Genomic DNA, 116633 nt, shown 5'->3' on the forward strand with positions numbered 1-116633 from the left:
CTGCTGGGGGGCTCCTAGCCTGTTGGTCCCCAAATTATCACATCACAAATTCTCAACTGTAAAAATCAAAGAATGAGAAACCAGCACTTTCTGGGGAAGCTGGAAGGAGCTTCTCGAAGGTGACATATGAGCAAGACATTGAAGGATGAGTGAGATTTGGGGCAGGTAGAGAATAGCAGGGAGATCCCCCCAGGCAGGCCCAGCCTGGGCACAAGCGGCGGGGGTGGGATGCGGAGGGGAGGGGAGCTGAAGGAGCAGGGCACACACCAGGACTGGTAACCAGTGGGTACCAGTGCAGAGCTTAGGCGTTCCAGCTCCAAGGTCAGACTGAGTGGTTTTGAGTCCTAACCCTGTCATCTGCTAGTTGGGTGACCTTGGGGTAAGCCCCGAAATGTCTCTGGATCTTGGTTTCCTCATCTATAAAATGAGGTAATATTAGCATCACCCTCATGGGTCTCAGAGATTGTGGTGAGGCTTAAACAAGATAATCCACATGAAAGGGCATCTAGTAAGTGCTCAGTAAATGCGACCATTATTGTTGCTGGAGGAGCACAAGGTGTGTGAGGTGAGGGTCAGGACTTGTAGGAGAGGAAACCAGAGAAATGGTCAGACTGAGAAGGCCCTGCAATGGCAGGCTAGGAAGTACAGACAGAAAGGAACAAACTAATGGGCCTGCATTTTTTTTAAATGAATCTAGCTACTTGCATTTGTAACATTTTCAGCTGCTAAATTTGGGGGTAATTTGTTACACAGCAATATATAACTAATACAGTCAATAAGTCTTTATTAAGCATTTACTGCATATCAATTCCGTGGGGAATGCGAGAGAAAAAGACACGGTCCTGCCCTCAGGGAAGCAGACCATGTGCACATTCAACCATTCAACCAATATTTATTGAGCACTTACTACATACTCAGCCCTGTGTTGAATGCCAACTCGCAGAATGTTGGCAATTAAAATATCCTTCAGGACAAAGGGGCAATTTCAGGATTGATGGTAATGTCTATTTTAATGGTGTTGAAGTTACACAGATGTATATGCATTTGTAAAAATTCAGCAAAGGAACACTTAATCTTAAGCACTTTGTTGTACACAAATTTTACATTAAAAATACCATAAGCAAACACTGAACTCTAGGTAATATTATGTGTGCCAAAACTAGTTACTCTGAAACACATCTTAAAGATGAACTGATGGAGGGCTAGATGGATGGACATGTGATAAAACAGGTAGAATGTACGTGGTGAGTCTAGGGGTTTTGTTGTAAAAGTCTTCCAATTTTGTTGTACGTTTGAGAATTTTCATAATAAAATATTTGGGAAAAAGGACTCTCGATAACCATGTATACCAATCCTCTCATTTATTATTATTATTTTAACTACACAAATAAAAACAAATACAGTCTAGTTTAAAAAAAGATAAAAGGTCACCATCTCTTTCTCCCTGACCCCAATGTTCCTCTCTTCTTCAGTGACAATCTCTGTTCTTGTCTACTCTGTAGTTTCCAGGCCCTTCTCTACACCTTTACACACATATATAGGTAAGTACAAAAAACATGGGGGGTTGTGTGTTTTTTAATGAATGTACTCTCCATACTATTCTGCAAGCATGTCTTGGAGGTTCTCTCCATGTTAATTCATCTGCACCGTCTGTTTTAAACTGCTGGGTAGTTTGTACCCGCTCATTCAAGATGTGAGGCTCAGAGAGGAGGTCTTGCTCAGGAACAAACAGTACGTTAAAAGAGCTGAGATACCAACAGGTTCTCCTAGCTTCAAGCTCGGGAGCACCCTGCAGGAGCTCTGCCATCTTAGAATGGGACGGGGCGGGGCCAGGCCCTTTTATCTGGCTGAGCGCTGGCGGGCGGGCAAGTCCCGCTCTGCCCCGCCCCTTCCGGGCCCCGCCCCCTCCCTTTCCCCCGCCCTTCCAAAGGACAGGCCTGGACTCGAGCGCACCCGGACCCAGGAGGAAGTCAGCGTAGCGCTTCCTCTTTTCTTGGCCTCCGGAGACACTGGGGGAAGGGAGGGGGGTTGTGAAACCGAACGGTCTCCCAACCCCTCCCCCCCGGGGAGACCCATCAGCTGGAGGTGGCCACGCAGCTGGGGCAGAAAAACAACTTCATGGACACCCCCGTAACATCCCCATCCCCGCCACACCCCTGAATAGGAGGTCAGCTGTTTCAAGGATGGTACCTGGGGTAGGTAAGCTTCCGAGACGCCTACAAGCCAGCCTCCCTTGGTCACCCACATGAGAAAGCCCCAGCTCCTTATCCGCTGCCGCTTCTGCTGCTGCTACGGTCCCCAGCCTCATGGCCTGTCTGTTCTTGCCTAGGGCTTCAGGCATCAACCACACAGAAGTTTTGTGGTTCCTCAGACAGGCCAGGCTCTTCCTCCCTCAAGTCGTTGTCAGGCTGGCCCTTCTGTTGGAATACCCTTTGCCATGACATTCCACTAGCATCATTTAAGCCTCAACTGATCACCTTCAAGAAGTCCTACTGATGTACACCAGGCTGGACCAGTGTCCCTCCTATTTGGTTCTACAATGTCATGAGCCTCTCTCTCTACCCCAGAATTTTCCACTTCTCTAAGTTATCGGTCTAGTTTTTGTCTCCCTATTTGGATTGGACGTTGCTTGAGGGCCCAGACTACCTTGTCCAGTTTTGTCCTCCTAGCTCCTGGCGGCATTTGGAGAGATAAAAGGGCCTAGGCCCCAGCCATGCCCCCATTCCTGCAGGGTGTGCCCAGACCTGAGAGCTAGGACAACGCGTTCCCATCCCAGCTATTCTAACTTGCTTTCTGTTCCTGAGCAAGACCTCCTCTCTGAGCCTCCAACCTTGGATAAGAGGGCACATCCTACTCAGCAATTTAAAACTGAGAAGATATGTATGAATCAACATGGAGAGAGCCCTAAGACATGCTTACAGAATAGTATAGCAAGTATGTTCATTTTTTTAAAAAATAACATGGTTTTGTGTTTACCTATGTATGTGTGTAAATGTGTAGAGAAAAGTCTAGAAACCACCCAGTAGGCCCTTAATACATATTAATAGAATTAATCAAAAAATGAAGGGTTTGGATCCCAGCAGTGTCATTCAGTAAACGCACATTCATTTAGTTTCTTTCATTCATTCAATTTTCTTCATTCATTCAGTTTCTACATCTGTAAAACGTGCACATGATCAGTACCTGCATGGAACTTGCACAAAAAAAAAAAAAGTAGAAGAGACAGACAATAAACAAGTTAACATATAAATATGTATTAGAGTACCTGAGGGTGACACGTTCTCTGGAGAAAAATAAGCCAGGGCAGGATGGGGTGGAGTGAAAAGATGGGGGATGAAGGAGTTTTTTTAAGAAGAGTGGTCAAGGACCTGCTGAGGGCTGTCTTCTCAGATTTTCATTCGCCTCTTGGAAAATGGGGTCGGCAGTGACCTCCTCCCTGAGAGGGTGTAGCGGTGAAGTGAACACTGGCTACTTTGCAAATAAAAGGGGAAATATCTGAGCCCTGAAATAATCATTGTGGCTCTCTTCCCCATCTGCTATCCTGTTTTGAATATAGAACAATCAGCAGTTCCCAAAGAACTTGAAATAAATAAAATGCAAATGTTCCTAGAAATAGGAAAATATATTTTTGAAAGAGCCAGCTTCTGACTCCCTGTAAAGTGAACCTACTTTGTTCCCTAGCTCCTGCCCTCCCTCCAGGACTGAGCCCTGTGTCTGTCCTCTAGTCAGTATCTCTCTCCCTACTCCTCAATCTCCAGAGCACACTTCCTAAGTTTGTGTAGCTGTTACAATCACGGCCTTTGGGGACACACTGGAGGCTCACAGACCTGGCTTGGAATTTGTTTTTGACTGTATGACCTTGGGCTAGTGTCTTTACCTCTCTTAGCCATCCACTTATAATCATCTCCATCTCAAAGAGATTAAATGAGATGGTGTAAGTGAGGGCATAATAATGAGTTTGCAATGCAATGATTCAATGATCCAATGATCTGGTGAAGTAAAAACTCTTACCATTCCATTTCACAGAATAGGAAGCGGGGGCAGGAGCAGTTGAGTAACTTACCCAAAGTGAGAGGCTGTCAGTCCATTCTTGATGCCTTTGCTTTCATTATTCCAACACCCCTGGCCACAGTGTCAGGTGCATATCCAGAAACTTTCTTGACTCTTCATCCTCTAAAAATCCTACCCAGCCTCAATTCAATCTTGTCCATGAAGTCTCTGAGTTTTTAAAAAATGACTTAATTTTTGAATAGTTAATATATTCAGGTGGTTCAAAATTCCAGAGGACAAAGGGTATATTGGGACCAATAAGTCTCCCTCCCTCCTCTGTCCCCCAGCCACACAGTTCCATTCCCTGGAAGAAACCTCTGGGACTGTTTCATTTGTGTGCCCTTCCTGATGCAGTCTAGGCATATGCTGGTAAATTCCCACACACTTGTTCTTTTGGTTGACACAAATGGTAAAATACAATAGAAGCTTTTGTGCACCTTGCTTTCCCCCCTTACTCACTTGTTCCATATTAGTACATAAAGATTTTCTTCATTCTTTTAAAAAAATTTTTAAATTGAATTATAACTAACATATTCATTAATTTAAATATAAAATCCAGTAATTTTTAGTATATTCCCAGATTTGTGCAGCCATTACTACAATAAATTTTAAGATATTTTTATTACCCCCCCCAAAATACCAACCATTCCTTATTTCTCCCCAACCCCAACCCTGGACAACCACTAATCTACTTTCTGTTTCTGTAGATTTGCCTATTCTGGACATATCATATTAATGGGATTATACAATATGTGATCTTTTGTGACTGGATTCTTTCACTTAACACATTTTCATCCATGTTTTAGCATGTATCAGAACTTCATACCCTTTTATTGCCAAGTAATATTCCATTGAATGGATATAGCACATTTTATTTATCGATTGCTGGACATCAGAGTTGTTTCCGGTTTTGGGCTATTATGAATAATACTGCTATAAAAATTTCATGTGTAAATTTTTATGTAGACATATATTTTCAATTTTCTTGGGTAGATACCTAGGAGAGGGTTTGCTGGGTCACATGGTAACTCTATGTTTAACCTTCAGAGGAACTGCCACACTGTTTTCCAAAGAGCCTGCACCATTTTACATTCTCACCACAGTATACAAAGGTTCTAAATTTTTCATATTCTCATCAACAGTTGCTATTATCTGTCTTTTTTATTATTAGCCATTCTAATGGATGTGAAATAGCATCTCATTGTGGCTTTAATTTGTATTTTCCTAATGACTAGTGATATTAAGCATCTTTTAACGTGCTTATTAGCTATTTGTATAGCGTCTTTGGAGAAATATCTGTTCAAATCTTTTGCCCACTTTTCAATTATGTTATATTTTTATTATTGAGTTGTACGTGTTACTTATATATTCAGGATACCAGTACCTTATCAGGTCTATGATTTGCAAACATTTTCTTCCATTCCATGGGTTGTCTTCTCATTTTCTTGACTGTATCATTTGCAGCACAAGTTTTTCATTTTTATGAAGTCCAATTCATCTGTTTTTCTTTTGTCAATTACGTCACACCTGAGAAGGCTTTGCCTAACCCAAGGTCACGAAGGTTTATTTCTTTTTGTAAAAATTATTTTATTTATTTTGGGAGGGAGGTAATTAGGTTCATTTATTTATTAATTTTTAGAGGAGATACTGGGGATTGAACCCAGAACCTTGTGCATGCTAGGCATGCACTCTACCACTTGAGTTAATTCCTCCCTCCTCGCAAAGATTTATTTCTAAGAGTTTTATACTTTTAACTCATACATTTAGGTCTATGATCCATTTTAAGCTAATTTTTGTGGATGATGTGAGGTAGGGGTTCAATTTTATTATTTTGCATGGGGATATCCTGTTGTTTCAGCATCATTTGTTGAAAAGACTTTTCTTTCCTCTCATTGAATTGTCTTGACCACCTTATTGAAAATCAATTGGCTGTGAATGTGAGGGTTTACTCTGGACTCTCAATTCTGTTCCATTGATCTTTATTTCTACCTTTACCACAGTGTTTGATTACTGTAGCTTTGTAGTAAGTTTTCAAATTGGGAAGTGTGAGTTCTCCAATTTTGTGTTATTTTTTCAAGATTGTTTTGGCTGTTCTTGGTTCCTTGTGTATTTCCATGAGAATTTTAGGATGAGCTTGTCTATTAAAAAAAAGACATCTGGGGTTTGACAGGGATTAGGGTGATCACTCTGGGGCATACCAATGCTAAGTTTTCCAGTCCACTAAGGGATGTCTTTTTCCATGAGATATTTTGTCCATCCTGTAAGATGACTTTATTTAGTTCTTCTTAAGCATCTTTCAAGAAAGTTTCTTAATTTTCAGGGAATCTTGCACTTGTTTTGTTAAATTTATTCCCAAGTACTTTATTCTTTTTGGTGATATTGTAAGTGAAATTGTTTCCTTAACTTTATTTTCAGATTATTCATTGTTCCTGTATAGAAATATAACGCGTTTTCACAATCCTTATCCTTTCTGACAACTGCTTGGTACTCCATTATTGTGTTATCATTTATTTTCCCAGTCCCCAAATGATGAACATTTAGATTATTTCCAGTCCTATCCTAGTAAAAGTGGTGCTGTAGTGACTCTCCTTGTACATACCCATGAAGTCTCAGGCATTCCAATCTTTTTTCTCTCTGAGCTCCTACAACTGCCAGTTGCCACCACCTTGGACCATGCTGCCCTCATCTTGCCCTTGGATGACTGCCTCAGCCTGCTCACTGGGTTCCCTGCTTCCCCCTGGGCCCTTCAATCCATTCTCCCCCCAGCAGCCAGAGACATCCCATTAAAACACAAGCCAGTGTGGCTTACTCCTCTGCTCAGAACCCTCCAGTGGCTCCCATCTGGTGTCAAAGTTTAACATCAATACTAAGATGTTCATGACCTCACAGTCTATCCCCACAACTCCTCCAGCATCATTTCAATTCCCCTCCGTGCCCGCTTTGTTCCATCTACACTGGCCTCCCTGTGTTCTTTAAACATATCAAGTGCAGTCGCACCTCAGGACCTTAGCTATTACTCTTCCTTCTACTTGGAACACACTTCCTTTAGACTATCCCATGACTCACTTCTCCCATTCAGCAGGTCTCTGCTGACATGCGCCCTCTTCAGAGAGGCCATCCCTGACCACTCTGTCTCCAGCCACATCATCACTCCCCCCCAACCCCTGCCACCTCTCCCCTTGCTTTGCTTTATTTTTCTTAATAATCCTTATCATTCTCAGGCATAAGATGTTAGTTGATTCTCACAATGACTCACTGAGGTAAACACTATTATTATTCCCACTTGACAGATTAGGAAACTGAGGCTCAGAGAGGTGACTTGACATGTGCAAGATCACTTAGTTGATAAATGGCAGTGCCAGGGTTTGAACTCTGGTTTGACTCCAAAGGTGCAATGTTTAGTGCCACTACTTATGGTCAGCTATGTTCCCCATGACAATGAATGAATGAATGCATGAATAGACAAAATGTTTTCCATCCCAAACCATGGTAAGGCAGTGTTTTAGGATAAAATCTGTAATTGTATCAGTGTTCTTTAATGTTAATATTAGTTAGGTGGGAATTTTTTTTTTATTAAAATGACTGAATTGGCTAGGATGGGGAGAAACTGGAAACCATACATCACTGATGGAAATGTATAATAGTATAATTACTTTGAAAACCAATTTAGCAGTGTATTATAATGTTAAACATATACTTACTATATGACCCAGCAATTCCAGTCCTAAGTATTTACCCAAGAGAAATGAAAACATGTTCACACAAAGACTTGTACATGAATATTCATAGCAGCTTTATTCTTGTAACAGAAACAATCCAAATATCCATCAACAAGTAAATGGATAACTAAATAATGATATATCTATACTATGGAATACTACTCAGCAGTAAAAAGGAACAAAATACTAGAACATGAAACAACATGGACTCTCAAAAGCAATGTATGAGAAAAAAAGAAGACAAAAAAAAAAACCGTACTGTATGACTGCATTTATGTGAAATTCTAGAAAAGACAAAGCTAATCTATAATGATAAAAAGCCAATCAGTTGTTACCTAAGGAAATGGGTGGGAGAAATTGACTGCGACAGGGTGTAAGGAAACTTTTCGGAGTGATGGAAATGTTCTATGTCTTGATTAGGGTAGTGGTTACAGAGATGTATACAATTGCCAAAATTCATCAAGCTGAATATTTATAATGGTGCATTTTATTTATAAAATTATGTCTTAATAAAATTGATAGGGGCTTTAGGAACACATACACAGATTTTATTGCAGCATTACTTTAATAGCAAAAAAAAAAAAACTGGGGAAACTGGCTGTTGACAGGAGAATGTTCTGGCTGTCAGTGGTCCTTTGCCATCAGAATGGCAAACTTCTGGAATAAGATGTAGCCAAAGCTGACAATGACATTCTCATATCCCTAACATCTGCATCTCTCTTCCTAGGGGCTCTCTCTGGTGGCTGAACCGTGCATGGGGCAGGCCAGAAATCCTGGAGTATTAAAACCTACCCCACCCTGGGAGCAGCCCTCATCCAATGTCTGACAGGAGTTGGTGTATAAATGCCCCAGCTCACTCATGTCTTACATGGGATAGCTCTGAGGTGGGAACAGCACACTGTCCAGAGTTCCTTCCCCACTGGAACTGAGTCCAGAAGCCCATAACTGGGGCTTGTTTGATAATGTTGTCTTAATTGGCTTCCTTCCCTTCCCTGTCTCAGTCATCCACTCCCCTACCAGTGTTTTCTGCATCTTCCAAATAACCATCTTTCACTTGAATCCATGTCTAGAGTTTGCTTCTGGGGAATTCAAATTAAGACCAGCAGATGATACCAAGGGTCAGTCAAGGTATGGGGAAATGGTGGGAGAAGAATCCCAGCAGCCGCCATCCCACAAGCATCTGTCATTCTCAGCAAAGCAAGTCTTTATAAAATCCTCACATGGGTTCACAAGGGGACATGTATGAGGATGTCCCCTTATGGCATTGTTTATGGTAGTGTGAAGTTGTGTGCAGTCTGGGTATCCATGACTAGGGGAATGGACCAGTAGACTATGGAGGATGTAGAAAATGACCTTCAGCAACATGGCTAGGTATTAATAGTATCTAGTGATGGACTGGAAAAAAAGTACAAAATTGAATAAGTACCACCCAAGTAAATTAAACACATAATTAAAATGTTACCTATTTTTTAAAGTGCATGAATGTATTTAAATACATAAATCAGACACATAAGAGCAAGGTCATTATCTTTCTTATTCAGGATTCTGTCCTCCTTCCCCACTGACTCCCAGAAGACGTTTGGTCATATCTGGAGACATGTTTGGCTGTCACAGTTGGGGAAGTGGGTTTCTACTGGCATCTACCGGATGAAATCCAGGAATGCTGTTCAGCATCCGACTATGCATGGGACAGCACCCCCCACAACAAAGAGTTCCAGGACCTAAATGGCAATAATGCTGAGGCTGAGGAGCCCTGTGTAGCCCAGTGCCGGGATAGTATTGCTGAATGAATGAGAGATGATGGTGACCTGAACTGACTGGTAACACTTGGACTAGAGGCTCAGTAGGATTCCTGTACATTGTGGAGGTGTGTTCAGCAGAATTTAGGGTGACAGCCCCTCTCTTTCCAGGAGCAGGTGTGCTTTGCCCTTGTCTGGTCCAAGCACATCTCATTCATCTGCAGCCTCCAGCTATGCCCTCCAGCCCCACCTTCTGCCCCCTCGATTTTCAAAGTCCTCTGAGCTGCCTGGAAGCAGGCAAGGGGTGAGCCAGGCTGGTTCCTGCAGGCGAGGAACTTTGCCTGGCGTTTGAATAGCGAGGGGCCTGCAGAGCAGAAACTGTAGACCACAGAAGGGCAGGAAAGGCTTGGGACGCAGCTTTGGGGAAGGGCCTGGGGCTAGAAGAAGGGGGTTGGAATGGCAGGGAAAACGAATTGGAATGCTTGGGGAAGGGGGGTGGATTTAGAATCCTGTGAGGGTGACGAGAGTGTGATTAGGATCCTCCGGAGCCAGTTTAGAATCTTTTGATAGGTGGCATCAGAAACCCTGGAATCTTTGTATGGGCCAGATTAGAATCCTGGGGAGTGGAATAAAATCTTACAGAAACAGGCTGGGATCACCTAGGAGCAAGATTAGAATTCCTAGGATTAGGGTCATAACTCTTGAGGGCTGGGTTAGAATCTTTTGAAGAAAAGTGTTATGATCCTTTGGTTGGGTGGGTTAAAATCCTTGGGGGCAGAATTAGAAATCTCAGGTAGGCGAGGTTAAAATTCCTTCAGATATGAGATTCAAAATCCTTTGGGGCAGAATTAAAATCTCGGGAGGAGGAGATGAGGTGTTGGGGTTCCCCGGAAGGGAAGGGTTTAGAATCTTTTGGAACCAGTTTGAGGCTTTGGGAGGCGGAATTAGAACGCATTAGAGAAGGAGATTTGGACCTTTGAGGGACCGGCTAAAATTCTTGGGAGCGGAGTTATTATCCTTCAGGGACGAGATTAGGATTCTTGGGGGCAGGATAGAAGCCTTAGATAGGTGTTTTTAAAAAATCCTTAGACGACTTGATTAGGATCCTGGGAGATGGAGTCGGAGATTACAGTCCCTGGGGTGGGGTTAGAATCTTGGGGGCAGGGTTAGGATACTTGGGGGCGGAGTTAGCGTCGCCCCGGGCGCGGCTAAGGCACCCAGATGGCCTGTGGGCGCCACCGCGTCCCTGATTCCAGCTCGAGCGCACCGTCGAGCCTAGAGGCGAGTGGGAGGGGACGCCGACAGTCCAGCGCGAGACGGGCCCCAAAAGACGCACGGAACCGAAGCCCCTCGGAAAGCAGCCCCATTCTCTTCTCGAAAAGTCAGTCCATCTTCACTTGGGCACGGACTCCCCGGGATCCCGGGGCCTGCCAACCTGGGGGGGCGTTCGAGCTGCGAGGATCCGGGCTGCCCGCGGGACGAGGAGCGGGCGCCCAGGTGAGTGCCATGGACCCGGGATGGGGGACACCGACCTGTGAGCTCAATCTGAGAGTCTGAGCTGCGGAAGGAGCCAGGGGCGGTGGGTCGGACAGGCTAGGATGCAACGGGAAGGGACTGTCGAGGGAGTTCGGACAGGCCGTGGGATGTGGGGCTGAGCTGCAGGGGAGGGTGCCCAGATGAACAGGGGAACTGCCCAGCTGTGAACTTGGGAAAGCTTTAGCGTGACTGTATGCCTCAGCTGCCACTTCTCTAGGCTGTCCAGGTTCCCCTTCTGCGAGGGAAAAAAAAAAAACAAAAAACAAGAAGGGCTTCACGGAGCTCGGGAGGGGAAGGCCCTTATGGTTCCTGGTGGGGGTGGGTGATGGTCACGGTCACGGCGGATTGGCAGCCATAGTGAGGAAGGGGACAGCTGGCCATAGGCGTGACGTGTGAGCCACACCCAGGCAGGGCTGCAGCTGGGTCTGCTGGCTGAGCTACCTCCTCCCACGCTGGGGCCTGATCCCCAGCTGGTCTAAGTCAAACCCCAAGCCTCCTGGACAGACCACAGGACACCTGGCCCCTCACTTTTCCTCCTTGTGAGAACTTGGACAAGTCACTCTCCCTCTCTAAAATCCAATTCCCTCATCTGTCAAAGGGGGTGATTCAGTCTTTCCTCCAAGGCTGCAGTGAGCTAGAGTATGTTAGAGGTTTTGTATGTCAGATTTTACTGTAGTGGTTAAGGAAGGGGTTTCTGGAAGCAATCAGCCTGTTGCACTTTGGGCAAGGAATTTGGCCTTTCTATACCTCCTTTTCCACAAATGTAGGATGGGGATATTAAAATAATAGCTCCCTCATAGAGTTGTTTTGAAGATTAGATTGAGATACTGAAGGAAAGCTCTTAGAGCACTGCTAACTATTGTCTGGGCACCCGGTGATTCTCAAACTTCAGCGGCACATCAGAATCACAGATTTCTAAACCTTGACCCCAGAGTTTGTGATTCAGTAGGTCTGGCGCAGGACCCCAAGAATTTGCATTCCCAAATGATGGTCATTGCTGCTGGTTCAGAGGTCACACTTGAGAACCACTTTGGCCTGCACAGAGAAAGGCCTCAATAGATACCAGTTCTCTTCACTGCTTTATATCCCTTTTTGGGAGGAGGCAGAGGGGGTTAAAATACAGAAAAGTAAAAAGACTAGCATGCTAAAAATCCCAGGAACCCACTACTCAGAATTAACAAATGTTCGCATTTTGCCCTGTTTGCTTCAGATTTTTGAAAAATACTATCACTAAAAGTAACAGATAAAATTGAAGCCTCCCCACCTGGTATTCCTCTCAGTCCTGTTTTTCTCCTTCCCCAGAGGCACCCGCTGTCATGAATTATAGCCCTTCCAGTCCATGCCCTTAAAAAATTAATACATATATGTGAGTGCATAAAGAATACATAGAATTGTTTTCCATGTTTTAATGGAAATGCTATCTAACTGTGAGATTCTTAACAAAATTTCATTTTCCCCTGCCTTCTTGTCATAAGCTGTCACAGTCTAGCCAGGATGAGAAACAGAGATCTAGTTTATAACTTCTAAGTGGAGGACCCCAGCAGGGGAACACCCTACCTTATTTCTCATTCCCCTGGTGATGAACATTCAGATTGTTCCAGCTGTTCACGACAACCAACAGCACTGCTGGGACCAGCCCGGATGTGTGGTCTTGGGCACATGTTACAGGTGTTTCTAGGGGAAAGCACCAAGAGGCTGGATGGCTCTCCAGAGGGGCAGCTGTTGCCCGCTCCTTTTGTGTATGAGGAGGACTGAGGCTTGGAAAGGTGACCCAGAGAGTCTGAGGCAAAAAGGGAAGAAAGAATCTGGCTCTGCTGACCTCCCAGCTCTCTCTAGACCCAGGGCCACTGTCACCTGCTCTCTGCTGCAGGAGAGCAAAGATTTTCATCCACCTCGTTCACTGTGCCTGACACTTAGTAGATACTGAAACAGTGGAAACATAAATCTTTTAAAAAATTTTTGAATAACGAGCATTTCTGTTTATATTTAATGGTCTTTTCTGAGCATGTTTTATTTAATGTAATTAGTAAAATGCTGCATGTACAATTTTTATCCCACTTACGTACCTAGTATCACATTGTAAGCATTTTTCTACATCATTAAAATGTCCTTGAATTTTTTTGGGGGGGGGAAGTAATCGAGTTTACCTGTTTATTTTAATGGAGGTACTGGGGATTGAATTCAGGACCTCACGCATTCTAGGCATGTGCTCTACCACTGAGCTATACCCTCCACACCCAAAACGTCCTTGTATTTTTAATGGGCACATAATATTCCACTGTTTGGATGTGCCATAATTTGTTTAGCCATCATAGCAAGGCACTTTCATGTAGTCTGCAATTTTGAAAAATATTTTAGGGAAGGAAAGTATAGCTCAGTGGTAGAGTACATGCTTAGTATGTACGAGGCACTGCATTCAATACCCAGGACTGCCATTAAAAATAAATAAAAATATAAATTAAAAAAATCTAATTACCCCCCCTAATTTTTAAAAATATTTTTAGGTGAAATCCACACAACATTACAAAATTAACCATTTTAAAGTGAACAGTTCAGTGGCATTTAGTACATTCACAACCTCTGTGTAATTCCAAAACACTTCCAACTTCTTGAAAGCAAACACTGTACTCATTAAGCAATTCCTCCTGTCCTCCCTCTCCCCAGCCCTTGGCAACCACCAACCTGCTTTTGGTGTCTATGGACTCATTTATTCTGGATATTTCATATAATGGAATCACACACTGTGTGACCTTTTGTGACTGGTTTCTTTCACTTAATGCAAGATTTTCAAGGTTCATCCATGTTGTAGCCTATGTCAGTATTTAATTCCTTTTATGGCTGAATAATGTTTCATTGTATGTGTACACCACAATTTGCCTATCCGTTCATCTGTAGAAATTCGAATTGTTTCCACCTTTTGACTATTGTGACTAGTGTGCTGTGAACAGGCATGCACATATATTTGAGCACCTGTTTTCAATTCCCTTGGGTATCTACCTAGGAGTAGAATTTCTGGGTCACATAGTGACTCCATGTTTAATGCTTGAGGAATTACCAAATTGCGTTCCACTATTTTACATTCCCATTGGCAATGTACAAGGGTTCCAATTTCTCCCTGTCATGGCCAACGCTTGCTCTTTTCATTTAAAAAAATTATTATTATAGCCATTCTAGTGAGTGTGGGAAGCATGAATCTTAATCTCACCCCAGCCAGGCTGCTCTCTGGGGGCCCTTTCCCCAGAGGGTGAGGGGAATGTTGTCTGTGTTCAGAGAACCAGCCAGGATTTGGACTTTAAATTCTTTTATAAAGTAAGTCCCACAAGGGCACAGACATGCCTATCTCCTAAACTACTGTATCTCTAACATGTGGGACCTGGCACATAGTAGGGCCTCAAAAATACTGAATTTAGGACTGTTGAACAACTCCTCCCCTCCCTTGCCTGAGATATTTCAGCGCGTAGGTGTCTTTCAGTTGGCCCTACCTAGTTACTCTTTTAAAATTAGTTGCCAACATGTAAAGTCAAGAGACCGCACATAAATCTGGATTTCTGTCTTCTCTTGAAGAACTGGAAGTGTTGGCAGCCCTGGGACAAGAACCTTGGTATCCTGTGCTCCTCTGCTATTCACTCATGGCGGCATCAGGGATGCTGAATGGGGGCTACCCCATAGACGGCACCTGAGCGGTCCAGTTTGCAGCCCCCTTGCCTGGACCACCTTCCTCCTGTAGGTGGCCCTATGGGCCCCTGCAGCCATTTCACAGCCCTCCAACTGTGATAAGGCCTCCTTTTTTTTTGTTTAATCGATAATAATAAATCTGGATTTCTCTGTGGAGTGTGGCTGAAGACCTCCCTTTTTATAGAAAAGGGATGTCTAGCCCAAAGAGGGTAAGTAACTTTCCCAAAATTACACAGAAAGTCCACAGCACAATCACTCTTAGCCTTCGACTTTCTAAACAAACCTCCAAAGCACTTTGATCCCCACCCCTTTTCTCCAGTTTCCTCTACCCCAGGACTGGGAGATTCAGGGTACTTTCAGAGGCGTGGGTAATGATACAGAAAAAATCCTTGCTTGAATATAAAACATGCCCTATTCTTGGCCAGTGTCTGTGGCCACACATGCTCACCCTTTGCTGTTACTGCACCTTCTGGATGGCACCGCACTGACGTTTGCCTTTCTAATCCTGCCTGTAACACCTGCCCAAGCTCCCACCATCACCATGAAATCCTTTGGTCCAGGAGACCTAGATGCAGCCAAGAGAATAGGAGCACCTCCCTCAACTCTGCCAGAGAAATGAAGAGCAGGAGACAGAGCCCAGGACACCTGAGTTTGGGTGCTGATGCTGCCTTATACAAGTTGTGATGCATTGGGCAAATTCCTTCACTCTCTGAGTCTCAATTTCCCCATCTGAAAAATGGGAATAAGAAGAATACTGCCCCCCAATTCATACAGTACAGTATTTCTTTGATGTTAACACACAGAAATGACATTCCACATTTTCTATGAGTTTATATTTCTCAGCTTGAGTTTCTCCAGAAGCAGACCCTAGAAAAGATTTCAAATGCATTTACTACTTAGTTTATTTGGGAGTGGATCCAAGAAAACCCTGGTACGAAAGTGGGGAAGCAAGACAGATAAGAGAAGACAGCCAATAAAGGTGTGTTATGTTATCAAGCCAGATCCACTGTGGTCACCTGGAGCTCAGAGGCACTGGGAGCTCCAGGCTCCAGTGAACCCACTCAAGAGATGAAGGAACCAGGATATTTATCCACCTGCTCCTGTATATCACTGGTTGAGGGCGGCTCCTGGGGGATGATAATTCTCTAGCACTTCCACTCGCCAAGCTCATGTGCAGAGCAGGCACCAATGGCCATGGAGAAATCTCTCAGGCAAGGAGATGGCAGGTGCTGGCAGTTGGAAGTGCTGCAGAAGTGTTCCGAAATGGTGAAGAAAGGGGGAGTGAGGGGGCAGGGCACGGCAGTAGTGCGTGTCTGCAAGCGCACGTGCAGCGACTACCTGGAGGTGGGGGCGTGGCCGTGGAGGACCTGTAAAGGGAGTAATCCAGGGGTGCCTTAGATTTATCTGTATTGTTTTCATTTTTAACAAGGACGTCATACTCTTTTACTGGGTGATGAAAGGCAATTTAAAAAATTTTTAGAATATTTTATTTTTTTATTTTTATCTTTTAAAATTGAAATAGAGTCAGTTTACAATGTTCCATCAATTTCTGGTGTACAGCATAATGTTTCAGTCATCCATATACATACATATATTCCTTTTCATATTCTTTTCCATTATAGATACTATAAGATATTGAATATAGTTTCCTGTACAGTAGAAACTTGCTGTTGACCTATTTTATGTATAGTAGTTAGTATCTGCACAGATGAAAGGCAATTTTTAAAACAAAAATGCACACCCTCCAAAACAGAAAAGAACAGGCCCTGTCAGCTACAGAAAAATAAGTGTAAAAGGGTTGGAGCACGTGATCTTGAGGCTTTGAGGCTTCCATTTGTGGGGGACAGGTTTGGAGGCAGCTGACCTTGGAGCATCATGGGAAGTCGACATGAAAAGTTGTCCCTGGGGCAAACTGGCCACCATGTCCTTTCTGAAAGGGGGCCATCTCCACTCAGCTCCAACCAAGGAAAGACTTTGTTCCCCTCCAAGCAGAGGTGAACAAACATGGACAGCCCTTCTCAGTTGAAACACACATTTGTAACTATTGTTTAAATGCGGAAAACTAGGTCACCCGGGCAGCTAAAGGAGACTTCATTCAATTAGTCAAGAATTTATTGAGCACCTCTAAATTGTGAATTATGAAATGAATCATAAATATTTCACTTAAATTATAAAGGAAATCACCAGAAGGCATAAAAAACAAAGAGCAGTTGGAAGTACTACTAGTGCTCCCTTTGAGAAACAGAATCTGGGGTAGAAAGAGATAAGAACTGCTAGTTTTTATTTTATATATTTTTTCCTTATGGTTTGAATATTTTTACTCTGCTGCTATAATCTAAATGTTTGTGTCCCCCCTAAATTCATTCATCCTATCTCCTCTCGCCTCTTGCTACTCCTCAATGCACCTACCATGTTGTGGGACAAGTAGTTGGAACGCACGTATCTCTGAGCCACCCCTCTGGCTGAGTCAGGCAAATGATCCAAGGCCCGAGCTCCTCTTCAGTGTGTTGCTCTGTCACTTGCTGTTGCGTAAACCAGGGCATGACACTCGCCCTCTCTGGGGTCGCTGGTCCCACCTGTATAACAAAGGTCTCTCCAATCCTTTCCTGTTTGCAAAGTCAAAGTTTTGGGCTTTTGTTCAGAAAGAAGGGAAGAGATGGGGAGTTAGGGGTGACTCCCAAATGTCCATTAGGGATAACAGTCTCTTGGCAATTTGGGTGGTTCATTCAGAAGACAGTCAGGGACCCAAGGGGAGGGAGGTGTAGGACTCCACACTCCAGAAAACTCTTCAGGGCACTGGTCCCTGATAAGGGAAAACTTTCTCCCCTACCCCCACGGCTGAGCTGTTCCGAGAAGGGAAAGTTCCTCTAACTGGACAGTCGCAAGCCCTGGGCCCCTGGCGGTCTGCCTTCCTAAGCTTCCTGTTTTGGTTACTCACGTCCCACCTCCCCCTTTCCCTGCTGCACCAGCTGACCCGGTGGAGGATGAGAGGCAGGAGAGCTGGGTTCTTGTTCTACCTGCCACTGACCACGTGAGGATCCTCTCTGCTGTGGGCCTTCATTTCCCCATCTGACAAATGGGTTCATAATTCTGGTCCTGCTGACTTCAGCCAAGTATGGTCAGGCCTATAGAGAGTTGAATCCAATATATTCACTCCACAAATGTATATGGGGGGCCTAATATACACCAGGCACATTCTAGGCATGGCTTCAGTGCTGTCAGCTTCATGGGGTCCATACTATACACACCCTCACCTACTCTAATGGGTCTAGTACCCTCTTTACTTTCTTCTATCAAAACCTCCCAGCAAGGAAGTCTTTGCCATAAGCCATTTACACTTGAGTCTGAATTGCAAACCCTTGTAAAAATTTCCTTTGCACTGGGCAGGACTCTTTGAAGATTAAGGAGGCAGAAATCCTACTCAGACTGGCTCATTCAGAAGAAAGAGGTTATACTGGAAAGTCCATGAGCACATCAGCTTCAGGCGAGGCTGGATCCAAGGACTTGAGAATCTGTATTTCTTCATTTCTTGGCTCTGCTTTGCAACTGCAAGCCTCTTTTCCAGCCAAATGGATGGTTTTCGTTGGCCAAGACTGAGTCACACACCCACCTCTGCTTCTATTACTGCAACTCTGATTGGTCAGACTTGGTCACAGACCCACCCCTACAGCCAGGGGCTGAAGTCAGCTCTACTATAATCCATGAATTGAGAATGAGGGAGAGGTTACCACCAAAGGAAAGGAAAATTGGGGAGCTGTCAGAAGAACGGGGAGCAGTTGCTACTCAGGAAAGAACTATAGCTGTGCCCTTCACAGAACTTATCACCCAATGTGTCTCTTCATATTTGGGGAAACTGAGGCCCAGAGAGAGGTTGGGACTTGTCTGAGATCACAGAGTGAGCTTGGGGCAGAGGTGGGAACAAAAATCCAGGGTTTCTCCCCCAGTCCTCACAGGCCTCTGCTTGAGCCTAAAGCTCCTGGAAAACCACCTCCCGCCCACTCTTTGGGTTGTGCTGGCAGGGCCCTGGCCTCTCCTCCGTGGGCTTGACTCTGAGGGTTCAGGAGGAGTCTCTGAAGTCTCCACGGCCAGCATGGAGACCGTGGGAAGCAGCCAGGCCAAGCAAGCTGATCTTTCTCATTTCCCTCCCACGCAGGGCCTGCAGAAGCTAAGGGACCAGAAGCCGGTTTCAGGTCTCAGGAGTTCAGCAGGGACCTGAGGAAGTGCCTTTGCCTGGAATCAGCAGTTCTAAGCTAGTTTGAGGCGAGGCAGGCCACTTCTGCTCTCAGAGCCTGGTTTTCAATCACATTAGACAAGAGATGTGTTTTCAGAAGTTTCAAAAAGCCTTTCATATCCCTGTCCCTTCAAGACCTCAGGCCAAGCCTGAAAAGCAAGGGCCTCCTATTTTACAGGAAAGAAAATGCATCTCAGAGAGTGGAAGTGACTTACTCGAGGTCACACAGCCATTCAGTGGCAGACCTGGGATCCAAACCCACATATTCAGGCCCCGCGATTGGTCTTCATTCTCTTACATTGGTCAATCTCAAATTTTAGTGTGATAAGAATCTCCCAAAGCATTATTAGAAATGCAGATTCCAGGCCTTCATCCCCAGAGACTCCAGTTCATTCGATCCAGATTGTGGCCCAGGAAGAGTCCAGTGAAGACTCTTTCAGCATAGGTGGCAGAAATTCAACTCAGACTGGCTTAGGCAAAGTTGAGAATTTATTTTCTCATGAATTAGAAATTTTCTGAGGTCTAAAAGTTTCAGGCATGGCTGGATCCGGGTGTTCAAACATGTTTTCAGGAATCACATTGTCTCCATTGCTCAGCTCTGCTGTCCTCTGTGGTGGCTGCACTTTAAGGCAGCCCCTCCCTTCATGATGTCAGGATGGCGCCCAAGAAATCCAGGGTTCACATCTACATCCCCACCTATACCTACATCCATATCCACATCTGCAACAACAATTATAGAGAATTGCTTTTTCTTAGTTTTTCCAGCAAAACCCCAGGGCAGACTCTGCCTCAGCTAGGATCACATGTATACCTATAACTGAACCAGCCACTGTTGGTTGCCAGGTGGACATGGAATTCTCTAATAGAGTCTGAATCGAGTTGTCAGTCCCCGAAGGCAAGGGTGAAGTTAGCCCCCTGCCCTCCCACGCAGTGAGTGGAAGAAGGCTGGTTTCTCAAGGAAAATCCAGGTGCTGTTAGCAGAAGAGGAATGTATGCCGAGGAAGCAAGAGCAGATAAATGTTCACTCTGCCTGGGTCCCAACTAGGATGATCACACGAATGACCTGGGCCTTGTTAAAATGCACATTCCAATTTGGGAGGTGGGGCCTGAGAGTCTGCATTTCTAACAGCTCCCTATGGTGATGTTTTCCTCATGCCGGCCAAACTCTGAGCAGCCAGGCACTCTGTTACTTTTCTAAACTCACTTCAAGCCACTCTCTCACAGGGCCTCTGTAGTCCTCACCCTGCAGAGAGGCCCTAGTATGTAAAAACCTCTTTCCTTTTCCTCTCCCCACCCTACTCCCCACCATCCCATGGTTCCCAAACCCACCCAAAGATTAGCGCCATCTATTTGGAAACCTCTCATCAACATATTGCAGACTCCGCTGCCAAATCACAGTGGGAGAAACTGTCCATTGTCTTCTTCAGTGACCTTTACATGAGGATCCACATAATAAATTTTCTTCTGAATTTAGTGCTCAAAGAATAGTTGTTTCTGTCAATAAATCGCCATGCTTCCTGGGATTTTATGGTGACAGTATACATGTTCTCATTTTTATCTTGACTACTAGGAAGCTTAGAGATAAATCTAGTACCCAATGGCAGTAACTTCGCACCCTCGGATTCTGGTTCAATAATCCGTCCCTTCTAAATGGTGTAGCATAATCCTTTTGGAGTCTTGAAGTGCTCTGTATATCGTTTAGTATTATATAAGCTCCCTCAAATCCTTTTTGAAAGTCAGTGCACCCTTGGAACCTTCTTGAGTTTCCTCAAATTTTTATTGAAAACGTTTCCATTCTTCAAAATCCAACACATTATTCTACTGCTCAATTGTTATAAACAGGTAGTTCTTCCTACGAACAAACTAACATAGACACATTAGTGGCAGAACCGAGATATATATTCATTTTACAAAATGGCTTGATTTCATATACGTTTTGCAGTTTACTTTTTTTTTCATTCTATAAGTATTTTAGCAGTCTTTGCACAGCAATAGACAGTCTTTGCCCAGCACTAGACAGTCTTTGCCAATCCCTAACAGCATTTCTGTATGTCCAGTCTTCCCATCCTAACTGGAGCAAGAACTAAGTCCCGATGCTGGTACATTGGGCTGACTACATAGAGCACAGGATGTGGGCATGCCTTTACTCCCAAACTGTGCATTATGCTCCTACTGTATGCCAGGGAGGCACTAAGCTAAGCGCTAAGGGACACAGACATGAGCAAGACCAGCCTTTGCTGTGAGGCAGCAATGGAAACGTTCTGGATCTGCACTGCTGAGTACAGTAGCCTGAGCCACAGATAGCTACTGAGCCCCTGAAATATGACAAGTCCTAGCTGAGATGTGCTGTACATGTGAAATGCACACTAGGATTTGAGGACTTAGCATGAAAAAAAAAGAACGTAAAGTGTCTCATTGATAATTTTATATTGATAACATGCTAATAATAACTTGGACATCCTGGGAAAAATAAATACATCCTTAAGTTAATTCACTTGTTTCTTTTTACCTTGAAAAAATATGGCTGTAGAAAATTTTAAATTATATACGTGGCTCACATTACTTTTCTGGGTCTAGTGGTCATGAAAATGAGCATTTCTGAGACCACTCCAGACCAGGCAGCAGAATGGTTTTCTTGGTTTAGGGGGAAATCACATTTCATGCAAATCTGATTCCTGTCAGTATATCACTTAAAAAAACACACACACACACTTTATTGTGCAAAAATTGAACTAATGGGAATTCCCTATTTTAAAAAGTTAACTTCTCAAGTACTGTGGTATCTCTAAACTTGTGGACCAAAGGACTTACAAACAGTACTTAATATATGCTCCAGGGCACCGCCACAATTGCTAGTGCACAGAAATGGTTATGGTTAACAATTCTGTAGTGCTTACTGTGTGGCAGACAGCTTTACACTTATCAACTCACTCTGTGTTCACCCCAACCCTGCGAGGTGGAACCCCACCATCCATGGATCATGCCTAAACACAAGGTCTTCGGAGACCCATCCTTGGGACCCTGTGGCCACCCTGAATATGTAAATTGATGATGTCAGGGATACCAAATAGGTACTCAGAGAGGTGAAGCGAGCTGCCCTACATCACACAGCCATCCTCTTCCCAGAACACGCTTAAGTGAATCAAAATATATGAAATGTAGTATTTTATGCCATACAAAACCACACAATATGCTCCTTTATTTCCCACAATAGTAATAGCTATTTATCACAAATCAGAGGGGTGTTGGGTTTTGTTTTAAGTGCATACAAGTACATTTTAAAGCAGTGATTAATTGCAATAATTTTTCAGCATAATGATCCAACCCTCCAGGAATCTGAATCTGTTCCTTAGTTTATTCGCAAAAGGCAAATGAAGTGGAAACCGCTTAAGTCTTGAGGTGGTAAATTGTTCCCAGTTCCCACTAGGACAGACAAAAACATCCTTGTGAGAAAAAAAAAAGGAACTGTCAGCCTACAAATCTGGGTTTTTTTCTTAAACCACAAGCCTACGAATTTGGGTTTTCTTGTTTATTTTAACAAGATAAGTATAACTGAGTTCTAACTGCTTTAGAAGAAAATTACATTTGTGTGGAGATGAGGAAAACAATTACTTCCTCATGTGGCTGCTCACAGCCTGTCTTCTCAGCAAATACATGTGTGCACTTTGAGAAAAGAAATGAAACATTTCTACCACTTTAACAATTAAGTTTTGACTCTGATCAGGTAAACGTGTTTTCTTTAAGTGTCTTTAAATTTGGTTAACCCATCAGCAAAGATGATGGGTTACCTCCAAAATGTCTGCCTCTAAAATGTCCCCCGAATATGTCTGCTTCTTACTTCATCAAAAGCCACCACCCTGGGTCAGGCCACCATCATCTCATGCCTGGACTCCTGCCATGGACAGAGCTCCCTGCCCAGCTCACTAAGGTCCATAATCTACCCAGCATCCAGGGGATTATTTAAAGTGCAAATATATAAAAAAAAGAAAGAAAGAAAGAAAGAAACACAAATAAATTTAAAAGATAATAATGAAGTGCAAATGTAATCCTGTCATCCTTCTGCTTGAAACTTCTATAGTTTCCCATCATCCTTAGAATCAAATCCAAATTCTTCACTGGCTGTACGAAATGGGGCAGCCTCGTCACATACTATCCTCTCCCCTGCCTGTGATTTTCAGCTACCCTGGCCTCCTTTCAGACCCTCGTTCTCTTCAAGCACATTCCAGCCTCAACCTTTGCACTTGCTGTTCCCTCTGCCTGGAACACTGTTCCCTCAGAGTGTTTCATGACTGGTTCTTTTGTGTCAGTAGGGCCCCAGGTCCAACATCACCTCCTGAGAGAGGCCTTCCCCATCCCCCTTGTCTAAAAGGGCCCCGCCCAGTTGTTCCCTATCACATCCTCTTTCATTGTCTTCACTTTTCACTAATTCAGTTTATCTTATTTATTTTTTTATCTATTTATTGTCTGTGTCTCCCATCCATCTCCAGTGTGAACTCCAGAAGAGCATGAACTTGCTTGTCTTTTGGTTTAGAAAAGTACTCAATAAATGTTTGCTGAGTAAATGAGTGGATGGATGACCAAATAAATCCATGAGAGGAAGAAGGGAAGAAAGAAAAAAAGGAAAGAGAGGGAGGGAGGGAGAAAGCTGTTAGACGGCAATTATAAAATGAGAGGAAGAGTATGCTGCCTTGACTATTATTTAGCTAGACTGAGCCGCGTTATGTGACCTCATCTTTGTCATTTAATATAAACTGTTAACTTATTATATAAAAAGCATAGTTATGCTTTACTGTTTGCTCTCTGACCCCAGAGCTGGCAGCTCCCACCCCCTACTCTGCTCTGAGGCTCTACCTGTTGAATTTCAATGATCCACATGATTTATTTACGAAATAAACTCCCCATCACAGTCCTTGGGAGCATGACCATGACAACTTGTCAACTCTGTGTGGGTTCTTGATGAACATGGACGTGGGGAGGTCCACAGGTGATAAGAACAGTGTGAGCTCCATGTGTTGAGGGTGAGGTGAAGGGAGTTGACAGTGGGAGGGGAGACTGGGAAGTTGAAGGGGAGCCAGCCTGGGAGTAGAGGGTCTGGGACCCAGCATCAAAGGCTCCCCCCAAGTACCTCAGAGTAAAACAGGCTCATCTCCTTTCTCTTTGCTGCAGGATGGGCTGCGTGAAGTCCAAGTTTCTCCGGGAAGGAGGCAAGGTCTCAAAAACCGAGTCCAGCTCCAGCCCACACGGCCGTGTGTATGTGCCAGATCCTACATCCTCAGGCAAGCAGGTGAGTGGGGGAAGAAAGGGGAGACCAGTGGCAGCCCCGGGGACAGCCCCTGATTGCCCTCACAGCTTCATGTTTTCCCAAGGGCGAGCAGGGTGTGTCTGGGGTGAAACTGAGCTGACCAGTCACCAGCAGCACCCAAACTCTTCAGGATACACCTGCACTGAGCACCCGGGGCAAGGACATCACTTCTCCTTGTCCTGCTGCCCATCGGCCTGGGCTTTGGTGACCAGGTCCCTGTGGGCACTGCAGGCCTCACACATGGGCAGTAGCATAAGCAGTGCTGAGAGCAACGAATGACCAGATTAGTGACAACAGCAGTTCAAGTAATTATGACACTATCTGCATCATGGCAATAACTATAATAACAATTGTATGATGATAGGGACAATGCTAATGGGGACATAACAGCAACCGCAGCAGGACTGTGGCAGAAATAGTAAACGAGAGAAGCGGTCATACGAGCAGAGGTATTTTCTTACTTAAATTACACTTACACAGAGCTTTCAATGAACCAAGCACTATCCTAAGTGCTTTCCGGTTATTAACACCTTTAATCCTCACAATGATGCTCTTGTAGGTCACGATTTGTGTTATACCCATTTCACAGATGAGACACAGAGAGATATTCAATAACTTGCTGAAGGCTACATGGTTAATGAGGATTCAAACTCAGGCAGTGCAGTTTCCAATGTCCCAGTGGTAGAAGCAAGAATGGCCGAGGCAGAGGCCAGTGCTGCTGGTAGGAACAGTGGTCACAGCGGCAATAGTGGTGGTCAAGGTAGCAGCAGTTGCCCCGGAAGTAGCCCCACTAGTAATGGCAGTGGTGATAGTGATCATTGGAAGAGCAGTAACAATAATGATAGTGATGGTAACAATAATAGTACTAGTAACAGGAATGCCAGTACTAAGAGCAGCAGTAACAGTTAATAATCATTACCATTCTTTGAAAACCTACTGTGTTCCGGGCTGGAACACTGGAATGAGGTGTTTCTACATCATTAATCCTTACCAGAAGCTGTGAGGCAGGAGTTACACTGCTTTATAGCCAGGGTGACTGAGGATCAAAGAGGTTAAACCAGGAAGAGCTGGCTCATACCACTGGGATGGGGCAGAGCCGGCTCTTCCTAAACCCAAGGCTAGGGTTCTCTCCCACCAGGGTTTGGTTGTCCTCTCTGAGCATCAGATTTAAGGGATGCTATTAGCAGCCATTCACTGTTCCCCTCCTGCAGGGCATTAGTTCGGGGGTAAGTTAGTAAGTAAGAAAGGGTTCCCAGGTCAAATCAGTTTGTGAAACACTGGGCAATACGCTCCTTCCCTGTAGGACTTCTTAGAGCCTTTATGAATCTTTGTAATGGACTTTGTGAATCTCCCAAAAATGGATGCGCTTCTCAGTGTTTCCCAAACCTGTTTCTTTAGATTAATGTTTACTTATGTGTGTGACACACAAATTCTTTCTCCTTGAAAATAAAAATCACAAGTTACACTTAAAGCTACAGTGTCTGCTGACCATTGTCCCCCTTCCTAGAAATACTCCACCCCTCTCCAGAGGTATCAGCTGTTGTCAGTTTGGTGTGGACCCTTGCAAACTTTTTCCATGAATTTCACTCATATAGTATGTTTCCACAGAAAGTGTTTAGGATGTGTGAATACACGTTTTATATGAATGTGTCATATTTACCATTCTGAAGAACTAGCTTTGTTCACTCAACAATGAATTTTTGAGGTCTAGTTGTGTCAGGAATGAAGCTTGGCCTCCCTCTTATAGGGGCTCCTTAGAGCATCACAGCATAAGCACCAGTTCCCCTTTGGCTGGACACATAGGTTGTTTCACATATACAGCAGAGCCTTTATTCATGGGCCATGTTGGTGGGCCTAGGGTTTCTTCAAACATAGCTCAGAAAACACTGATCTGGACCAACCTCCTCACTGTATGTCAAGGAGAAAGGACAACCCAGTGTCGTCCAGGATGCCCAAGGCTGAGGGCAGAGCCCACAACCCAAGAGACCTGGAAACTTGTGCTGGTGATGTCCTGAATGCGCTGTGTGAAATTGGGCATGTCTCCATCCCTCTCTGGGCCACTTCCCATGACACACAGGCCTGGGAGGAGTTGCTTTGGATATCATTTTTGACACAGACCTTCCATGACTCCACACACACTATTCGATTCACCCCCTTCTCCTGTTTCTTCCCCACAGTGGCATGACAGCAGCAATGGCAACCCACCAGGGCCCATGGGGGGTAAGTATCTGGCAAGCAGGTGCAGTGGGGTCTTGTGTGATCTAGAGGATGGGGTGAGGAACTCAGTCAGAGCTGGAGGCAAAAATCCCAAACTGTCAAAACCACCCTTGAAAATCCCCTAAATTGCCCCACAGTACTTTGTACCAGCTCTTGTGTTTCCAGAACACTGTTTCATAACATGAACACAACTCTGTTAGCTTTAAACTCAAGAATCACACCCTGCATGGCAAATGAGACAGACACATCAAGGGGTCCAGGACTGGGTGCCAGGGATTGGGGTGGGAAACACCCAGGGCCGTGGGTGTGCTCAGATAAAGCCTCACCAGCCCATGTGTCTCTCTTCCCAGCAGGTTCTGAGGACATCATTGTGGTTGCACTATATGACTATGAGGCCATTCACCATGAAGACCTCAGTTTCCAGAAGGGGGACCAGATGATGATCTTGGAGGAGTGAGTCCCCAGCCCACTCCCCCTAAGATGTACCTATCTCCAATACTCAATTATACTCTCTTTAGTTCTTGAATAAAGAACCTGATAGACTATCTTATACTAGAGTAAATGACTGATGCGGACCCGTCATAATAAAGGAAGAAGGGTTTGCTACTAACCTGGGTTAAAGTCACAATAAAGGGGCTGTGTACTTGCTCCGGGTGCACATCCAGGCAAGGAGGGACCGCTGAAAGTGCTTTCTCAGGGAAGCCTTCTTTGGACTCCTGTGATTAGGCTGCAGGCTTACCTAGGGACCAGACCCTGTTGAGGTGACTTTGCATTCAGAAGTCCTTGGATCTCTGAGTTAGCTACCTCCAGTCTCCTACAATCTTCATCATCAATGGGTGTAGTGGCCAGTATGTGCTGGGGCCCAAGGATGGGAGCAGTTATGTTTGGTAAGACTCCTGAGCCCAGTAGCTCTGGTTCTTGGCCCAGGCTGAACCACTGTGAGTCTGCCATAGGCACAGGGCCCCACCTTAAGTATGGCTAGTAAGGCCAAGGCCACAAGCCCAGGGAAAAAGATTGACCCAAAGACTAGGGCTGTAAGCTGTGAAGGCAGGGATAGGGCTCGATTCCAGGCCTGGATGGACCCTTAGATGCATGGTGGGGACTATTGTAAAGACACTTACCTTAATCAGGGGTGCAGACTAGGGGCTGGGACAGTGGTGGCCCTCCCTTCACCCTACCAGCTACCTGGGGTTGGGAATATTCTAGGCCAAGGCTGGGCAGCCCAAGAGGACTGGGGTGGTCCTCCTGGCCCCTGATCCCTTTGCTGTCTCCTGTCCCTCAGGTCTGGGGAGTGGTGGAGAGCTCGATCCCTGGCCACCAGGAAAGAGGGCTACATTCCAAGCAACTATGTTGCCCGCGTCAACTCGCTGGAGACAGAGGAGTAAGTATTCTATTTCCCTGCCCTCCAGAGGAAGCATGAGCAGAGCCAGCCTTGTTCCTGCCCCAGGGCCTTTACACTCACTGTCTCCCCTGCCAGGCATACCCTTCCAAGGGTTCTTTGCCTGGCTGGCTTCTTTTCATCCTTCGGGTCTCAGTGAGGCCTTCCCTGGCCACCCTGTCTGAAACACTTCCCCTCTGTGACTCTCTCTCGCTTTCTCATGGAAACCTGTTCTACTCCTTTCTGAATCCTCCTCATTGGCAACAATGATCTTGTTTCTTTGGTTGTTCACAGATTCACTGTCTGCCTCCCCTGTTAGAATGGAAGAGCATGAGGTCAGGGACTTTGTCTGTCCACTGCTGCATTCTCAGCACAGGCTGGCCTGCAGTACGTGCTCTATGAATATTTGTTGGATGAAGTATACGGTTGTGCCAAGTCTATGGTTGCCTTTCAGGGTCCTCTGAGAGGCAAGCCAGCCCACACCTGGCCAGTCATCCCTCATGTGACTCATTCAGCAAACGTGCCTGTGCCTTACCAGGCTTTGTGCCAGGCAGCGGCTGCAGAACCAATGAGACACTCCTCACCCTCAAGGAGATCTCCGTCACCCGCTGTTCTTGGCTGCAGGTTCTTTGTGTCTAACTTGACTCTGAAAACATAGTTATATTTCATTCATTCATCCCTCCACCCAGTCATCCCACAGACACTGGAGCACCTACTATACCCCTAGTCCTATTCCAGGGATACTAGATGACTCAGGCAGAGTTCCTCCCTGGAGATGTTCACAGTGTGGGGGGTGAGATTGACAAGTAAAAAGATGGCCACACCCGCAATAGATCCAGTAAATACAGCAACAGATCCAATTTAGAATCATCCAGTCAAATAGTTGAAAACTGACAATCCCCATGATTTTATCTCCTCTGCCTCCTCCCTCTGGCTAGATGGTATTAAGAGTTTGGGATGCTTGCCTGTTAAAAATTAAAATGTTTGGGCTTTTTGCATCTTAAAGTCACCCTCTTCTTGGTGCACATGAAACCACTTTGCCCTTGGAAACCTCCCCTCTGTGGTCTGTGGTCCCCGCTCCCACCACTGACCATTCTGTCCTGGATCTCCCCCAGCAGGCCCCCTACATGCTGCAGGGGGTGTTGGCTGCTTCTCTCTCCCTCCAGGTTTTCTCCTGGGGCATCCATGCTCTGCTCCCCGACTCAGGGCTGTGACCATTTACAGAATCCCTTCACCACACCTCACAGCAGCCTTGGAAGAGGCATGGCTGGTATTACTCCTTAAATGCAGCATAACTGCTAGGTGGAAAAGGCAAGGTGCAGATAACATGTGTGGTGGGTTATCATTTAGGTGATAACTTAAATGGCTGATTCTCAAACTTGAGTGATCACCATCACCTAGAGGGCAGTTAAAATGCTGGTTTCTGGGCCCTACTCCCCAATTGCCTGGCTCCTAATTTGCATCGCTAACAAGGTCTCAGGTGAGGCTAATGCAGCTGGTCCAGGGACCCACCTTGAGAACCACAGATCTAAATACTCATATCAGTCTTGCACTCCAAGCTTCTCTTGTCTGCATCAAGAAACCATTAACAGTGGCTGTCTCTGGGGAGGGCAGCTGGGGCCCAGGGAATCAGAGTGGGATGGAATCTTCCTTCCTCCTCTGCCTTGAAATAGGCAATATTTTCAAATGTTTCAAAATGTAAATGGTGTGGAAGGATGGACATAGAATAAAGAGTGAAAAGTCTTTCTCCTACCCTGTCCCTAGCCAGCTACTTCCTCTCCCCAGGCACAACTAGTCTCTCATAAGTCCTCTCACATGCTTTGTACTGATTAAGAAAAAATGTGTATCTCCCTTTATTTTACACAAGTGGTGGGTACGACATACACTGTTCTGCATCTTTTGTTCAGATCTTCCATGCAGCACCTACAGTGACCTCTTTTCTTTTCCCAGCTGCAGTGTCTGTCCCAGAGATGCCCCACCATATCTGTCAGTAGTCACTTAAGTTTCTTCCAGTCTCACGCTGAAATAAATCTCCTTGTATGTATGTCATTTCTTCCTGTGCCAGATTGGTGGGATAATTTCCGAGGGGTAGAATTGCCAGGGAGACAGCTCTTACAGTGTACTTTTAAGATTGCTTGAATATTTTACCAGGGCATGAATCACTTTACAAAATGAAAGCAAAGAAGGCAAGTGGCCAGTGTAGTGTGGTGATTGAGATCTTGGGCTCTAGAGTTAGACTTGAGTATCCTGCATCCATCACTTCCCAGTTGTATGATGCCAGGCAAGTTACTTGCTCTCTCTGTTCCTCAGTTTCCTCATCTATAAAATAGGGCTAATAAAGCCACCAATTCCATGGGGTTGTTGGGTGGATAAGAAGAACTTGATAAATACTAGTTGTCTTTTTTCCCAGTTGATAGCAGAGGAAACAGAAGTCCAGAGAGAGAAAGCAACGTGCTCAGAGTCGCACAGCAGGTTCACAGCAGGGCCAACGCCAGCTGACCTCTGATTTGGGTTTTTTTTCGATCACAGCATGTGAACCACTCCTCAGGGAAGGAACTTGGTTGCTGCTGCTTGAACTTTTCCACCTAAGATCCCAAATATTCAGGGAGGATGAACAAAAGGTCCAAGGATATGGTCCCAAGTATAAAATGATTTGTAATCTCACAATTTAGCTTAGAAATTCATGCCAACTTTATATTCTACTCTGTATCCACAGAGAAGGATTATCTGTGAAGGTAATGAAGCTTTGGCCTTGCTCATATGGGCCTCAGAGACCCTGAGAGGATGGTCATATGATCTTGAGAAATTTGCAAAAGTAAGACTTTTGACCACAGTTGGTCACAACTGCTGTATCTTTCCACCCGGTCTTTCGGTCTTTCGGTCATCACCTTATCCTTCGCGTTAGGTAGTGCTGGAGTGACCTGTGAGCATTTTGTATTTGTTATTATTTCCTTCAAGAAAGCCCTCCAAGTTGCATAAGTTTCAGCCTCAGAAAATTGTATTCACCTGTGGTAAAATGCCTGTTTTAGTGTCAAAAGAATGGTGTTTTCCCCAAAAGACTCTGAGTAAAATCGATGCCGCAGGAAGCCGGGCCCTCGCGATGCCAGGCGAGAGCAGCGAGAGCAGGACCGGACTGGCCCGTGGTTCACACGCTGCCCCGCTCCTTCCCTCCAGGTGGTTCTTCAAGGGCATCGGCCGGAAGGATGCCGAGCGCCAGCTCCTGGCCCCCGGCAACGTGCTGGGCTCCTTCATGATCCGGGACAGCGAGACCACCAAAGGTGACGCCAGCCCTCCGCGCCCTGTCCCCCCGAAGGGGTGCCCCAGGCACGACTGGCCACCACCCCTCCCTTGGGGAATCCCCTGGGGGATGGAGGGGCTGGACGATCCTCAAACACATCTGGCTGCCAGGCTTCCTCCTGCCCTTTGCGCAAGTCTGTTTTGGACCTTCTCAGTCCCCAGTAGCTCCTGGCTTAGGTTTATGTGGAAGGAGGAGGCAGTGGTTACTGCCCCGAAAAACAACATCCTGCTGAACTTGATTTTCACTATCTTGTATTCCTTTAAATGCACATCAAAATATATCTTGTCCACAAGCCTGAGTCCTCCCTCCCTCCGTAAGGAAATGAGGTGAGCTCAGGCCGCAGGAGGAGCCCCAAGCCAGCCTCCTCTGGCACCCTGCTTAAAATGGCTCCTTCGAGGTATTTGGAAGTTTTGATGTTGGTGACCTGCTTCCCAAAATTCCTATGCTGTGAGGGTAGCTTTGTGCCCGGTCACCACCCCACGGAGTCAAAAGAAGTGCCCGAAAACATCACCTAACTCAAACTCCAGTTTTCCCAAGGAATGAATGTAGGTAGTGATTTCAGATTTCACACACGGAGTGCACCTTCACTACTGTGTTGAGACTCAAGACTGTTTGGTTGAAATAAATCAGGGAATTGTATAAAGTGTGACCTCACAGTACCCTGGGCAAACAGCTGGGGGACATCGATTGAAGGCACCTGTGTGGCCTTCTACTTGCCCCCTCAGTGTCTGAATTGGGGAAGCCTGGATGTGGCTGGAGGATGGCACTCCCGGTCAGTGTTTCTGGTCAGTGAATGTTTAGGCTTTATTTCTTCCCCGCCAGCAAGCCCCCTTCCAGTCCCCAGCAGGAAAGAAACAGGACAAAAAGGTAAAGCCAGAGGCAGCCCTTGGTTTCTCTTCTCCCGCTGGGCCATCCTGCACACAGGGGCAGAGAAACCAAAGAAACAGTGGCAGACCTGGGGGGCAGGAAGGTGAACCTGGGCCAGTTTCACAGGCCTCAGAGGTTGGGGAATAGGTCCTCAACAACCCCCCAGAGGGGTTCACTGATTTAATAAAACTTGCAGCAGGAGTGCCCTGAATCCGGCTGCTTCTTGGATTCTGCCCCACCCCACTCAGCATCAGCCTAAGCCAGCCTCACCTTGACTGAGCAGGGTGGTTCAGTGGGATCCCAGAGCCAGCTGCTGGGTTTGAATCCCGGCTCTGCTAATTACAAGCTATGTGACTGGGGGTGAGTTACTTCACCTCCCTGGACCTCAGTCTCCTCGTCTATAAGATCATGATGATATAAAACTTCTACCTTGTGGGGTTATTCATTCATTATAATGAATAATATAATTTATTATAATGTGTATAACTACAATTCATTATAATATATGTTATATCTATTCATTCATTGTTTATTCCAACAAGGTTCTTAGACAGTGGATAGCATGTATGGTCAATTGTTACTGTTGCAACAATTTAAGTCTCTCCCAAATCCTATGACGTAGTGCTGTTGTGGTAGAGAAAACTGAGACACAGAGAGACTAATAACTTGCCCAGGGACATACAACCCACAAATGGCAGAACCATGGCTATGGACTGGAAGACGTGTGTGTTTCTGGTCTATGTGATGCCACGTGTACTAGGTTCCTATTGCTGTTGTAAAAAAAAAAAATCACCACAAGCTCAATGGCTTAAAATCAGATAAATGTATTATTTTACAGTTCTGAGGGTCAAAAGTCTAAATCAGTCTGAAGTGAAGGTGTCAGCAGGGCTGGTTCCTTCAGGAGGCTTCAGAAAAGAATCTGTTTCTTTGCCTTTTTCAACCTTTCAAGGCCACCAGCATTCCTTGGCTCCTGGCCCCTTTCTCACATCTCTTTAACATCGACTCTCCATCTTCATACATCCTACTTTGACCTTCTTCCTTCCTTTTATAAGGATACTTGTGATTACGTTGGGCCTACCTGGACAATCCAGCATAATCTCCCCGTCTCCAGATCCTTAACTGAATCACGCCTGCAAAATCCCTTTCATAGAAGGCAATACATGCATAGGTTTCAAGAATTAGGACCCGGACATCCTGGGGGCTTTCAGCAGACCACAGCACTTTTTTTAATAAGTCTCTTTCTACCTATTGATCTATCAATGGATAGATAAATATTTTTCTTTTTAAAAATTTTTTTGCAGGGGGAAAGGTAATTAAGTCTATTTACTTATTTATTTTTTAGGGGGCAGTACTAGGGATTGATCCCAGGACCTCATGCATGCTAACTAAGCATGTGCTCTACCGCTAAGCTATACCCTCCCTGCCAGCCAACCACAACATTTAATGTTTACATTTACATTTAAGTGTTTGTATTTTAATAATTGAACTGGATTTTTGTTTGTTTGTTTGTTTGATCTTTTTGCTTATTTGTTTCAGAATAGCATAACTTTTTAGCAAACTGATATGGTATCTTGGATTCTGAGATAGATAGATAGATAGATAGATAGATAGATAGATAGATAGATAGATAGAAAGAAAGAAAGGAAGGAAGAAAGAAAAGAAAGAAAGGAAAGAAAGGAAGGAAGGAAGGAAAAAAGAAAGAGAAAGAGAGAAAGAGAGAGAGAGGGAGAGAAAGAGAGAAAGAGAGAAAGAGAGAAAGAAAGAAAGAAAGAAAGAAAGAAAGAAAGAAAGAAAGAAAGAAAGGGAAAGAAAGAAATATTAAGGAAGATGATGACAGCCTACATTTACTGAGTGTTTCCATCCCAAGTACTTTACAAGCATTACTTCTTTTAACCATCAGACCATGTGATGAGGTGATGAAGTATGGTGACCAATCCCATTTACAGATGAGGACACTGAGGCACAGAGAGGGTCTCACAGCTGGGCATGGAGGAGCCTGACGAGAACCCAGGCAGCCTGACTCCACAGCCCACTCCTACCCTATACTCCACTGCGCAGGTGCCAGGATGATGCCAGCAGTGGCTTTACCGGGTGTCAGGGTGCTGATACGAGGTGGCAAGCCTCTGAGATGCAACTCCTGAGGGGTTTCTTTCGGACTAATGCAGGGAGCTACTCTTTGTCTGTGCGAGACTATGACCCCCAGCACGGGGACACAGTGAAACATTACAAGATCCGGACCCTGGACAGCGAGGGCTTCTACATCTCCCCACGGAGCACCTTCAGCAATCTGCATGAGCTGGTGGCCCACTACAAGAGTGAGTCCTGCCTGGGGCTGCATCCCAGCTGGGTGGGCCTGCCTCCCATGAATCCTAGTCAACGGGGGTACTGCCACTTCCAAGGCCTGCTGAGATTTTCCTGACCCTCCTTGGACAAATACTTGCTTTGGATTCTCCTGAAGTCTTAGGCCTGTTGAGTAGGAGGGCAGAGAGGGCATCTCACGTGCTCTGCTTTCTTGGGAATGTCCTTGGTGGTGGCAACTCTGGAACACTGGCCAGATGCAGTGGGCCAGGAAGGGAGGCCTCCAAGGGGGAGCCTATGGCTGACTTGGAGCTGGTGGCCCTCGACTGATCAGGGGCTCTGTTCCAGAGGGGAGTGACGGACTCTGCCAGAAGCTGACCATGCCCTGCGTGTCCTCCAAACCCCAGAAGCCTTGGGAGAAAGATGCCTGGGAGATTCCCCGGGAATCCCTTAAGTTGGAAAAGAAACTTGGAGCTGGACAGTTTGGGGAAGTCTGGCTGGGTAAGGACCCGGGGCCAGAGAGGGGAGGGGCGAGAGGGGAGAGGGAGGTCCTTGCTTCCAGGAATAGACCGAGGCAGAGTGAGAATACCCCCCCACCCAGGGCAGAGGGGAGATTTGAATAATAACCATAAAGGGGCAATTCTTCTGATAGCAAACCAAATTGTCCTGCCATGCAAACCCTAATTTGCCTTTGAGGCCAGGCCTGTTGGGATTGGAAACTTTCTCTTGGGAAGCAGAGTCCTAGATGAGGAATGGCACTGGGACAGTCTACCAGCATGGGATTAAGGTAACTAGAGGCCTCTTAGGATGGTGAAATTAAGTATGGGGAAGGACAGCTTGCAGATTTCCAGGTGAGTTCAGCATTGGCAGCTGATGAACAAGCTGTTCTGAGCACTTGCCGTATGCCCAGCACCATGCTAGGACATTGGGAGTCACCAAACAGGCCTATTCCACCCATACTGTCTGGCCTCTAATAACCTGAGAACAGAAATGCCTGCTTTGCAGAATTGTGGGGTAGACACAATGCCTGGCACAGTGCCTGGTGCTCCCCATTGTGTCTCTACTCCACCACGTTCCAAATGAGAGTGAAGACAACTTTCAGAGATACAAATAATTCGGCTGTAAAAAAAAAAAAAAGTTTAAAACCACGTATTTCCACTACGTTTATTGAGAGCCGGCTACATGCCAGGCACTGTATAAGAGAATGTGGCAGAGAAAGTCTGGAGAGGAAGGTAAGACAGAGCTGACTGATGAGGTTGGAAAACTAAAAAATAGTATATAAGGCCTTAGATTCTTACTACAGGAAGGCCTCAAATCTGGATTAGAGCTTCCTGGCAGCCAAAGCAAAAATGGAAACACAAGCAACAGAGAGACTGACAAGATCAACAAGATGAAGCAGGGGAGGGGTGGGGTGAGGTGAAGGAGCAACATGTACAAAGTCCCTGTGGGGGGAGGGTGGGTTGTGTGCTTGAGGGACTGAATGATATGCAGGCTGATTGGTGCACAACAGGCAGGGGGTAGTTTGGTGGATGATAAGGCTGGCAATGTGGGCAGGGCCAGATCATGCAGGGCCTTGTGAACCATGATGAGACTGGTATTTATTTTGAAAGTAGTGTTAAGATGAAAGCATTTTAAGCAAAGACAGTGTGTATGTATGAGTGTATGACAAAACAAAGGTAGGTGTGTGTGAGTGATGTAATCTGAGTGATGCCTTAAGGTTATTTTTTAATCCTTGTAAGAGCCCTTTAAAGGCAATGCTGATTATTTCCCACTTTGCAGATTAGGCAACCGCAGCTCAGAGAAGTTAAGTGACTTACCCAAGAGCTAGGAAGCCTTCAACCCCATTTCTGTCTCAGGACAAGACTCGTGTCTCCCCTTCCCCCTCTAAAGGCTGAGATGGGCAGGAAAGGCTTCCTGAAGGAGGCAGGTCTGCAGCTAGAGCTTCTGGGACTGCAGGGAAATAGCAGTGTGTCTTGATCCCCTTTCCTGCTTCCTGTCCCACTCCAGCCACCTACAACAAGCACACCAAGGTGGCTGTGAAGACGATGAAGCCGGGGAGCACGTCCGTGGAGGCCTTCCTGGCAGAAGCCAACCTGATGAAAACTCTGCAACATGACAAGCTGGTGAAGCTGCACGCAGTGGTCACGGAGGAGCCCATCTACATCATCACCGAGTTCATGGCCAAAGGTGCCGCGTGCTGGGAGCTGGGGATGCAGGCTGTGGCTCATACTGGTCAATTGCAAACCCAAAGGTGGCTCTGACAGGGTTCTTGTCCTCAAGATGCCCACAGTCGGGCTGGGAGCTCTTCTGACACTTCTGAAGTGTTCATTGAGCATCTACATATCCAGCCCCCCAGCCCTCCCCCTGAAGGGAGTGAAACCATGTGAGAGGAAGGGGACACATAGGCTCCAGGAGAGAGGGTGGGGCCAGAATCCTTCTGGATGATAGAAGAGGTTCCTGTGAGTTCACTGTGACCTCTGGGGACTCAGGGCGACTCCTTCAAGCATCACCTTTGGCCACCTTCCCTTGGTGGACCAATGTTCCAGAAAAGAGAGTCTGCAAATCATCGCTTAGGAGCTGGCAATGCATCCATTCCAGGCTGCCCCCACACCGTGCCTGCAGACGATCCAGGATTTCTCAGGAATATTTTTTAGGCCACCATTTCTCAATCACTTTCAATGCCTGCCCATTTTTCAAAATACAGAAACATCTCACATGACCTCCATTTAGAGTGATTTGAAATCTCAAAGCTTTTTATCATTTTCCAAACACACAATTATGCCAGCTTTATAAAAACCACAGCTCCAGTCATCCCGGCTCAGAAAGCTGTCTCAGTCAGAGAACCAGTTAAGCAATCACAAAGTCATTTTCAAAACCCTCAAATTCTGTTTCTCAGACACTCAGAGCAGTAACTAAAGATTTCTGTTTAACTCCATTACTCTGAATGATTTTACCCACACCCTAAAGTCAAAAGAGTAGTAAATGTTGCTTGTCCCCTCCCCCCACCACAGGCAGCCTGCTGGACTTCCTGAAAAGTGAAGAAGGCAGCAAGCTGCCACTACCAAAACTCATTGACTTCTCAGCCCAGGTAAGAGTCTAGCGGAGGAGTCGGGAGAGGGAGCAGGAATTCAATTATTTATTCAACAAAAGTTTATTAATCACATACTATAATAATAATAACAGTAACTGCTAACTTGGGTGCTCAGGATCAAAGTGTCCTTTTTATATGTGCCTTATATGTACAAACTCATGCAGTCCTCCCTTCAGCCTTCTATGGTGAGATTTTTCTGATCCATTCCTTTGTAACCAACCACTCCAAAGCTCAGTAGCTTGGAACAACAGTTTGTTATTTCTCATGATTCTGTGGGTTGACTGCAGTTGCCTGGTTTTTCTGCTCCACGTGGTAAAACTGAGGTCAGTTTTGTGGATGCATTCTTTAGAGACTTGCCTGGAGCTAGAATGTCCAAGATGGTGGCTCATCTTCCGAGTCTCTCTCCAACAGTCCTACATCACTCAATAGTCCAACCAGAGCTCCTTTACATCATGGCAACGAGGGCTTCTTCCAAGGCCGTATGAGCAAGTGCCTGTGAAGCCTCTGCTTTCATCACTCTTGCTAATGTCCCCTTGGCCAAAGCAAGTCACATGGCCCAGCCCAGAATCAGTGTGGGAAGGACTGCACAAAGGTATGAGTCCCCAGGAGGCATGGTTCACTGGGAACCACTGATGACAGTCCAGCCATAGGTAGGTAACTGTCATTCCATATTACAGAACAGGAAATTGAGGCATAGAGAGGAAGTGAAATAGAGATGACAAAACTGAGGCCCAGGGAGGTGAAGGAGCTTGCCTAAATTACCGTGTTCTTTCTTGGGAATACAGCAGTGAACAAAGGGTTCACTGGAAAGTATTGCTGTCCCCAGCAGGGTTTACAGTTATCTGACAATTGAATCTCTTAGGGAGCCGCGATCCAAGTGGTCTTGGCTCAGTGTCCGAAGAATGCAGTACCCAACAAAATTAGTAATGTCCACAAATCACAGAAACACTTCTTAAAACCCCATTTTCTTTCTCACCTTACCTTTACTCTCTGCAGCTCTTCTTATCCCCGGCCTGAGTGCTTTTTACTTCTATTCTCTCTCATTCTCTCCTAACTGTGGGAAAACGGGAAGAAATGGGTGCTATGGGAGTACCCAGCTGGAGCACTGAAGCCCAGTACAGGAGCAATCTGGGAAGCCTTCCCAGAGGAAGCAGTCTCTAGGCTGAGTAGAAGTTAGGCAGGACAGGGAAGGTTATTCTACAGAAGGAACAGCCTGTGCCAAAGCCCAAAGGGAAAAACTAGAGCTCGGCCTGGGCCTTTGGAGCCTGGGCCGTTGGAGCCTGCGCCTGACAAAAATGAAGAGGGTGTGAAAAAAAGAATGAAGGGAGTATGACTTGCAGCCTAGAAGGTGTTGAGAGAGATGGGCACCTGGGCCTAAGGTTGGGCCTTCTGGAGATGACCAAGGCAGAGCTCATTTGAGTATGCAAATCCTGGGGGGCGGGGTATCATAAATGGCTTTATCTTTCAGAGCCCTGGGATGCCAGAAGCATATGGAAATCAAGGCCTGGCATTTTCCCTTCAATGGGCCCTGCCCCCAGGGGGTCAGGGTGAGGAGGTGGGGAACAACAGTCTAGCCTGTTGCTAAATGATAACCATCAAACTGGCAGAAACTGTGCCAGGTGGAGAGTCACAGCCTGGCGTAAGGGCCAGTCTCCCAGTTGCACAAATAGGAAATCAGAAACCACCTGAGGGAAAGAGGTTCCTGGCCCTTGTGCATCCAGGAGCCGAGGTAGGCTCAGTGCCCAGAGGCGGGAAGGAGCCAACCTGGGGACCTGGCCTTTGCCTCCAGTCCTAGAGAGATGGGTGGGTGCGGGTGGGACGCTGCGCAGCCCCACCACCAGCTGGCAGGATGGCCTCAGATCCACTCCGCTCCACTCAGATCCACTCAGGGTCCCAGTCTCTCCATTTGCCAAATGAGGAAATTGGACCACCTCTGTGGTTTTCAAGTTCGAAAGCATTTTTTCTTTCGTTCTAGCCGTAACTCTTTTAGTCAAATGAATCTTGTACAGCAGCTGAATACTTTAAAATAAGTCAAAAGGAGCTGCTCTGATTGGAGGGGGTGGCCTTTCTTTTGTCCCTCCACCCCCAAGATGACCTTTAGCTTTCAGTTGGATACAGTCTGAAGAGCCCTGAGCTGGAATAGCCCTATAGGTCCTTCCAGCTGATTCTGCGAGTCCGCCATACTCTCAGAAGCAAACCCAAGTTCCAATGCCTGACATCATGGCAGCCCACTTGGTGGTCATGAAATCTCACTACTTCATCAACCCCCAATTCTTAAACCAACTCTGAGCTCAGTAAACCTATCCATTGTTCATTCAGTTGACAAACTCTTGAGAAGCAGCGCTAGATGTACATGAGCTTAGGAATCACATAAAAATTTTGCTGTTGACCCCAGCTCTGCCTGTGTGGCTTTGAGCAAATTGCTTAACCTCTCTGAGTGTCACTTTCCTCAACAGGAAATGTTAATAGCCACTGTTGATGGCTGTTGGATATCCGGTCCTCCCTCCACTTGGGTCAGTTATTTCTCTGGGATTCAGTTTTCTCACCTGTGAAATAGTGCTGATCGTACTTGTACCTCCCCCAAGGCAGAGAGCAAATGCTATTTAAGTTTATTAAGTACATCTTATAATTAATGTATAAGCTACGACGTCTGACATTAAAGTAATATCTGATGTCAACTGTTCGTCTAAGGACTCCTTATAAATTTTCCACACCCCCTAAGCCAAGACTCTGTCTCACTCACCCATAGTGGGCTACCTCAAACAAAATCAGGAAGCCTCACATTTTTGTTGGAAAGGCTGGAGCCTCAGACCTCAGTTCCCATGGCCACGGGTGCTCCCTGCTGGCCACTTTCCACAAGTGCACCATCCGCTTGCTTCAGACTTTGAATTGGCTGGTGCCTTGTTTGGTCTGGCCAGATGCCCCTTCTCCCCAAATAATCTCACCAGATTGCACCTAGATGCATTTCTCCAGAGCGCTGGCATTCTAGGTAATTAGAGGCAGCCTGGGGAACTGGGACTGGAAATCTGCAGGCTGGTTTGAGCCAGAATTTCCCAAGTGGTGTGATCTGGAAAAGGTGTCCCTCCTCTGTACAACAGAAATAGTGATAATGCTTGGCTCAAGGACATCAAAGGCCAGTTTATGAACTGTAAATGCTATTTTCTGACTTTCTGAGGGTTAATCATAAACCTCTTTATGAGGGTTAATGCACAAACCCTTGTAAGTGAAAAACATCTCTAAGGAAGAATCCCGTATCTTTCCGTCAGGCTTCTGGGGGCCCCACTGTGAATAAGAATCCTGCGCACAGTCTAATATTCACTCAGCAGCCATGATGACATTAAAAATATACTTCAGACCATGTCAGTCTCCTGCTCTCAGACTTTTATCTTCCCTATGTGCCCAGAATACAGTCCCATGTCCTCTTAACTCTCAACAACTTCTACTCAGCCACCTGTTCTACAAATACTCAAGTTCATTCCTACCTCCAGGCCCTTATATATGATATTCTGTCTGCCAAGGATACTCTTATTTGACACATTTATTATCATCACTCAGATCTTTGCTAAAATTTCACCTACTCAGAGCAGCCTTCCCTGACCATCCAATACAAAACAGCTGTCTACACTTCGTGTCCTGCTACCTGCTTTATGCTTTCTTTATGCTACTTATTAACACCTGCAGGGACTTTGGTTGGCTCCCCACCTGTTCAAGTAACATGTCTGGCACTGACAAGATACTCAGTAGTTAATTGTTAAATGAATAAATGAATTTTCCCTACCCAGACTTGGGGATAAAAAGACGTAAGAGATAGAGCAGAATATGACGTGAGCCTAGGTTGTCCCCAGAAAGGGGACTGGGGATAAAAGCCCTTCATAGTATCCTGGTGTGTGTGTGTGTAGGTCCTGGAGAAATCATGCTTTTCCTCAAAGTGTTCTCTGGAAGTCTTGGAACTTGAGAGAAGCCCCACACTGACCCAAGGCCTTGAGGATCCACACAACCTGGCTGGGTAGACAGAGAAATGCCAGTCTGAACCTGGGACCCTCCCACAAAAAAGGAGGAGCTAGTATACATATTTTTCAGCTTTCTCACACTTGGACACCCCTCCTCTATTTTGGGGTGGGACCCGCCGTGGGCTGGGCCAGATCTGAGGGTTTCTCTGTTCTGGGTGGAGATTGCAGAAGGCATGGCCTTCATCGAGCGGAGGAACTACATTCACCGAGACCTCCGAGCCGCCAACATCTTGGTCTCAGCGGCCCTGGTGTGCAAGATCGCCGACTTTGGCCTGGCGCGAGTCATTGAGGACGAGTACCTAGCTCGGGAAGGTAGGGGTGCTGCCACTTGGGTGGGTTGTGAGTGTTGAGAGTTAAGGTCTGTGAAAGTGATGGGTAAAATGCAAAGATCTGTCCCTGTATCAGCTGTATTTTATGAAGCTTGACGACTCCTTCTAGCCTTAGGGTCTTGGCCTGCAGAATCTCACCCAGTGACTCTGATCAACTTTAGATTGAGTTAGTCAAGTCACATTGAAGTTAAGGGTAAGAAAAACTTTGTGTGTAATAGGCAAAAACTGAGGAGCATCTGTATGTCCATAAGTAGTAGAATGGATGTTTAAACTGTGGTATATTCACACAATATAACATTATGCAGCAAGAGGAAGTTACAAACTACTGCCACGTGCAAAACATGGATGACTCTCACAGGCATGACATAGAAATAAGTCAGACAAAAAAATAGTGCTGGGTAGTTCCATTTATGTAAAATTCAGAAAGAGGCAAACTTGTACGTGAGCATTCCCAGCAGCATTATTCTTAACAGCCCCAAAGTGGAAGCAATCCAAATATCCACCAACTGATTAAACAGATACACAAAAATGTGATATATATATAGGTATGTGTATATAAAATGAAATATTATTTGACCATAAACAGGAAGGAAGTACTAATACCCTAAACATGGATAAACTTCAGAAACGTCATGTTAAGTGAGAGAAGCCAGATACAAAGACTACATATGTTGTGGTTCCATTTATATGAAACGCTCAGAACAGGCAAATTTGTAGAGACAAAAAGTAGATTAACCCCAGCCTAGGGCTGGAGTGGGGAGTTGGAAAGAAGTGGGTAGTGACTGCTATGGTTTTGGAGAGATATGCTGAAAATATTTTAAAATCCACAACTTTGTGAATATACCAGAAAACACTGAATTGCATTGAATTGTACTTTAAGTGGGTGAATTGTGTGGTCTGTGAGTGTATCTCAATAAAACTATGAAAGGATAAAACAAAACATTTATGGTGCTATTCTGACCAGAATAATGGTTACCTGGAATTAGGGGTGGGGTTGGAGGGGTATTGATTGACTGGGAGGGGGCAGGAGAGAGCCTTCTGAGATGCTGAAAATGTTCTATATCTTTGTTTGTTTTGTTTTTTGCAGGGGGAGGTAGTTAGGTTTATTTATTTACTTTTTAGAGGAGGTACTGAGGGTTGAACCAGGACCTTGTGTATGCTAAGCATGCACTCTACCACTTGAGCTATACCCTCCTCCCAAAAATGTTCTATATCTTGATCTGAGTGGTGATTACAAGGAGATATACATATATAAAATGCAGCAAGGTGTCTATGGAAGACATACACTTTATTTCATGTTTGTTATGACACAAAAAATATAAACTAAGGGCAACCACTGAAAGAATAACAGAATGTGTAATTTCTAAACCAGGAGAGGATAAGCAGGAATAAAGAAAACTAACTCAGTCCCAAGGAAAGAAGACATGAGGGAAACCCACACAGACATTTTTAAAACTTGACTGTGCACTCAGTCATAAAGCAGATCTCAACAAACTCCAAAGAACATGTATCCTATACACCACATTCACCACCTGCAATAGAATTTTGATAGAAATCACTCACCGAAGGTTAACTAAACCTAACTCAGACCAGATGGAAGGAGGCAAGGACTAGAGAGGTGACACCCAGTCACTGGGTGAAATCTCAGAGGCCAAGAGCCAAAATCTTCCCTTCCCCCATTCCCAGTGGTTAGGGGTTTGAGGCATCAGCTGTGACCTGGACTTAAAGTCTCTTGAAGTTCTACTGATCCAGAGATCCTGGGACCTCTGGGACTTCACTCTTCAGGAGCTGGAGTTCACCAGGACATCAGCTTACTGAATGAGGCGGCCCCAGAGAGTACATTCCCCACCTCTGCCCACTCCTCCCCGCTTTAGCCATCTGTCCTCAGGATGGATGTTTCTGCTTCCACTGAGGCCAGTTTGAGGGAAGTCGCAGTCCTGCAGGGGGCAGTTGTTGGCAGCTGTGCCACTGTCCTGAACCCTCACCCTAGAAAAGACCTAGCCCTGATGACTCCCCAGACTTCCCCTCACTCTGCTCTGTCCAAACCACAGGGGCCAAGTTCCCCATCAAATGGACAGCTCCTGAAGCCATCAACTTTGGCTCCTTCACCATCAAGTCAGACGTCTGGTCCTTTGGTATCCTGCTGATGGAGATTGTCACCTACGGCCGGATCCCTTATCCAGGTAGGAGACAGGGCATCAGCTTGGGGCTGCTACCAGAGCCCAGCCGGGTTCCCTTCTCTTGTCAGCGGGTCCGTTCAGACTGAGTTCTTTACCCTCACCCCCAACCTCCCCTCGCCTGCCCTATCTCAGTTAAAGGCACCGTTATCTACCCAATTTTTCAAGCCTGAAATCTGGGAGCTTCCCTGGACCTTCCTCTCTCTCACCCCTTTCCACATCCAAGAAGTCACAGAGTTCTGGCCATCTGATTCCAAAACATACCCCAGGTCCACTCACTTCTAACTCCACAGCCTCCACCTGCACCCAAGCCAACGTCCTCTCTCACCTCGCCACTGTGCCAGCCTCCTGATCAGTCTCCCCTCTCTCCTGTGGGCCATTCTCCACCTGTGACCAGAGAGACTTTTCTAAAATTGTGAACCAAATCTTGTCCCTTCTCCACCGCTAACTCTTTAATTGTCTCCCAGCACCAATAGAACAAAATTCCAAACTCCTAATTGTGGCCTTCAGGTCCTGCATGGTCCAGCCCCCTGCCTATTTCTCCCACTTCACCTCATGCTGTCCCCCTACCACCCAGTCATCTAAAGTATTGTATATGTCCCTATGCTTCTTGTTCATAACACCCTATACTGTTTCATTCACAGCATTCATCACCATGATAACTATATATTTGTTTGGTATTTTCCCCATCAGACTCTTGGCCTATGTGAGGCCAGAAATCATGTCTGTATTCCTCACTGCTGTATCTGCACTGCCTACCTCTGTGGTTATGGTGGATGCTTACTAACTATTTATCAAATGGATGGATTTATCCCCATGCCTTCTCAGCCCCCTACACTAAGTAAAACACATGGGTATATGAAGATATACCTAACGTGTAGGTGGCCTGGGACTCAGTAAATAATGTTCTTTGTTCCTTTTCAGTTGGGATGTCTCCTAGGGTATCTGTAGCCAGAACACTGGGGAGTGGAGGCAAGGTGGCTATAAAGAGTCCCTGATTTTTTAAGTGAATAGTCCTGAGTTTTAATCCTGTCGCCTTCAACCATTCCACTTTGAGAAATCCACTTCCCTTCTACCCCATTTCTTCATCTGTAAAATGTGTATATATATATATATATATATATATATATATATATATATATATACATATATATATATATATATACATGTAATGATGTCTATTTTGCAGAGGAGGTCTTGAAGATCAGAAATAAAAAATATAGACACTTGGTCACTCATCGGTTCTTATCAAATTCCTACTGTATGTTAGGCACTGAGGATACGGGGAGAGACAAGATTCCTTCTCACCAGAGCTCATGTTCTAGTCTGGAGGAACACACACTAAACAGATGCACCATCTCAGTGGAGATCACTGCTGAGAAGAAAATGAAGCAGGGGCATAGGAGGGGGAGTGAAGTGGGCCTCCTGTGGACTGGGAGCACCTGTCAGAGCAGATCTGAGCTGAAAGCCAGCTGAATGAAGATTTAGGGAAAGGATTCCAGGTTAACAGCACCGCCAGCTCTTAGGGCCTGAGTGTGTCTGGAGAATAGCAAGGAAGCCAGGTAGCTGGAGACAAGGATTGAGGCAATGGTAGATGATGAGGACAATAAGCCAGGATCCATGGTCTTGGTGAAGAATACGGTTGTTAGGCCAAGTGTACAGAAGCTGTTGGTGGATTTTAGTCCAGAAAGTGGCATCATCTGATTTCTGCATTTAAGTGAATGCAGTGTGGAGAATGGATCAAGGACTGGGAAGGTGGTGGCAGCTGCAGCAGTGACACAGGCAGTTGTGATGGCGGTAACAGACATAAGTTGATGAGTTGGTGCTCTGTTTTAAAATAAAAAAGGATGTGACTTGCTGATGTAGAAGGTGAGGGAAAAAGAAGAATCAAGGATGAGTCTCCTTGTTTTAATTGAGCAACTGGGTAGGTGATGGTCTGGGGATAGAAAGTCAAGAGCTCTGTTTTTGACCTGTTAAATTTGAGATGACCTGGAGAAATCCAAGTAAAGATGTTCAAGGAAGTACTTGGAGATATAAATATGTTTAGAGTTCAAGACTGGTAATATAAAATTGGGAATCATAGATGTTTAAATGGTTATTGAGGATAGCTAACATAAACTCTAATTGAACAAAGAAATGGTCCCACTCATAAGGTGACATTGAGTTTGGCCACCTGACTGTTTTGTCTTGAGGGTACAGCACTAAAAACCAGGCAATGGGTTATGGAACCCTGTATCCTATAGGATGCATTAGTCTGCAAGTGACAGTTTAACAGACTAAGAGTGATGGAAACAGTAGGTAAGTTATTATTCCAGGAGTCCAGCACTGGTGACTGGTCAGTTTAGCTGCTCAACAGCTCTCAGGATTCTGGGTTAGTTCTTCTGTGATTGACTTCCCCATGTGATCAGATGGCTGCTGCAGCTCCAAGGACCACATTGTGTCACAGAGTCCAAAGGAAGGAGGAAGTATCTGTCCTCCAAAGCCTCTTTTCTCTTAAGGGAGAAAAACCTTCCCTGAATTTCTCCTGGGAGTCTTCCCCTCAGCCCCACTGGCCGAAACTGGGCACCATACCCCTGTCCTTGCTGTAGGGGCAGCTGGGGAAGGGATGCCTGGCTTCCACAGTGGGAGGGGCTCCCATAGGAAGGTGGGGAGTGATGGCTGTTGGGGAGGCAACAGTGCCTGCCACCCCAACACCTATCCCTCCCTTTTTAATTCCACGGCTCTTTCCCAGGAATGTCAAACCCCGAGGTGATCCGGGCGCTGGAGCGCGGGTACCGGATGCCTCGACCAGAGCATTGCCCTGAGGAGTTCTACAACATCATGACTCGCTGCTGGAAGAACCACCCCGAGGAGCGGCCCACCTTCGAATACATCCAGAGTGTGCTGGATGATTTCTACACGGCCACCGAGAGCCAGTACCAATAGCAGCCGTGACAGGCAGGGCCAGGCAGGGCCAGGTGCTGAGGCCACGCCCGGGCAGTGGCTCTAGCATCACCTGCCTGGTGCCCGCTCGCCCTTCCCACTCCCAGGCACCTACCTTCACTCCAGCCACAGTTCCTCATCTATCAAGTAGGTGGATTGGACTGGACAATCTCTTTCTGACTCTAGCGATCCACAGCCTGTCATCCTCAGGACACCCCCCGTTGATATTTCTATTGCCTGGGACAGCTGGATTCCAGTTACAGCTGTAACTGGCTTGGATGGGAAACTTTAAAAATAACAGAATAAATATTTAAGGAAAAGATATGAATGCTAAAGGTTTTACTAAAAATTGGCTTTTCTTGTCCTGCCGGTTCCTGAGTGTCTCCTTGCCTTTTGGCTGGCTGACAATAAAAGAAGAAAGGACTTGCACAGGGCTTCAGTGCTCCAATTTTTTGAACTACCCCCCAAATAGTTGCTGACTGTGTTAAGTTTCCTATGGCTTCTGTAATAAGTTATCCCAAACTTGGTGGTACATTCATTACCACAATTTATCATCTTACAGTCCCAGAGGTCAGAGTCTGAGATGGGTTGGCAGGGCTGAGGGCTTTCTGGAGGCTCTAGGGGGAAATCTTTTCCATCCTTTTCCAGCTTCTAGAAGCTGCCCACATTCCTTCACTTGTGGTTACCTTCTGCTCATCACTCCAAATTCTGCTTCTGTCATCACATCTCCTGTGACTCCAAGGCACGTGCCTCCCTCTGTTATTTGTCAGAACCCCTGTGATTACACTGGACCCACCTGGATAATCCAGACTAACTTTTCCATCTGAAGATCCTTAATCATATCTGTAAAGTCCCATTTGCCACAAAGGTAACATCTTCACAAGTTCCAGGAATTAGGATGTGGACATATTTTGGGGATGGAGTTGGGTGAAGAATTATTCACCTATCACATTGGCCCTAGGGCACTGGATGGATTTTTGTCTCCAAGGAGCTGGTTCTGCCAGGATGACAGGAATGATTTTTCACAATATGGGACACTGACTCATCTGCCAGGCCACACTGCTATGCAATTTGGTTGGTCTGAATCTTCCCTAGGGCTGGGGGTTGCCTGCAGCCCCTGTATATCCCATGGCCAAGCAGCCATCACAGTTGTTAAGATGGTATCCCCCATTGCAGGAATCCTCGGGACTGGAGACGTGGCTGCTGAGCGGTATCTGGTACCCTGTGTGGGAAGCTCTCAAAGGAGAGTGGTGAGGAGATGTGGGAAGGAGGCAGAAAAGACAAGGTGCCTGTGGGGTCTTCCTACATATTGTCTCAGTTGAAAATCCTTAGTAGTTAGCTTGGTTGTAGGGGAGCGATGAGAAGTGGACAGCGGGATGGGAAGCAAATGACACCTTACTATCTGATTGTATCCCCTAAAGGAGCTATGTCACAGCACCTGCCAGGGGCCCATGGAATCTGTGCTGAATTGATTCTTTAGCCCTGAGTAGCACAGAGTCTAACCTGAGGCACTGGGTATGAGAACAGTGGAAAATAAAGGTGGGAGTGCTTCAGCTTACCTACTTTATAATTGAATTTCTTTCTTGCTTTCTGGTTTAGGATTTGTCTTTGGGTATCACAGAGCCCAGGGTTCTGTGATAGGAATTTGCACATATGATGTGTGGTACACTGAGTTACTGTTTAGTAATCTATAGGAGGAATGTATTTCTCTGCTCTGTTGCTATTGAGCTTGGCCATGGGCTTGCTTTAGCCAGTGGGATATTAGCCAATTGATGTGAGCAGAGGCTTGAAATGTGCTTATGGAGCTGGACTTGTCCTCCTGCTTTTTGCCCTGAAAAGAACATGGTCCAAAGAAGATGAGTGACATGTAGAACAGATCTGGACCCAACCTGCAGCTTGGAGTTAAACCCAGCTGAGCTCAGCCTCAATCAACTGAAACCCAGCTGACCTGTGGACATGTAAGATGGAAGTGAATGCAATCATTGTACACGTCTGAGTTCTGGGGTTGTTTTGTTACATAGCACTGTTGTAGAAATAGATGAATGAAACATGATTTCAAAAGTTGGAGCCTATATGGACAAGATCAAGAGGTCAATTCCCACCCTCCTCCTCTTTCAATTTACACTGCCCTCTGCACCCCATTAGCCTACACTCTGATTTATCCCTTTGGTCACAAGAAAGACTGATGGGAATAGGTACACCATCAAAAGTATGATCTGTGAAAGAAAAAACATCAACAAATGGGACTTCATTAAAATTAAAACTCTGCTCTAAGACATTTAAGAAAATGAAAAGACAAGCTCAAATCTGGGAGAAAAATATTTGCAAAACATGTATCTGACAAAGGACTCAAATCCAAAATATACCAAGAACCCTTCAAACTCAACAATAAGAAAAAAAACAACCTAATTAAAAAATGGGCAGAAGACCTGAACAGACACCTAACAAAAGAAGATATACAGATGGAAAATAAGTATATGAAAAGAGGCTCAATATCATATGTCATTAGAGAAATGCAAACTAAAATAACAATACAATACCACTACGCGCCTATCATAATGGTCAAAATTTAGAACACTGACACCACCAAATGCCGACAAGGATGTGGAGCAACAGGAACGCTCACTCATTGCTGGTGGGGATGCAAAATAGTGCAACCACTTTAGATGACATTTGGCTGTTTCAAAACAAGCACTCTTACCATACAATCCAGCAATTGTACTCCTTGGTATTTATCCAAATGAGTTGAAAACTTACATCCACACAAAAATCTGCACACAGATGTTTGTAGCAGCTTTATTTGTAATTGTTAAAACTTGGAAGGAAACCAGATAGCCTCTGAAGGAGAATGGATAAACAACCTGTGGTACATCCATATAATGGAATATTATTCAATGATAAAAAGAAATGAGCTATCAAGATGTGGAAGAAACTTAAATGCATATTGCTAAGTGAAAGAAGCCAGTCTAAAAAGGCTACATACTGTATGGTTCCAACTATATGACATTGTGGGAAAAGGAGAACTATAGAGACAGTAAAAAGCTCAGTGGTGCCAGAGGTTTGATGAGGAGGGAGAGAGGGAGGGTTAAAGAGGTGAGATGAAGAGCATAGGGGATTTTTAGGGCAGTGAAAGTATTCTGTATGATATTCTTAATGGTGGATACATATCACTATGTGTATATCAAAACTCATAGAAAGTACAACATGAAGAGTGAACCCTAATGTAAACTATGAACTTTGGTTAATAATAATGTATCATTATTGGCTCCCATTGAGGCAAGATGTTAGTTACAGGGGAAAGAAGGGGCTGGACGAGGGGGTACATGGGAATTCTGTACTTTATACTCATTTTTCTGTAAACCTAAAACTGCTCTAAAAAATAAAGTCTATTAATTAAATAAATAGAGGGATAGATTTTTGTGTCACTGATTTTATGGGAAAACTGCATGCACTCCTGTCCTGGAAGATGGCACAGAAGGCATGGGTAAGATGCCCATTCTAAGATGCTAATGACTTGCTTCAACCTTTTCCGTAACTGTAGCTTTGAGTTTACATATATAGAAAGCACTTGTTTCATTTTTTCCCCTCTGTGATTTGGAATAAAACTGTCTCCTTATTCCCCTACCTGGGGAATTTTGTCATCTGTCTGTCCTCATCACAATGTATTCTGACATAAGGCTACATCAGTTTGCATTCTGTTTGCATCCCTTCCATTTGGAGGGGCTGGCAATGACTGCTGATTATCCCTATATCCATGTTCTTCATTCTTCTAGAGAAATAGAATTTTTATCAGGGATTCATAATTCCCCAGAATGAAGATTAGATTTCCCACTCCCTCTTGCAGCAAAGTGTGGCCACGTGATTAAGTTCTGATCAATGGATTGTAAGTGGAAGTGTGTGGCATCTTCCAAAATCCTTTCTTAAAAGACAATTGATGTGGGCTCTTAACCTTTTACTTTTCATTTCTTCCTCTATCTTGCTGTCTAGACTGTGCATGTGAAGGCTGAAGTTCTAGCTACCACCTTGGACCCTGAGGAAAATGAATTATTTCTAGGGATGGCAATGGTGGATGGAGCCTGAATCCCTGAAGATATTTTAGGCATAGCCACCATATTAGCTAGGACAGTCCTCCTCAGACTTTTTACCTTAGAGGATGTGACATGCACTGTTGGTATTCCTTAAAGTGGGCTGGACTTTTAGCTTTCATTATCTGCATCACTGTGCCTAAGGGCTCTTCTAAAACTGCAAAAAGCCTCAGTTGCCAGTGTTCCCAGAAGGCCAAAACTGCTAAGGCGTTAACACCCAGTAGAATCAGTCCTCAACTAATGACTTTCGGGAGTTGGTGCATAAATACTGCAGCTCCCTTGCCCCTTGGGTGGGATAATGCTGAAGTGTGTGTTTTGCATTGTTTCCCAGAGTTTCCCTGAAGGATTAAGCTTCAGTTAACCACAGTAGTAACTTGCTTAACAACATATGCTCTCCAAGTACAGTTCCAACATGAATGTGGGTTGATAGTTTCATTTATATTCATGACTCAGATGAAAAAATAAAATAACGAAGGTGTACATCAGAACTTCACTTGTTAGTCAATGACATGAGCAACTTCTTTGCTGAATAAATAGTTTCAAATGCTGTCACATTTTTCTGCTAATCAGACACATAGTCTTAAACTTTAATCTGCATTGACACTTTATCCATCGCTTTAAGTCTAGGCTAGGGTTTGGCAAACTATAGCCGCTGCATGTTATTGAAACACAGTCACACCCATTATTTATTGTCTGTAGCAGCTTTTGTGCTACAAGGCAGAGCTGAGTAGTTGTGATACAATCACCTGGTCTGCCAAGCCTAAAATATTTACCGTCTGGCCCTTTACAGAAATATTTGCTAACAAAGTAAAATTTCAAGCCCTGATTTGTAGCATTTGCTGATTTTTGTGGTGTAAATACCCCCTCCATGGCCAATGTCAAGCTACCAACTAGAACTGCATTATGACTTTCATGGGCCTTAGGCAATTTTGCCTTTGTAGGACCCTTCCTCTCTAAAATATATAGTATGTTTTATAAATATAAATATTTATGAAGATAAATTGTATTGAATACAAATGATAGTCAACAACTGCATTGATATAAAAATGAATACACTAATACCATATATGAAAAATTTTCCTTCAACCCCAAAGTTTATTTTTGCCTTCTGATTTTCAAAAGAATTAATTTATTTTAAACATTTTCATGGCCCCATGGTGGGCTTTGCACACTGTACCTACTGTGTTAATGGATAAATTGGCTGTGCTACCAACCCAGGGCCACTGAACACAAAGCAGGGGAGAGATGTGTCACAGCACACCAACGATGAGTATTTCTGCTGTAAATGTAAAATAGATGTGAAGAACCTCAAGGGCATAGATAATAGTAAAATAAAGTAAAATTATTAGGAAGTGATGAGTTTTGAATATTTAATATTTTTGTTTGTAATATCATTTAATTTTAAATTCACATAACTTAATTTTCAATAATGCCCATGTCCAATAATTGGATTACAAAACTCCTGAGAATTTAATATCAACTCTTGCAGACAGTGGAAGCTGGCTCCTGTAACATTGCCTTCTTGTATCCCTTCACCTCCCAGATAAATGACTTCTGCTTGAATCCTTGTCTTTGAGTCAGTTTCTAGGGGAAAGCAAACTAAGGCAGAGAAAAATAAGCTTCCATCTTGTTATGCCACTGGGGCAGTGGTGGGGAGGGTCTTCCTCACAGCTGGATGTGTTCCCAACTGATAGTGAGGCTTGAGATTTGTTCATAATGCAAGCATTCATCAAGTATTTTTTGAGCATATATTTAATAGGCATGAGGTTGTATAGCAGAGGCATGAACTTGACTCAATGGATTTGAGTCAAGCTTTGTCCCCCTTCTGATTTGTTGGGTTACCTTGAGCAAGTTCCTCAACAACTCTTTATCTTAATGTTTCCATCATTCTGGAAATTTAAAGGCCTGCCCTACTGACCTCAAAATAATAACAGCAAACGTGTATAGCATTTACCATGTGACAGGCACTATTCTAAGCTTTTGACATATATTAACTTATTCAGTCTGCATAACCATCCTATGAGGTGAGGTCTTTTATGATCCATGCTCTAAAAATGAGGAAGTTGAAGTTTAGAGAGATTAAAAAACTTACCCACCTTCACATCTATTAGTATGGTTGTTATTAAATATAACAGCAACAACAGGAAATAAGTGTTGGTGAGGATGTGGAGAAATTGGAACCCTTGTTCATAACTGATGGTTATGTATGTAAATGTAAACTGACGCAGCAGCACTGTGGAAAATAGTGTAACAGTTCCTCAAAAAGTTAAACATAGAATTACTGTATGATTCAGCAATTCGACTTCTGGGTATGTACCCAGAAGAAGTGAAAGCAGGGGTTTGTACATCCATGTTCATAGCATCATTATTCACAATAGCCAAAAGGTGGAAACAACCCAAATGCCATAAAAAGGAATAAAATTCTGATGCATGCTACAACACAGATGAAACTTGAAAACATTATGCTGAATGAAATAAGCCAGACACAAAAAGACAAATATTCCATAATTCCATTTATATGAGGTATCTAGAATAGGCAAATTCCTAGAGACAGAAAGTAGAATTGTGGTTACCAGGGGCTGAGGGGACGGTAGAGTGGAGAGTTAGTATTTAATGGGTACAGAGTTTCAGTTTGGGATAATGAAAAGGTTCTGGTTATGGATAGTAGTGATGATTGCACAATATTGTGAATGTACTTGATATCACTGAATTGTACACCTAAAAGTCATTAAAATGGTCAATTTTATGTGAAGTATATTTAACCACAATTTTAAAACTGTTTCAAGGAAAAAATAAATTTGTCCATTACAAGGAACTGGCAGGTAATGAGATCTGTAACCGGGAATCTAGCTCCAGGATTCTGGTGTATGTTACCAAAGGAGATTGGGATATGAAAGCCATTTGGGAAAAATACAAGTATGAGAGGGAAAATGGAAATACTGAGGAATAATATGCCATTTGTGGAGATTTGTTCCTCATCAGTCATCCCTCTTAAGGCACCCAGATATGGTGAGAAACATCCAGGATTCAAACTCCAGGAGAACTGTTTGCAAGTTTGGAACCTATAGCTTACTAGCGATAAGACTCCAGGCAGATTCGCCCAAGTCTTTCAAGCTTCCTCCCCCTTGGGGATTTATGTGTTCTGCTACTCTTCAGGCTGGTTGTGTAGGTCCAAGAGTTAAGGTGTGTGTGTTTCAATTATCTATTGCTGCATGAGAAGCCACTCCAAAACCCAAAACAACCAGGCTCAGCTGGGCATTTTTTTTTGTTCCATATATATCAGATTAGGTTATGCATGTGGCTGCATTTATCTAGCAGTTCACCTAGGGTTAAAATGTCCATCATGACTTCATTCTCACATTTAGTGCTCAGCTGAAGTTTCTAAACTATCTGGAGGAATTGACTGGGCCTCCCTCCCTCCCTATATGGCTTCCCAGCAGGGTAGCCAGACATCTCTAGACCCAAGATGATGGAAGAAGAAGCTGCCAAGTCTCTTAAGGCTTAGCCTCAGAACTGGCAGAGTCATTTGTACCACATTCTATTAGTTAAAGCAAGTGACATGACTGGCTAGATTCAAAAATAGGAGAAATAGAATCTACCTCCTGATGGGAGAAACAGCATACTCATGCAGCCCTCTTTGCAACAATCCACCACAGTGGTCCTCACAAGTGGGAATTCAGATGCCCCCTGCCAAAAGGTAGACTTAGATAAGAGTCTTGTGACTAGTTTCAGCATAATGCTAAATGTTGCAGCACATAGCAAATGTTCAGTAAGTGCTGATTATTATTATTAACCATTATTATTCTTTTAGCAACTTTTCCTAACAGTTGCAGATACTACTGACACTGTATCCACTACAGTGATACATGGACCAAATGAATTTTCAGGTGTCTCCCAATTTTAACACCACGACTCTTTGAGTCCTCTTTTCCAGATGCTGGAAACTGAGGATTAGGAAGGTTGAGTGTCTCGTCTCGAGTCACACACTTAGGTAACTAGCACATAATGAATCCACATCCAAAGATGTCTCCCTCCACTAATTCTGCTGCTTTTCCTTTCTTCATTTAATAAATAGTGTATTGTATTGGGCACCTACTATATGCCCACAGGAGTATACATAAGTGTATGATGATAATTATTTATTGAATAATACATGCCACATTATGTTATTGGATCCTCATTATAAATCTATGATAGTTTTAGAATAACCCCCACGCCACTTCACAGAAGAGAATGAGGCAGAGCGAGGGTAAATAAAAGACAGGATCCTACCCACATAGGGATTATAGTCTTTTGGAGAGGATATAAGATAGTCAAGCAAATAATTAAATATATAATTACAAATTATTCTGCTAATGTAGCCCTGGTACCGATCCCACTTAGCCAGGTCCAGGGCCTCAGGTAACCCTGGCAACGGGTCTTCTGCCAATAGTAAAGATGGAACTCACAGAACAAGCGCGTTTACGCACACCGCCAATACCCACAATACACTGGCAGGATGGGGAGGAGCAGGCTCTGCCAGGAGTTAAGATGGCTCCCATAGTTACACCATCCTCTTTTTTCACCTAATCAGCGACCTAATTGCCCGGAGCAGGCTACAAGGCCAAGTGGCTAAGTCTTCCTTTCCCCTCCACTCACTGCAACCACAGAGCGACTGAAACCTAGCAGCGCCTCGCGGAGTAAACTCCGTAACCAAGGAAACACCACTTCCGCTGACGTCATTACGGCGACACGTGGATCCAAGATGGCGGCGGCGATGGTGAGTGAAGGAGACTCTGGGAGCCCGAGATGGAGCGGGGGCCCGCCGGGGGATCCCAGGACCTTCCGGCGCCCCATGCCTGGCCGAGCCACCTCCGGGACCCTTAGCTCAGCCCTGAGGGACATCCCTGACTGGGATTATCTCCCCCAAACTACCCCTCCCCGGCATTTGCCCCACACTCAGGCTTGTCAAGGCCCGAGTTTTGGGGGAGGCACTGGGTCGGAGGAAAGGTCTCGGCTACCGCCCCCGCCGTTTCCTATTCTGGCCTTGGTCTCCGCCTCCCGTGACCCCGATTTTCCAGTTTTCATTTTCCAACCCTAACCCCTCTGAAGAGCTCCCCGTTATTCCCCGCTTCGCTACTCCTTCTCACGTCCAGACCCTGCTCTCTCCGCCTCCCCGCCTCCCCACTATCCTGACCAGTCCGCAGATGCGGCTTCACTTCTGTCCAGCCTCCCAGCCCAAACCCTGTGTCAGATCCTTTACAGAATCCTGTCCTCACCTCTTCCCTCAGTTGTTTCCACTGCTCACCTGTCTTGACTTCCAGTACCCCGAAGCATGCCCTTACCCACCTATCTTCCATGCCCAGACCCTGCCTTAACCATTTCTCCTGTCTTCTCTCAGCTCCCCTTTCCTCTCCTGGGGAGCTTTTATCCCCCTGATTCTCAAACTGCGTAAGACTCGAGTGTGTGTGGTAAGGCATGTTAAAAATGCATTTTCCTAAGATTCTAATTCCGTAGGGCTAGATTGTGCTTAGGAATCTGAACTTTTTATAAGCACTTTGGTGGTTATGATGGAGGTGGTTTGTGAACTGCATTTGGAAAAACACTATACCAGCCCCTTCGGGAGCCCTCCCTTTCCCATGCCCATCCAGGGCCACGCAGTTCGTTAGAATGAAGCCTGTGTGTGATAAGTTGTCCCTGGAAAGTGGGTCAGAACTTTCTGGCTCCTGGTACAGAACCAGGAAGTAGATCTATGTAGGACTGGCCCTTCTACCAGAAGTTCAGCTCACATTCTGCTTGTCAAGAGACCAGAACCAAAATTGAAGTCGCTTAGTACAGAGTGATTTTCTAGGTCTTTCTGTATGTGCTTCCTCAGCAGATAATATCATCCTAGGAGTGCATGCAGAGGATTTGACAAGTTGCTTTGTATTTAGCAAAGGAAGGTTTTTGTTTAAATTCTTTAGTGTTGGTTTTCGCCAAACAAGTGTAGGTTACTGGCTGATGACAAGTTTCCCTCCTTTTGTTAAACCAACTTTTTGATTAAATTATTCTTTTTGTTTAATGAGGGAGTCCTTGTTTAGAACCTTAGAGATCAGGTAAAAGACTTCACAGCCTCACTTGATTTCTGTAGTCTCAGGCTTCAATCTGAACCATGAGTGGGGAAAATCCCAAAAGTGGTATGTTGAAACCCATTATTTTTCTGGACCACATTCAGAACAAGGATGGCGTAAGAACTTAACAGGAAAAGTCACACCCTCTTTTGCCATAGGGAAAAAGTTCAATAAAGTAGCATTTATAGCATTGCACTGGGAAATTCCTGCCCTGTTCAGAGGTTTTTAAGAGGTAGTAAGTTAATGATACGTATTTCTGGTACACATTTATTTAATCAACAAATATTTGAGTGCATGCTTTATGTCAAGACCTAGGGATGTACTGGTAAATCAAAGGGTCAAGGTCCCTGCCCTTGTGGAGCTTTTCTCGTCTAGGGAGACAGGCAGCGAGAAGGTAAACAAATACATGAACAAGGTATCTGTCCGATAGTGCTAAGTCTGAGATGGCAGCAAAGTGAAATGATCGTGATTTGGGGTGATGGGGTGATGCAACTGCTTTGAATTAAGTGGTCAGAGATATCTCAAAGAAAGTGACATGAGTTGAGGCCTAATTGACAAGAAGGAACCATCAATGCAAAGAGTTCCAGGCAAAGGAGATGCAAGTATAAAGGACCAAGGTGGGAAAGAGTATGTTTGAGGAACACAGAAGGCTGGAGGGGCTGAAACATGATGAAGGTGGTGGGCAGGGAATGATACTAGATGAAACTGGAAGGAAGTAGGAGAAGCTGTGTTTCTAGACACAAGCCTATAATTGCAGTGAATCGTAGGCTACAGTTTGTAGTCTGTGGACTGCATTTTGAAAGACTGTTCTGTTAGGGTGCTTCCCCTCCCCACCCTCTCTAGAACATACTTTTTTTTTTCCCCAGAACATACATTAAGGGAGCCGACTTGTTCTCAGTGGAAAGGAGTTTGGATTTTATTCTAAGTACAGTGGAAAGCATAGTGATTTAGTGTTTGTCATGTCTCCTGGGAGTATTGTCCTGTGCTTTCATGGTGGATACAGTAACTGACTTCAGGAAAGTGGCAGTGTAATGTATACAGTGACCCACAGAGGCCAATTTAGAAGGTGCATATAAGAAACTTCATATTATGTGCAATAGTGAAAAGGCCTGGAAGCACATTTATGACGGGGGGTTATGTGTGACAGGCAGAATGGGTCACAGATAGACTTGAGTATTGTTTGTGTTAAGCACTTTATTACACGGAAGTCAGAACTGTCCCCATACCATCATACACGTAGGTTATTTCACAACTGCTGGGGTTGGAGGTGTGGATCTGTTTGGGGGTATCTGGGTTTCTGAGGCAAGTCATACAGCCAAAGAGGAACTAAGCTAGAAGATTCAATGACCGTGGGAACACGCTGGGTTTTGGTTTGTTGTGTTTTGAAAGTTAGGGTTGTGAGTGCAAGTTTCACGTGGTATTTAGGGTTTTTACTTCCCTCCCTTTCCTTAGTGAGTGGTTCTTCTTCAGGGGTTAGCTGCCACCTCCCAGGTTATGTGTTAGCACAGTGGGTGTTTCCTGAACCTGCAGGGTGAGACCTTCCCCAGGACCAGAGTAGATGGCTGGTATAAACTGAAGTTATCTCTAATTTTCCTGCCTTCCTGGATTTAGATGACTCTGTAAAGTACAGGATCCTGAGTGGATCTGGCTGGATGTGAGGTGAGAAACAGGCTCAAATCTCACTCTTTATGGAACTGTTGAGCATATGGAATATGCTTTAGGGAATATTATTTTGGTGGAACTTGAGAAATGACCACTGAATGCATTCTCTCAGATACAGCGTTGTTCATACTGTTTCGGGTTCTTTTCTGTTTTTATTGGATTGTAATTCACGTACCATAAAATTCACCCTTAAAAAATTTACAGTTAAGTGGTTTTTAGTATATTCACAAAGTTGTGCAACCTTCATGCTATCTACTTCTAAAACATTTTCACCACCCAAAAAAAACTCATTAACAGTCACTTCCCACTCCACCCTACACCCCCCAGTCCCTGGCAACCACTAGTTTAGTTTGTCTGTATAGATTTTTCTGTTCTGGACATTTCATATAAATGGAATCATATAATATTTAGTGTTTTGTATCTGACTTTTTTTTTTATGTGATGTAATGTTTTTAAAGGGCATCCATGTTGTAGCATGTATCAGCACTTCATTCCTTTTTATGGTCAAATAATATTCCATTGTATGGATAGACCTTAATTTGTTTATCCTTTCATCCATTGATGGACTTTGGGATTGTTTCCACTTTTTGACTGTTACAAATAATGTCGCTGTGAACATTTGTGTGCAAGTTGTTGCATGAACATATGTTTTCAGTTTTCTTGGGTGTACACCTAGGAGGGGAATTGCTGGCTCGGTTCTCACTGCTTTGAGGTTATTTGTGTTTGATCCAGTACAGAGGCAGGGGAATGGCCTGAATGACCCCAAGCTTCCTTTGAACAGATGGAAGCAGTACCAGGCAGTCCCCCGGCCTAGTCAGAAGTACAGGAGCTGTTTTTAGTGATGAAATCTGGATCACAGAAGCCTGGGACAGGAGGCAGGAGGCCTGGACTCTGTGACCAATCCTGCAATCCTGTATATGACAAGTTGCTGTATCCCTTGGGTGTCTCCTGGGGATGGGCATTGGACAACTGAGGAAGAAGCACTGGAGCAGGAGTCAGCAGCCTGGGCTTAGTCCCAACACTTCCATGGATCTACCGAGTGGCCTGGGCCAAATTCCTTTAGTTTTATTGGTCTGTTTCCACATATGTCATATGTGAAATTAATGTTTGAACTTGTTGATTTCTAAATTCCAGGTTGAAGATTTTATGGTTTAAAATACTTGCATTTAAGGTGACTTTTGCTAATACGCCTTTAAATCAGATTGATTTTGATTTCTCTCATGATTGTAGCCCCTGCGGCCTTTCCAAGCTGGTCTCTGTTGGTTGTGTTGTCTGTCTGATCTCTCTAGTTGCTCCACCTGGCGTGTATTCTGCAGGAGCCAGTGTCCTTGGAGCTGGGGTGCCTATACCAGGCCTTGGTACAAATGTGTTTCTCTGAGGAATCCCTTTAAAGGAGTGCCTTTAATCCCCCCCAGGAAGTACAGAGGAGGCAGAGACAGCATTATTGCCTCTTGGTTTCTCTTTTACAACTTGGACAAAAGTCACTCTTTGATCTCAGCATTAAAGAAGCAGGTCACAGAATGTTGAAGAAGACTGAGTTTTGATCTCTGGGCACCAACAGGAAGGTGGGAAGGACCCAGGATGAACAGGGCCGTCTGGCCACAGACAAATGATAGGAGCCACTTAACCCCCCAAACCTGCTTTGATCCCTGAGCCATTTGCTGCCAGTAGTATTTCCCAAATGGCACGCAGTTGAAGACACCTACGACTTCTCAATTCTATCTCATTTGTCTTCATTGCTTCCTTTGCTGCCTCCTATCATGATTTCTCATCTATGTCTGAGCATTAAACTGACAGACCTTCCAGGGTTTGAAATCTGAAGGTTTTGTATTCAGAGGGTATGCTGCTGCTACTAGGAGTTCTTAAAAAACAAAAATCAAATCACAGATTGGAGCTCAATTCTTAAGCCAATTTAGAAGGAAGTCTGGGTTGCCTGTCAAGTCTCTTACCATCTTTGGGCCTTAGTTTCTACTTGCAGTAGATCAGATGCTATAAATTGGCAATTTATGGACGACATCTTCATGTGGACTTGATTGGCAAGGGGCAGGGGTTGTTGGCAGGCACAGGACTTTAAAGTTATTTCTAATTAGTTGCCAGTATTTAATAATTGGGAGATTTCACATGATAAAAATTCTAGATTTTCATTTTCTCTTTGAAAATTTGGTCCCAAATTCCCCAGCACGAGCATTCCTTCGGCAGGGCCCAGTTCTTCATTCTCTCTTCCACTCCCTCTTGTCTTATTCCTTGGCAGCTTCATCATTTAGGCCGTCTGCATGGCCCCTCTAGGTGGCTGAATTTGCAACCCCTGAATAAGGTATCTCTTCATAAACTTTTTCCTACCTTGATATTCTGATTCAAAAGCTGTTAAAGGTTTGTGGCAATCCTTTGTGTTACCTAACTTTGAGGGAAATTTTTCTACTCACATGATTCATTTCAGGTGATAAACCATATGCCCACCCATTATTCCATCTAATCCTTACAAAAGCCTGTTTTACAGAGGAAGACACTAAGGCTTGGTTTAAAGACTTGGGCTAGAATCTGACACTGATTTTATGACTCTGGGCAAACTATTTGCTTCTTTAAATCTGTTACTTATTTTTTTAATCTTTTTTTTTAAATTGTGATAAAATATGCATAAAATAGTTACAATGATAAATTTGATGTTAAGTGTCCTGTGGCATTAAACACATTGACATTGTGCAGCCATCATCATCATCCATCTTCAGACCTTTTTCATCTGAATTGGTTTCTTTATTTTTAAAATGAGGATGATACTCTCCTCAAAGGATTGTTGTGATAATTAAATGAAATATGAGATGAAGTGCCAACCACAAAGAGAGCTCTCTGTAACTTTTCTACTCCAAGGTCTGAGGTCTTTAGGAGGCACACCATCTAAGCCTGTTGCTTGGGCTAACTGAGAGTCCTTTTATAAATACCCAAGGGGGAGAGGGAAAGTCAGTGCATTTTTATGGTTTTATTTCTGTACTTTCTGGCTTCAAGGTTTAGGTCTGGTTGTCTGTTGCTTGGTGGGTAGTTATTAGCTTGACCTGGACTTCCAGAGCCTGTTGCAGGTTTTTCCCTACCCCTAAAGAACAGTTTTGAGTCTTTTTATGTATCTCTGCTCAAAAGCTACTCTGTCTATGGGCTCTGAAATAAAGGCTACATTTTCTGTCTCCTGTGGCTAATTTGGTTCTGTTTTGCTGAGTTCTTTAGCTCCGTGGGGGCTGCTTAGTAAGTAGTCTTTAGCTGTCATTAGCCATCCTTCATGTGTGGTTGAATTCTTAGGGAGCTTTAACTGACTGGGTAATTGATTTCATTTAACTGTTGGCAAACTCTGCCCCAAAGCCTTTTTCTTTTTCTTTGTTCTTTTTCCCCCCCTTAATCTGGGAAGCAGTTACTGAGCGATCTTAAAATAGTGACTGTATCTTTGAAAAGGAAAAAGAAGAATCTAGCTTATGTTAAAGGAAAGTGCTGCTTTTGCAGCAGGAAGGGCATGGAATAGGAACAGAAGGGCTGTTCAGATTGGCCAGGCTGTATCACTTAGTAGGGAAAGAAGACTGCAAGACAGAGGGCATCAGAAAAGAAAAGGTTAAACTTCTGGCCACAGAGAAATGTGAGTGAATGAAATAATTTTCAGTTCTCAGGGGAAACTTCCTATGTTCTTTGGAAGAAGTTAATTGTCCATACCTTTCAAACTGGGTAGAGCAAATTTGGGGGTTTAGTTCTAGTAGTCCTTCATTGGGCTGTTGTTTGGGATACGTTTTTCTCCATGCCCAGCCCCAAGAATAAAATAGATACTCAGGAGGGCAAGACCTTGATTCTTAGGTCACTTGAGCTTTATAACTTTCCAGGTCACCCATATCTTTGCCAGTGATGGGGCATTAAATTACAGCACAAAGGGCTTCTAGACTGCCATCACCTTGTTCCTTGACGTGCTACCTTAGCAGTCTCGTGACTTGGAAACCAAAGAAACCAAAATAACGTTGAATGGACTGGTTCATCTCTCTTAGGACTCCCATCCCTTTCATGGCTCTGGACGTGCAACAAATATTTGCTAAATACTTAATTGGCTTTTCAGACTGAACCTCCCATGAGAGGTCCTGTGGTGATCAATTAAAAATTAAAGGAAAATCTAAAGGAATTTCTCGAGAAGCAGGTACTTTGCTAATCCCTAACATCCTTACAGAAATGAACCGTATGTCAAATATCCTCCATCAGGCCGTCAGGGCTGCAGAGGTAATGAAGTCAAGTAATCACAAAAAGTTGGAATGGGATCCTGTACAGGGTTTTATCAATGGCCATGAACTTCTAGGTCCTTGTTCCTCTTAGAATCATATGTCAGATTGTACATTCTGGAGCTTTTTTTTTTTTTTCTTTCCTGGGAGTAGGATCTGTACCTTTTACAAGATTCTTAGGGGGACTTACAACACCTTCCCTCAGACTAAAAATTACTCATCTGGTCTGGTTACCCACACCCTTGGCCTCAGAATCTCCTTTGCATCATTTTTATCTTATAGCTCCCATTTTCTGCACATCGTCAGGGAAACACACCCAAGTACTTTCAGAGGGAGCTCATTTCCTCCTCCTCCTTAAAATGTAAATGTATTTATTTTGAATGTGGGTAATCTATATTTATGGAAAAAGGGATAAAAGCTATAAATGAAAAGAAAATCACTCAGCTACCCCAATCCATTCAAGTATAGACTTTGATTTTTTTTAAAAAGTATTCCTCCAGAACATTATTATGAACATAAAAATGTCTATTTTAAAAAACCTTTATTATATACATTTTTCAACATACATGAAAGTAGAAGAAATAGTATAAAGAACCCCATAACCCATCACCCAACTTTAACAGTTACTATTATATTGCCAAACTTGTTTCATCTATACCTCCCCCTAGCTGGTTTTTTTCCTTCAGGTTTATGAAGGTATCATTTAACACCATAAAATTATCCATTTTATCTTCTGGCGCTGGGGGTCAGCCCAATATTACCAAGTTGATTATTACCAAAAGTATTTATATATTTATCCATTTTAAGTGTTCAGTTTAGTCATTTTTAGTATAGTCTTGTACAGCCATCATCACAATGACAGAAGGTGTTAAACATTTCTATCACCCAGCAAATTCCCTTCAATCAAGGATTGGCACTTGAAGTTTAATAATCCTTGTTTTCACAACCAGCCAACTACTGATCTGCTTCTTTTTTTTTAATTGAAGTATGATCGGTTTACAATGTGTTAATTTCTGGTGTACAGCATAGTGAATCAGTTATACATATATATTTCTTTTCACATTCTTTTTTATTACAAGATATTACAAGATATAGGCTATTACAAGATACAGTTCCCTATGCTGTACAGCAAGACCTTGCTGTTTGTGTTCTATCTGCTTTCTGTTTGCATAGATTTGCCTTTTCTGGGCATTTCATGTAAGTGAACTCATACAATATATAGACGTTTTGCATCTGGCTTCTGCTTAGCATAATGTTTTTGGGGTTCATCCATGTTGTAACATGAATTGGTAGCTCACTCCTTTTTATTGCTGAATAGTATTCCATTGTATGGCTATACTACATTTTGTTTATCCATTCACCAGTTGATGGGTGTTTGGATTGTTTCTAATATTGGACTATTATGATAAAAATTGTTAGGAACATTCATGTTCAAGTCTTTATATGCACTTACATTTCCTTTTCTCTTGGGTAAATGCCTAGGATTGGAATTGCTGGATAGTATGGTAAGTTTATGTTTAACTATTTAAAGATACTGCCTAACTTTCCAAAGTGATTCTACCATTTTACATTCCTGCTAGTATATGTGGGTTCCAGTTTCTACACATCTTTGTCCATACTTACTATTGCCTGTGTTTTTGAGATTAGCCTTTCTAGTGAATGTGTGTGGTGATACCTTATTGTGGTTTTGGCTTGTATTTCCCTAATGACAGTTGATAGTGAACATCTTTTCATGTGCTCATTAGCCAGTCATATATAGCTTTGGTGAAATACCTATACAAATCTTTGCCCGTTTTTTAATCAGGTTATTTGTTGTCTTTTGTCTTTAAATTCTAAGAGTTTTGGAAAATATGTATTCTATACAAGCCCCCTATCAGGTGATTTACAAAGATTTTTCTCCTAATCTGTTGTCTGCTTTTGATTTTCTTTTTCTTTCTCCCTTAACAGAGGCACTGGGAATTGAACCCAGGACCTTGTGCACACCAAGCACATACTCTACCACTGAGCTATATGCACCCCCTCATTTTTCATTTTCTTAATGAAACTTTTTGATGTGTGAAAGTTTTAAATTTTGATGAAATCCGATTTATTGATTTTTTTAATATTGATTGTGCTTTTGGTGTTGTGATTTAAGACATTTTTGCTTAACCCAAGGTCACAAAGATTTTCTCCTAGCTTTTATTCTAGAAGTTTTCATTTTAGCTTTTCTATTTGGGTCTTTGAACCATTTAGAGTTAATTTTTGTGTATGGTGTGAGATTCCTTTTGCATATGGCTACCGAATTGTCCAAGCACCATTTGTTGAAAAGTCCATTATTTCCCTACTGAATTGCCTTGGCAATTTTGTTGGAAATCAATTTACTGTAAATGTAAAGATTTATTTCTAGACTTTAAATTCTGTTCCATTGGTCTTTATGCTAATCCCTACCACACTGTCTTGATTGCTGTAGCTTTATAACAGCTTAGAAATTGGGTAATATAGATCCTCTAATTTTGTTCTTTTTTTTTTTAACATTGTTTTGGATGTTCTGGGTCCTTTGTATTTCCTGATAAATTTTAGGGTCAACTCATCAGTTTCAGCAAAAAAGCCTGCTAGGATTTTGACAGAGATTGCACTGAATCTATAGATCAAGTTGGGGAGAATTGTCATCCTAACAATACTCAGTTTTCCAATCCATGAACTTGAAATGTCCCCCAAATTATTTAGATCTTTTATTTCTTTCAGCAGGGTTTTGTAATTTTCAGTATACAAATCCTTTTTGAAATTTTATTCCTAAATGTTTTATTCTTTTTGAAGTTACTGTAAATGGAACTAGTTTCTTTAATTTTAATTTTGGGTTGTTTGTTGCTAGTATGTAGAAATACAATTAATTTTTAAGTATTAATCTTGTAGTCTATGACCTTGGTCAACTTGTTTATTCGTTCTAGTAGTTGTTTTGTGTATTCCTTGGAGTTGTCTAGGTACAAGATATGTGATCTGCAAATGAGAGCACTTTTCTTTCTTTTCAAGCTGGATAATTTTAATTATTAGCTTTAGTGCACATTGTTTGCATGCATAGCACAGTGTTGAATAGAAATGGCAAAAGTGGACATCCTTGCCTTGTTCCTCATCTTAGGGGGAAGCATTCAGTCTTTCATCATCAAGTATGATGTTGGCTGTGGGTTTTTCAAAGTTGCCATTTATCTGATTGAGGAAGTTCTTTTTTATTCTTAGTTTGTTGAGAGTTTTTATCATGAACGTATGTTGGAATTTGTCAAGTGCATGTTCTACATCAATTGTGATGGTTATATAGTTTTTGTCTTTTATTTAATTTATATGGTGTATGAAATTATCTGATTTTCAGATATTAAGCTAACCTTGCATTTCTGGGCTAAGCCCCACTTGGTCATGATGTATAAACCCTTTTATATGTTGCTGGATTCAATTTGCTACTATTTTGTTAAGGATTTTTCTGTCTGTGTTCCTGAGGCATATTTGTAGTTTCCTTTTCTTGTGATACATTTGGCTTTGATACATGCTTTTTAAAAATTTATTTAGACGTATGAAATTTTGCTGTACACCCACTACTGTGCATCTTACTTTTTTTGTACTTAGCAAGGGAGGATATAGCTCAAGTGGTAGAGTGCATGCTTAGCATGTGCAAGATCCTGGGTTCAGTTCCCAGTGCTCCTTTAAAAAAAAAATAAACCTAATTACCCCACCCCCCAAAATAATAACTTATGTTAGCAGTCTTTCAATAATAATTCTACCTCCCATTTAAGTATATATTGCACTAAATTGCCCTCCCCCTAATTTGCCTATATCTAGTGTATTCAGATTTTTTAAAGCTTTGTGACTCTGATGGATAAAAAAGATGTTATTTTATTTGCATTTTTTAAGTTATGAATTATGTTGTGCATCTTTTTGTGTCTGACCATTTGAATCTTTTTCTTTTTAACTGCCCATTCTTATTCTTTTAGGTTATTTGTCCTTTATTGATTTGTAAGAGTTCTTGGTATATTGAAGAAATTACTCCTTTGTCAGAAATGTAGGAAATATTTTTACTAAATGACAATTTTACTAAAATTGTCATTTCCTTTTTCTATAGTATGTATTTTTTCATATTCTTCCTTCTTTCTGTGTATTACTTTTCTGTATAGATTCTAGATTTTGTTTGATTCTTAGAAAACTTTCCATGTCAAGATTGTTTAACAATATATCTATGTTTTCTTCTAATATTTCTGTTTCAATTTGCATATTTGAAAGTCTTTTCTGTCTTCTCCAGTACCAAACAGTTTGGATAGCTCTGTGTTTTAATATTCAGTAGAGCTAGTCTACCTTTATTATTTTTCTTTTCAAAATAATTCTGAAGTAAAGGAAGGATGAATATGAAACTGACTAGAATGATTTGCTTATTGGTAGAAAAGCATTGAATTGGGGGAGGGACAAGGAAGACAAAGTTCGGAGAGGAAAAGAATTGGAGAGGGAGGGTAAAGGGAGATGAAAAGCAGTTAGTCTGTGGCAGCATAGTTCTCTGGACGCCTCTAATCATGTCGTAAAATTATGCCTGAGCGTGGCTCCACCATGGTGACAACTTCTGATCACTCAGCTCTGCCAGGTTTGGTGCAGCTGGACTTCCTTCACTCTGCAGATAACCACATCACTTCCCTTCCCTGAGGTCCTGGATTACTTGAGCCCTGAGATTCTTCAAAAAAATGTCTTCATGGAATTCACCTCTGGGTAGAACCTTGCCTTGTTTTGTTCTACCTTTAGGTTTCTTGAGTTGATGGAATGGCCCATATTTTCAAGGTAATCATGAATTTCCTGAGTTTCATGAGAGGTCATAGGCTTATGGTTCACTCTCCTCACTGGGGTAGGGATATCGTCTTTCACCTCCTTCCCTGGGCACCTGCCTCTCTCTGATTCACTCTTGGTGATGGCCTTTTCCTTAGATGGTTAGCTCTTTTGTTGGATGTTTCCTTGGATTGAGCCTGCATCTCCCTCCCTGCCGTGTACTCATTGGTCCTGCCTTCCAGCAGCCCCGGACAAGGCCACTCTGCCTTATCAAGCACCTACTACTTCACTTAATCCTTACCACCATCATCACTCTACCATCCTGCCATGAGCTTAGTATTATTTCCCTATTTTCTTACTACAAAGAAGAAACCTGAGACTCAAAAAGTTTGAAAAACTTGCCCGAAGTCACACAGCTAGGAAGGTGGTGGGTCAGGAATTTGAATCCATATCTGTATGGCCTCCCAAAGCCTGTGCTTTTACCACTACACCGGTGGTTCTCAAAATGTGACCCCAAGACCAGACCAGCAATACCCGCATCTCCTAGGAACTTGTCAGAAGAACAACTTCTCAGGCCCTGTTTCAGACCTACTGAAGACCACTCTGGGGGTTAGACCTAGGAATCTGTTTTTAAAACCTCTCCTGGTGATTTCCTTGCACACCAAGTTTCAGAACCACTGCCTACCATTCTGCTTCCCCACCTGGCTGCTGCTTCTCTTCACATCAGACCAATAATTTAGAGGTGATTGCGTTTATCCTTGTTAGGTGTCAAATCTAGAACTGGACATTACTATGTCTCTGGAGCAGAAATGTGCTACACACCCACATCCTTCCCCCAAACACACACCTTTCCCCCAAACACACACACACACACGCATGCACGAATGTGGTAACCAGCGTAATCTTAAAACTGCAAGTATGATGTTTTCTATTCTTCAGTGTCTTCCAGCTATACTAAGAACAAAGCGCTGACTCCTCATGGTGGCTTTTATGTGATGCATCCCTTACCCATTTTCTAGCTTCCTGTCTACACCCACCTATTTGTGCTTGCTACTCACAGGATGGTCCATGAACTAGAAATATCATCACCTGGCAGCTTATTAGAAATACAGAATCTCAGGCCTCACCCTGGACGTGCTGAATCAGACTCTGCATTTTAACAAGGCCTCCAGGTGATCCATATTCACGTTAAAGTTCGAGAAGCACCGGCCTACACATCACCTGCCAAAAACTCCTCATGGTTGCCCTCAGGCCTTCGTGCCTGTGTTTTGCTTTTTCTGGAATGCGCCCCCCTCTTTCCCTTCAGGCCTTGGAGTAGACTTGAGTTCTTAGATCTGCACCCCACTTCTCCAAGACTGGACTTGTTGGTGCTCCTGTGTACTCCTTAGCCTCTTATCTGATAGGATAAGATACTAAGCCCTCTGTAGCATCTGGGACCTAGTATTGTGATTGGCTGATGACTTGTCTCTGTCCCCCAGAGGGCTGAAAGTGCCTTATGGGTGTGCATTCTGCGAGGCCAGCACAGTGCCTGACATATTGTAGGTGCTCAGTGTAGTGAAATAATTTCTGTGCTGATTTGAGCATGGGCCTTGAGATCAGACTGCCTGAGTATACATCCTGACTCAGCCAGTGTTATGTCATCTCTCTGAGCCTCAGTTTCCTCATCTCTGAAATGAGAGTAATTAAAGTCTCTACATCATAGGATTGTTGTGAGGATTAATTGGGTTATTGCATGAAAAGAACCTAGAACTGTGCCTGTCACATAATCGGCATGCAGTAAATGCTAGCTGCCGTTGTTATCAGCATCATCATTACATGCTTACCAGCTTTTAATGCAACTGTCCTGCCTGAAAAGAGCATACCTGTTCCTCTACAGTATGATCTTGGGCAAGTTAAATAATCTCTGGGTCTCAGGTCAGCTGGCAGTCATCTGAGAAATGGTGTCAGAAGTCTCCAGGTAGTTGTAGTTGTGAGAGTGGCGCAAGTCAATTTGTTAAGTGCTTAGCACAAAGCAGGGACTTGGTAAATGGAAGGAAGGGACTATGTGTCAACAGTGCCTTGTACTTACTTTTAGGTGCTCAGTGACCTTGTGGCTTCTTGTAACTTTTTAGTGTTGTCTTCCACCAGGGTGAGTATTTTCCTCATTGTTATCTTTTTGTTTTTGTGTGTACTTGCTCCACTGGTTTGAGACTTTGAAACAAAAGTGTATGGAAGTGTTTCGGGATTTGCTTTTCATTCTTCTGCAACCTGAGCTCTCAGGGAGACCCTGAGTTCCCCAGGGCAGTGTCTCTCTGCTAAGATTGGAGGATTCTGTTTCAAAAGAACTGAAGTAACTTCTTAGATTTAACTGCTTGATAAACACAGGAGATTGTAATCCTCTGCCCTGGCTTCAAATCACATATCAGATGGGGGGAAAGATCTGGTGTCTGGCTTCCTAGGAGGGGAAGTTTAGAACACAGGTATTTTTGATTAGCAAGAAGTAATGATATTAACTGGGCTTTACATATATGGCCTTTGTTGTATTGCAGTAAGTTCCTTTTATACCTTTTTTTTTTGAGAATTAAATCATGAATGAATATTGAACTTTGTTAAATGATTTTTCTTTGTCTATTGAAATGATTTTGTAAGTTTTTTATTTCATTTTGTTAATGTTGTGTATCACATTGATTGATTTGCATGTATTGAACCATCCTTGTATCCCAGGGATAAATCCCAGTTGATCTTGGTGTATGGTCCCTTTAATGAGATGTTAAATTCTATTTGCTGGTATTTTGTTGAGGGTTTTTACATCTATGTTCATTAAGGATGTTGGCCTATAGTTTTCTGCTGGTATCTTTGTCTGATTTTGGTATCAGGGCAATGCTGGTCTCATAAAATGAATAAATGCTTGTATTTTTGAAAGGACTTAAGGATTGGTATTAACTCTTCTTTGAATGTTTATTAGAATTTACATTTAAATCCTGTGATCCTGGACTTTTCTTTGTTGGGAGGTTTTTAATTACTGATTCAGTCTCCTTTTTATCCAATTTGTTGACCTATAATTGTTCACAATAGATTTTATGATCTTTTTACTTTTGAGGCATATTGTAATGTCTTCTCTTTCATTTCTGATTTTATTTATTTGAGTCTTCTCTCTTTTTCTTCTTAGTGTTGCTAAGGGTTTGTCAATTTTATCTTTTCAAAAAACCAACTCAGTTCTATTTTTTTCCTATTTTTAAAATTCTTATATTTATTTCTGCTCTAATCTTTATTTTTTCTTTCCTTCTGCTTGGACTTAATTCTTTTTCTTGTTCCTTGAGATATAAAGTTAGGTTGTTTGTTTGAGATTTTTTTTTTAAATGTAGGTGTTTATCACTACAAACTTCCCTCTTAGTACTGCTTTTGTTGCATTCTATAAATTTTGTATTTTTACTTTTTGCTTAAGATACTTTTAAAATTCTCATTCAGTTTCCTCTTTGATCCAAGAGTGTGTTGTTAAGTTTTCATGTATTTGCAGATTTTCCCATTTTCTGCTGTTACTGATTTCTAGTTTCATTCCCTTATGGTCAGGAAGGATACATGGAATGATTTCAGTCTTAAATTTGTTAAGACTTGTTTTGTGACCTAACATGTCTATCCTGGAGAATGTTTCATGTGCATCTGAAAAGAATGTATTATTCTTCTGTTGGGTTGTAGGTCCATTTGGTCTATAGTATTGTTCAAGTCAGCTGTTTATTGATTTTCTGTCTGAATATTCTATCCATTATTGTAAGTGGGATGTTGAAGTCCCCTACTATATTGTATTGTATTGTAATTTCTCCCTTCAGATCTGTCAATATTTGCTTTATATATTTAGGTACTCTGATGTTGGGTGCATATATAATTGTTACATCTTGCTGTTGAATTCGTCATTATATAATGACCTTCTTTGTCGCTAGGCACAGTTTTGGACTAAAAGTCTGTTTTGTCTAAGTATGGCTATCTCTGCTTTCTTTTGGTTATCATTTACATGGAATATCTTTTTGTATCCCTTCACTTTCACTACGTGTGTCTTTAGATCTAAAATGAGTCTCCTGCAGGCAGCATATTGCTGAATTTTTTTTTTTATCCATTCAGCCATTCTCTGCCTTTTGATTGGGAATTTAATCCATTTACTCCCCAGGTTGTTCTAATGTACATCAGGGTTAAGAACCACTGTCTTAGATGTACAAATAGGTTATAAGAGTAATAGATGTCTCAGGGATTTTCAAACTGTCCTTGGACAGGTGGAAAGGTGGGAGGTGTCAAGAACCCCTTAAATTTGAGAATTTGAAAAAAAATCAGTTATCAAGTGGATACAGCAAAAATTAAGAACCATAGTATTCAACCTGGATGTGAATGAATGGTTTTATATTTTTATAGATCAGAGGTTGGTTGATGCTTATTATTAACTTGTTTGATAAGGATTTATTGAGCACTCACATCAACAAAGCCAGACAAGTGATTAGTGCAGGTGGAGACACAGCAGATACTTAAGCCATAATTCGACATGAGAAGTGTCATAGTAGGGCCTTAAATAAGTACAGATGTAAATATTCGTCAGATAATTTAAGCACCAGTCTTTGAACATGTGTAGATGTGAAAGTTCATTTGGGCGTTGGGTAGTTTGAAACTTCTTATCTGTAGTGTCATCAGAGGGATATGTACAAAGTGCCTTGAAAAGTAAGGAAGGAAGAGAATAATTACTCCTGTGGGGATCTGAGGGGTTCTTGAAAGAAGAAACATTTCAAATGGACCCCAAAGGGTAGCTAGGACTTGAATAATGCAAGGGCAAATGTCAGCAACAGCCTGAGCAAAGGCTTGAAGGCAGCCTCACCTGAGCGAGTCCACTTACTAAGGGCTCACAAACTCAGGGTCTTCCTGAAGGCTTAGAAAGAAAAGGTGGGAGGTGCTGGTGGGAAGGTATCTTAGAGTCAGCAAGTGAATTCCTTCCATACTAAGCTAGAATTACTCTAACCTAAACTGTTTAGAACACTGCTGCTTTCTTTTGCCTAATGTATCTTATTGTTTTTCTTAAGTGGTATAAATACTATGTAATCTCAGAAAAACTGGGAAGTACAGATATACAAAAAAGGAAAGCATTGCCTCATTTTCTCAAAGATAACTTTTAAAAAGTGGGGCAGATCTTACTGTGCATGGTTCTATCCCCTGCTTTTTCTAGTTAAATCTAAAGCTTGAATGCTCCCACTCAAGAAATATATCATCATTTTTCATGACAATATAAAAGGATAAGTGAATACACCATAATTTAACTTATTTCACTGATATTAGACATTTTACTATTGTATGTTGTGAACTATTTCACCATTTTAAATAATTCTATGTTGAACATCCTTTTATGCACTTTTTGGCATATTTATCATATTTTTCTTAACATGTCTAGAATTAGAATTGCAGGATCTCAGAGTATGCACTTCTGGGAGGCAGTTGATGCAGAGTGCCAAAGTGCTCCCTGGAAGTGTTTCAGTTTATAATCCCTCCAGCCATAAGAGAATATCAAAACATGACATTTTAATATCTAAAACTGACAGTATCATCTTGGTGCAGTCATTAATTCTAAACTGAACTTTTGAATTGCCTTTGGTTGCCAACTTACATTATTCAAAGGTTCTAGCATAATATGGAAATAATCCTTTGCTGTTTTTCATCTGTTGATCCTTCCTCTAAGACAAATTGACTTGTGGTTTGTTAATAGTATCTTATGTGTGAGAATTGTCTGTTTTCGGCATCATTTTTCAAAAATTCAGATCTGGGTTATTATTTTTAAACAACTTTTGGATGACAGTTTATGCCAGTAGTACAGGATTTATCTAACTGGAATTCAGGTACAAAGTGGAGTTAGAGGAAGAGAGAGGACAGGATTTATTTCTCTCACACAAAGCACTCACGGTCTAAGGACTGCCCACTGAGGCCTAGCAAAGAGGCAGGGCTAGAATCTTCCAAAGTCAGATGCAGTAACCAGCCCACAGTCAGTAGGCTTTCTGTCACAGAGAGGAAGAATAAAAATATCTTTGTTATTATGTCAAGGCAAACCCATACTACTGAACCCTTTCCTCTGTGCATGCGTAGAATGTTGCTGGAGAGATTTCCAAGGAACTGATGCTGGGGAGCTGAAGAGAGAGGAAGGTTTATTTTTCATGGCATACCCATTTGTACTGTTTGAATTATTTACTGTGTATGTTTTAACTTTTTAAACCTAGTTATTTTTTTGAAAGCCTCTCTTCCCCATCGTTAGGTAAGATGTTAACATTAGAGGAAACTAGGTGAAGAGTATATGAGAACTTGCATGTCTTCTGTAAATCTAAATTTATTTTAAATTTTAAAGTTAAAAATAAAAAAAGAGGACAGGAAGGGAAAATACCATCTTCCTATACAGAATCCTATCCTGTGAGGCATTTTCCACCTTCTTGTCTTGTCATTTCCTGCTTTCACCCCTAGGTCTGCTGACCTTGTGATTACCAGATACAACTATCTTAGCTACTTTTCACTGTTTTTATTGGAGTCACACTCTTTCATATTTCATAATGAACATCAGCTGGCAGATACTTACAAATGTTCACCATAGACCAGAGGAAAAACACTCTCTAAATATATTGCTTTTAAGACTCTGACCAAGCTGTGTGTCTAAAAAAGCGCACCAAGCTCAGAACCTTAAACTTTAAAGTCTATTTTTTTCTCAACTTGTGCTTCTGGTAAAAATGCAGATGAGTCTACATTCTTGGCAAGCCCCTGAGTGATTCTGATTCCCTTTAGAAATGAGTTCCAGAAAGAATAGTGTGTATGTGTGCAGTGGTAACATGAAGGATGGAGGGACTGCGAAGGCCAGGTGATCAGGAGGCTGTGGCCAGTGTCCAGTGGGAGGACACGAGGATCTGAAATGCCATAGCTTTAAAGGGGGCAGAGAGAGAAGGCAGATGCAGCAGCACATTTGAGTCGATGATCCAGGTATATGAATGACAAAGTTCCTTGTTCAGACCAGGTAGAGAGAGAGAACCAGGAAGCTCTTCTCTTTCCTTGAGGAGGTGAGGCATGTTACAGTGAAAGGCAAGAGATACTTTGATGGGGTGCCTTTCTTGAGTCCAGTAATTGATCTTTCTTGCCTTTGATTCCCAGGTGACTGTCGTGCCTGCAGATTCCTGAGTGTCTACTCAGTGCCAAGCACTAGGACACAGTCCCTGCTCCTGGCGAGATTACATTTGAGGAGAGGGGGGCAGACAGTACACAAGTAAAAAAAATACACATTATATACATCAGTTAGCTAAGTCCATGAAATGAAGTCAAACAAGGGGGTGGACAGTGGGTAACAGGAGCCCTGAGGATGCTGTTTCAGATGGGCTTGTCTGTGAGGAGGTGCTGTTTGAGAGAGACCTGAATAAAATAAGCAATGAGATCCGAGCCAGGCAGGCATCTGTGGGAAGGGCATTCTGACAGAGGGAACAGTAGGAGTGAAGAAAGGCTTGCTGTCAGGAGACAACAAGAAGGCCAGTGTAGCTGGAGCTGAGGAGGAGGAGAACAGGAGACGGTGGGATAAGGACAGTTTTGGAGACAACTTGTAGGAAAAATATATTGGTGACGTAGGAGATTCCTGACAAAGCAAGCCTATTGCTATATAGAGAAACAGGAGTTAATGGAACATCGTGAAGCTGTTTCCTGCCAGCTCTCCAGGAGAGTGTTATGCGTGAAATGGTTAAAGGAACGTTGATCCAGAAACGGGGAGATGTGGCTCCTGTATTAGTCTGCTCTTTTGCTTAATTACTTCACTCAGTTGGTGACTCATTTCTGGAAGTGCAGAATCAGGGCCTCTGAACAGTCTTGGAGGCATTTGGAAGGCAGCACTTAGGGGGGCCTCAGGCTTCTCAGCAGGGGCTGGGGGGGGGATGAGACCGGTTAGTTAAAGCAGACACGAAGGTGCTCTGATGACCTGCCCCAGAGGGATGTTCACCTCTTTCCCCCATTCCGACTGCCGCCTCTCTTCCAAGCAGGACTGGTTGCCGTGGTCCCTGCTGCTTCTCTGTCTCACGTGCGATACAGGCGCCTTCTATGTTCCTGGGGTCGCGCCAATCAACTTCCACCAGAACGATCCTGTGGAAATCAAGGTAAGTGCAGCCCTGGATTGTGGGAGCCACTGTGCTGGGCAGCCTGGCCGGAGGACCGTGGCAGACTGGTCACATCCCTTCTGTGGTTACAAGGAACAGAGACCAGTGCTGGTACATAGCCTGGCAGGGTAGATAAACACCTATGACGAGTGAAAGCGTCTGCATTCAGAACTGCATAGTAGTAACGAGTAAATTCACCATGTGCTTCATGTGTTGCATTACTATGAGCATCTGTCTTCTTTGAAAGTCAGACTTGTAATTTTGGGGAACAATAATTAAAGTCACATTTATTGAGGATTATTTACATGCTAGGCTGTGTATGGTATGTATGGTATGGCTTCGCTCAGAATGCCCCCAAGAGTCCTCTGAGGCAGATACAGTATATTTTACAGATTAACTGAACATTTTACAGTTATAGAAACTGAGGCCCAAGGAAGTGAACCAATTTGCCGAAGGTCACATGGTAAGGAAAACATAGGGTTAGTTCAGAGCCCGTCTCTAAACCACTGCGGTGCTGTTCCTCCCAGTGCCTCTGCCAGAAGTCCCCTCCAGAGAAAGCCTGTGGCATCCGGAGGACAGCATGGCTCTGGTTTCCAGTCCTGCCAAGCTGAGCCTGTGAGAGCGTACACCTTGGGTGGGACGAGAGAGGGTGGGAGGGAATATGAAGGTGGGGCACTGTTTCTTGGTAATGTGGATTCTCTTTGGATTGTCCAAAAGGAAAGAATGCTAAGAAACACAAAATAATAGGCTGTTATAACAGACAATAACTTTTTAGTCATTTTGCCTCAAGCTATTCATGAAATGCTTAATAGAGGTCCTTAGTCCCTCAATCCGACATCTCTAAAAAGCTCGGAAATCCAGAGTTTTTCTAAACTCATTGTAGGCAAGACCTGACCTGAACTATTTATTGACTTTATTTATCCCACTTGGTATGAATACTTTTGTTTTTCCTTGTACAAATAGTCGCTGAATGTGGGGTACTGCTCCAGGCCCAACTAGGGGGTGTTATAAAATCTATGGTATGTTATACCACGTTGCCCTTTAGAAATTAGAAAAAGTCCTAATTCCAAAGCAAGAGTTTAAGGATTGTGGATCTAGATTCTAAAAATTATTTATACTTTCAGATGATATATGAGGAGTGCTCAGTAGTTCCTAAAGAGAAAGAAAAACACCATATGAGATTGCTCATATGTGGAATCTTTAAAAAAAAAAAAAAGGAACATAAATACAAAACAGAAACATACTCGTAGACATAGAATACAAACTTGTCATTGCCAAGGGGGCAGGGAGTGGGAAGGGACAGACTGGGATATCAAAATTTGTAGATACTGACAGGCATATGCAGAATAGATAAACAAGATTATACTGTATAGTACAGGGAAATATAGACAAGATCTTGTGGCAGCTCACAGCAAAAAAAAATATGACAATGTATATATGTTCATGTATAACTGAAAAATTGTGCTCTACACTGGAATTTGACACAACATTGTAAACTGACTATAACTCAATAAAAAAAGTTTAAAAAAAGAATTAAAAGAAAAAATAGTTCCTAAATAGTTGCACTTAAATTTAAAAAAAAAACTTTTTGCAACATTTTGATTGGTTCTATTTTATCCATGTTTTGGGGAGTTGTCGGTGGCTCTCACCGTTTCCAGAGCTACATTCTGTGTGCTTATACCACTTCCTAAATGGTCTCCTTCGTGGTCTTCTTAAACTTCATTTTTAATGGTTGCATAATATTTAATTGAATGAATATATTATGGTTTATTGATCAGTTTCCCATTGCAGGGCTTTTAGCTGTTTTTCCAGTTTTTCCATCTCTTCTGTCATTATACAAACATTTAGTCAGCACCTATTGTGTGCCTAGCTCTGTAGGCACTGGGGTTACATAGGTGTGGTTACGCATATGGTCCTTGCCCTTATGGAGCTTGAATCTTAAATTCTAGTAGGGGAGACTGATTTCTTTTTTAAAAAAAAAGGAAAAAAACAGGTAAACAAAATATATTTTATCAGACATGCAGTGAAGGAAGCTAGGAGTGTTGAAATAGAGACGATGGAGGACTTCCTTTGATAAGATAATTAGGAAAGGACCGGAGGGTGAGGGGAGTTAAGCTGAGACCTCGGTGTGAGAAGGAGTCAGAGAGTTGGGCAGAGAGGAGCCGCAGGTTCAAAGTCTGAGGCAGGAGACAGCTGGTCGGGCTCAGGGAACTGGAGGCAAAAGACCACTATGATTGGGAATGAGGAGTGAACTCTTTATTCCTAAAGTTTTTTCCTCATTTGGAGTTATTCCCTTAGGAAAGATACCCAGTGAAATTATGGATACCAAAGATACCAGCATGTTGAAGACTCTCAGTGTATTTTAAATTTAGTTGCGATTTTAAACAAAATCTATAACGTGCTCTGAAACCAGTGAAATGTGAAATAATTCAGATTGTAGGCAGTATAGTATATAGTGTGCCAGAGTTGTGTCTGCTGCAGTTAGTTTGCTTGTTAGATAGTATTACCAAGTGTACTGAAGATGGGTGGGTACGAGGGAGGGTTATTAAACAGTCATCTTGGTTTCTGGGTTGAGAAATAACGGCCTCTCTTCTCCCGCTAGGCTGTGAAGCTCACCAGCTCTCGAACCCAGCTACCTTACGAATACTACTCACTGCCCTTCTGCCAGCCCAGCAAAATAACCTACAAGGCAGAGAATCTGGGTACGTTCTCTCACACTGCTGTCACCCTGCCCCAAACGGAACCCAGATCTTTCCAGGATGAGAATAGCAGTTAACCCTTACATAGCACATACTGTGTGCTGGACACTGTTCTGCTCAATTTATATGCATATTAGTTTATTTAATCCTCGTAACAGCCCCAGGGAAGTGGTTGTGGTATTTGTTCCCATTTTACAGGTTAAATGACTTGCCTCTGATTTCATTGTTACTCAGTGGCTAAGCTGGGCTTGAAATCCATGTAATCAGGCTTCAGATTTGGAGCCCTTGGCTACTGCTCATACTGGCTCTCCTTGATTTTTAGATAATCTTCTCATCTCTCTCATGGTTTCTGTAACTTGCTCTGCTTTTAATTAAAAGAGTGAGTGATTACCTCCGGCCCTAATGGAAGCAGAGACATTACCGTAGTTCTTGCTAAGCTGTGTAAGACTTGCCTCAAATAATGTGTGAAGCACCCAGTGCCGTGTCTGGCATATGTGTTCCATAAATAGCAGTCATTTTATTCTCATTCAGATTTCTTCCTTTGGTAGAATTTCGGACTTAAAGAAAAAGACATTTGGAGGCCTCTGTTAAGGACATGATTGTTAGTACTGACTCTGTACCTGTCTCAGGGTTAAGTCTTGGAGATAAAAACATGGAAAGACACCCTCCCTGAGCTTAAGGAACTTAAGAGACTTTCCTTTTTTCTTATAGCTTAGGAAGGGGAAAGGAGAGAACTGGTTCTTGAATAGGCCTCTGAAAGAGCTGCCTTCTCCATCAGGGCCACCCGTAGCTTAGATGTTTCCAGAACCCCTAGCTGACAGGTGTACCTACTGCCAGGTATTGGGTGTCCCAGACCAGCTGGGGCAGGCCTGAGCCAGCTTAACCAAAAGCAGGCGGCACTGCCCGTCCCTGAGTCTTGCCTTTGCGGTTGAACAGAGGTTGGTCTCGGGGCCAGGCTGCTCTTGCTGCCTGCCACTTACCCTTCGTTTCTCTCCAAGCCACGTGATGCTCCAGCCACCTTGCCTCTGCCTGGAAGCCTGACCCACTCTGTCCTCCAGGCCCCTCACAGCAGCTCCTCCCTTCCCTGGTGAGCTGGTGTGGATTCGATAACAGCCCAGGTCTCAGCAGTTGGGCAAATCTCAATGTGAGACTGGGTGACCTTGACCTCCATGAAGCTGGGGAGTGTGCCTGCCTCATAGAAATGGGAACTTCCATGTGTACAGAAGTTAATCTGCCATACTCTATCTCATTCTGTCCTTGTGTAGGGCCCCCCTGTGGCCTAGCAGCTCTTTGAGCAGAAGGATCATATGTTACATTCCTCTCTCTCCCTCCTACAGCTGACCCAGAGTCTGACACACAGTTGTCATTTGGTGAAAGTTGGTGTCCTCCCTGAGTAGAGCAGAAACATCCTTGAATGAGCACCTTTTGGCTCGAAAACCCTGTGCTCCGTATTATCATCCTTGCCGTTAGTACTTGGAGGGCTCTTCCTATGAGCTGGGCATTGTTCTAAGCACTTCTGTGCTTAGACTTAGTTATTCTCGCAACAGCCCTGTAAGGGAGCTACTCTTAGTATCCCCTTGTCATAGATAAGGGAAGTGGGGCACAGGAGGTGAAGTCACTTGCCCCAGGTCACTCACCTAGTCAGTGGCAGAACCCAGACCCTCTGGCTTCAGAGTCCATCCCCTTAAGCACCACAGTCTGCACACTGTCTGACCTGATTCTTACTGTAACTACAAAGCCGTGTAGGATTGCCTTCCTGCCATTGTAGACAGCATAGCAGCTTCAAAGGTTGGAAAAGCTTGCTTGTGGTCACATGGTAATGTGTGGAGAAATTGAAATATTAACCCAGGTTTTTTAACTGTAAAAACAGAATTCTTTCTGTTGTCCAGGGCTCCTCTCTCCAGAAAGGTTCTTTGGGCTGTCTCAGGGCTGTGCTCCTGTTAATCATGTTGGTGGAGATTGGCATCGCAGTGTGTGTGTGTGTGGGAGTGCCTGGGGCAGATGTACTGGAGTCCAGCATCGGACTCCTTTTAGCTTGTTGCACATTTAGTCTGGCAGGCCATCTGCTCCCAGCTTTAAAAAATTAAAAGGAATACTTCTGTATTAGAAATAACCTGGTCCAGACCAGTATGTCCTCTTTCTTGGTTTAAATTTAATTTCTAAATATCAAGAAATGATACCCACCTTACTTGGTCTGCAGCCCTTTCCTCTCTTTGTATGTTCTTCCTTTCCTCAAGTGAGGTCCTTACTGATCTTATTAAAAGAAGTGGATAGTAGAGTGTGATGTGGAGGAAAGAGCCCAGGGGGTTAACACTACCAGTCCCCTCATACGGTTGTAGGAGAGTCCCTGGCCAGGTCTGGTTCTCAGCATTGTCATCTCTAAAATGGCAGAGGGTGACCCAGGTCATTTCAGCAGTGGACCATGCAGATGTCTTATTGGTGTTCTTGCTCTCCCACTGGCTAGTCCTTTCCTGGGTTTTGCAGACTCATCTGCATTGCTAACCTTCTAAAACAAGGTAGAGGGGTAGGGACCTTCATCCAGGCTCCTCTTCACCCACCCTCCTCCTGAGTGGCCTCATCCACACTTGCCAGGGTGTTGACTTTGCAGCTGAGTGGTTCTCCCTGCACTTGCCATCTGTATACCAACAACTCAGTCTTCCGTCTACAGTCCTCACCTTTCCCCTGAACCTAAAATTTGGATATCTCACTGCCTGCTTGACATAGTTACTTGACATATCCAAACTGAAAAAATGCCTTCAGTTTAAGTTGGCTATTTTTCCCGTTTTCCCAACTAGAATCTGATTGTAGAAACCTCAGAGTCTTTCTGATAAGCACCACCACTCATCCTTCATATCAGTCAACACCAGGCCCCCTAGGTTTCACCTCCTCAGTAGCTCCCAGATCTGTGTACCTGTTTCCGCCCTCACTGCACCCTGCAGTCTGGCCACCATCACCACTCACTTTGCATAGCTGACTGCCTTCGCCCCAGCCAGTCCCTTGCATCTTCGACATTTTCTTCACAAAACAGCCAGGGTGGTCTGTAAGCAGAGTCGGATAATATCTCCTGCCACCCATTAGAAGCCATTTATTGGTTTTTGCTGTTCTCTGGATAAAGATCAAACCTCCAGTGTGGCCCACAGGCCCCCTGAGGTCCAGCTCCAGCCTGTCTCTCCAGCACACCTCAAGTCGCTCTCCCCCTTGCTGTCTGCAGTGCAGCCACACAGGCCTCTCAAATTTACCCAGTCCCCCCACCAAGGGGCCATTGCACATACTGTTCCTTCTGTCTGCAATAGTCTTCCCTATCTCTTTACCTAGATAATTCTCTCCTCCTCTAGAGCTCACTTCAAGCATTATTTCCTCAGAGAAACTGCTAGACCTACTCTTCCACATCTAGAGTAAGTTCCTCTTATAATATTCCTTATTATTTAATTGGTCTATCTTCCCACTGGACCATAAGCTCCGTGAATATGTCTATTCAGCATTATATCTTCAGAGCCTAGTGCATAACCAATACCTTGTAGATGTTTGGGAAGGGATGAATGAATGAACAAATGAATGAGTAGACCAAAGGTGCCACATCAGGCGGATCCACACTGGTAGGCAGGTGTTAGACCAGGTGTGTGTGCAGGCATCAGGGCCACCTGTGGCCTGTGGGTTGGTCTCCTTCAGCTTGCCCCAGTTTCACATCATCCCAGAAGAATTGTTAGAATGGCTCAGAATGAAAGTATCGTTGGGTATAGTTGGCAATCTCTAACTGCTCAGTACCTGCTTGCATGACGTCTAGCAGCAGGTTACTCTGAGGCAGTAGGCGTGCAAAGGGTGTGCCAGTTCCTTAAGTAGAAAGACGTTTTGGTTAAAAATCTTGGGTGCTGGGTTTTATGCTCCCTCCCTGCCTGAACCAGGATCTGAAGACACAGAGATAAATGGGAAACATTGTCTGTCCTTAAAGAGCTCATAATCAGGTAGGGGAGGCAGAGACTTAATCTATCAACACCTCGTGCAAAAGTCACATCACTGACAAATGAAAAGGTGCAGAGGTGGTGCTGGTGATAAAAATAGTGTTTGTTGCCAGCCCATTTGGTGCTTCTCACTGCTATCCTATGACGTGGATGCTGTCATTATCCCCATTTCACAGATAAGGAAATTGAGGCTTATTAAGGTTAAATGACTTACCAAGACTGCTAAGCTACTGAGTGGCAGAGCCAGGGTTCAGTAGCAGGCAGCCGTCTCTCTTCACTACCGCACGATGCTGCCTCTGCACCAAGGGCAATTGAAGAGGGAGTGACAAGCTCGGGCCTAAGGAGGTCAGGAAGGGCTTCCCGGAGAATGAAACAGAAGCCGAGCTTGAAGGGTGAGGAAGAGTTTCCCATGTGGGGCAGGGAATGGCACTCCAGGCAGAGGAAATGGCGTGAAGCCCAGAGGCATGTTTGGTGTACTCTGCAGAGTCCAGTGGTGCTAGAGCACAAAGCAGGACCAGAGGGCAAAGGGCAGGCATCAGACAAGGGCAGGCTTGGTGTGAACAGGGGTTAGTGTGTTGAGTGCCAGGCTGTGGGATTGCTGAAGGCCCTGCAGGTTGGCCCTGTGTCTCCATGGCTCTGCTGACCTCAGCAGCCTCAGGGCTGAGGCTCTGAGCTCCATCTGTCTCTCTTATGGCAGGAGAGGTGCTGAGAGGGGACCGGATTGTCAACACCCCTTTCCAGGTTCTTATGAACAGCGAAAAGAAGTGTGAGGTTCTGTGCAGCCAGTCCAACAAGCCAGTGACCCTGACTGTGGAGCAGAGCCGCCTCGTGGCCGAGCGGATCACGGAGGACTACTACGTCCACCTGTAAGTTGTCCTCTGCTCCCTGCCAGCCTCGAGTTCACGTAGGGGAGGGCACGGAGGGAGAGGTGGTCCGAGGGACTGAGTGGGGCCTTGGGTTTCCAGCATCGCGGACAACCTGCCTGTGGCCACCCGGCTGGAGCTCTATTCCAACCGTGAGGGCGATGACAAGAAGAAGGAGAAAGATGTGCAGTTTGAACATGGCTACCGGCTCGGCTTCACGGATGTCAACAAGGTAGAGTGTCTTGGCGTGCTCAGAGGGCTGGGGGAGCCACACCCCAGAGTCACAAGCACTTGGGGCCACCGAGAAGGGGGAAAGATGTAGCACTAGGCTTTTTAACAGGAAAGACAGGGATGGCCAAGGCAAGTTCCTCCTGGTGCCCCCAGGCATCATCTGTCAGAAGTCAGCGTGCTGTGGGCAGGACTCAAGCAGATGCTACATGGGAGGTGGAAGGCGCAGTCCCTAAAAATTCAGATTCTATGTTTATAAGATTAATCCCTTCTTCCTCCTCAAAAACCTGAAATTTCGTAAGTATGTAAGAGAGAGAGCTAAGTAGTGGTCGCAAGCATGCAGATTCCCTGGGTTTTAAATCCTGCCTCCACCATGTCCCCGTTGGTGAGTGACCTTGGGCCTACCTCTTTCATCTCTCTAAGCCTTTGGTTCCTTATCTGTAAAATATATGTAATAGCCATACCTGCCCTTCGGGGTTGTCATGCAGAGTAAATCAGATAACCTGTGTAAGCCCTTTACAGCACAGCCTCTGAGAAATATGCTAATAATGCCAGTGATTGTAACAGTGATTTGCTCTGTCATTTTCTAAACTGAACCCATATTACTAAGGGAGTAAAGGACAAAAACATTCCTTTTAAGGCACAACTCCTGTCCTCCAAGGGCTTCTGTCATAACTGGGAAGAAAACTGATAGTGTAGGACCTTAAGTCCCAATACTGACCACACCAGTGCCTGGCCGGTCAGTGCCAGTTCAGGTTGTCATGGAGGAGGTGGGCCTTGAAAAACAGGTGGGCTTGAGCAGAGTGGGGTCAGGATGGCATTCTGGTTGGAGTGAATGCCATGAATGGAGTTGGGGGGGAGGGCGGCCCAGGGAGACCAGTCTAATGTGTCTGAGAAGATGACAGGCGGGTTTATTAGGGTCACATGCCAGTAGGCCTTGAATACCAGCCTGAGGGGTCTAGGCTTTTATCCAGTAAGCCCCACAGAGCCCTGGAGGGTTCCTAACCAGGGGAGTGCTATGAGAGCAGTGTTTTTGGAAGGTTGGCACTGCTGGACCTGCTAGATGAGGGGTCTCATACCTGGGAGCTCTTGGAGTGATTTTCTGGTGGTTAATTGGCTCTGAGCTATTTCGTTCTGTCTGTTGCTCTGTTTTAGATCTACCTGCACAATCATCTCTCATTCATCCTTTACTACCACCGGGAGGACCTGGAAGAGGACCGGGAGCACACATACCGCGTCGTCCGCTTCGAGGTGATTCCCCAGAGCATCAGGCTGGAGGGTGAGTGGGGAGGTGTGACCAGAGGGGCAGGGCTGGATGGGCCTGGGCTTCCGCACCCATGGTCTTCGCACCCTTGATTCCTGAAATGGCTGACAGGCCCCAGTGTGACATATGGGCCCAGCCACAGTAGGGTCACTGCGTTCCTAAGAGAGGTGGGGGGGTTGGCGAGGGGAGACCTGTCATCTTTGGTTCCTGGCCTGGCACAGCCCCTTACCAGTTTACCACCTATCCACTACACCCAGAGGTGTGTACTGATTATGATGAGGAACCAGAGGCTCAGAGAGGTTGGTTACTTGGCTGAGACCAAACAGCAACTTGGTGCTTTTCCAGGCCTCTCATAAGAACCAGCCAGCTCAAGAACAAAGGGCAGGGGTACAGACAGAGCTGTTGGGCAACAGGTTTCAGTGTTTCCACTCCTGTGTGAGTGATTGGCATAGACTGAAATTGACCCACAGTCAACAGTCGTGCAGGAGTTTGAGAGCCGGGCCAGCCCTGTGGGCCTGACCGGACCTGGTCTGGCCTCACCTCGCCTGGCAGCCCTTGCTCACCACAGGGCACCCATCCATTCAGCAGGCCTGGCCTTTTGTCCACAGTGGTGGTGGGCTTCTGGGGTTTTTTTAAGCCATGGAAACTAGTTTTCAAACAAAATCACACGCAGAAGTCTCGCATAAAATGTAAACCCTGCACTTTGGGAGCATCATGCTGCTTCTCCTCCCGTGGGTGTTCTGGGCACAGCGTGGCATTTACTGTGCGAGTCTCGTGACAGCAGCTGCTTCCTCGCTGGCTCTCTGAGGTTAGAGATTTTGTCTCCTTTTCTCACCATTTTCTCCCCAGCATAGTACCTGGCACAGAGTAGGTGTTTGATACATGTTTGTTGATTGCATAAGTGGACAGATAATAGGATGAACAAATGAGTAAGTGAAGGAAGAGAGCATCTGAGTGACTGAATTACCAAAGTGCTGGGACTTTGGGGACTGAGTGAGTGAGTAAACTCATGATAGAATGAGTCAATGTTGTTTTGTGTGTTGAAGGAGACTGGATGAGGAAGTGTTTGAACTGAGTGAGGGAAGATTGATTGCCTACATAGAGGACTCAGTCCCCTTCCCTCCACATACCTCCCTGCAGCCCCAAGGCCCTTTGGAAAGTCAGGGCTCTGGGGAGCATCATTTTAAAGCTATTTTAAGCTGTTTTAAAGCTATATTGTTTAAAGCTATTGTTGCCAGCTGTTTGCCCAGCCTCCACTCAGCAGTGTGCCACCTCTGAGGGCACCCCCAGAACCGTCCTGGGGTAGTGGCCTGGACCTCCCAGGAACAGACTGAGTCTCTGTCTCTCACAGACCTCAAAGCAGATGAGAAGAGTTCATGCACCCTGCCTGAGGGTACCAACTCCTCCCCCCAAGAAATTGACCCCACCAAGGAGAATCAGCTGTACTTCACCTACTCTGTTCACTGGGAGGTGAGAAGGGGCTGGAGCCCACACAGGGGAGGAGGTTCTGATCTGGGCAGGAGTTGTCCAGCAGGAGGCCTGACTTTTGAGTGCTTCCTCCCCACCGCCAGGAGAGTGACATCAAATGGGCCTCTCGCTGGGACACTTACCTGACCATGAGTGATGTGCAGATCCACTGGTTTTCTATCATTAACTCCGTCGTGGTGGTCTTCTTCCTGTCAGGTGAGAGATCTGTGGTGGGAGGATGGAGAGGACAAGGGGGTGAAGGATGAGAGGCTGAGGTGTCCCATCAGTCATGGACAATGTCTTGGGTGTTCTTGGAGTCAAGTGTGGGTCAGAAACAGAGATCAGGGCTTTGTGTGAGGCATCAGGTGGACAGAGATAGATAGGAGTTGGTCTCTCCTCTGGAGATCTCTGGGGGGAAGACGGATGCATCTCTTCACGCACAGCATCATTGATTCATTCAACAGGACATGGTCATCGCTCATTCTGTTCCGGCGCTGTGCCACTGCTGGGGGCGTGGTGGGGAGCAAGCGCAGCCCAGTCTGTATTTCTGGTGATGGGAGAGGGACAAAAAACATAGATATAGTGCTGAGTGCTATGAGGCAGATACACAGGGTGACCAGATACACGGCTGTTAAGGAAAGGGTGATGGCTGCTTTAGAGAAGACTTAATCTGAACGAGGAGAAGCCACCATTCAGAGACCCGGAGAAAGAATTTTCCAGCAAGGGTCACGGCCCTGCAGTGGGACAAGCTTGGTGAGAAGCCAGATGGCAAGAGGGCAGTGAGCAGAGGGGAGGGTGGTAGACAGAGGTAGAATGAAACTGATCATTTCAGAATCATACGAGAAGTGAAGATCACGCTAGCTAGCTACTGTTGGTTAAACATTCACCCATGAGCCAGCTGCTGTGCTTCACAAGCATCCCAGTCCTTGCAGTCCCGTGAGCTAAGCCCGAAGGTGTTAAGTTAGCTCAAGGTGCTGTAACCCATTGTCAACCACTATGCTGTGCTGCCCAGAGAGGTAGACAGGGTCTGTGGAAGTATAAATGGGGGGCCTCTGAACTGTTGGGGAGGTGCTGAGAGACAAAGATGGCCAAATGGGGGGCCTCTGAACTGTTGGGGAGGTGCTGAGAGACAAAGATGCCCAGAGTGAGTCTTGAAGAGTGAGTAGGAATTAGAGCCAAGCAGGGGATTCAGTGAAGGGAATAGCCTGGATTACAGGCATGCAGGTGAAAGAGAGATGAGGCTGTGAACTGATAACTGAGAGCAATAAGTAACCAATGAGAGGTGAGCCTGGGAGGAGGTAAGGGTAGGAAAGTTGGTAGGAACAGGCCATGGAGGAGCTGGGATGCTGTTTTCTTTGGAATAAAAAGCAATGTCCTGTGACTGCCCCTACCCATCCCAGCAGCTCATTCCTTCCCCCTGCGTGAGGGATGACCCTCTGTTTGCCCCTCCCCTGGTGGCTGAGCAGAGCTGTGCCCAGGAAAGGCCCTGAGGCAGCTGCACAGTCGATTGCCACCAGAGGAAACCATGCGTGCCAGCCAACATACAGTCAAACACCAAGCCCAGGAGGGCAAGCAGCATGGAACACTCAGTTGGCAGCACTGACTACTCTTCTTTCTCCCCATCCCTGTTTGTTCCAGGCATCCTGAGCATGATTATCATTCGGACCCTCCGGAAGGACATCGCCAACTATAACAAGGAGGATGACATTGTACGAGGTCTTGGCTGGGGAGGGATGGACTTGGAGAGGGAGGGCAGTTGGGTAGGGCTCTGGGCCTATGAGACCAGGATGAGGGAGTGGGTGTGGATGAGGGGTGGATATGTGTGTTATCATTCATAGAGGAAACCTTGAAAATATTGAAAAGGAAAACAACCTGTTTAATGACCCAAAGTGATGGGGATAGGTTTTCTAGTTTCTAAGGGTAAAACAATGAAAGAAATCACAGAAGGAAAATTCGATTAATTTGACGTTAATCTTGCATGTCAGAATACATAAACAAAGCAAGAAAAGTGAAATGGCAAAACAATAATTGCAACAAACTTAAAAAAATGATAATTGAAAGAACTGGTATAAAATCTTTTTAAAAAAAAAAAGCACTAAAATCTCTCATGTGATAATGAACAAAAAATTTACAGACATGGTTAGTAAACATTGTGAAAAGCAGTTTTGGGATATCTCCCAGAAATGCAGTTTCAAACAATAATGAGAAGACAGTTTTGGACCTTCAAATTAGCACAGATTTATATTTTATATATACTATATATATATAGATATAGTATACATAAAAATCTCATACTAATTGTCAGGAAGGTTAACGTGAGAGAAGCACCTTTACATGCCACCCATGCACTTGTGTAAATTGGTAGTTTTCTGAAAAGTAGTTAATTGGTAGAACATATCATAAACTATCAAGTAGTTAACTTATTTTGACCCACTAATTATTCTAGAGTTTTCTTGAAGCATCAAAATTACAAAAATTTGATCTAGAAATATTTATTGTAGTCTTGTTTATAATTTAAATAAGCTAAGTATGGCCTGATTTTCAATAGTAAGAGATTGGTTATATTAGGGTACAGCTGTGCAATGAAAAATTGTATGGACATTAAAATAGTAATTGTAAAGCATATTTATTGAAATGAGGGAATGCTCCTGATCAGACATCAACTGAAAATGACAAAGTACACAGTAAATACAGTATGATCCCAATTTTATTGCTTAAAAATTATATATATGTATGCACATATACATACATAAAGGACAGTGGAAATATATCAAAACAGTATTATTAAGTGTATAAATCACTTTTCTGTATCTTTCTGAGTGTTTCTTTTAAATCTTTGATTATTTGTGAGATTTATATCTTTTGTTCAGTCTTTCTGGATTTAAAAAAATTGTCTACAATACACATTTACTACTTTTTGTTCATTTGAATATCATACCATCTACCAAAAAAATTTTTTAACTTTTTTTTAATCACGCAACTGAGAGCACATACAGTCGTATCTCAGAGATACTGCGGGTTCTGTTCCAGACCACCGCAATAAAGTGGTTATCACAGTAAAGCAAGGCAAACAAATTTTGTGATTCCCTAGTACGTATAAAAGTTGTGTTTGTGCTATACTGCAGTCTGTTGAGTTGTAATAGCAGTATGTCTAAAAAAAAACAATATACATACCTTAATTTAAAAATACTTTAGTGCTAAAGAAATGCTGTCATCTGAGCCTTCAGCGAGTCGTCGTCTTTTTGCTGGTAGAGGGTCTTGCCTCAGTGTTGGTGGCTGCTGACTGATCAAGATGGTGGTTGCTGAAGGCTGGGGTGGCTGTGGCAACTTCTTAAAATAAGATAGCAATGAAATTTGCCCTATCAGTTGACTCTTCCTTTCACGAACCATTTCTCTGTAGCTTATAATGCTATTTGATAGAATTTTACCCACAGTAGAACTTCTTCAGAATTGGAGTCAGTTCTCTCAAACTCTGCCACTGCTTTACAGCTAAGTTTATGTCATATTCTAAATCCTTTCTTGTTATTTCAACAATCTTCACAGCATCTTCAGCGGGAGTAGATTTCATCTCAAGAAACTACTTTCTTTGCTCATCCTTAAGAAGCAGCTCCTTATCCGTTGAAGTTTTATCATGAGATCACAGCAATTCAGTCACACCTAATTTCAGTCTCCACTTCTCATTCTGGTTTTTTTGCTGTTTCCACCGTATCTACAATTACTTCTTCCACTGAAGTCTTGAACCTCACAATTCCATCCTGGAGGATTGGAATTAACATCTTCCAAACCCCTATTGTTGATATTTTGACCTCTTCCTTTGAATTGTGAATGTTCTTAATGGCATCTAGAATGATGAATCCATTCCAGAAGCTTTTCAACTTACTTTGCCCAGGTCCGTGGGAGGAGTCACTTCATGGCAGCTATAGCCTTATGAAATGTAATTCTTAAAAAGACCGCAAAGTCACAATGACTCCTTGATCCATGGGCTGCAGAATGGTGTTGTGTTAGCAAGCACGAAAATAACCTGAATCTCACTGTACGTCTCCGTTAGAGCTCTTGGGTGACCAGGTGCATTGTCAGTGAGCAGCAATATTTAGAAAGGAATCTTTTTTCTGAGCAGTAGATCTCAACAGTGGGCTTAAAATATTCAGTAAACCATGTTGTAAACAGATGTGCTGTCATCAGGCTTTGTTATTCCATTTCTAGAGAACACGCAGAGTAGATTTAGCATAATTCTTTTGGGCCCCTGCATTTGGGGGAAGACAAATGAGCATCGGCTTCACCTTAAAGTCACCAGCTGCATTAGCCTCTAACAAGAACATTAGCCTGTCCTTTGAAGCCTTGAAGCCAGGCATTGACTACTTCTCTCCAGCCTAAATGACATCTTCCAATCAAAGGCTGTTTTGTCTACATGGAAATATCTGTTGCTTAGTGTGGGCACCTTCATTAAGTATCTTGGCTAGATCTTCTGGATAACTTCCTGCAGCTTCTGCATCTGCACTTGCTGCTTCACCTTGCGCTCTTATGTTGTGGATATGGCTTCTCTCCTTCAACCTCATGAACCAACCTCTGCTAGCTTCAAACTTTTCTTCCACATCTTCCCCACTTCTCAGCCTTCATAGAATTGAGGAGAGTTGAGACCTTGCTCTGGATGAGGTTTTGTCATTTAGGGAATGTCATGGCTCCAGACCACTAACACTTTCTCCATATCAGCATTAAGGCGGTTTCGCTTTCTTATCATTCGTGTTCACTGGAGTAGCACTTTTAATTTCCTTCAAGAACTTTTCCTTTGCATTCACAACTTAGCTAACTGGTGCAAGAGGCCTAGCTTTCAGCTTATGTTGGCTTTTTTTGGGGGGGGGGCGGGGGGCGGGGGCAGGGGGAGGTAATTAGGTTTAATTATTTTTTTAATAGAGGTGCTAGGGATTGAACCCAAGACCTTGTGCATGCTAAGCGTGCACTCTACCACTTGAGCTATACCCTACCCCCTCTGTGTTGGCTTACGATGTGCCTTCCTTACTAAGCTTAATCATTTCTAGCTTTTGATTTAAAAGAGAGATGTGTGACTCTTCCTTTACTTGAACACTTAGAGGCCATTGTATGGTTATTCATTGGCCTGATTTCAATATTGTGTCTGAGGGACTAGGGAGGCCAGGGGAGAGGGAGAGAGATGGGGGACCAGATGGCTGGTGGAGCAGTCAGAACACAGATTTATTATGTTTGCCGTCTTCTTTGGGCAAAATTCATCATTCTCCAAATAAATTGCAATAGTAACATCAAAGATCACTGATAACAGATCACTATAACAAATCTGATAATAATGAAAAAATCTGAAACATTGCAGATTACTAACATGTGACACAGAGACAAACGAAGTGAGGAAATGCTATCGGAAAAATGGTGCCAATAGACTTGTTTGATGCAGGGTTGCCACAAACCTTCAGTTGTTAAGAAAAAAATACAGTGTCTGCAAAGTGCTGAAAAGTAAAGCACAATAAAACAAGGTGTGCCTGTTTGCTTTTATAATCAGTAAAAAAGATAAGTTGCTTCTAAATCTCACCACTCAAAACCATCACAGTTAACATTTTAGTATGTTGGTTTATATTATTTTTCCACGCATTATGTTTATGGAATTGGGGAAGGAGATTTTCCTTTTATGTGGTTGTAAACCCCATATGTGTACCCTCCTTTTCCCGTGTAACAGTTCTCTGGGAAACACTTTCTCTTGTCATGTACACTGCTACATCAGAGTGGAGCTGGTTGACATCTGAGGAACCCTCAGCCCTAGTCAGAGCACGTGGGTGCTTGGGGGTAGTCCCCACAGGAGCTGCCTCCAAGGAGCCCAAGAAGCAGCCTCAGTCTCTGGCCCTTTGCTGCAGGAGGACACCATGGAGGAGTCTGGGTGGAAGCTGGTTCACGGCGACGTCTTCAGGCCCCCGCAGTACCCGATGATCCTCAGCTCCCTGCTGGGCTCGGGCATTCAGCTCTTCTGTATGATCCTCATCGTCATCTGTGAGTGGACCTGCAGGGCCAGTGTGGGAGCCTGTGGTCACCAGAGCGGCGCCGGCCTGAGTCTGAGAGAAGGGTGGGCTTCCCTTCCTGGGGAAGGGGGCATGTCAGCATCTCTGAGCCAGACAGAGCCATCCCACCCAGCAGGAGGGCTGGTCCTCTCAGCCACAGGCCCTGGTGATCTGATCCTCCTCAGATCTTTCCAGCACCATTAATCTCCCCTATGTCCACACCACCAGTGAAGCCGCTCATCAGCGCCGTGAGGTGGGCCTCCTTTTGCAGTCGGACATTGTGACTTACCCATTGCAGCACCAGGATCAGGGCTGGAATCAGGTCTTTTTTCTCAGAAAACAACCCCCCAAAAATGAATATATTGTAGTTATAAGCAGTTCTGAAGTCTGCCTAAATTTTTTTTTTTACCGTTTTAACCTTTTTTCCCTGACATATAACACTGTATTAGTCTAAGGTGTCCAGCGTAACAATTTGATATTATATGCATATATTGCAAAATGATTGCCACAGCAAGTTTAGTTAATATCTGTCACCTCACATAGTTAGATTTTTTTTCTTGTGATGAGAACTTTCAAAATCTAATCTCTTTGCAACTAATCTGCCTAAATTTGTACCTCAGCCTCACACCTCCAAACTTTGTGACCTTCGACCAATCACTTAACCCCTGTGAGCCTGTTTCCTCATGTGAGGAATGGGGAAACGGCCCGCCACCTTCCCGGGTTGATCAGGAAGACGCAGTGAGCTGGCATTCATAATGCTCTCAGCTCAGTGCCCGGCTGGTCGCAAGCGCTCTGCGGGCTGACCATTGCATTTAAGATGCAGTCAGCCACTGCTGCACCCCTCTGAACCCCAGCGAAGGCCCAGTCTTCTCCCGTGGAGAGGAAGGCCAAGGGAGAGGGAGCCACACCTGGCCTCACCTGTCTCGGGGGCTGGAGACCCTGACTTTCTCTCTCCTCCTCCCTCCTCAGTCGTGGCCATGCTCGGGATGCTGTCGCCCTCCAGCCGGGGAGCTCTCATGACCACAGCTTGCTTCCTCTTCATGTTCATGGGGTAGGTGTGTCTGAGTGGGCTCCAGGGCTGGCACAAGCCACCTGTGCTCCAGCTAACAGGTCCCCTTGGTGTGGATCCCTGCCATTTCCCCCACAGGGTGTTTGGTGGATTTTCCGCCGGCCGTCTGTACCGCACCCTAAAAGGCCATCGGTGGAAGAAAGGAGCTTTCTGTGTAAGTGTTCTAAACCTCCCCACCGTGTTGGTGGGGAGCTTCCTCCCGGGCGCCTCACAAGCAGTGCAGGCAGGCCCTGGTGGGAGTTTAGGGCCAGAGGCTGAGCAGCAGCATGATGGGGCGGGAGGAGCACACCCGGGGCGGGGAATGCTGGGCTCTTACCTACAGGCGCAGCGGGACCTCTGAAGACCTTAGGTGCTGCATTCATGAAAAGAGAGAATTGAACTTAGGTCATTTTTAGCTTAAATTGTTCAATAGCTCAAGCGAAAGAAGAAATAGGGGATTCAGAATAACGGGATTTAGGCACCAAGCCTCAGGTGTCAAAGTTTAAAATCAAAACCTGATCAGCAGGGTTGCTGGGAGAACACCCTGCCCAGCAGAGCGTAGAGAGAATTACCTGCCAAGGCAGAAGAGGCCAGGCCTGCCATCACTGTCAGCCTCATTTCCAGACTTTGGTGCCTCTGCTTCCCTGCAGTGAGGTCAACTCCTGCCTTCTCTGCCCTCCTGATGCTGAGGGAAGTTCTTGGCAGCAGAAAAGACCATAGAACCTGGAGGGCGCCTGGGAGTTGACCCTGCCTCCCGGGGAGCTCTGAGCCCCTTCTCCCAAAGCACTTGCAGCCCCAAGAGGACCAGGGAAGCCATCAGGGCCAAACTTGGAGAAGCCACTAGACCCAGCCTTCTGAAGCTGCTCTCATAGCTGTCGAAAGCCCAGGGGAGCTCAGGCTGTCTCAGCTCTGGCTGATACCCTGGCACTTAGCAGAAGAGCTGCAACAGTGATTGTTTTGGAAGGACTGAAAAAAAGTTCTGGATTCTTGATGTGTCAAGCGTTTTTCTCAGGCCACTGTGTGCCAAGAGCCAGGGATCTTCAGAGGTGTAAAACCCAGCTGTCTCCTCTCCTGGTGAGACTTCCCGTGTAAGGTCTCCCACCAGATACCCTCCAGGGTCTCCCTCTTTGGGTCCCACAGCAAACCCCATCTCTCTGCCCCAGACCTACTCTTTGGCCCCCAAGGCAGACATCTTCTACTCCCCAGCACCCCGCCTCCTCTCATACATTAAGTGTGGAGGTTTTCTCCTGCCAAATAGTCCATGAATCCCCACCCTCTCCGTCTCCAGGCCTCTGTCCAGGGTTAGGCATCTTCACTTCTTGGCTGGACCCTTGACTGTCCTGGGCCTCCCAGGTTTCCCTGCCAGGTTCTGTCCCCTCCCTGATGTGGTGCTCTGCCTCCTTCCACAGGCGGGTAGCTGCTGCAGCCTGTCCTCTTCTCCTCCAGCTTCTGCTCGGACACACCACTCCCTCCCTCTCCTCACCTCATCCTTTAACTCTTAGTTCCGGGGTCCCTCCTCTTCTCTCCCTCCCCCTATTCAGACTTCGGTGTCCTCTCCAGAGGAGCCTGAGCAGAGCCTGGGCCTGCAATGGGTGCCACATGTGTTCTCTACTTACAAGTCTGTGCTCCATGCTTCAACTTTTTTCCTGTTCTTACCCTAGTATCAGCACAGTGACCAGTCTCTAAATTTCAGCTAGGAGGGCAGACAAGGAATTCCCTGCTACATGGCAGAGTAAAACAGGAATGCACAGGAAAAGGGGAAATGACATTTAAGCTGGGCCTTAAAAAGGAGGGCTTCAGTTGGATGGAAGCAGTCAGCAGGGAGGCCTCAGGTTCTAGAATCTCCTAGATCCCAATCCTGGCTCAGTTCTTAACTTGGTTGGTAACCTTGACCTGCGCTTGGAGCCTTGGTTTCCCCATCTCTCCAATGGGGGATGGTTGCACCTACGTCTCAGGTTGTTATAAAGATGGAAAGAGACATACATGGAAGGCCTCTGGTTCAGTGTTGGCTCTCAGAGGTGGATACCCTGAGATGTTGATGACTCTACATAGAGGCCGAGGGTCCGGGAAATGGAGGAGCAGTGGCCAGGTATTGGAAGTGAGAGGCTATGGGCCAAAGGGAAAACTGGCCACAAGGCTGAGCACCAGATTGCAGGGAGCCTCCTGAATGCTCAGGTAGCCGCAGCGGTGAAGGAGCCTCAACTGTAGGTCTGGGGCTTTGGTCCCCTGTGCCTGAGCCCCAGCCCAAGAGATCTTGACTGGATAGAATATACCACTAGGGGTCAGAAGCCTGGGCTTTGGAGTCAGACTGCCTGGGTTTGAACCTCTGTTTCACCCTTAACTGACTGTGTGAAGTTGGGGTGGGGGATATTTAATGTTACTGGGCCTCAGTATCCTCTTCTTTGAAAGGGACAATGGTAGTCCTTCCACCTAGGCCCGTAGTGAGGATTAGGTGAGATGATGCATGTGGAGGCCAGCGCCTGCCGCCCTGGACTCAGTTAAAGCTTCGCCACTACTCTAGGCAGATTGTGTTGAGGCCCAGAAATCCATGTTTTGTAAAATTTTATTCATTCACCCTTATTCAACAAATGCTTATTGAGCACTGCTGTGTTCCAAGTGCTGGGAGCTCATCAGTGAACAGGATGTGCTCCTCCCAAGAGCTTCTATCTGTGGGGGAGGCAGACACTGACCAGGTAACAACAGCTTGTAATTACAAACTGGGGTGAGGGCAAGGCAGGGGCAATTCAGGGATCTAGAAGGACAAAGAGCAGGAGGCTTGCTTAGTGTGGGGGTCAGGGAGTGCTTTCTAGAAGGAATGATCCTTGAGCTGAGTCCTGCAGGACAGGGAGGGCTTGAGAACCTCCAGTCTGGGAGCCCCGCTGAGGCAGGTGGGAACTCCCCGGGCGCAGCTCCGCAGCCTGGTCTCTCTTGCTTCCAGACGGCGACACTGTACCCTGGCGTGGTTTTTGGCATCTGCTTCATATTGAATTGCTTCATCTGGGGAAAGCACTCATCAGGAGCGGTAAGTGCCCTCCCCGGCCAGGGAGAGCTAGCTGTGCTCCAGCCCTTTCCCGCACATCACATCCTGCCATCACCTTCCCTTTTCTGAGTCCCCCGAGGTCTGTTCCCAGCACTGGGAGCTGAGGGCTGGCCGGGGATTCCCCAGCCACACATCTCCATCTGCCCTGGCCTCCCCGTGGGCTCTTTCAGACAGCTGACCAAAGCTCACTTCTCTAAAGGGAGGTTTCCACAGTGTGGGGGCCAACTGGGGAATTTCCCTTTGTCTTAACCAAGGGAAAGCTGCCTGGCAGGACTTTATTAGGTCAATATCTCAAAACCAGGCTCTCCCCTCAGTGTCCCTGCCCCAAGCTCCTGGCACCAGCCCCTGTAGGAGGTCTGTCCTCAGAGCGGGGATCCCTCCAGCCCCAGTCATTGCCAGCAGCTGCCCAGCACTCGTTACAGAGGGTGACAGACTCTTTTGGGGGTGGGGAGATGGGATCTTGATGGATCAGCAGGGCTGCGGTAGAGGCGGGGCAGGCAGGCCTTGCTATCCCAGCCTCAGCGGCAGAGCTGCCTCCCCTCCACTGGCAGGTGCCCATTGAAGGTCCCTGGGTGAGGCTTCCAGTCTGGGCTGCTGGAAGACTGGGTTCTTCCCGGCTGTCCAGGGAGCTGCCCTCAGGAGAGACAAGGTCATGCTCTTCTTACTTCTTCCTTTTTATGTGTCTCCTTTCTCCTGTCTTTCTCTCAACATTTTTCTCCCAGTTACCAGCTGCTCACTGTAAACACTCATTGTAGAAATTTTGGAAAGGAAAGTACAGAAAAGTTAATGTAGATAGATCTTTACTATGTTTTTGCAGTCTTTTTACCTCTTTCTAGATATATTTAGAGTAGAATAATGTGATTTTAAAATTATGAAAAAATAGCGAACATTTATGTAGTGCTTATTTTGGAATAAGTACTGTTCTAAACACTTTACAAATTTTAATTCATTTCTTCCATTCTGCATGAGTTTTGTAAAAATTTAAGACTGTATAGAGGGGGATAAAGAAGAAAATGAAAAATCAATTCTAACCCCTCATTTCCCGTCTGAGGAAGTACTGTTGACTTTCTGGTGAAGACCTCTTTAAGCATGGATACATGTAAATATTGGGGTATTTTTATTAAAATGGAGTCTCCTATATATACAGGTTTATATCTTGCTGTTTTCACTCAGTAGTATATTGTGGTGTTTTCATTGAACAAAATTAGAAACACCCCACTTGTGCAGTTCTGTTTTTTCCCTTTTTCTTTACTTAACATACTGCATGTAATTTCCCTTCATTCTGACCTTCGTCTCTTTCATGCTCTCAGTCCCTCCTTCCTTGCTCTTTGCCCACGTCCTCCCTGGGACAGGCTCCTCTGGGATGCTATGGTTCCTTCTTTACCTCATGGCTCAGCTGGTCCTCCATCTGCCCTCTGCTTTCCCCAGGGCTGGGGTTAGCCCCGGAAGGTTTTCTGGCCAGGAGCTCTGTCAGGGGTGAGTCTGTAGGACCTTCCCCTCCACTGTGCTCTTGCTGTGCCCTTCCCTGGGACCCACAAGGCCCCCCTCCCCTGCACAGCCCCCAGCCTGGGCTTCGGGGCCTGTGGAGCCTCATGGTGCGGTGCCTGCAGGTGCCCTTCCCCACCATGGTGGCCCTGCTGTGCATGTGGTTCGGGATCTCCCTGCCGCTCGTCTACCTGGGCTACTACTTCGGCTTCCGCAAGCAGCCATATGACAACCCTGTGCGCACCAACCAGATTCCCCGGCAGATCCCTGAACAGCGGTGGTACATGAACCGATTTGTGGGGTGAGTCTCTGGCAGAGGCCAGGCCAAGGACTTGTAGAGTAGGCAAGGCCAGTACTTCCCTGAGCCACCTCCTTAGGAGGACATGGACCAGGTAGCCTCCATGGGTGCTGTGACTGGTGCTCCTGCAGCTCTAGCTGGTTCCAGTAGATTTTATGAAAGCTTAGTTTCACTCCACGATAAAGAGGATCAAGGGGTAGCCAGACTTGGTGGTGGCCAGGGAAGGGGCGGGGTGGAAAGGTGCAGTGAGACAGGTTAAGACTACCTTGGACTTCGGGCAAATCCCCCATCTCTCTACCTCAGTTTTCCCATCTATAAAATGGGGAGAATGATGCCTACCTCTCAAGAGGCTGTAATGATAGAAAAGCATGCTGAAAGAATTAGATCCACCACATCGTGTAAGCACTTTCATTCGTGCTGGCTCGGGAGGGGGCCTGAAGCTTCCAGTGGTCCAGGTCTCCCGGCAGCGTTAACCCTCCTGTTCTCTGCAGCATTCTCATGGCTGGGATCCTACCCTTCGGCGCCATGTTCATTGAACTTTTCTTCATCTTCAGTGTGAGTATTGCTACCTGTTCCCCATCCACACATTCACCCACACTAGCCAGGTCCCTACGCCTCCTCTTAGGTGCTCTGCCTCTTACTGCCTGTGAAACTTCAGATAGGCCTTTTAACCTCTCAGAGCCCTATTCTCACCCTGAAACGGGGTAACAGTCCTGCCTCTTGGGACAGCTTGGAAAGTTCAGTGAGACATACTGTGTGTGTGGGAAGGTCTCAGTGAATAGAAGCTGCTTTAGCAATACTGCAGTTAGTCACCACCATTATTGATAGTATTGGTGCCTCTCCTTTGATTTCTGGGTCCCTACACGTCTTTACCCAACTTACTCAAAACTAGGAAAGTGTGGGGAATGATATCTGATTCTGAGGCTGGAATGCAAAGGTGTCTATCAAAGTCATAGTGCTTGGCATTCAGGAAATACTTGTTAACTTGTAGCTGTTGTTGTAATGATGGTGACTCCTCTCCTGGGTGTGCCAAGATGACAGTTAGCAGAGGGTTCAGAGCCATCCAAGTCTGGCTGCCCAGCTCGGTGCCCAGCACGGAGAGAGGGCCTTGCACTAAGTCAGTGCTGGACAAGCATCTGGCCCCTCCCTGCTGAGACGCTCTCACCCTCCCAGCCCTGCCTAGGAAAAGGGTTAGAGGGGTTGGCTGCCTGCCTAGGGAGGCCTCCTCTGTTCTGTTTGTGTCACCCTGGGCCATTTTGCTGATGCCTCTGATCCTGACCTCCTTCTTTGTAAAATGCCGTGCTTTCATAGGCTCACATATGAGGTGTATATGAAGTGTGGCGCTGTGCCTGGCGCATGGTGAGCTGCCCCAGGTAGTGGTAGCTGTTGTGTAATGTTGATTGGGATGGGATCCGTTAATTTCCATCACAGGATCAGCCAGGCCCCAGCCCCTCCCTTGGAACAGCCTGCCTCCCCTCTCTGCTCCAGGGAGGAGAGGCCAGTCAGAGCCACAAGCTAGACCCACAGGCCCCGGTGATGTCATGATAGTGCTGCCCTGGTGACAGGTAGTATGCCAGTCGTGACTGAGGGATGGAATTCCTGAGGACAGGCAGAGTATGCCAGGGAAGGGAGGGGCAGCTGCCTGGAGGCAGGCTCGCTGAAGGCCAGCTGTGGTGTGTCCGCAGGCAATCTGGGAGAATCAGTTCTATTACCTCTTCGGCTTCCTGTTCCTCGTCTTCATCATCCTGGTAGTGTCCTGTTCGCAAATCAGCATCGTCATGGTATACTTCCAGCTGTGTGCAGAGGTGAGGGGAATGGGGCCAGGAGTTGGGGGTGAGGGGAGCTGGGGCCAGCTCTGAATGGGTCAGTGAGGTGTCTGTTTCCCATGAGATCCCCTTTCAGGCCGTGAGGTCTTGAGCAAGCACATCACTTCACCTCCCCGAGCCTCCATTTGTTCAGCTGTAGGCTGGAGTTAATGATCCCTACCTCACAGCACAGTTGTGCGGGGAAGTCTCCGCAACTTGATGACAGTAGATTTATCAGTGCTGAGTCCACTCCAGGAGTGGTTTCTTCAACAACTGATGCAGATTGGGTGACTTGCCTTCCACTCTGGGGACTAGCTCTTGGCAGAGCGGGCAAAACTAGGGCTCCGGGACAAAGAGCCCAGGCTGCAGCCCTGGTTCCTCCATTAGTAGCTCTGGATCTTGGGTAGTTGCTTAACCTGCCTGTGCCTTCCTCTCCTGCTCCTGTGACAGGGTAGCAGTAGGACCTGACTTTGAGGGCTGCTGCAAGGACTAAATGAGCAGTTAAAATGGAACCTGGTGTGTGGTGAGCGTTAGCGCAAGAAATGTGTCGTTAGTACTGTTCTTTTGTTGTTGATTTTTTTAATTGAGGTTATAATTCATAAACAGTACTGTTTGCCCATTTTAGCCTACAGTTGTGTGTTTACAAATGCATACGGTTATGTAACCACCATCACAGTCAAGGTAGGAAACCTTCCCATCACCCCAGTATTACAGTTCTTACCCAGGGTCTTTAGCCCCTCAGGCAGCTGTGAAACTTGGGGAAGAAGTTCTGCCTAGAAACAGCAATGACAGTGCTCTGTTTCCTCCTCAGGATTATCGATGGTGGTGGAGGAATTTCCTGGTCTCCGGGGGATCTGCATTCTACGTCCTGGTCTATGCCATCTTTTATTTTGTTAACAAGGTACCACCCTGCATGAGGGAGCCCCCTAGCCCTTCCAGAGCAGGATGGTAGAGAGGAGGATGCTGGGAAAAAATCCAAGTGTCTAAATCTTCCCATCAAGGCAGGGGGCGGGAGGGGGGGGCGGTCAGAGCCATTCTAGAACTGCTCCTGCTCTAGAATGCGCATCTTTTTAGGAAAGGATATGTTTGGGTAACAAAAGCCTTCAGGATAAGTGACAGTGAGAAAGTTGAATGCAAAACCTGTGAGATGCAGCCAGAGCAGAACTTAAAGGAAGTATATCACCTTACAGTGCTTTTAGGAGGAAGTAAGAGAGGTTAATAATACAGTATTCACCTTAAGAAACTAGTGGGGAGAAAAAAAAGAACAATAACATAAAAGAGTAAAGAAAGTAGATGAGAAGAGTTAATAAAGATAAAAGCAGAAAATGCTGAAATAGCCTTTAACACTCAGATAGAGGAACTCAGCTCTACTCCCAGAGCTCAGTCTCCAAAGAGTGGCTGCATAAGAATGCAGACAGATCCCCACAGCCAAGTTCGGTAGATCCGTGCATAACACATAAACCAGATGGGTCACTGGGAGGAGTCTGTGGTCACTCTGGTGGACCCCTCGCCTCTGGGGCTAACACTGAAGACAGTCTCCTCTGCTGTACTTTGGGTCTCCAAAACCTGAAAGCAAGAAGTCCTTGGCTTGCAACCAGGGTGTATTCCCAAACTAGTCATAGGTCAGTTGGTTGGAATTCCTTTTCCCAAAATGTCAAGTTGGAAAGGACTGTCCAGGTCATTTAGTGTGGTGCCCACCCCTGTTTCCAGTTGTCTGACTGTGCCGACCATCTTTTCCAGCGATCCCAGCAAGTGATCATCTAGCTCAGGGGTCAGCAAAGTGTAGCCCGTGGGCCCGTGGACCTGATTCTGTAAACAAAGTGTTACTGGCACACAGCCACGCTCATGCATTTACATGTTATTGGGGCTGCTTCCACACTCCAGCGGCAAAGGGGAAGAGTTCTGACAGGCCACAGGGCCTGCGAAACCTAAACTGTTTATAATCGGGCCCTTTAAGGAAAAGCTTGCTGGCCCCTGCTGTGGCACATTCAGTGACAAAAGACACTCCCTCCTGACACTCTCGTTCTCTTTGGATAGCTCCTGTCATTATCAAGGTCTTCCTTCATTCACACTGAAATCCTCCTCCCTGTTACTTCCATCTGCAGGCCATGGTCTTATTCCTGACATCCTGCAGAACAAATTTAATTTCCTTTGTCTACAGCCCGTATTAATCAGAACTCTTTTGAATGGAAAGTGACCAAAACCCAATTCCAACTGGCGAAAGCAAAAAGAGAATGTATTGGCTGATGTGTGTTTAAGAATTTGGAGTTCCCTCTTCAGGCTTGGTTAAATCCAGCATCTCAAGTGGTATCAGGGCTCTGTGTTCACACTTCAGCTCTGTGTGTTTTCTTGGCTTCAGTCTGTGGGCAGGATCTTTCCGCACAGTAGAAGGATAGCCAGTGGTAGTTGTAGAGTCTCCTTTTCTCAGCTTTGCAGCTCTAGAGCTAAAAGAATGTCTTTCCTCTACCATCATGTTATCAATCCCAGGGACGATGATCATCGGTCTGGGTTACATGCCATCCCTCACTGTTCCTTGGGTATAATAGGATGGCATACTCTGACTGACTAGCTTAGGTTTTGGACTAGGACTGAGAGCCCCAACAGGGCCACATAGTGGAGAGTGGGTACCCGGGACACCGGGAAGGAGGAGGATGGGACACAGTGCTGGGCCAACAAAGCCTGTCTACCATAGCCTCCCACATGAGTCACAGCTCAGTCTCCTGCCCTTCCTGCCTCTGCCCCAGTCTGTCTTCTCTGTTCTAAAAACCTCCTTCAGCCCCAGAGCCCTGTCTGTAAAACAATGGCCTTGGCCTGTCTGAACTCTAAGGAACTTTTCTAGTGCTGCCTTTTTGCTCCATCCCTTTCCTAGTTTTTACCACGGATTTAGCACTGCCCTTTCCCCTCCCCCCACCTCTCCCCCAACCCTTTCCCCTATCTCCAGCCACAAGGAAGCTTGTAAAAGGAGAGATGGGAGGCTGAGCCAGAAAACATGGCCTTCACCCCTAGATTGAGAATATTTGACTTAAGGGAAATGGTCTCAACAGTGACCCTTATTGTTTTCCTCATTTTCCTCTGGGCTCCTGGCATTTTGTGAGCATGTGTCTGCCCATGAGCCCTGAAACAGGCCCCATTCAGGCCCTGGTGTGCTGGGCAGGTCTTGATACCAAGGTTCCAAATTAGCTCCACTTGGCCTAGCAAACACCACCACACCGCAGATTCCCTAGTATCCCTGCCTGGGCTTCTGAACTCTACAAAGGAGTCCAACTGCTCCAAGATAAAATCCCCATGAGGGATTTTACCAACAAAAGTGACAGAGCATACTCAGGCGGAGAGGACCATAGGCTGAGACAGGCTCATGGTAGCTCTCTGGTCCTAAAGTCAGGAGCCCTGACACCTTTCTCCTCCAGCCATCCAGGAGTATCCCTGTACTGTTCTGGGGACTGTGGAGGGTGAAGAAGTGACAGAGCTGTGGCTGCCTAGAGCATTCTGGCCCTGGTCCCTGAGTCAGCCCTGTTTCCTAGTGAGCTCCCAGGCGCTTCCCACCCCCACAAGAAATGGCCTGGGTCAGTGGAATTGGGCTTTGGGCTCCTAGCCCTCTAGCCGGGGGTTCAGATCCCAGCACTTTCTGCTTCCTAGCTGTGTAACTGTGGGTGTTGTTTAACCCCTTTGTGCGCCATCTGTAAAATGGGTTAATAACCTACCATGGTGATCGTGAGCATCTAAGGCGGTGCACGGGCCCTGGTACTGAAGGTTCACCACGGCTATGAGCTCACTGTCCCTTGGTGCCCATCTGAGGGCAAGCCCCTGGCCCTTTTCAGGCTTCAGACTCACCATGAGATCAGTGAGATGGCAGGGGGACACCCAGTTGGCCATGGCAGGCTGGCACTAAGCATCCACCCTCTCTTCTTGCCCCCCTCGTGCCCCAGCTGGACATCGTGGAGTTCATTCCCTCTCTCCTCTACTTTGGCTACACGGCCCTCATGGTCCTGTCCTTCTGGCTCCTCACGGGCACCATCGGCTTCTATGCAGCCTACATGTTTGTCCGCAAGATCTATGCTGCTGTGAAGATAGACTGAAGGGGGTGGACCATGGCCCGGCCCACTCCATCCACGGACAGGAAGCCACCCTACGTGGGGAACTGCAGGCACGTAAAATAAAGTAACTCCTGCTCGTTTGGAATGTAACTCCTGGCACAGTGTTCCTGGATCCTGGGGCTGCGTGGGGGGCGGGAGGGCCTGTAGATAAATCTTGCATTTTTCTTCATCATCCTATTCCAGTTTTGCGGGAGATGAGTGTTTTGTGGGTTGTTTTTCTTCAGTGCTAAGAAAGTTCCCTCCATCAGGAATTCTCGGACCTGTTTTATTCAGGTTTATTTTTGGTTTGGGGTTTTTTTCCCTTAGTTTTTTAACAAGTGGATCCAGGATGGATAAATCCACCAAGACACTGGGTTTTGGTCACTGTCTCCACCTCAGTTCCTCAGGGCTGTTGGCCACCCCACGACTAACTGGAAGATGAAACGCCGGGCCTTCTGGGCTTCAGTGAGGTTTCTGAGCCTCTCACTGCCCATCCTCACCATTGATGCCGCGACAAAGCACAGCTCTAGCCCGGACATGCATCCTCAGTGTCAACCAGCCTCTTCCAGCCCCTTTCCCTCCTTCTTCTCTCCTCCCCAGCCTCCTCCCAGAGCTGCTCAAGGCAGGGCTCCCTGCCAGGCCTCCGGGTCATCTTGTCACTGGGAGCAAGGTCAAGTCTTGGTTGCTACAAGGAAATCCCCCTGAAGTACTGGGGTACAGTGCCCCAGGACAGCAGGAATTGCCCTTGCTCAGAGCAGCGAGAGTTTGCTGGACCAGAGAAGAGACTTGCAATGAATTTTCGTGCCAAGAAACCCTGGATCCGGGGCCAAGTATTTCCAAAGCCAAGCCAAGCGTCCATGTGTCTAGGATGAAGGTCCTCACCCATCAGGATTGTTCCTCAGGTCCTTCCTGGGTTGGGGGTTGCTGCTCTTTGCAAAATGTGCTGATGGTGGGCCCTCTCTTCCCCCACTTCCAGGGCAGGACAAGGCCTGGAGACCTCAGATTCCCTCCTTTAGGTGGCTTGGGAAGAGGCATTCTCTCCCTGACATCCCCCAGCCTCAGTGCCCATACACAGTTCTTTTAGCCAGACCCCTCCCCTCCACTTCCACCTCCTTTCTGAGTTCTTGCTTCCTTTGGGGAACACCCAGAACACTGCTTGTGAGGAGGAAGATGGAAGGTAAGTTCTGTAATTCCTTCCCCAATTCCGAGGAATAGGCAAGGAGCCTAAGTTAGAGAGAGCAGCTAACATGCAGGCCTGGCTGCTCCTCTGTCAATGCCCACTCTTCCCCCCCCCCCCCATGCATGTCACAGACATTTGCTCTTAAGTTGCAGGAGACCAAACCAACCCTGGGATTAGAGTTTAAGAAACAGCCACTCACCCTTGCTCGAGCCCCATAGGACCCCCATGGCAAGACAAAGCTCAGGTTGCTGGCTAAGCTAGGAACACACCCCACCCTCTCACACCTCATCTCCCCAGATTCTCCCAGCAGCCCCCACCAGCTCCACCAACCAAACCAGTGATCTTCTCAATCTTGCCTCACAGTGACGCCGCAGTGCCAAGCGGTGTCCACCAAGAATCAGGTTGGAGAAAAGGGAACCCAAGCAGTAGAGTATAATGGAGTCTTTTGTTCACTCAAATACTAGATTTTTTCCCTAAGAGATTCTCTCTTTGAGGGGAGTGGAGAAACAGACTCCTCATAAAGGGTTCAAACATCATCAATTTTTCTGACTTTTTAAATCATCATCATCATTATTTTTAATTGAAAAATGCCTGTATGCCTTTTTTTGGTCCAATTGTAAATAAATATGCCATTGTCCTGTTGTCATGTCTCTTGAATCTCTTACAAGAGTTAGGGGTCTGAGATGAGACAGATTCCCCAAATGGGATGAGCTGAGTGGTTTTCCTCAAAACTCAGTCTCTTGTCAGGCTTTCTAGGGCCTAGGCCATTGCTGTTCCCCTGCCTGGTGCAAGTCCTTAGCCTCTCCCATCCACTCAGCCCCTCCGTACTGAACCACAGGTATGCGCCTCTCTGGTCCTGCAAGTAGGAATTGGCAATCAGGTGTGAGCTTTGGTAGAAGTGAACCCTGGTTTTAAAGATTCCCAGCGCCACTATTTTACTGCCAATTCAATTCACCACTCTGTCATGAAAGACTCCTTCAGTTACAGGCAGTGGAAACATGGGTCACACTGGCTTAAGCCCCAAGAATTGATGACTCATAAGTCATCAAGAAAAGGAGTGGTTTGGTTTCAGTTCTGGATAGATCCATGGGCACAAAGGATAACCTTAAGATTCTCCCTTTCTCCACTGTGCTGCTCTGTACCATTTTGTCCCATTGTCAACCGTCTTCTTTCCTATGGGGGAAGCAGGGAGGACACGGCACAGATGACTCTAACTTACGTTAGCCAGTTTGGAAAGCCCAGAGGAAAAGGAAAGACATCTCCTTCCCTACGTCAGTATATTCGTGTAGATAAATCACAGGAAAGGGCTCTGATGGGCCCAGCTTGGATTACTGCTTGGACGTCTTGGACCAGTCACTATATCCAGGGGGACAGAGTACCACTACAGGCTGCATACTTCAAGGGTAGTGGATACTGTGAATTTGAATTTCAGCCCTACCAGAATCACATGGAACAGGTGATGAGGAAAGAATGACTCCCCACAGTCGGGTGCAAAGCAAACAAAACAACAGTTGCCTATTATACCCACCCTCCAACTCGAAGCCTCAGTTTCCTCATCTGCAGTGGTGCCGTTTACCATTCATGAAGTACTTCCTGTGTTCCACACACTGTTAAAAACACTGTCCTTGTGTTAGCCCATTTACTCTACTTGAGTGAGATCCTCTGAGGCAGGTTCTGTTATTAACCCCTTTTTGCAAAGGAGGTAACTGAGGCACCAGTAGTTGAGGTAGCCTGCTGGGGGTCCCGTGGCAGGTGAGTGCTGGGGTAGTGCTCAACCGAAGCAGCCAGACTCCACAACCTGTTCTTCCAGCCACTGCTATAGCTGCCTTTTAAAAAGAACACTTCTTACGTGTATATGTGTACAATTATAGTTGACATAAAATAAACACAATTTGATAAGTGTTGACATATATATATTCCATGAAACTATCACCACAATCAAGATAGTGAACATACTTAACTGAAGTTTCCTCATGTCATTTGTAATCCTGCCCTCTAGGCTCTCATCATCCCCAAGAAATCACTGATCTGCTTTCTGTCAGTAGAGATCAGTTTACAATTCCTAGGGCTTTATATAAATGAAACCGTATAGGATGTATGCTCTTTTGCCTTTTTTCATTCAGCATAACTGTTCTGAGGTTCATCCATGTTGTTATGTGTATCAGTAGTTTTATATTTCTGGGTATATGAAATCCCACTGTATGGCCATAGCATAATTTACCTACTCAGCTGTTGATGGACATTTGGGTTTCAGGTTTTGGCTATTACAAATAAAGTTTCTGTGAATAAGTAAAGCAGTGAAAAGGCTGGATCATGTGGTAGTTGTACAGTTTAAACTGCCAAGCTCTTTTCCATGTGGCTGTATCGTTTTACATTCCCATCAGCAGTGTATGGGAGTTCCAGTTGTTCCACGTTCTAGCACTTGCTGTGGTTAATCTTTTTAATTTTAGCCATTCTAACAGGTGCATAATAATAGCTCATTGTGATTTCGGTTTACATATCCCTAGTGACAACTTTATTGAGCATCATTTCATGTGCTTATCTGTCATCCATTTATCTTCTTTGATGAAGTATCTGTTCAAATCTTTCTCTCACTTTTTTAAGTTGCTTGTTTTGAGAATTCTTTATGTACTCTGCATACAATATATAAGTTGCAAACATTTTCTCCCAGTCGGTGGCTTGTGTTTTCCTTCTCTTAATAGTGTCTTTTGAAGAGCAGAATTTTTTAATTTTGAAAAAGTCAAATTACCAATTTATTCTATGGATTTTGGTTTTGGTGTCATATCTAAGACATCTTTGCCTAACTCAAGGTCACGATGATTTCTCTCTTTTTTTTTTTAGGAGTTTCATAGTTTTAGGTTTTATGTTTAGGTCTATGATCCATTTTGAGGTAATTTTAGTATATGATGCAACATATGGATCCAAGTTCATTTTTTTTTTTACCATTTCTTGAAAAGCTTATCTTTTCTCTTTGTGTATTTGACAAAAATCAGTTGCCCATATGTGTGGATTCATTTGTAGAATTTCCATTCTGTTCCATTATTCTGTCCACTTTTTCCTAATACCATAATTTTTATTACTGTAGCTTTATAATAACTCTTAGAATCAGTTGTCATTAGCCCTCCAGCTTTGTTCTTTTTCAGAGTTTCTGGGCCTTTTGATTTCCATATGAATTTTTAAACCATCTTGTCAATTTCTACAAAAAATCTGCTGGAATTTCAATTGGGATTCTGTAAAATATACAGATCAATTTAGGAAGAACTGACATCATAACAATGTTGAATCTTCTGAACCCTCAACAACTTATATTTCTCCATTTATTTAATCTTTAATTTTGCTCAGCCACATTTTATAGTCTTCAGTGTATAGGTCTTTTGCATCTTTTTGTCAGATTTATTCGTAGATATTTCAAATTTTTGATGCCATTATAAGTGGCATTTTTCTTTAATTTCTGATTTTTCATTGCTAGTATTAGAAATATAATTGGGTTTTATATATTGATCTTATATCCTAAAACCTTGCTAAATTCACTTATTCGAGTAGCTTTTATTTTTTGGTATATTCTATCAGATTTATACATAGGTGATTATATTTTCCATAAATAAAGACAATTTTGCTTCTTCCTTTCCAGTCTGGATGCCTCTATTTCTTTTACTTGCTTTATTGCACTGGCTACAACCTCTAATACAGTGCTGAATGGTGAGAGTGAACATCTCTCTTTAATTTGCTCCATTCTAGTTTCTGAAGGTGGAAGCTGAGGCCATTTATTTGAAGTCTTTTTCTTTTTTTCCAGTATAGGTGTTGATAAATTTCTTCCTAAGTACTGCTTTAGCAAGATCCCAGAAATGCTGTTATGTTGTGTTTTCATTGTCATTTGGTTCAAGATACTTTATAATTTCCATTTTATTTTTTTATTCATGTGTTATTTACAAGTATTATTTAGTTTCCAATTATTGAGGGATTTTTTTCAAGGATATTTCTGTTACTGATTTCTAATTTAATTCTATTGGGGCAGAGATTTCATATGACTTGAATCCTTTTGAATTTATTGAGACTTATTTTCTAGTCCAAAATATGGTCTATCTTAGTAAATGTTCCATATATGCTTGAAAAGAATGGGTATTCAGATGTTCTTGGGTAGAGTGTTATATAAATGTCAATTAGGTCAAGTTGGTTGATAGGGTTGTTCAAGTCTATGATTGCTGATTTTCTGCCTGCTTGTTTTATCAATGATTGAGAGAGGGGTATTGAAATCTCTTGACTATAACTAGATTTGTATATTTCTCCTTGCAGTTATGTTTTTGCTGTGCTTATTTTGAAAACTACTCAATTCATATTGTACTTTGGATGAATTTATCCCCAGTAATAGTCATTGCTTAGAAATCTACTTTGATATTAATATCGTCAATCCCACTTTCTTTTAACTAATGCTAGCACATTATATCTTTTTCCATTTTTTTACTTTTAGCTTATTTACATTTTTATATTTAAAATGTATTTCTTATAGGCAGCATATAGTTTGGTTTTGCTTTTTATGTAGTCTAACAATCTCTGCTTTTTAATTGGAGTGTTTAAATCATTTATATTTAATATGAGTATTGATTTGGCTAGGTTTAAATCTATAATCTTGCCATTTGTTCCCTGTTTTCACCCATGATGTTTCTTTTTTCCTCTTCTTTTGTCTTCTTTTGGATAAATTAAATATGCTTTTCATTTTAATTTCCTTCATAGGTTTATTGGCTACAACTTTCTGTTTTGATATTTCAGTAATTACTTTAGGGTTTCTAGTGTATGTCTTTAACTTATTACAGTCTACCTTCAAGTGATACTACACCACTTCACATATAAGAATCTTACAGTACTGTACTTCCATTTCTCCCTTACCAGCCTTTATATTATGATTGTCATTCCTTTTTACTTTTACATATGTTATAAACCCTACAATGTGCTGTTGTTGTTTTTATTGAAACAGTTGTCTTTGGAGAACTTAAATACTAAGAAAAAAATATTACATATGTACCCACATAGTTACTATTTCTAGTGATCTTCATTCCTTTGTGTAGACCCAGATGTCCATCTGGTATGACTTTCCATTCACCTGCAAGATATCTTATAACATTTCGTGTAGTAAGGATCTACTGATGGTGAATTCTTCCAGTTTTTGTATATCTAAAATGTTTCAACTTTATCTTTGTTATTGAAAGATATTTTTGCTGGTTATAGAATTCTAGGTTGACGTTTTCTCTTTCCCAGTGCTTTAAAGATGTTACTCTGCTGTTGTATTGCTTGCATTGCTTCCAACAACAGATCTGATATCCTGCTTTTTAACTCCTCTGTGTGTAACAAGTCTTTTCTCTCTGACTGCTTTTACTGTGTTAGTGATTTTGAACTATTTGAGTATGGATGCCTTGGTATAGTTTTCTTCACATTTCTTGTATTTAAGGTACATTGAGCTTCTTAGAACTGTGTGTTTATTGTTTTCAGTAAGTTTGGAAAAATTTAGGTCATTTTCTTCAAATATTTTTTCTCCCCCAATCTCTCTCCTTTCCTTCAGTGATTCTGATTACCTGTAGGTATGTCTGCTTGAAGTTGTTTCACCACCGACGTCCCACCCATTAATGCTCTTTTCATTTTCCTTTTTAAATTCTTTTTTCTGTGTTTCATTTCAGATAGTTCCTATTGCTGTGCCTTTATATTCACTAATCTCCTGCCATGTCTACTCTGTCATTTATCCCACCCAGTGGTTTTCATCTTAGACATTGTCTTTTGCAACTCTAGAAATTTGATTTAGGTCTTTTTTTTTTTTTAACTGTTTCCATAACTCTACTTAACTTTTTATTGTGTAAAATACATGTAACATAAACTTTACCACTTTAACCATTTTAAAGTATATAATTCAGATTGCTCTACACTGGAATTTGACACAACATTGTAAAATGACTAACTAAATAAAAAAAGTTTAAAAAAAAATAAAGTATATAATTCAGAGGTATTAAGTACATTCACAAATTGTGCAGCATAATTTATGCAACCGCTGTGTGATCATCACCAACCATCTCCAGAGCTTTTTCATCATTCCAAACTGAAGCTCTGTATCCGTTAAGCATTAACTCCCCATTCTCTTCTCTCTCCAGCTTTTGGTAACCACTGTTGGTTTCTGTCTCTAAAAATTTGACTACTGTAGTGGAATCAGACAGTATTTGTCCTTTTGTGTTTGGCTTATTTTATTTATCATACTATCTTGAAGGTCTATGCACATTGAAGCATATATCAGAATTTCACTGTTGAATATTCAGTTGTATGTCTATACCACATTTTGCTTATCCGTTCATCCATGAGTGGTTTTCACCTTTTGGCTATTGTGGATAATGCTGCTACGAACAATGGTGTACAAATATCTGTTCAAGTCTTTGTTTTCGATTCCTCTGGGTATATTCCTAGTAGTGCAATTGCTAGATCTTATGATAATTTTATATTTAATTTTTTTTGAGGAGCCACCATTCTGTTTTACACAGTGGCAGTATCATTTACATTCCCGCCAGCAATATGTGAAAATTCCAGTTTCCCCACATCTGCACCAATACTGTTATTTTCTGTTTTTTGAAAATACCCATCCATCCTAGTGGATGTGAAGTGGTAAACCGTGCTTTTGATTTGCGTTTACCTAATGATTAATGATGTTGGGCATCTTTTCAGTGCTGATTAGCCATGTGAATATCTTCTTTGGAGAAATGTCTATTCACGTACCTATTTTTTAATTGAGTTGTTTAGAGTTGTTATTGAGTTGTAGAATTTCTTTATATATTCTGGATATTAAACCCTTATCAGATACATGAATTGTAAAATATTTTCTCCCATCCTGTGAGTTGCCTGTTTATTCTGTTGGTAGTGTCCTTTGATGCACAAAAGTTTGATTTTGATGAAGCTCATTTTATCTTTTTTGTTGTTGTTGCCTGTGTTTCTGGTGTCATATCTAAGAAATCATTGCCAAATTCAGTATCATGAAGCTTTTCCTCTATGTTTTCTTCTAAAATTTTATACTTTTAAGTCTTACATTTAAGTCTTTGATCGATTTTGAGTTAATTTTTGTTTGTGGTGTTAGAGTCCAACTTAATTCTTTTGCATGGAGGTGTCCAGTTTTCCAGGCTTGTTGAAAAGACTTCTTTCCCTGTTGAATAATCTTGGCACCTTTGTCAAAAATCATTTGACCATATGTGTGAGAGTCCTTTTAACCATAAGGTATACAATTATAACTTTTTTTCTTTTTAATAGAGGTACTGGGGATTGAACCCCAGACTTCGTACACACATGCACTCTACCGCTGATCTTTATCTTCCCTTTACAATGATAACTTTTCATGTTACTTATCTGCTCATTTTAACATCTGTTTCAGCTGAGGTTGAGTTTGATTGCTTATTTTCCTCATCATGGATCAGGTTGCCTTCCACTTTATAGGCTTGATGGTCTCTGACTGAAGGCCAGATGTTGAGAGTTTTACCTTGTTAAGTGCTGGATATTTTTGTAATCCTGTAAACCCACTTGAGCTTTGTTCTGGGACAGTTAAGTTACTTGGCAACAGTTTAACCCTTTTGGGTCTTGCTCATAAGATTTTTTAGGCACTTCCACCTCCATGCTAATTATTGGCCACTATTGAGGCAAGACTTCTCTGAGTATTGTCCCCAAACTCCATGATGTTCTCCCCAGTGCCATGGCTGATGGGAACAGACACTATTCCCCACTCAAGTGAGCACTGGGCACTATTCCCTTTCATTCGTCCTGTTGGTTTTTTACTTGACCTCAGGTAGTTTCCTCACACACTTGTTTTGATCACTGTTCTGATAAATACATAAGGGGATGCTCTGAAGATTTCCAGGGGTTTCTCTTTGTATACAAAGAGCTATAGCTTGCTCTCTCTTGCTCACTCGCGTGCTCGCTCTCTCGCTCTCTCTCACATTCTCTTATGAACTCCTTTCTCTCTGTCCCTCTCTCTCCCCCTTCTCTTTTTCTTGTTAGCTTTTAACCGCATTCACTCATTTCTTGCACTCCCTCATGCTTCTGGCAACCACCAATCTGTTCTCTGTATCTATGAGTTTGTTTTTGTTTCTTTGTTCTTTTTCTTTTTTTAGATTCGACCTCTAAGAGCGATCATATGGTATTTGTCTTTCTCTGTCTGATTTATTCACTTAGTATAATGTCCTCAAGTTCCAACCATATTGTTTCAAATAGTGAGATTTAATCTTTTATGGCTGGGTTAATGTTCCATTGTGTGTATATGCACCACAATTTCTTCATTCATTCATCCGTCAATGGACACTCAGATTGTTTCCATATCTTCCTTATTGTAAATAATGCTGCAGTGAACATGGGGATGTATATGTCTTTTTGAGTTAACGTTTTTATTTGGATAAATACTCAAAAGTTGAATTGCTGAATCATATGATAGTTCTACATTTCATTTCTTGAGGAACCTCCATATTGTTTTCCATAGTGGCTGCACCAATTTATATTCACAGCAACAGCGCACAGGTGTTCTCTTTTCTCCACATCCTTGCCAACACTTGGTATTTCTTGTCTTTTTGATAATAGCCATTCTAACAGATGTGAGGTGATATCTCATCGTGGTTTTTATTTGCATTTTCCTGCTAATTAGTGATGTTGAGCATCTTTTCATGTATCTGTTGGCCACTTGTATGTCTTCCTTGGAAAAGTGTCTACTCAGAACTTCTGCCCATTTCTGAACTCTTATTACATTGATTTCCCCAGGCTCTCAGAACCATCTCTTCAACTCAGAGAGTGCGGTGGGCTCTGCTTCAGTCCCCCGCTTATGCTGACGCCTGAAAGCTCTCTCAAGGCAGTGAGCTGGGGCAATCATAGGGCTTACCGCACTTGTTTCCCATCTGTCTGGGATCATTGTCCTTTATCAGTCAACGTCCCAAGCCTTGAAAACCACTGTTTCATGTATTTCGTTTGGTTTCTCTGGTTGTTTCAGGTGAGAGGATAAATTTTATCCCTGTTATTCCATCTTGGCTAAAAACAAGTCCCTACTGCTCCCTTTTTAACCAGTAAGATCACAGCGTTTCTGTGAAGGGCCGTGTGAGTTCTGTCACGGGAAGGGGATACTACAGTAGGTGTTCAGTCAGTTACTCCCTCCTCACCCAAGTCTAAAGGGCCTAACTCCTAGGAATCTAAGTTTGGCAGTGACTTGGCTGGACTTAAGGAATGCTAGGTCCAGAAACCTTGCAACTGAGCCTGTGCTAGCCTAGAAGTCAGCACCCTCTAACCCTGAGGGCCATCACAGGGTGAACGTGCCATCTGCTTGGGTCCCAGAGGAGAGCTGAATTATGACTGTGAGCTCCTAGAGATGATGGTCTTAGCTCTCCCACTGGACACTGTGGGCAGACATCCATTTCACCCCTGATGGTTGGTGCAAGTAAGTTGTGGTACCATGCTCCCCCTTGCCAATAACTGATTCAAGAGCCAACATGGTACCCAGTTCTAGCCAATTGGATGCAGGACCTGGAAAGTCTAGAGTGGCTACTGGGAAAGTTCTCCTCCATTTTAAGCAAGTCGGGGGAGACACAGTTGGCCTTCTCTGGAGTTGCCATATCCTAAAGTGATTCGTGGAGCTACTGCCACCATTTTGGCACCAACCTGAGAATGGAGCCAACAGGAAGGACAGCAGAACAGAGAAGAAGGCCCAAGGCCCTGAAGACGTCACTGAGCTGCTGAATCAAACATCCCCAAAGCCCATCTCACCTCTGGATATTCACATAAGGAAAAAAAATCTCTTATTTAAGTCAATTAAACTTAGAGTATCTGCGGGGAGGGTATAGCACAAGTGGTAGAGTGCATGCTTAGCATGCATGAGGTTCTGGGTTCAATCCCCGGTACCTCCTCTAAGAATAAATAAATAAACCTAATTACCTCCCCCCACCCCCCAAAAAACCCCAAAACACTTGTGTTTCTGTTAGATGCAACCAAAAACACTGTCACTGAGCCAGCCACCTAGAGCGCCAGAGATGTATGGGGAGGGGGAGGCACCTGGAGGGAGTCTGTTCTCCTGCTAAGGAATTCCAGGTTCTCCTTTAGGTGAGAAACTGGAGCTGTGAAAAGATGTGCCCAAGGGAATCACAGTAGGGAATCAAGAGCATGGAGGCCCATCAGCCTTCCGGCTGGTGCCTGCTCCCCACAGCCCCTGCTCTTAAGGTCCAGAGGCAGCTCTGATGGTGGGGCCTGTGAGGTGGGGGCCTCAATGTTCACTGGCCCAGGTCAACATTTAGTTCTGCTGAGCAAGGGAAAGCAGATACCAGAGATTTTCTTGAATTTGTGTGCTAAAATTGTGTCCTTGGAGGAAAGTATCAGAGTCCCCCAAGCTGTACTCAGGGTGATTATAGGTAACAACTAATTGCTATAGTTTGAAAAGAACTTGTCCAAAGTTCCTTCCCAGGACCACCTAACAGAGCAAACCTCTAAAGCAGAGGCGAGCAAACCTCTAAAGCAGAGGCGAGCAAACCTGGGGCCAGAGAGGCTCGTGTCTGCTCTTCACTCCAGAGTAGGGAGCCCCTCCACGCCCTGACCTCCTCCCTCTACCCTTGGAGCCTGTCTAAGTCAGGTGGACCACGAATGGGCCCAGAAGCACCACCTCAAGTCCAGGGACGAAAAGGGCTGCCTTGGGCTGTACAGAGTTCCTGTCCCTAGAGATCGTCTTCCCCTTGCCCACCGGTTAGAGCCTCCAGAACCCTGAGGATGTGAAGCATTCATTCCAGAGTTACTGAGCCCCCAGCTGTGCTGGGCACTGTTCTAGGTGAAAGGTATTCAGCAAAAGTCCCAGTGAATGTGGAGGAAAAGGCAGATCAATAAATCGATATAGATTATAATGTCAGATGGTTGTAAGTGCTATAATAAAATCCAAGTCAGAGAAAGGAGAGGGTGGTTTTCAGAAAGGGTGGTCAGGGAAGGCCTCCTTGAGGTGGTGAAATTGTAACAGGTGAGCTGAGAACCTTTAATGAATCGAGGAGTCTGCCATGCAAATATCTAGAGAAAGTTCCAGGCATGGTTTTGAGCCAAGTTTGAAGACTAACAGGAGTTTGGTGTTGCTGGAAACTGATTCAGGGGAAGAGAGGCGTAAGAGGTGAAGTTGGAGAGGTGACAAGGTCAGATCTTGAAGGCCTTGCAAGCCACAAGGAGCACATTGGTTTTCCCTTTTGTGTGTGATCAGAGCTGTTGGCGGGTTTGGAGCAGAAGAAAGATGTGACCAGACTCAGGTTTAAAGAGCCGCTCTGGCTGCTGTATCTATGTAAGCCCCTGGTACATAGTAGGTCCTCACTAAGTGTCGGGGGTTATTGTTACTGTTTTCAGCCTCATTGTTGGACTTCTGAGCTCAGTGAGGGCAGAGACCTGAATAGTCATC

General features: G+C 44.4%; 2 protein-coding genes, 1 long non-coding RNA gene and 2 other non-coding genes across 8 annotated transcripts; 2 read left to right on the plus strand and 3 right to left on the minus strand.

Moving 5' to 3' along the window:
* Nucleotides 1–10719: 10719 nt before the first annotated feature.
* Nucleotides 10720–47163, plus strand: HCK (HCK proto-oncogene, Src family tyrosine kinase). 2 transcript variants are annotated; one of them, XM_015237897.3, is made up of 13 exons: nt 10720–11005; nt 24117–24234; nt 26430–26472; nt 26820–26922; nt 27752–27850; nt 31022–31125; nt 34178–34327; nt 34659–34811; nt 36318–36497; nt 37322–37398; nt 41573–41723; nt 43792–43923; nt 46649–47163. In XM_015237897.3, the coding sequence occupies exons 2-13, from the start codon at nt 24118–24120 to the stop codon at nt 46840–46842; spliced, it is 1503 nt and encodes a 500-aa protein (XP_015093383.1). In that variant the 5' UTR covers nt 10720–11005; nt 24117; the 3' UTR covers nt 46843–47163. The 2 variants fall into 2 exon arrangements, with proteins under 2 accessions (XP_015093383.1, XP_006202730.2); XM_006202668.4 differs by having other exon boundaries at nt 26823–26922.
* TRNAS-AGA (transfer RNA serine (anticodon AGA)) lies at nt 13205–13277 on the minus strand. Its single transcript has one exon. It is a non-coding gene; the product is annotated as a tRNA-Ser (tRNA).
* Nucleotides 47164–52370: 5207 nt separating the features above from the next.
* Nucleotides 52371–55330, minus strand: LOC140687330 (uncharacterized). Its single transcript, XR_012061538.1, has 3 exons — nt 55266–55330; nt 54524–54611; nt 52371–52523 (listed from the first exon to the last, which is right to left on the minus strand). It is a non-coding gene; the product is annotated as an uncharacterized lncRNA (long non-coding RNA).
* A 112-nt stretch (nt 55331–55442) lies between these two features.
* TM9SF4 (transmembrane 9 superfamily member 4) lies at nt 55443–105865 on the plus strand. Of its 3 annotated transcripts, XR_012061686.1 has the most exons (19): nt 55481–55683; nt 75681–75797; nt 78400–78499; nt 83153–83321; nt 83421–83550; nt 84702–84825; nt 86162–86280; nt 86382–86493; nt 87916–87986; nt 92154–92286; nt 93264–93345; nt 93442–93517; nt 96281–96364; nt 97993–98168; nt 98657–98720; nt 99851–99970; nt 100782–100871; nt 103897–104114; nt 104371–105865. XR_012061686.1 is itself a non-coding variant. In XM_006202665.3 (18 exons), exons 1-18 carry the CDS (start codon nt 55669–55671, stop codon nt 104044–104046), a joined length of 1929 nt encoding a protein of 642 aa, XP_006202727.1. In that variant the 5' UTR covers nt 55443–55668; the 3' UTR covers nt 104047–105865. The 3 variants fall into 3 exon arrangements, 2 of the variants coding, with proteins under 2 accessions (XP_006202727.1, XP_072800102.1); XM_006202665.3 differs by having other exon boundaries at nt 55443–55683; nt 75684–75797; nt 103897–105865; XM_072944001.1 differs by having other exon boundaries at nt 103897–105865.
* Nucleotides 64855–64930, minus strand: TRNAT-GGU (transfer RNA threonine (anticodon GGU)). The gene has a single exon. It is a non-coding gene; the product is annotated as a tRNA-Thr (tRNA).
* Nucleotides 105866–116633: the final 10768 nt, after the last annotated feature.

Source organism: Vicugna pacos, chromosome 19 (assembly GCF_048564905.1).
Source record: "Vicugna pacos chromosome 19, VicPac4, whole genome shotgun sequence".
Lineage (NCBI taxonomy): Eukaryota > Metazoa > Chordata > Mammalia > Artiodactyla > Camelidae > Vicugna > Vicugna pacos.

Bases quoted from the DNA above. Each gene is read 5' to 3' on its own strand.
- TM9SF4 (XM_072944001.1), top strand. The intron at 98,169-98,656 runs GTGAGTCTCTGG...TGTTCTCTGCAG, and splicing joins TACATGAACCGATTTGTGGG to CATTCTCATGGCTGGGATCC. The intron at 99,971-100,781 runs GTGAGGGGAATG...TTTCCTCCTCAG, and splicing joins ACTTCCAGCTGTGTGCAGAG to GATTATCGATGGTGGTGGAG.
- HCK (XM_015237897.3), top strand. From the start codon at position 24,118: ATGGGCTGCGTGAAGTCCAAGTTTCTCCGGGAAGGAGGCAAGGTCTCA. The intron at 41,724-43,791 runs GTAGGGGTGCTG...TCCAAACCACAG, and splicing joins CGAGTACCTAGCTCGGGAAG to GGGCCAAGTTCCCCATCAAA. The intron at 43,924-46,648 runs GTAGGAGACAGG...GCTCTTTCCCAG, and splicing joins CGGCCGGATCCCTTATCCAG to GAATGTCAAACCCCGAGGTG.